The 105886-nt window shown below is 41.2% G+C and overlaps 2 protein-coding genes across 10 annotated transcripts; one reads left to right on the plus strand and one right to left on the minus strand.

The window, feature by feature from the left end:
- Positions 1-8021: 8021 nt before the first annotated feature.
- On the plus strand, positions 8022-90790 carry CNOT4 (CCR4-NOT transcription complex subunit 4). Of its 8 annotated transcripts, none has more exons than XM_037388811.1 (13): positions 8022-8415; positions 46376-46618; positions 54202-54399; positions 57076-57162; positions 57702-57803; positions 58616-58741; positions 62604-62737; positions 66426-66581; positions 69206-69263; positions 69555-69804; positions 71678-72175; positions 88416-88628; positions 89397-90790. In XM_037388811.1, exons 2-13 carry the CDS (start codon positions 46445-46447, stop codon positions 89696-89698), a joined length of 2298 nt encoding a protein of 765 aa, XP_037244708.1. In that variant the 5' UTR covers positions 8022-8415; positions 46376-46444; the 3' UTR covers positions 89699-90790. The 8 variants fall into 8 exon arrangements, with proteins under 8 accessions (XP_037244708.1, XP_037244710.1, XP_037244714.1 ...); XM_037388813.1 differs by having other exon boundaries at positions 62604-62728; XM_037388812.1 differs by lacking the exon at positions 8022-8415 and adding an exon at positions 8889-9082.
- A 6460-nt stretch (positions 90791-97250) lies between these two features.
- Positions 97251-105594, minus strand: LOC119148894 (sushi domain-containing protein 3-like). Of its 2 annotated transcripts, none has more exons than XM_037389556.1 (5): positions 105201-105594; positions 103259-103447; positions 100610-100745; positions 99155-99334; positions 97251-98825 (listed from the first exon to the last, which is right to left on the minus strand). In XM_037389556.1, exons 1-5 carry the CDS (start codon positions 105376-105378, stop codon positions 98588-98590), a joined length of 921 nt encoding a protein of 306 aa, XP_037245453.1. In that variant the 5' UTR covers positions 105379-105594; the 3' UTR covers positions 97251-98587. The 2 variants fall into 2 exon arrangements, with proteins under 2 accessions (XP_037245453.1, XP_037245452.1); XM_037389555.1 differs by having other exon boundaries at positions 97251-98828.
- Positions 105595-105886: the final 292 nt, after the last annotated feature.

A 105886-nucleotide genomic window follows, 5' to 3' on the forward strand; every position in this document is an offset into this window, starting at 1 on the left:
CAGTACACTGTCAATGGAAGCGCTGGTGGCACATCTGTTCTGAAGCCTTCCATGCAAAAATTAATTTTGGTTTCCCAGGGATGATACCAATACAAAGAGAGTACAGAGAAGAAAAAAAAAAATGAAAGTAAGTTAAACTAAAAATCAGCGCATGATTTACATGGTTTAGCAAAATATGGCTCCTGTCAGAGGCTGACTGGCTACAGTTTAAAATAACCTATTTAAGAATAAGAGGCAATTTATCATTCCTTAAAAAAATCAAGTGTTAGATTATTAGGAGTAAAACAAACTAGGTCTACCTAGGGCTTTAATTCTACATCTGGCCTGTTAACAGGAAATTCTCCTACCCATACAGCAATGTGCCAATGATTTTAAAATGTTGCAGGGGAAAACACAGTAAAATTTTAAAATGCATATGAAAGAATAAAAAATATATATTAAAATAGAAAAATATGTACCATCTTTTAGGTGTCTTGGTTAGCCCATACAATACACTGGAGATACCAGCCTGGTCTCTGCTCCCACTGGATACGATCCCTGCCCTTGATGGCTCTCTGCCTAGCCCTGTTATGCTGCAGGGTGCTGGAGGGAAGATGGAGCAGAAGGGGAAAGAGAGTGGAGCAGCACAAGGCACACAGCACAACCTTCACTCTGTCAGCATGTCAAGCACAGGCTGTTATGAAGAGGAAATGTTTCCTATCAGGATATAAGGGCCCAATTTCTCTGTACAACAAGTGCATCTATGTCATACAGAGTCTCAGTTACGGTGCAGCCTACATGCAAGACTGATCTTATTATTCTGGGATCTCTCATTTGTCATCATCACAGTCGGGTTCCTGCAGCTCCTTAAGGAACATACTCATATTTCTGATTAACGAATGCTTCGATTTTCCTATTTAATCTATTATTTTGCCTGTCTAACCTATCTAATTTCAGACTTGTCTCTCTATCAGCATTATTTATATAGCATAAAATTAGCTGTGGTAGCTCACATTCCTTTGCCAAAAGGAAGTAGATCTGCCTGGAATACTGCAAGGTTGCAGCTGGAGCTTGGCTGGTGCAATATATTTACAAACATCAAAGTTCACCCCAGCCTTTTAACGCAACGTCATACTTTCTTGACAGGAGAGCTCCCATCACACCTGGCCTATGCAGAACATGAGCTCCAACACCAACAGTCAGTGGAAATTCTTGTAACAGTTCCTGTTTATACGGTGGCCATGGAATCAATACACAGGATGAAGTATTGCATTTTCTCAAGTTGTGCACTTTTTATTTCATCTCAGCAAATCCCATATGGCTGAGGCATTTCTATAAGAATGCAAGCAATTTTGAGCTCTGTGGAAAATGCTGAGTGCTGTCAGATGCAGGCAGAGAAGGGCAGGAGAGAAAAAAATATATTCCTTTGAACACACTAATATAGGAGGCAATTAAGGAATACAAAAATAATGAACAATCATTCTCTCTCGTAATGTATGTTGCACTTTAAAAAGCAGGTAAGGACTCCTTGAAAACAATAACAAGTAACAGGGATGTTATTTCAAGTGTTTTAGATGAGTTGGCTTGAGTGCATACACCAAGATTGTTTTAAAGCGTCTTGGCTTTCTTTTTGCATTAGTGAAATCCAGGCTCAGTAGTCCGTGGCCTTCAGTTACGAGTTGCATCAAGCTCATGAAAGGATTTTGTCCCTTTTTCAATGATTTTCCCTCATTGTATAATGGAATACCGTTTATTTGCTGTCTGGCCCCTGAGTGCCCTCTTCTGTTACAGGATCATCTGCATTAGGTATGTTATCACTCTCGCTGAATGCTGATGGCTTCCTTTGCAATTCCAGTGTGCGTGTGTCCCTCTAGATTCACGCATTCTTTCAGAGCAGTGCCTCTTTTACTCCCCTGATATTGTCTTACGGGTTGTGTGTAGCATGTCCAGCCCCAACCCTATGACACTGCCTCAAATACTAGGGTTTGTGAGTTTTGGCCAAACTGAATGCAAGAGACAGACATTCCTGAGAAATGGACCAGTGCCACCATAAAGCAAAATAACACTGGCTGGTCTACAACAGTACAAAGGATATGAAGAGAACCTCCAGGACTTCTAACTGTCCAGAATAGGATGAGCTGTGAAAGACTTATCCATGGGAAGTCACTGCTGAACCCCAATATTGTCATGTACCCAGGTGATTTACCACAGCTGTCAAATGATGTCGCTTCAAATAGGGAGTTGTAGAGCTATTTTTTTTTTCAAACCACTAAACTGAAATGCAAAGACTGAGGCTACAAAAATGCTGTTTGGAATCCAGATAGACAGTCAGCTTGAAAATGCTGCAGAGAGAAATATTCCTATCATGTTCTGTATTATATTGTAGCTCTGCATCTCTAAACCAGGTAGTATCTTGGTGCCATCACTGGTAGTGGAAATGCGCTGTATGAACCATAAGCCTCTTTCCATGTTTGGCACCGCCTTCCCTAGCGTGGTCATTGTGGTGCTCCACAAACAACAACTCACATCTTCTGTCCCCACCTCGCGCTGCTTGTCTGTGCATCTGGGCTTGCTGCTACTCTTCCTGCCACTCAAATAAAGTGGCAGCACTGCATGAGTTAAAGCAAATACAGATTGCAGGGCAGGCATATTTATTGCAACAGCGGACACAGAAAAAAAAGCAATAGCAAATATACTTTGGCTCGTAGTTTGTTCAGCACTCTTTAGCTCCTTTCACATTTTATGAGACGAATTACCAAAATTAAACATTTCAAACTGCTGAGATTATAAGACACTTACAATAAAATCTTTAGCAATATAAAATTCTTGTATTTGGGCCAATTGCTCTGAAGTCTGTTCCCTCCTAATGCACATGATGCTGACCTGTATGTGTTATAGGAGATCTTAAGGCAAAGTCTGTGCTCCATTTTACTATGCATAGAGCAAAGCAATGCAGCCTTTTTGGTTCCTTATCTGCATGGTGTCTCTCTCTCACTTCTGCAGTTGAATATATTTTAGTACCCTTCTATGCAATGCTGCATATCTTTCTGATATATCCATTGCCTTTTTCAGTAAGACTTTTTCTCATCTCTTGGAAATATGCTTCAAGGTAATGTTGCCACAGAGGTGCACATAGAACTGCAAACTTGAACCCTGTTACTATTCACTCTCATTATCCCAGCACCTTCTTCCCTCCTTCCCATTCCAACACCAGCACAGGATTTCTATGGAAAGGAGATGTAGAGTGGGAAGCATCTTATTTTACTACATGCTACTGGGTTCCCTGGGAATGTCCATTTCCTAGGAAAGCCCAGACTGGAAAAATAGGTGGGAATGACATTCCAAAATTGAGCAAAAAAAATGAAACCTATTATCATTGCTTCTGAGTTCAGTGTAGAAATGACAAATATTTGCAATTTGTCTCTGGCAACCGAGGCACCATTATTATGAGGAACACAAGCCTTGCAAGCTGCTTGATGCATAAAAAATGTTTCAAAAAAGAAAAGTATAGGAAGGAGAAGTCCAAGCATTCTGTGAATGGATTTCAGCACAGGAGCCAGAAGGCAAAAAACAGAGCTGGGAGGATGCTTGTGGCAACTTGTATTAACTTTCACACTAGTGTCTAGATTCAGGGGAGTCTGAGACAAGGAAAACAACATACAGGAAGATTTGCTATAAGTTGTGCTGAAGGAAACAGACCTCTGAAGAATATTAGGACATTATACTGATACCACTACCTCAAGTGCAACCTGAGGTTTATAAGACTAGTGGTTGCTTCCCGGAGGTCCCCACTACACCCTTTCCAGAAAGCAGGGGTGATTTCTGCTTTCATTTGTAAAGACAGGTGCACTTAGCAGATAAGATGCTCCCTGCCAGAGTTATGCTAAGTGAAGGTTATCGTGAAACAATTGGCTGAGGCATGCCACTAAAGTTCTCATTTTCCCCTAATAACACAAAAACATTAACAAAGGTGCATCTCTTTCATATCTTTGGCTATAATACATTCATTTTTCACCTCTGCACTCCCTCATTTCAGAGGGAGCAGGATGAATCCCTCATCCTGTTTCCCTGCACAGCATGAACACCTCCTCCTTCTCCCATGGGTTTAGAGTAAGACATGGTGAACATCTGCCACTTGCAGCCAATCAGTGTTGGTAAGGCTCCTCCACCTGCCCTTCCATTTCCCAAGAAAGTCCTTCAGTATTGTTCTACAGTTACTCAGAACAGTCATACAGTTCCTTTCTCCAATACACTTGCCCGGTAAAAGGCACCGCTAGTCAGAGAAGGAGAAAGATGTCTGGATCTCCAAGAGCGACAAAAGGAATGGACGTTATTAACATCCATTGCAGCTTGCAGAGAAATTCTTATTTTTATTGCAGTAAATAAGGCTGAATTTCTAAAAAAACCTGCCATCAACTTCTATATATCATTCTGCATTAATATCTGTGAACTTTCCATAGTAATCAATGAGGCTTTGCAGAAGCTTGAAAAAATACTTTGTTTTTCCTAGTTACGAAACCTGACTTTCAGTCTGAAATACAGGCACACACATCCAGTCAGTGCTTCCAGCACACCTCAGAATCGTGAATTTTCCAAATCTTGAAGTACTTTCTCGGCACCAGCACTCTGAAACACATGTGTAATACATATATCCAGCCAGTGTGTGCTGGCAGACCAGCATCAATCCAGTGAGCAGCAAGTGAACTGGATTGCTGGTTACACATGTCCACATGCAGAGATGCTTTTGTTGCTGAATATTCAGACTGCAGTCTGTACAGATGTTTTGCAAACTTCACCATCCTGAAGTCCCAGTGTAATTACTCTTCATCCCAACCAGGCATGGGAATTACTTGATCTCCACCTTCTCTTCTGCCAGTATCGGTACACCACCATTGTGTCTCTTTGTAATCCTTTATCAGGACACTTAACTATCAATCTCTGTTGCATTTCCTCCATACAGCTTGGTAGCCATTTAAAAAGGCAGTGACTTAACACCAGAGGAGTCCTGAAAATAGCTTGGTTTCACCCCAAATTGCAGAATCCCGATGGGTTGCTAGACATGTTCCATGAGATGGTGACTGTGAAGCGTTGCCTGGGAGAACACCTTCCTAGTGTGTGGTGTGAATCAATGCAGAACAGTGCATATGCAGTGGATCATGGGGAAATGGCGGCTGAACCCCAATAAATAAATCATATGGATGCACATTTTTACTCTAGCTAGCACACATTGGTTATTTCCAAGAAAATGTATTCTGAAGGCTTTTCCTTGTAGATATGGAAACGATTTCTTAGAAACAGTCATGCTCTGTTATAAGACCTTTTCAAACCAAATGAAAACCAAACATTTCCAAAAGGATATAAGGTGTCAAAATGTGGCTATGTAAGACTAATCTAATGAAAACAATTGCAATTACAAAAAAAAAAAAAGCAAGAAAATAATTTATTTAAGGACATCTTAAATCTTACAATGGCCACATGATGGCCTAGTGAATTATTCTTACCAAATTAAAGCAGAGGTGGAAGCAGGGCTATGGGTAACTTTCAGTAACATCAGACAAAGTAATCTTCAGCCATGTAATTTTTTTTCCACATTATTACTTGATGGTGCTGAAATTTGTGTTCATGCAGGGCTCAGCAAAGGGATATGAACAGACTCTTACTAAGGGAAAGACTCCTTAATACTGGATTAAAAGAAATCACAGAATTCACTTAATAAACAGCCTCAACTCTGATCAAGAATTGCAGCTTTTAGATATGTGATTTTCAATCTTTCTTTCCAAGTCAGAATACTTGCTTTTATTAAACAGGAAATTTTTCAGGTATTAGGTGTGTCAACCGTTACATTACTTATATAAGTCACTTACATAATGGGTACTTCTGGAACCTAATTTTTTTTATATATGGGTTGATATGAAAATGTGAAAATTAGAAATGTTTTGAGAAATATGTTTTATGTATATATATTCACCTGAACTTGTTTGACATGTAGCTATATATATGAAGTATATGTTACTATTGAATATATATGCAGAGAAACATGAAATTTCTCACATATATATGTGTTTATATTCCATTGTATATTTTGTTTTCAAAATATTATTGCATTTGCGTTCACATGTCAAGACAATGGCTGAAAACAGCATTTATTTTTATGCAGACCTGGGTCTTGCCTACAGCCGGAAGAGGTAAAGTTAATTCATAGCACTTTTCTGTTATGGATGTACATCTATCAATGTAAAATTTAATATGCATAATGTAATATTACCTTGTTTGGGGAAGGAGAATAAGCTATGCCAACACAAGGCACTGCACTGTTCGTGGAATGGGCATATTGTATGAGGCTGTACTAGGATAACACTTCAATCTAAAACACAAATGTAAAGAGGAAACCCATCATGCCACTAAAAGAAATAGTTATGCCAGTGCATTTTGTAATGAGCAATTCTCTTTCGTATCAATTGCTGAAACAAGTAAAATTCTCAGGTGGGTATTGCCATGGCAAAAGCTGTAATAGCTCGTGCACTGGAGGTGACTGATAACTAAACACCCAGGATGAGGCTGCCTTTTTGGAGAGCTAAGGATGCCTGTGCAGGGAAGCCACTGGAAAGCTGTAAAGGCAGTGACTAAAAGTGCTCTTTTTGTCTGTTAGCCGAGGGGATGAGGTCCTTTATGTGGCATGGGGGTTCCCAGAAAAAGGAAGGGAAAGTTACCGGTTCAGTTTTAACAGGCCCATGGCCCAGGGTGCCTGTGGTAGAAAGAGGAGACAGAAGCAATGTGATTTGCGTGTGTTTGTGACAATACAAAGACAAAAAATCCCCAGGCCTTTTTGGCAGTGGAGAGATCATCTCTTTGAGAATTTGCAGGAAGTTGCTTCTGTCAAAATTACTTACAACCCCTATGCACAGAAACAGAATTTGCTTCGAATTTGTAACTGAAGAGAGAAAACCAAAACACCTTTTTCTGTGTCTTTGGCTTCTGTTGCAAATAGGGAATGGACCTGGAAAATAGTAACAAAACCAACAGCAATGACGACGACGACCGTAACAAAAAACCGCAGCAAAGGAGCAGTACCATGTGAGTGCCTGCGGCCATGGGACAGCCACGCCTGGGCACAGAGGGGCGCGCAGCCGGGGGAGCCCCCGGCCACCCAGAGCAGGGTCTGGCAGGGCAGCAGCACCGCGCTCCGGGAACCGGGGCGGCGTGGAAGGGCTCTCCAAATGTCACAACGTCAGAAAGAGAGGCCCTCGTTAGCGAAGCAATCCTGTCACACCGGGTCGTCGCGGTTGGGGCCCGGGAGGATGGGGGAAAAATGGACAAAAAAGGGGAGGGAAAAGTAGGGGGGGAGGTAGCGCAGGGGTGCCCTCCCGGAGGAAGGGGCTGTTGAGCGGGGCCGATGGTAGAGAACGCCGCCCGCGGAGGGGACACCGGGGCCGCGCAGGGGCGCGGAGCCCTCTCCCGGCGTGCGCGGGGCGGGGCGCGGGGCGGGGCGCGGTGGGGACCCGGCGCTGGCGTCGGGCTGGTGAGAGCCGCGTCCCGGCCGGCGGCGGCGCCGTGACAGCTGCTCCGGCCGACAGCCGGTTTAGGGGAGGATGTTCCCTCCCTAGGCGCTACAGCCAACGACCGGCAAAGTCTGAGGGGGAAGCAGGCGGGGTCGCTTCGCAACCTGGCGGGGGGAAAATCCCAAAGCAACACCAGGAGAGGAGGAAAAAAAAGTAATAATCGACCGAGTACTTAAAATGTGCGCTGATGTAACGGCCAGCAACAGGTGGCTGGTATTGCAGCAGGTTTACGGCCGGGGAGTCCCGGTGCGCCGGGCCATGCGGTCTGAGGAGAGGGGTTGGGGTCCCCGGCCTCACCCGGGCGGCAGCGGTGGCGGAGGAGGAGCGGCCCCCCCGGCGCGGGGCTGCCCTGCGGCTGCCCCCCTCCGCGCCGCCCGGGCCGCCGCCGCCGCCTACAAGTCCCGTCAATCCCAGCGCCGTCGCGGCCGCTGGCGTCGCGCCTCGCCCCCCCCTCCCGCCATTGCTCCCCGCCCACTGCCGGCGGCGCAAGCGCAGGGGAGGCGGCGTCCAGGGCAAGTCTCGCTAATGTAAGATGGTGGCCGGGCTGGCAGCGGAGCGCCCCGAGCTCGGAGATTACTCTTCTCTCGCGTAAAGGTCGTCGGAGCAGCCGCCCAAGCGCCCGGCCGGCCGCCACCGCAGGTCCCGCCCCAGGAGCGTCGCTGCGGTTTTCTCCCCCCCGCTTCTCCTCTCTTTCCTCGCCGCCTCTCTCCTTCCCTCCCCACCCTTCTCCTTCTCCCCTCGCCTCCTTCCCCGCACGCTCACCCACCCACCCACCCACCTGACCGCCCCCGCCGGCCCGGCCGCCGCCGCCGCGCCGGGCAGCGTGAGGGAGAGCCGCGCACACGCACCGCGGGCCGGGCAGGGAGGAGGAAGGCGGGTGAGTGCGAGCTGAAGGCCGGGCCGGGGAAGGAAGGAGGGAGGGGGGGAGGGAGAGGCGAGGAGGAGGAGGAGGAGGAGTGGGGGGGGAGCTGGGCCGCTCTGACTACGAGAGCGCCGAGGCTTCGCTGGGACGGCGCAGGCCTCAGCCCACCCCCGGTGTCAGTCCCGGCGGTGGGGGGGACGCGCCGGGCCGCTGCCGTGCGCTGAGGGCACCGGGCCGTGTGGGGCGGGAGAGGGGGCGAGCGGGCGGCTTCTCCGCGGGGGGCGCCGGGGAAGGGGGCTCCCTCCGTGCCGCTGCCTGGGGCAGGCTGCGTTTATTTCCTCCATGCCGGCGCGGCGCGGGGGAGCCGCTGGGCCGGGCCGGGCCGGGCCGCCGGCCGGGGGTGCAGGGGGGACGGTGGCCCCGGAGCCGCTCGCGTCTGCCAGGGGAGGCCGGCGCGGCCGGGCGCGGGGATCGCGGCGTGATTCGCTTCAGATTTGCGTGGAAATTTCCTCTCTCCCCTTCTTTCTCCTGCCGGAGCCAGGCTCCATTTGTTCTTGTGATCTGCACTTTTTTTTCCTGAGAGAGAGAGGCAAACAGATGGTGAATGGCAGCCTCTTATTTTTGGTGTTGTTTTGGACGGTCCGTGTAACCTCCCGAGATTTGTCTGTCAGTAAAATAACTGGTACGTAACTTTCCGTCTCTTACTTGCAAAATACAAGAAGCCCTTTCCATTTTGTGCGTTAGCAGAAGCAAATGACACGGCTGCGTACGGGCTCTCAGTCTACTTCCAGCAACGGTCGTACAGCTCTACCTGCCAGTCTGAAAGCGAGCTGCCAGTGCCTTGGTCTGTAGGGTAAAAGAGGAGGGAAAATATACTAGATGATTATTTTAAAATGCTTTGTTACCGCACCTGAAAGGAGTTAATTGTCCCTGGTTGATATACTTGTGTCAGTATGGGAATATCAGGTACGTAGTTCATAGGAGGAGGAGTTCTCTCCTCTACAGCATATGTTAATGTAAGCAAACCCCATCAGCTAGTTAAAGCTGTGGAAACTCCAGGCCTGCAGATGTTAGCTTGCTCCTGCCCAGAAGTTTTAGAAGTTAATGATGTCTAATCACATGTTTACTGAGCCTGTACAGATTTTGAACTTTCTGTGTTTTAACTGTCTGTATTTTGTTTTAATTTTAAAAGTCTTGACTTCAGCGTGCTTGCACAACTTCATATTCCTGTAAATGGCACTAAGAGAAGAGAAACTCATAGCAAAAAATTAATATATATGGAAGAATCAAATTCCTTCTAACTCCTTTCCCTGCTTTAAAAAAAAGGAAAGAGGAAAAGAATAAAATGAAATACAGGCTTGTGAAGAGCAGATGATAAAATCACTGTTTGGCTTGAGAGTGTGAATTAGTTTCAGATGGCATACAAATACTCAAATATACTTCTAGTTTCTTAGCATCTCTCTAATAATGTAGTGAGCTAGTGCATGGTGTAGGATTCAGATGTGTTGTACTTTAAGCTTTTGGGATTCTGTGGTAGAGTTACCATTTCATAAACAAGACAAACACATGTAAGCATTCAGAAATGCTTGGCAGTGGAACTTGGCTGAGTTGCAAATGAAGTTCATTCTGGGGGAAAGGATTGTTTTGGGAAGGGGGAATACAATGATAAAATTATCTCTGCTTTTAACTTACCTGTTTTCTCGGGTGCCTCTTTATTAGCTTTTAAAATGATGAGTCTTGGAGGATCCTAACAGCTTTTCTCTTTACAGAGAAAAAGCGGTGAATACTTGTCAGGAATAGTGCTGTATTAATTTCTTAGTGTCTTTTCTTCAGAACATTTAAGAACAGCTATATGGTGCCCACTAAATTAAAAGGCTTGGGTTAAAGAAGCTGGTGAGAGAATATGTACAAGTATGTGGCTTTTTTGTTTAATGAAAAATATTCATTATAAACAGATGCATCTTGTGCTTCATGGCTGCTCTTCAGGAAAGTTAGGATATTCTTTGAGTGAAATGTTTTGAAATTACTCTGGCCAGAACCTTAAGTACAGGCCCCGAAGGCTTAACTCTGGGAACTGTTTTTCAAAGAGGTAGGCAAAATTTTGAGATTATTTCAAATAGATAGTGTTTTGTAAGCACAGGTAACTGCTGTGTGGCTGATCATAGATTGCATCTTAGGCCTTTGACAACTAAATTCGTTGTTCTGGTAAGGTGAGGCTGATCTATAGGCCTTACTACTTGTTGGAAGGAAATTACTTGCTCAGCAAGACTGCTAGGATCAAGAGTTCTTAAACTTCTAATTGCTGAATGGTGTCTTAGGTTGTACGAACCACCTTTTGTCCAACTTGCAGTTGTGTGGTATTGCTGAGATGACTTGAGTAAGCACATATGTGAAAGACTGTATATCTTACCTTGCTTTAATGTCCTGAATATTTCAGCCCTTTAAATACATTGATGCTTTTTTTGCTTTCCAGTGTGTGTCTTTCTACCTGGGTTGTCCCACTTTCATTGGATGGAAAGTGTTGAGAGGAGTCAGAGCTCTATGAATAAATAGAGCCTCCATCTCTCTGGGCCCCCCTCTTCTGGTTCTTGGAGAATAGTCCAGGAATTCATTCCTTTCAGGAGATTGGTTAACATTTTAACAACTGTAAACATTTATCAGGCTTGGAAAATGAGGTATAGCAGCAAATGGTTTGGCATGGCTTGAGATCTGCTCAGACCTTCTGGTTCTTCCTGTAAGCAAATTGGGAGGGCAGTGTGAACATCTAGCAGTAAATACGAATATAACCTCTGTAAGTAAAGGCATGTATACATTTTTGCATTAAACTGCTTGGATCGGTTTGCATGTTTTAATCAGACTGGATTTTGTTATCACATACCAGAAACTTTGATATGCTTGGTTTTGTCAGATGGCATTTTTCTTGTGCGAGCTTAGAAAGGGGATCCTCGTAATTTTCTTACCTCAAAATTGGCTCAAAGATTCTGCTAATTTAGTGGAAGTCCAGCTAGCTGTTATTAGACTGGCTACGTGAGCTTAAAGGGAAGAATTGGTGTTTAATGATTTTTGCATAGTACTAAGATCAAGTAGGGTTTGTGGCGTGGGGTTTTTGTTTTCCTTTCCCTTTCCCTTGGCTGTTCTGGGAACATGACAACTCCAAGGTATTTCTTGTAGTAGTCTATCATTTAAATGGAGCTTACAAGTGACTTCTAAACACATATGTACAAAATAATGCATTTCATAAGTTATCTTAAGCACATACTATGCACATGCTTTGACAGTTTGAGGAAGCCTGCATCCAAAACCATCAGGAGAATACAGGCTGAGAGAATGACACTCCTTGTCCCTTTCTTTCTGTGTACCCTGAAAGCTAGGTGCTGTGTTTTTCTGGAGCAGAATATGTTAATTTCATAACGATTAATCAATCATCTGTCTATTTTTATTAGGCACTTCATCTGTTGCTGGCTTTCAAACTGGGGAATGGTGGGTTTGGGTCAGCATAAGGGGGATATTTTTTATCCTTCAGTCACAGAGTTAAAAGTAGATGTAGAGATCAAGCAAATGTGCTACTGAACTTGCTGGAAAGGGAGCTTAGCACTTGGCTGAGGCTTGTGCCCTGAGCAGTGCTGTCTGCTTTTGATCAGGTTTTGTTTTCTTGCAAGGGAAGAAGGGAAAACTTCTGGCTTTCTAACATACTGTGATTCCAGCACGGGTGTCTATCTTGCTGATGTCTTGAGAAGAATAGATGTCTAATAGGAAGGGGGTTCTAATTGACTGCAATATCTGATACAAAGTAACTGTACTTCTACATATCTTGGTTGTGAGATAGAGGGTCCCCTGTTATTGTGCAGATCCTTGGACTGTTCCCTCTGGGCTTTGGGTGTTTAACTCATCACAGCTTAGCTGTCCTTGATTGTTGGAAGTTAACATTGCAGTATCTTATATTTGAATGCAAATATTAATTGTTAGCCCGAGGAATTTGGGCTGATGTTTGTTTTTAAGGAATTTTTATTTTAGAGAAATGAAGTGGATAGAGAAAGAAACTGTAAAATGGCAACGCACTTACCTTTCTTGACTTCGAATTTCTTCTAATGAATTCTTCAAGTTGTGAACAGAATCACAAGAACTTCCTAGGAATGACCAAAAAATATGACAGGAGTAAGTGGGAGTACATGTTCTATCGCTTTCAAGCAGTGCTTCATTCCTGGTTTTACTTTGGCACATTTTTAGGCCTTGTTTGTGGTGGACTGCAACCTAATCTTATGTTTTGGACTACTGAGCTCTAATTTCTTCCTTGCTGAACAGAAGGGGCATTTGCTTTTCACAGTGTGGGTGTTCTTAAATGGTTCTTCCACGTAATATTTGATATAGAAAAGTAGTAACTAAAAGTGTAGCAATCACACTTGCAGGACAAAATACACTGCATAGGAAGACTTGCTATCAGGTGCCTAGCTTAATGCAGTGGAAAAGTGAGAAGCTGGGCAATTTGTTTCAGGAACACTGAATTCAACAGATTAAATTTATTTGAAAGCTGGCTTCATGTTATATTTTGGTTTAAAGTTTCTATCACCAGTGTAGATTTAATATGAATCCTGTTTGAATGGTGTACAGTAATTTTCAATTGCAAGAGGCATGGGCTGAGACACCTATAGTGTGAAATACTGTACTTGCAGGTGGAGTAACTTTATTACTTCTAAACCCATCTCCTATTACATGTTATAATAACTTATCTTAAAAAAACCCAAAAACAACAGAATTTGAGTGCAAGAATGGGAGGAAGTAATTCAATTATATTTATATGTGCTTTGGAGCTACCTACCTGAGGGAGTTCAGGTGATAGAAGTTTTGACGAAGGTAATGTCCCAGATAGGTAAGCACATGGTGGCTGTTGTTCAGAGTTTCAATTTTGCAATACAGCCTAGAAATCTAGGAAAATGAGATGGGGAGGGAAAAGTACATAGCAGTAATCACTAGATGTGTGGAGAAAGTGTTCAGCTACCTTTTTTTTTTTTTCTTTCTCTACCTGCTCTCCAGATATAATGAGTGAAGGTAGGTATATGTAGCTATAGCTGTGCCTTGTCAGTTAAAGACCTAAAGCTTCTCTGTGATCTGTAGAATTTACCTTGGGCTGTTGGACGTTGCAAAAATAGAAACTATTCCTTCTCTTTGAATAGCTACTGCTTTATTACATATGACTTCTTCCTTTTCTATTGAATGAAATCTAGAATTATCTCATTCATAAAAAGCATCCTCTGAGAGCTCCTAAACTAGCATAAAATGAAAGACCAAAACTTGCTAGGTAAAATTTAGCGTTTATAGGTCAACTTGCCCAATAGTTAATTTGAATCCATTGCCCCCAATCAGTGTGAACTGTAGGGGCCCCTAAACTGCTGGAATTATGTTAAAAGCATTGGTCTAAATGAGAGAGGACCAGTAGCATTAATCCAATTTGTGTAGTGACTTAATCTTACCACCTTTTATCGTATAACTGCTGCTTGGCAGACTCCTTCTGAATGCCCGTGCTTCTGTTGGTTCTTTAGCAAGTTGAATCCTCTTTCCTAAGAAGGTAAGGTTTCCTTTTATGAAACTTCATCCTAGGTTAAGGGTCAAAGAAGTTATAGCTGAGGAACCACATCTGAGAAATTATAGCATTTTCCCATATTTGAAAGATTCTTTGCTTATCCTTTAATTTAGTAAAGCATGTATTTAGCGTTAGTGTTGTGGTTTCACAGTTAGTGGCAAACTGGTTCTAGAACATCAGGTGGTAAGTCTGAAACTAGAGGGTGATCACTGGTTTTCTTTTACTGTTCATGTATGTTGGAAATTCGGAAGAACAGCTGGGGAGTTTAAGGAAGTATCAGCTCTTAAACTCCTCAAGCTGTTTTCTGCTCATGGGTATGTCATCTCCTGGCTTAGATTAGTTTTGTTTTTGTCTTGAATAGTAGTTATAATTGTAAGCATGCTTCAAGGTAGGTCCATTCTCATGTTTTCACCAGTGTAGTGATTTCCTGTTCTAATTGAACCGTTTTAGAGCCATTAATTTCTTAATTCTTATGCTCATGTTCTCATTCAGATTTAACCTTGAGGCTTGTGATTCCCTGGGGGTGGGGCAGCGTCATACCTTGTATGAGAACTATTGCTCTGGTTACTACTATATAAATACATAGCACAGTGAAACTTGGTAAGAACCAGCTGCGTTGTGTGACCACATGACTCCTGACAGTGTTAAGAAAACAGCATACCTCAGGCAGAAACTGCTTAGAATGGGTTCTGTGGATGATAGAATCTTTTTCTGGAAACTGGCTAACTGCTTTCAAGTTTGGTGACCAAAAACAGAACACCATACAGCCATCTTTAAAAGTCACACTACCATAGGCTTCCTTATATTTCTTTGAGCTTAGTTACATAGAGTATAATTAAAGTGAAGAATCAGAATAGGTACTTAAAAGTAAAATGCTTGTTCTGTCCCTACTTATAATTAATACCAGTTACCATGAGTCTTTTTCAATTCTTTACACATGTACACATATATTAAACTATTGAGTAGAGGTGAGGAAAAATTTGTTTTCAAACAAATGTAATTTGGTAAGACAAGGTGAGAGGCAGGCTCCTTTTGGCACTTGAAGTGCTGTAGTCATCCATGCTTAATAAATGAGCCACTTCCTGGTTGAGAGGTGCAACTAGCTGCTGTTTCTGCTGTATTCATTGTGTGCCAACTCTGAAAGCATGATGAAGGTAACTTCTATAGAGGAACAGTGCAGCATCTTTTGACGGTACTGTTTTTTTTCTGAGATTTACAATGGATTCAGGAAAGGCCCTAGTATATGGAAGGACACAAAAGGAGATGGACTTGGTGTTACTTTCTGGTTATTTGCCCAAATCTAAAGCTGGATGTTAGAGTATCCCCTCAAACAGAGCTGACAGCAGCGTAAATGTTTCTGAGGCCTCCTTAATATTGTCTTAATTTTGTTGTTCTTTTGTTTTAGTTCCTAAAGAAACTTAAATCTAATAGCCAGTTCTTCATTCCCTTAAGGCAGTTACTTGAATGTCATATGGGGTTCTTGTTTGCCTTGTAGGCTTAGGCTTCGCCAAAGGAACTGCATTCAGCCGCTCTTGATCAGTGTAAACTCAGAACTCTCTCTGTTAGTATTAAGAAGTCACAGCATTTAAAGGATATGCTGGGCAAGTGCATTTGCAGTCAACTTGAACTTCTGTGGTTTTTGTAACGTATATTTGTCATAGTCTGAGAGATTATTTGTTTGGGATTTAATTTAGTGCTTTGCACATACTAAGTGACTCCTTAACTTCACCTAGAGTTAATGCAGCTCATATAGTTGAAGTAGCAGTAGAAGGAATTAATTGAAACTTCTAATACACATCCTACTTAAGTTTGTGGAAGCGGGCACTCTGATTTTGTGTATTTTACTAGACTGTTTCTTCTTAGAATGCTAAATTAGTTTTCCCTTTCTACCCATACTTTTTAGAAAATGACCTGGAAAACTGTTTCCCCAGGATACTTCTTAATACTCTCCCTTTCTTTTTTTCTTTAAGGCAGTTGCTTTGTGTGTGACTGTCTTTAAAATGTGTTTACTGCAGCATATAGGTTATCTTCAAGCAGTTGTATATTCTGCTTACCACTGAGATAAAGGTACTTCCCTGAACACAGTTCCTGATCTTTCTCAGCTTTGTTGTTTAGTAACAAATCTGTGTTTCCCTGTAAAGTGGAAGCAGAGGATTGTAGCTTGCCTACCATATATTTGGGAATGGGGATTTATGATGTGAATGAATATTGCACAAAACTACCACCTTTCTGGATTTCTAGCAGGTATGTGGAGTGAATGACATAAAGATTATTCTGTCCTCTGAAGTTTTCCTGTGCTTCTAGGGTATACGCTTGAACTCTTGGTTTGCTTTTTGAAATAAACCCCAGTCTTTTGCAAATACAAAATGCATGTCTACAGTAATGCTGCAACTTACTTTGACCAGTTTTAGACTTGAATACTTCTAAGTGGTTATACCTTGTTATTAATTTGTGAATCCTTGAAACTTTGTAGTTTTTATCTCACTGGGGGATGCAACCTTCATTTCAAGGCAGTGACGCAAGACTCTGGAGTATTTAAACTCCTGTGTTTAGGCATAAGAAATATAAAATTTTGAATAATTCAAGGTCATCCCTATTTTCTGGATAAGAGAAATGGAGTTTCGTTCCTTGTAATGTAACTTTTACCCTTGGGACAGTCTTGTGATTGTTTCCACCTTTATCTTTGTTTGCATTGACTTTTATCAGGCAGAAATAGGGATAAAAGTGAACCATAATCAGTAATTTCTGAGATTTGTTGCCTGAAATATTTGGCCTTGTAGAACCGAGCTCTGCCTTGTGCTGTTTTTTGTTGTGATGGCGATCTTATTGGCTGAAGAATGGTCAAATAAGTGTAATCTTCCAACTTCCTGAAAGGTATATTTTATATATTTATACTACAATTTATGCTTAAGCAGTAGAAAGGCTGGGCATAGAGTGGCTACTTCAGAACTTAATTTCACCCTGCAGTTCCTAGAATTTTATCTTGTCCCAACAGTGTCTTCAAGGTGTGTAAGATTCAGTACAACCCAGAAAAAAAGTGAGCATGAGGTAGAGATTTAGGTGTGTTTGTTGTTCTGTTTTCCAGTTCCACATTTGTGGGATAGTGGGTTTTGGCTGGTGTTTTTTTTGTTCTTTTCCCCATGAAGTAAAATTCTAAGTATTCTCTTTAGAAGCCAACAATAATCCTAAAGTGTGATTGAGTATGACTGTGACATGGTAGACATTTGTACTATTTTCTGTTGCCTCACATATTAGCCAATCTTTGTGAAGTAGCATCCTGCCCTGTCCCAAGCAGATGTCCTAAGCACAGTATTTTATTTTTCTTACTTAAACTGAATTCTGAGTCCATGTTTTTCTTCAGTGAATAGAACTGATAGATCATTGTGTTTAAAATCCAGTATTAAATACCCAGATGTACTTTGTGTTTTATCCAGCTGTGTTCTAAGTTGTTAGAAGAGGTACTTCATTGTCTTGAATTGTGTAAAAGAATTCCAGATTTTAGAGGAGCTTCACCCTTTGCCATTTTCAGCATAAAATAAGAAATAAGCCAGGGGCCTAATTTCCACCTATTTTCTGATAATGCCACAAATTTGGACACAGGATATGTGCTTATTTGCAGCCAGTTTTACTTTCCAGGTACTTACATGTTTGACTCACTTTTTTTTTTTTTTTTTTCCTGTCAGACTTTGCAGATACTACCCACAGGGGCTAATGTTTTAGGTGTTTGTGCACTCCTGAAAAATTTTAAGTGTTAAGTACCTCAGTGTAGATATTAATGTACCTTTAAAGTAGAAATGGGCTTTTAGTATTAAACTTCTATCGTAACTTTACAGTTCCACTGTACCACATGGATTTATGCACTAAGACTGTGACCTTGTGCAACAGCAGTGTTTGTGCTAGGGAGTTGTTTTAATAAAAGCAAATGTAGGCTTGGTTCTCTGGTTCAAGCACGTTCTGTAATTTCAGTATAGTTGATAGGTCTCTTCCATTGAGTAAGGTTTACTACTTAAGTGTTTGTAGGATCAAAGCTTTAATTTCTAGTATTTTGTTTTTCTGCCTTGAGTGCTGCCTAAACATGTTGCTGTGTTGCCTTAGGTTTAAAATGGAAAGTATAGACAGGTTTATGGGATCGTAGAATGATTTGGGTTGGAAGGGACCTTAAAGATCATCTAGTTCCAACCAGACTGCCATGGGCAGGGACACCTTCCACTGGACCAGGTTGCTCAAAGCCCCATCCAGTCTGGCCTTGAACACTGCCAGGGATCGGGCATCTGCAGCTCCTCTGGGCAGCCTGTTCCAGTGTCTCGCCCTCACAGTAAAGAATTTCTTCCTAATATCTAAGCTAAATCTATGTTCTTTTAGTTTAAAGCTATTGCTCCTTGTCCTATCACTATGTACCTTTGTAAAAAGTCCCCCTCCAGATTTCTTGGAGGCTGTCTTTAGGTATTAAAAGGCAGCTGTAAGGTCTCCCTGGAGTGGTCTCTTTTCCAGGCTGAACAAGTCCGACTCTTTCAGCCTCTTTCATAGGTTGGGTGCTCCAGCCCTCTGATCGTGGCCCTCCTCTGGACCCGCTCAAGCAGTTTCATGTCTGTCTTATGTTGGGGGCCCCAGTTAGTTGTTCAACGAATAATCTGTTTCCAAATTGTTGAAGTGTTGATTAGCCTGTGGCTTAAACTGACCTGGCTACTCTTCTGTGGTGAAAGGCAAGCATTGTTGCTTTTTGCAAAAGTAAAGTTTGCTGTTTTGGTGGTTTGTTGTTTTTTTTTTTTTTCCTTTTCCCCCCCCCCCCCCCCGTCTTGTGGCTGTAAAGGTATTAAGAGTGTGAATGGCTGAGAGTGAATCTCAGGGCAGTGCCTGTGCTGTTTCCCAAGTTTTAGGACAAAGTGAAGAGACTGACCAAATCCTTTTCCAGCTGTGCGATTCTTGGTAGCTTCTCAAGGATTCTGAAGAATTTCTTTAAGCAGGCACAAGGATTGCATTTATTTGTAGGGTTTTTTTTAAAAAAAGAAAAAGGGGCTGGATGAGGAGTACAGACCTTTCTCTGACACATCTGCTTCCTTTCAGCTAGGAATGAAAGGACGGACTTGAGTTTTCCAGAGAGATACGGAGGTCTTAGAGAAGATTCCCTGTTTACTGTTATGGAGGTATAACTGCTTCTTGTATCTGTAGGTTCTTCCACCTGCCATTTTGAGGAAAGAAAGGACTGGTACATGGCTCAATAACTGCTAGGAGGTCTAAAGTAAATCTTTGGGTACGCCTCTTCTCCTTTAGTCCTTCCCTTCCTGTCTCTGGGCTTCCTTGACTGATGAGTCATGACATGGCTTTTCCAGCAGTTAATGATTCCTGATGTTACTTGCTTCACCAAAGAGTGAGTGTCTTTGAAGAGCTGATACTGTCCTGAAATATCTTGCCATTAGCCTGATCAGTAACTTTGTAGGACTGGATGGAGGACTGGGAAAAGTGATATAGGAATTCTTGCTTGTAATTGTCAGTAGGGCACTAACCTTAACAGAAATTTACTTCAGATGCTGGAGTGCTTGCAGCTTCTTTGTTAACGTCTTTCACTTTTTTTATAACTTAAATGGTTTAGGCAGTAGCCCTAGTAATGTACTGTTACTCTCCTTGCTGACATGTTTCTGATCCATGGACTTTGAGGGTTTTTTTTTATTCTCCCCACTCCCTTCCAGTTCTGGGCTTCTTTACTTTTTCCTGTGCAACCAAGTGTGCGTGTGTGTGTGTGTGTGTATGTGTATATATATATATAAGCCTGTAAAACTTCTGCTCTACTCGGCAGAACTGTCATTCAACTGTATGGCTATTTTAGAAGTTCTTCCATAGCTCTAATTTGAGTTTAGAAGCAGAGCTACAGGCTGAACATGAGTTCCATTCACTTAACTCTCTTTAGAGTTATGTCCTGGAGAGGGTTTGTAGTGAGCCTAGAAAGGCAGCGTACAACTCCAGCTTGTAGTAGAACAGGCTTCAGTATGAGGTTTTAGTTTCTGCAGTTGTATCTGGGTAAGTGCAGGGATGAAGATCAAAAGCAACTCTTAATCCAAACTTTATAATGTAATGGAAGACTTTAAGTCTAGCAGATGCATATGAGAAGTAAGAGTTTGCTAAAATTGTCTTGATTGTGAGGAAAGTGAATATTCAGCCTGCAGAAGAGAAAGCGGTGGGAAGCAGGGGGAACTAACAGTAACCTTCTGGTACCTATGGGCTGGCTATTGAGAATACAGAGCCATACTTTTTATAGCAGTGTGTGGAATGCAGGCAAGAGACAGTAGGCATGCATTAAAATAACTGCATTTAGGAAGAATGTGTTTCACCATGGAGTGGGACAGTCATTGGAACAGTAAAAGAGGATCTGCAGCTTGCATGAATGTTTTGATGCCCAACTGGGTAAAGCGCTGAGTTATCAAGACTGATGTTGCTGTCCTTGCTTTGAGCAGGAGGTTAACTGGAGAACCCTAGAGATCCTTTCCAGCTGGAATTTTTCTATGATTCTGTACCAAAAAAGTGTAAAAATTCTCAACTTCATTAATATGAAGTTGTCCATGTTAGAGCTTGAAATTAAGAATCAGTAATGGGCCTATATTAAAAGCCTTCACGTGTAGTGTGGCTTCGGTAGAAATGCAAGGTTTTTAAACTTAAAGGTACTCCTTGATGTAAACACGGAAGCTTATGGGTGTGATACAGAAGATTGCTGAATCTCTTGCACGGTCAAAGGTCGTTTCTTTTCTTAAAGTTTGAGCTGGTTGCTTAAAAATGGTGATGGAATTCTCAGAAGTTAAATAACTTTTCCATACACTGTCCATGGTACTGCAGAGGCAGGCATTGCCCTTCCACAGTGGTAGTCAGTTTGAGGGTATGTTGGAATAAAAGTGGCTTAGTATTGAAGCTGGCGTAAGTTGTGTATGTGATGGTGTTTTTGTGGCTGTTGCCCGCCCCTGTAAGGTTTTTCTTCTTGTTCATCCTTTGGGCTAGATACTTTTGCTCAAAGCCTCAGGAATAGTAACAACACTGTGGGTGGCTAAATGCACATTCACGCAGTTGTCTTTGCAAAAAAGCAGGAGAAACAGACTTTGCTTATGTTGGCTAAAAAGCACAATTTTATAGTAGATAATCCAGAATAATTTCTGCAACTTGTAACTGCAAGTAAGCTATAATTTGTCTTACGGCAGAATTTAGTCTCAGTTTTCTGCTTAAACGAAGAACTTTAGGTAGCTTCCTAATGATCAGCAGGATTATGGATAGAGTCCTAAATGAAAGACAAAACTAGGTGTTGAACATCGTTATGGTGGTTTACAGCTTTGGCAGTGTCCCCTGGGAAAATGCAGGCAATGAAGAAAATCTGGTCCTAGCACCCAAAACTTCATTTTTTTTCCCCGTGTATCTAAGAATGAATACTGTCCTTTACCCAAAATTCACAAGCTTGAGAAAGAATACCTGCAAAGTCTAGGACAACTAACATAATCAGAAAAGTGTTTTTAAATTAACCCTTTGTTACACTGATATTGCTGTTAGATGAAGGCTGAAGGACACAGTACTTGTATTTCCTTTAAAACCAAACCACTGGACAGTAACACTAACTCTTTTGACTTGTATTGTCATGGTTTAATGGCTCTTGCAAACTAGAACTAATAGGACTGATGAGCTAGTACAGGTATCTGTAAACTATTCAATATCTTTATAAAATGCTGTAAAGGAGCTTTTTTTGCGTCTACTAATGTTCTTCAACTCTTTGTCAGTCAAACAAGTTTAGCAGGAGTAATATAAAAAATTGTAAAAGTGTACCTTGGTTCTGGCCTGGAGGAATATGAAGGAAGCTCATTCTTCAGGTTGCCTTTATTTTTTGGCTTCTCCCCACAACTTGTAGCTTGGTGTGGTATAGGCAAACTGGGGTACTCTGGGTAGCAGAGACCTGGACTTTAGCTGACATGGGTCTATAGTTAGTAGTTTACATGTCATGGTCACTACTAACCCTGACCTAGATCTAGGTGCCAGCTAAAAGGTCAGCATTCTAAAATATTAAGGGACTACTGGAGAAGTAGTCCTTTGCAAAAAAACCAAAAACAAACCCAAAAAACCATTCAGCTCTAAGAAGAGCAGAGATGATGGACAGGCTCTTCACCTAAATGTATGGGTTCTTAGTCTTGTTTTGTCTGGGGATGTTGAACATGAAAGTGCCTTTTCTGTTGTTGTGGGTTGTTGCAGTTTGCCTTCTACGTAATTTATCAGTGAATTATATTTGGTACTTTGACTGTTGCTAGTTATATTGAAAAGAAATTTTAAATACTACCTTTCTCCATCTAAAAATGCAAGTGTAACATTTATCTTGAGTAAGATTTCTTTTTTTTGGAAGGTAAAGGGGAAAAGCTTCTTAGACCATATAAGCAATTCTGCATAATGGTCTTTTAATAAATAATTAGTATGAGACAACCATTCTGAAAGACAGAATGCCTTTTTAAAGGTTGAAAAAAGTTGAGAAGCAGACCCTGTATGTTTTGTGGAGAGCAGTAAACTCCTGTGTTTTTTCAGTTTAAGCTTGTGTCAGTTAATATATTTTCCTGTGTGCAAAGTGTGTTGTGGTAAATTGTAGCAGTACATGACTGCAGTTTCACGTTAAATACTTGGCATTATTTACATACCCATATGTAATGAATTCTGCCACCTATACTCCAAATTTGTGTTGAACTGTGAGAAGAGACTAAATGCAATATGTGTCTTGAAACATGTTGAACATGTTTAAATAGGAAGCAGATATAGTTGGGATGTTCAGCAACCATAATGCTGCCTGTTACGGACACTGTGTGATGATCACTGTATAGTAATACTTCGGGATTTTTTTGATCCATTTTAAACTGATGCAGTGTTTAACTGCTATGCCATAGTTGATCTTAATCAATTGACTTTCAAAATGTCATGCTTTTCATGCTTTTCCTGTTGCTGCTCACTGAGAATAACAGGGTAAATGACAATTCTTACACAAACCCTATGAACAACTTCTTAAATTAATCTAACTTCTCCTTAATTCTGATGAAAATTTGGGATGTCAGAGTGCTGAATACATTAAAGAGAGCCTATTTATAACTTAAATCAGTCAATTACTGAATTCTGGAAGTGTCAGATTTTGTCATTCTGTCTCCCTGTGCAAGGTAGATGTAGAGGTAGTATCTTGTTGGATGCAGAGATAGTATGTCATGTTAGACCACTATACCTGTTTATTATTGGTGCTGGACATAATCTTGGCCTACAAAGTTTGTGGCTGCTTTGGCGTAGGATGAATGCAGGAGTGTATGTGAGGCACAAGACATGGCTTCTCCATCTTTGGTAGCCTCAGAACTCCAGAGGCGCACAGTGCTAGAGAAGGAAAGACATTTTCTTTCCCTCCATACTCGCTCTCATCTTCTCTTGGGGCCATCTTTGATCTGTGTCCTGCTGTTTAAGAAAAGCTGCTGTGGGCACATACTTTGTCTTTGGTATTGATTCCTCTGCGCTCAGGTGTAACACAGTGACTTGTGACTTCATGATGAAAACCTTAATTCTGCATAGTGATATCTTATGCTATTTGATACACTATGATCTTAATCTAGAGAGAATATTCTGTGCACCCTAGCCATGTGTCTCAAGGAATTAAACCCCCCTGTGGCTAAAAACGTCTCTTTACAAGTGTTGAGAACAGTTTTCAGGCTCTCATTGAAACTATTTTCACATGAAGGTTGAAAGTCTAAACTGGAATTTTCATTGGAAGTTGATTGCTGGGAAGTAGTACTTTTCTCCCCTGCAAGAAGTCCTAAGGTAATGATGTGAATTCTGTGGTCAGTTTTGAGCTCTTACCTTGCGGACAAGGCAGCTAACCTGACAGCCGCTGTAATCTGTAACCCAAAGTAATGGGGCAGCGGGAAGCACATCCCTGCTGCTGGTGTTGCCAGGCTTTCTTCCTTCTGGGAGAGGATGTTACTCTCTTTAACTCTCTGACTTGGGATTTCTTCTCCGCATTACCTACTCCACCCAATGAGCATTTCCTTCCAGAGGGAAGGGAACTGAGTTGTTGACATTCCATCAGCAACAGAAATACTTCATCCCTTTCCAAAGGTTTGATGTTTGTATGAGAGCTGGGAATTTATCTGACTGATGTTCTGGCGTAAACTTGGGTACAGTGATGTAGTTGGGATGTGCATGCATGACCAAGTTTTAATAAACAGAATGGAAAAAAACAAGTGGGCAGGGGGGAATCCACAAAACCAAAGGTGCTGTTTATTCACCCTGACTATGCAGTATTAGCTAACTACTGCCACATTAATGCTTTATGGGCAGTCTGAACTACCTGTGTCTTTCTATGTGCATTATATTATTAGCTAAAACTCTTGATAACATCTGATTTACCTATCTGTATGCACAATTTTGATCACAGGCCTTTTATATTACAGTAGCTAAGGAGAAGACACTTAACTTGCTTTTTAAAGACAAATGTTCCTTTGTGAAAAGCAGGTAAAATCTGTCTGTTATTGAGTCAGAGGGGCAAAGATACTTCATGTGGTATTGTAGTCTGTACAGATCATTTTACATCCTCTTCATTACTGTATGTATCTGGCCCTTATGCCGTTGGGTATTAAAAGAACTTGGAATGTGTAGCCTGTTCCCTGTGAGACAGCTACAGCACTTGTAAGGAAGCAAATAACCTGGGTGCCATGTCCCTGAATAATATGATACCCTACTCTCTCTCCAAGTCTCCAGGAAATAATTTTCTATAATTATGGTGTTTACTAGATAAATGTTGGAAAATATCTTTTTAAAACCCAAAGAGTAAGTCTTCAGTGTGGTGACTTAGTATTATTCTGAAAGTGGACATTTCTATTAGAGACAGTGAAACCACTCCACTGTGATACAGGAGCGCTAATAAGGGTTTTCTGCTTGCTCTTTAAAACACTTAATTACTATTCAGCACCTTGCAGATAAAGGCTAAAACATGCTGTAAATTTTCTATTACAGGTTTGTAATCACATGCTAGCCCACACAAAAGGGCAGTGCAGTATGACCCATTGTCTTATTTTCTTGTTTTTGCACACACGTTTCAATGGAACTTCTGTGGTTTTAAGACTAATTTTGGAGGACTTTTTTTTTTTCATCAAATTAAGCTTTGTGCTTAACAGTTCTCCTAAAGCAAATACAGTGTGTCAGATACCAGCTAGTGCTATCTGTCCTGTAGTTAATACACAGAAGAAGCATAAATGTAAAAAGCACACTTGTATTTCATTCGGATTCATTGTTACTTGGCTTCCTGATACCAAGACCCTAGAAAGTCTGAAAACTAAAACAATAGACTGGAATATTTTTCTTGTTGAATGCAATTGCTGAGCTGATTTAGGTTTATTTGTCTATACTTTAATTAGTGGTGGTATGTGGCTGTTTGTAATAATAACAGTTTTCCCTTTTAAAATTGGGTTTACAATGATTTTTCTCTAAACTTGAAGTGTCAGTTGTTTTTTTGAGAATCAGTTGTAGGATGTGTGAGTAATACTGTAGTTATGTCCAAGACTCAAATATCATAAAGCTTACTAAGTGGAATGTTGTAATGAAAAGAGAATTACATTGTCAGAAGAGTAGTCATAAATGATTGAGCTCTGAAAACTGAAGGGCAAGAGTCAATAACAATACATCAAATATGTGATTGTAGCAAAGGAAAGGGACGTCGTTTGGATGCTCGCTGGATTCAGTTCTCAGGGCCTCTTCTGGGAGTCTGCTGAATAGCCCTGTCCTGAGGAGCTGCAGTACTTGGCCTGGGATGCTAAAAGAATAAGTAAAAGTAAGGGTGCAGCTGCTTCTTGCTTCTGTCTCACCTGAATTCAGGAATTACTGTTCAGATGTGTGATAGATTATATAGTTGCTTTTAGTTTGACGTTTGTTTAGAATGTATTGCTTGTTCAGATTGCTGTTTGGTGCTGATGAATTTCAGAATAAAGCACCTGATAGGTTGTGGGGTTTTTTTTTTGTGGTTTGGGTTTGTGGTTTTGTTTTGGTTTTTTGGTTTGTTTTGTGGTTGTTTTTTTTTCCCAGAAATCCCTGCAGCTTGTAAATTTTTCTTGCTACTTGCCTGCTTTGATACATTTTTGTATGGGTTCAGATTCTCTGAAAGGAATGCTGGGAGAGCCTTCCTGAGCCTGTAGAGGCACCTGTCCTGTGTCCAGTGTCTTGAATGGAAAGGAGCATTCTTCCTAAAGGTTTACAATGGATTGCCATACTGATCAAGAAGCTAAGATGTTCTTCCCACACTTAATCTTCTAGACATACTACTTGGAGACTTCTCTTGAATCTCTGTTCCTGACTTTTTATCTAGAGAGGACCATGGTGGTCCTGGCACTGTTTTGCACTGAGGACTTTGGTGATTATTACTGTGCTGGTCATGCAGAGTGGCAGTGGAACAGATCTCAATAAACAAAGCTTTTTGGTTGTCTCTGAGAGTGGAGAAACTTGGAGCCAATATAAGGGTACAGTCCAAAAAATTCCTTTCCTAATTGGAGACGATAACATCTCTGGCCCCAAACAAACCTTTGCACCATTACTAGCAGAAGATAGCTGTGTTTCTTCTTGTGCTTCATGTTGGGTGAAAAAGGGCAGTGATAATCAAGGCAAGGATTTTCAGAGAGCGCTACAGGTTTTCAGAGAAGTCATGATGGCATACTAGATTTTTGGTTTGTGGGTGGGTGTGGATTTTTTGTTTTGTTTTTTTCTGCGGCCCACACCCCCCCCCCCCCCCCGCTTTCTTGATGCTTCCACAATCTTAAATCATACTAGCTTGGATGGTGTCAAACCCTAATGCAGTAAAATACCTTTTTCAAGGGCAAGGATCTGCACTCTTAGAAGGAAGGCTACAAGGCAAACTCATTCAGCTTAATTTGTAGAAAGGTAAGAAAAATCTTAAAAGTGCATTCAGATTTTACTGAGATCTAAACATTCAGCATCATGAATGTATTTGCATCAGTCTCTAATACAATTAAAGAAGGAGTTATAGATCCAGGAATGGAACGTATGTGCTAATACGTTCTGAAAGTTGAGTCTGGATGTAAGGGCTGTGGCAGCTAACATTAGTATGAGATTTCTCTTGTACTTTTGAACATTAATTGCTTCAATAACAGTCTAGTCATCCAGTAACCTTAGAGAACATGTTCTTCTTGCAAGCAAATCTTTTTTCCTCCTTTGTCTTAAAATCTTGTATAGCCCTATCTTAGGGAAAACCCATGGTTTTCTTGTGAGGTGGAGTCTTATTACAGTCATCTCAGCTTTGTTAGCACCAGCTCTCTGAATTCCCCTTCTGCAAGATGGGGTCTGTAGACATAATGTGTGCTGTCGTCTTTATGTCTAAAGCAGTAGTTGAGCACAGTGGGCCTTTTTCAGAAGTGACTGGTTCTTCTGTAAAACAAATTGTTGAAGCAGCCTACAACTCAGAATCACAAAATGGTCAGGGCTGGAAGGGACCTCTGGAGATCAACTGGTCCAACCCCCTGTTAAAGCAGGTTCACCTACAGCAGGCAGCACAGAACGGCATCCAGGTGGGTTCTGAATGTCTCCAGAGAAGAAAACTTCACAACAGCCCTGGGCAGCCTCTTCCAGTGCTCAGTCACCCTCAAAGCGCGCAAGTTTTTCCTCGTATTCAGAAGAAACGCCCAGTGTTGCGGTTCGTGCCCGTTGGCCCTTGTCCTGTCGCTGGGCACCACTGAACGGAGCCTGGCCCCATCCTCCTGACACTCGCCCTTAAGATACCTGCAGGCATTGGCAAGGTCCCCTCTCAGTCTTCTCTTCTCCAGGCTAAACAGCCCCAGCTCTCTGGGCCTTTCCTCATCAGGGAGATGCCCCAGTCCAGTTACTCAGGGTAATATGCCTGACTTGCAGGGTTTAATGTTGCTGTTTCACAGTGTAGGTGCATTGTGGAAATGCAAGGGAAAGACCTCACTTTGATGTATGATGCTATTTAGCCGCTGGGACTAACTTCAGCCTCTTAAAACAGGATTCTTGTACAGACTTCCTGTGTTGGAGAAATTCTGTGGTACTTCTCTACAGGATATTCTTGTAAATTAAAATTTTTGCAATGTATTGACTTAGTTCTTAGTCATGAGTCTGGGCTGTGACTGGTGGCTTTTCTTCCCAAGGAACTGATCTAGGCTTTCCTCAAATTCCTGTGATAGACCACATTTGTAAAGTTGATCAGATGCTTGTGTGCTGGCTATGTAGTATCTTTCTAGAGTTTTGTCTCTGATTCATGGTTATTACTGTTGTATGTTTGATAATCACCAGAAAAAGTGAAGAATTTCTTTGTACTTTTTCATTGTGATACTGGCCTGTCTGGGGTGCTTGCTCTTGCTGAGGAGATGCAGTTCTCTGAACCTGCTCAGACTGTTTATGACTACTGATGCTGGTTGGAGGGTGTACTCTGTTCTTCTGCCATCCTTCCTATTACAGCAGAACTCCTATAATCTCTTTTCCATGGCGCTTTGGTCCATTGTGATGTCTTCACCATGCCTTGGATCGTTTGGATAGTTTGGATAGTTTGGATAGTCCATTTTAATCCATGGCAGCCTGCTTCCTCTATTTTATACTTACGAGAGCAGAATACGGTGAGGACAAGCTTAAACTGGCAGTTAACCAGAGGGGATCACTGGGATACAGGTTCTTGTAACTTGGTTGCGATTTACTTTAATGTTATAGTTACAATAAAGTCCAAACCAAAATTATTGGCAGAAGTGGGCTTGAACTCTTAATCTAAACAAATACATGATTAACTAATTTTCTTCCCAGAAACAAAAGCAAAGTGTGTGGATTCTAACTTTGATTAGATTGTCCAGCTGAGATGATAAAAGCAAAAAATGTGTGAGGATGATCTTTCCCCACCTAATGGGAGTCTTGATGTGGTAAGGTTTGCTGCCAGGTGATAATTGGGGATCCTCCTGGAGGCTGCTCAGACTGGGTTTATGTGGCCTCTCTTGGTTTTCCCTTCATGTTTCCCTTGCAGCAGTACCTGTAATTCTTTGCAGCTCTGAGCTCTGTGTATTTTGATGCTGCTTTTTCCAGAACTTACCTCTTTAGGTTAAAACTGTACTCTCTCTGCTATTGAAAGCCATTTGCTAATGAGGAGGGGCAGCGCCAGTGTGAAAAATTAGAAGCAGGCAATATGAGGCCATGAGATATACTGACTGTAGATGCCTTTTTTATTCAGATAAGCTGTGGTGGCGGCCACAACCAAAATCTTATGTATGAAGTTCTAGTACATTAGGAGGTCTGAGGTGCTTCAAATGTGGTTATTGGAATTATTGCTGTGTCAAAAAACAAAGGTCTGTTTATAATAACAAGTAAACAAACAAAATAATATGGTTGCAAACAGCTTGTTCCAAGTGATCTTAGCAGTAGGTAAGTTAGTCGCTTCTGTGGATGATGAAGCTTTGGAGCTGGGTTATAGCTTTTTATCTTGTATAGTATTGTTCCAGTAATACTACAGAAACAGCTCTGTACTCCCACTTCATAAGAAGATTAAACCAATCTTGATCTAACTAATGTCTTCAAGTTTTTATTGGTTGTGAGAGTGTAGAAAAGCCTACTTATGGACAATATCTCAGTGCTATGACTAAGTGCTCCCTCATAATACCTGGTATCACTGGACCACAGAAATGCTTTTCACTGTAGACTTGCTCACGATGCTTTTTAAAGGCTCGTAACTGTGAAAGCACCACTAAACAGCAGTGAAATCAGGGAACTTCAGGTAGTACCTGCAGTGTAAAAGTAAGTGGTACAGCTGTGATTCTGTTCATGTGATATATGTGTGGTTACCTGGCAGATGCAGAGATTTGTAACCCTAAATTAGCTTCTCAGATTTTGTTGGTCAAAATCAGGGAATGTTTCTCAGCAGTTCAACATAACTTAACAATGTACTTGTGCAAAGAGCTGTGAAATTTCATGGGAGGGTGTGCGTGTGTGTGTGTATCTGTTACCTGGCTAACTGCTGGTAACCAGCTTCAGGGCTTCAAATGAAGTTATGGAGGGACAATTTTCTTGATCTTTAATTTAAACACAGAAGTCTTTATACCTTCACTGTCTTTTCTGTATGGTGCATTTCTTTTACTTTTTTGTGTTTAGCAGATGCTAGGTAAGTAACTGCTTATGCTTGTAACTGTTGTGTTAAGTTGTATTTGTAAAAGTGTGTTTATAAAACTGCTTATGTCAGCTACAGGGATAGGAAATAAAATTAAAAAGATGTGGAAGGGATCCAGTGTCCGAAACTACTGAAACTCACTGGCATATATTAATGGTTTCCCCCCCCCTGCCTTTTATGTTTCTAGAAGCGTGGAACTTTAATACATTAGGCCAATACCATATGCAAGAGCTGCTGTACTGGATCAGAATGAAATTATCTAGCCCGGTATCTTGCTGTGGTTAGTGGCTATAGCAGCACGTGCTCAGAAGATCAGGGTGAGCGTAGTGATACTTCCTCGGATGCTTCCAGATACCCAAAGTCGATGGACTTCTCCATCCCAGGAAGCATCTAGCTCAGCCACTTCCTTGGCGTGCTACATTTTCTGCTTAGTAGTGTTTGAGCTACTTAATTCACACTGGATCTTCCTCCCTGGTCAGCTATGCTTTAACTGTTCAAAGTCTGTCATCTGCAACCTCTTCCATGGAAGGTGCCACACCAGGCACAGTGTTACATTGTTATATATTTATATATATGTAATGTAGCATATATAAAAGTGAATATATGCGTTTTCTCTGTTTGTCTCTTCCTTTCTGCTTCTGTGCCCACATTGCCCTTTTTCCAGTGGGTCAGTCTTGTTCCTTATGATACGTTTGGTAATTACTGTTATTCCTCCTGTACTTGCTAGTTCTTCATGTGGGGAGAAAAAAGCAGAGTTGTTCTGAGTACAGGACGTTGACGCTGGTGCTTTTTCCCCCAAAATTCCTTGTATTTAGTTTGGCTTTAGACTGTGGCTGATTACTGAGCTGATGTTACAGGAGATACTTAGGGTGGCTCAGAGAGTTTGTTCCTTAAAATTACTGGGTAGATTGGCACATGATTGTGCTCATTTAGGAGTTGTTTTTCCTTGGTTGCATCATTTAGCAACAATATGTTTCGTACTATTTTATCACACTTAAATCTCATGAGATCCTTCAGATTTCTGTGATTGTCTTAAATGTTAAGTCCTTTGGTTTAGGAACTTGTCTGCTGCTTCCTTGTTTTGTTTTCAGATTGCTAATAAATAGAATGATTTCTCTGTGACATCAGAATTGTGTGGAGCTCCTAAGTTCCTCCTTTTGTTTACAAGTGTTTTGAACCAACTCTTAATACATGAGGGGGGCAGACATTTCTAATGGCAACTTAGTTTCTGTAGAAAGCATAGCAGAACCCTATTGAAAGCCTTTTTGAAATGTAAGGAGAAAACAAAATTGTTCTGGTCTTTTTTTGATCTGTAGCTTTCCTCAAAAAATTAGTTAGGGGGTGACTTGTCTCTCCATGAACAGTTGGATATTTTTTCTTATTTTGATTGCCTGCTGACTGTAGCTTTAGCTAGCGTGGTCATTGGATTTGATTGCAGACTAAATCTTAAAAGCTGCAGGCTTTGCAGTATTTATTCACACCTGGAGAATGTGATGTGTTTCTGTTTGAGTGGATGCTTCTTTGGATGGTTAATAGCTGGCTGGAAGCTGAAATAATGTGCAATACTGAAAGTACCAGTGTACCTCTGATTCTGTTAACTGAACGGGAGGATAGGCAAATAAATTCAATCTACTAATTTTCTCTGAGATATCTTAACACTTTTCTGTGCATACTTGTCTTTTACTGAAAGGACATTTTGCTAAGTCCCTTCTAAAATGTTTTTACTATTATTCCTGTTCTTAATCTGCTACTACAGCTACCTATTAAAAAGCATCTGTAAACTCATTAGCAAAAGTCTGAAGTACAGGCTTAGCAGGTAAGAATGCTCCTCCCCAGCTGCCTGATCAGCATGTATGACAGACCAGACTCTGAAGTTAACCTGCAAATAACTTCTAACCTAAACTTGTAGAGACAAGTCTAGTCATTCTTAAGCAAAATGGCTTTAAAAATAAACATGGACTAGGATTTATAGCTCTTTTTCATAAAGTGTTTGTGAAGAGATACATCCTTTACCCCACTGAAGTTTGAATCAGAACTGTCTGATCAAGCATTAATTGCTTTATGTTTTTTAAATTTGCAGTTCTCATTTGTGGCAAGTAGAGCTTGTATTGAAAAAAGTTACTGGGTAATGAATGTGCAGGTACTGAGGGGAGAAAGGCTTTCGTCAATTTTTCAGGCGATGTATATTAATTAACACATTGGGGCTTTTACAATTGCATTCTAATAAATGGAGGCAAGAAATCCCAGTTCTAGACTACTGCTTAATATATTCAAGACTTTTGTAATAGTTAATGACTGGGAATGGCAATTAACATGTCAGTGTTCTGTGACTGGTTGCTGGTTGTCACTATCTTTCCCAAACTGTGTGCCTTCCTGAAATTCAAAATGCCACTTCATTAACTTTGGCTTGATGCTCCTAAAGAGAAAATTCTGGCTTTGTTCTTCCTGTGCCAAGTCAGGAACACTTTGAACCAGGGGACGTTTGGGGTTTTTTCTTTCCCCTCCCACCCCCCAAGCCCCATTTTAAGAAATGACTGGACAAAATGTAATGGCTTATTTTCACACCAGACCTGAATTTGGAAGTTCACATTGTCATGTATTGCAGTCATCTGCAATATGTCTGCTCTGTACAAGTGAGCTCTAGACCACACCATGTTAAAGTGACATACATGGAAGAGAAAGTACTGCCAAGTTACTTGATTTAAAAGAAAGCTATTCATCTTGGTTTGACTGTGTATAACCAGAGTCATTAAAAGGCAGAGTACTTGATTCAAACAGGTATAGTGCAAAAAACCCGATAGAATAAACAATAAACTGTCAGAAGCTGTTACTGCTCCAGCAGTTTTCCTGGCATTCTCTCCTGTAAAGAGGAGTGGCAGCAGCTGCGCTATTGCTCCTACCCCATACCTCTGGGTCTAGCAATATAAAGTGATTTAATAGTTTTAAATTTTTGTCTCTGTTCCATTCCTGACACTTTCAAGAATGGCTTGTGTGGTGAATAGCAGATGGGTTTTGATCATCATCACTTTTTGCTTACTCTCTTGCTGTCGTCTTCAGTTCTAGCCAAGAGGTCTAGTTAGTAGCCACTTGCTGAGGTTCCTTCCTGTAGGACTGACCTTGGTGTGGAAACCTCTGTCTTGAAAAGAGAGGTGAAGTGTGGTTCCTGCTAGCATTCCAGGGGAACAGGTTCAGCTCTGGAGGAGAGGTATCGCTGGAATTCTTCACATCAGTTTGACTTTTTAAAGAATATAGATTTTCTTATATACACGTTTTCCCTTACTATTTTTTTTTCGCTTGAGGTCTGTAGAAACTTTAAGGAGTGAGGCACGCTTCCTGCTGATACTGAATCTGTACTATTCACATTATTCTGGTTATCATAGTTTTTAAGTCCTGTGAAGGCTTCATTGCTTCAGCGCATCCAGTAGGACACTTTGAATTGTCAGGAATAGAGCTACAGCCTGGAGAATCAGAAGATGTTTTGGGATCTTTGTGAAGTGTCAACATAATTCTAGTTGAAGTGAAAATCAAGAATCGCTGTGGTTTATTTTTTTTCATAAGTTAAGGTTAGACTTAAAGTATGAGCTACTGCTAGAACGAAGGGAAGACATTGATGTAGAACCTTCGTAGTTTCTGACCAGGGAAGTGACAAAGTAGTAGTTTGTGTGTTACTTCTATAATAATAAGTGGGCACGTTCAATCTAGTGCCATATGTGGCTATTGATTTCTTAATCAGTGTGTCATACAGCATACTTCGTGGCAGTCCTATAATCTCTGGCATCAGCTGCCAGTGAATTTCAAGATAGTTGTGCATGCTGGGGAGTGCATGGACTTTGACAAAGAGTTTTTATTCTTCTGAGCTCAATGCTTTGCATTATTACTTAATTAGCAGAAGCACTCAAGCTGGAATCGCTGCTCATCCAGAACCTATGGGTGAACTGTGTAAGGCTTTCTCTGTGTAGGTTTCTTGGTCTTAGACTGGTTTTGGTACTTCTCTCCCCCCTGACCCAACTAAAAAAGTCTTTATTCTTTCATGGATTATGGAAAAAAAAATGGGAGACCTATTCCTGTTGTTGCTAAGAAGACAATACATAGGCCGATTTTATGTTCGTGCTTGCTGTTTAAAATGACTTGAAAAGCGCAAATAGGTCCATTGCTCTGTAAGGCTTAAAGGTCAGGTTACCCTTTTGTTCTCTTTTGAAGATGTTGAACAACTGCAGGAGTTGAAGCCTAGAATAAATAAATGTACCTTAATTGAGAAGGTGGGGAGAAGATAAATTAACATTAAGTAGTTTTGTTTAAAACCACCTTTGGAAAATGGATGAAAATTTTAGACATCTACATAAAGAGCTTTGAGAGTTATTTAAAACTTATTCTCTCTCAGAATTTTCTGGTGTCTTTGGCTTACTCTTCAAGGACTCTACTGAAGGGAACTGAGGGGTTGTTGCTAACACTGGCTGGATCTCCCATTCTCTGGATCTGAAATGTATTCAGCTGTATTATTAAGCTTAAGAGTGAGTAATTCTCAGTTTTATTCATGTCGTTGGTAACACGGAAAAAGGGTTACCTCTACATACACTTAACTCTTGCTGTTCAAGAAAAAAAAAAGCATCTCAAGCAGTCTGTGGAAGTAAGAACAATGTTCAAGGGGGCTCTCAGCCAGAGGCAAGGCAGGTGGGGTGCTCAACCCCCACCACAAGCATAAACAGAGAATTTACTGTTTGCCATATGTGTTGTGTGAGAGGGGTTTTAATAATAGTAATGTGGTGCTGATAAATTTTTCTGGTTTGTTATCACTTAATATTGCTGTGACAACTCAGCAATTCATAAGGGAGAGTTAAGGAATTTGGAAGGTCCCTGAGGTACTTAACAGGTAGAGACAAGAAGCCATAACCTGTCATCATCGAGTCTTCCACTTTATATGTGGTTTTCTCCAAGTTATTTAAGAAATACTTAGGGGCTAAGGAATATGTGTCTGTGTAATGCATGGTGTTACAAATGAGAATGTGTATCTTTTTAGTGTGATCAGCTTTTATTCCCCTTTTCTGTTCTTTTTCCTCTCTGGCCCCAGCAGCTCTAACTTAGTATTATTCCCAAAGTAATTGCAGAGTTTTGTGTTATCTGCTGGTTATTGTTCCCCTAAGAGCACAAGATAGTGAGTGCTGCATTTCTAGCAATTAAAGATCCTTGACTTTTCATAAAAAATCCAACAAGAAAAGTTTCGAGTGGTGTGCCTTAGCTCCAATAGCATTTTCCTTAGTTATGTTTTCTGTGGAAGATACGGTTTCTTTTATAAGTACGTCTGAGTATGACTTTTTGTACATTATGCAAGTTTAAAAAGTCTATGTAGATTTTTAAAAAGTTAAATACACCAGTGATTGGATTAAGAAACATGCTCAAATCAAAGGAACGTATTACATACTATACTGAACCAGTAACAGCTTAAGTATGGATAATACAGACTTTCTGCTCTTTGTTTAGTTGTAGATTAACATATAGTAGTTATCAGTAGAAAAAATATGCTTCATAGTTGAAAATTTAAAATCTGTTTAAATTGAGGGGAGGATTAATGTGCAGTTTGTCTTAAAATTGATGACTTCAAGTCATAGTAAGTAAAAAGCAGCAGAAGGATGAGAAATTCAAAGATAAGTGGGGTGCTTCAGTTGCACAAAGTCATATAGTTCAGGAGATTACAACATGGGGTAAGTTGAAGCTTAAAGCTGTTCCAGCCAGTGTCCCCAAATTTACTCAGGGTAGCACCAATGAAACATCTGTGTCTAGGGTTTTTAATCTGCAGAGGTGAAAGCACTGGAAGAACTGGGTGTTGGAAACTTCTGTGAAACAGATGGAATTGCAGGTCAGTAAGGTCAAGCTATCGCTCACCTGGCCTCTGTGCCTTGCCCTAGGGAGGCTGAGTGGCTGAACAGTGTTAGCCTGTTATTAAAAAAACTCAGTCTGCTGGGGTACTCTGTGGTGCTGAATGTGCTTTATTATGCTAGTGACTACCTTTACAATTAAATGTCATATCACACATTACTGCATGTATATGCATTAACAATACTTTTAATCTTTAAATCACCTGGCTTTTACAAAACACTTTGTTTTTCCAAAGGACTGTTCCAACTGGTAGTGCTTCTGTGCTGGAATGTGAGTGTTCTACAAAGAAATCAATATGCTAGTCTTCAAACAGAAAAAAATATATACTAGGGACATAGAAAGAATAGGAGTTTTCCAGTGCCAGTAGTGCTTTACAGGTTTACAAGGAGGACAAGTGTGCCTTTGAGTATGCATCACCTTATGAAGGACTGAATAGAACACAGCATTTTTGAAAAACTGAACTATGGTACACTGATGTGTAGGTATCCTGACTGCAGAATGAGTGTTTTGTGCTAGGGTGCTGTGTGAACAGAATAAAGACTCTCCATTCCCCGAATAGCCTGTTTAATAGCTACCTGTGGTTGCTGCATGATTGGCAAGCTGATCTGTCTAGATCCTCTCTTTTACAGTGGCTGGTAGCGGATGCTCTGAAGAAAAAACGTACAAGAAATGGAGTAGTACCCATTTCCTCAGTAATGAGAGATTCAGGGAATTCAAGATGGTTCAGATGGAACATGCTTCATGTTTAACAGGAGCTGATGGTTCTATTTTTTGAGATTTTTTTGCATGATGTTATGGTCTTTGCAACATACTTTGACAACAATTTGTGTTATATAATTTGCTGTATACAAATTATAAAGGTATGGCTATTTTGTTTCACATGTAATTTCGGCATCTCCTGCTTGAGTCTTGAGGAGTTAGAAGTAATCACACTGGAATATGTATAACAAAAGTGATCACTGTGTGTGACACGGGCTTTTAAAATAATTGAACTAATAATTGTGTAGCCCACTTCTAATTCATTATCCAAATGCTTTTGGCATATCATGTCTATAGATAGTGGTATATGGGTACAAAAATGAGATGGGGGTATGCAGAAAGAGAAAATAAGGAATACTAGCATTCATGTTAGAACATGAATGAATGTGGGAAATGTGGACAATTACAGAGCAGTATTATGCTTTTAATCTCATTGAATGGACCTAGATGTTAGGGTAGTGGTGTCTTGGATAATTGTGTCCAAAATTTTATGTGCTTCTGGATGAATTTGTCAGAATCTTATTTGGCCTGTTTTCTTTCTAAGTAAAATTTAACAGTTTGATTATGTTCATGATTTGTAAGGAAGTGATTTGAGTAAATACTCTCTTGCTTAGCATTCATGTGTCCCTGACAGTATGTAGCCCCTATGCAGTGACCAATTCTTGGTTCAGTTTAAATGAGAGAAAAGAATTATCTTGTGCTGCTACTCTTTCTTCTTCTTTTTTTTTTTTTTTTTTGCCACCTAACTCTTGAAAAAGCTTGTGTTCACACTGAATTTATAACGAATGATTAGTTCCCCTTTTATTTAGCAGGCAGCATCTGACTCATCTGTTTTTGTTATTAGGGTGCCTTGAGGACATTAGGTTAAAATTTTCCTGGTGAATTGTTTGGTTTTGGCACTGTTGGTGAATATGCTGCTTGAGCAGTTCGTACCTCTAGGTAGCTCATTTCTATGTCTTCACCATAGCAGTGCAAGCTTCTGCATGGCTGTGTGATGAACTGGATGAAGGATTGATTTAAGTAAAATACGACCCAGCAAAAATAGTTAGGTTTTTGTCTTGTCAGTTGAAGGGGTAGTACACAACTGCTTATGCTGAAAAGTCTGAAACCATGAGAGTGAGCTCCCTAAGCACAGGCAGGGAGGCTTAGAGAAGAGGGGAGTCTCTAGAGATTTCAGTTTTGACCTCTTTGAGCTAAATAACTTGGGGATAATCCTAGTCGGTATAATGCTGGTTTTAGAAATACTGAGATAGCTACCTGATTCCTGGTCATACTTTCTAAACGTTTGGGAATTGTCTGCCTCTTACTACTTTCTTGTGTGGTTTGTGCTGTGATCAAAATGTAGCTGGAACCCTAGATGGAATAACAAACACTAATCCAGAGAGAAGACATGATGATGGAAAATGGACCATGCAGTTACTGGGTGTGATTTTGCAATTAGTAGTACAGTTTGTTTTTAAATGTTGAGCATGGTCAGGAAAAAGTAGGAAGTGAACTTTCCCTCTCCCGCAAATTAAAATTAACTTGTATGAATTCAAGAGCCTGCTTGCTTGCCACTGAGGTGTCATTGTTCTAGGTCAGTAACAGTACCATAGAACTTAGAAAAGCATAGCTGGTTTTCAGGACTCTTGCTGTCTCCTATATCAGTGTTGCTAACCAGGTGATTGTAAAATAACACTGCATTTTGGTGTGGGTGAAAGGGATCACCCTCCTTGTGTAGTGCTCCAAAAAATGGCAGGCAAGAAGTGGGCAGCATGTCAAAGAGTTGGCCTGGGGAGGTTCCCCAGATTTCTTCTGAATTGTGTGGATGACATAATTTAGACACAAGACCAGATGTTTCAGTGACTAGACCATCCATCCATGATTCAGGACATGCATATGTGAACTTTATCCCATTTGTGTTCTCTGTGGAGTCCTAAACAAATAACTTGCTGGATCTTCCTTGGGTTTGCATGCTTAAAGTGAAAATGGGCTTTTCTCTGCAGCCTGCCTATGGGAAGTTTTGATGTAAACAGTCCAGTGGTCACTAACGCAGCGAAGTGATAACCTTTCTTATGTGCAGAGAGTGGAGGAGATGAAGGGTGCTTTCCTTTCAGCAGAGTCAGTAGTGAGCAGTACAGATGTGGGCCTCAAGCTGCAGTGCCCCTGTGCTGGCCTGGAGGAGAGCGCTGTGCTGATGGAACTGCCGCTTCTCCCCTGATCGAAGGAAGGAATAATCCATTACAGTTGCTGCTTGTAGCTTGCTTGCCTTTCTGCCTCCAGCTTGTGTGTGGGATCACCACAGAGGTGAAGGGCAGAAAGGGAACTGATCCTTCGGCAGGGTGGGCACAGGGGTCTCAGGGGCTGCCTTCCCTGCGGTGTTACGCAGGCAGCATCCGCAGTGTGTTTTTGAGACTTCTCAGGGCTGATAAGTTTCAAAATATAAAAGGCCATGAAAAAAAGCATGAGTGTCTGTTTGTGTAAGTTTAATAAGCCCTTACTAAAGGTTTGGTGCATAGACTCTGACCTGTTTCACTTCAAGTGTCAGGTATGTTTGAACTTTAGGTGAAACATTAGCTAACACATGTCTGGATTTTTTCCTGCAGGAGGCCTTAGGTCTACAAATATTTTCTGGGATGTGAGTCCTTTACTCAGGTTTTTAATGACTAGATTTTGACAATTTTTGGCTGTGACACTCTTAGTATCTTAAAGCAAGTAGCAAGGCTGGATTCAGTCCGTCATGTGAGGGAGAGAATGTGTCTATCCCCTGGAGCTGGCTGCCCTCCCGGGGGAGGACTTAGACTGTAAGGGACATATTTACTAAAATGAACTGCTATGAAGTAGAGATGTTCCGGTGTCTACTGTGGGGAGATGAAGAGGAGTGGGTGTTAGGTCTCAAACTGGTGCATTTGAGGAAAAAGAATGGATAATAAGCTAGTTGTTTTTCCACTGCCTCCTTTAGGACCGCTTTTAAAATTAAATAGGGAAGATAAAACTGCTGGAAGCTAAACTTGCTCACCTCAAGTGAAAAAGGGAAAGGCAACATCTACATTCGAAATGGACTGAAATCACTAGTTATATTATAAGTGAAACTCTGTTTAGGTTGAGTACCCTCAACTAGTAGGATAGCTTTCCCAACTGCAAAGTTTGGAGAGTTTCAAGAGAAACAATTGTACAGTGAAGCTGATTACACACAGCTGTCAGATCCATTAAGTATACTAGCACATTTAAAAGTTAATGAAAAACTATCTTTTTTCATTTGGCATATATGTTTGGAAAGAAAGGAACTAATTAGTTGGTATAATGGAAGGGATAAGACAACCTATATTTCTGTATTTTGGTTATTACTTGTTACAAATTCACTGAATCTAAAAGGTGCTGCTGGACATTGTCCACCTCCATTCCATCGCTCTGTGTGTGAATGTTTTGGCAGGGTCTCCTGTAAACAGGATGTCTGAGCCCTGTTCGACTGCAGTTGTTGGCATTTTGGAAAGTGTATGGACAAATTCTAGCTGCTTGTATTGTGAGTGTACACATGTGCAACCTTACTCCTTTTCTCCCGAGATGCTATTAATTGTATCTCTTTGAACTTGATCCCAAAGACCAGATACTCTGGATTAAACATAACGTGTAATACTGCCTTTTGTTTTTTGCCATTGCTGTGTTACTTTTCTTGTGATGCTAATCTGTAATTATTTGGAATAGTTTTTGAGAGCTGACTGTGTTTTTCTTGGTAGTGCTATATGAACAATGCATTGATGATGCTTTACTATGCATGTAATTCTGGTTTTGGAAAAGCAAGCATTGTTCTGATGCAGCCTAGACACAGACCCTGGTATATAAACCCCCCTGAAATGGAGGCACGCTTCAGTGGAGAATCTCTAAATGGGATGCTTGAATGGTCCTTTCTGAAGTAAATAAATATTGCCTCTTACTTGGTTTCAAGAAACATGGCACACAGCTGCTTTTTACTCCTTGTTGTAAAATAAGGGGCCATTTGCTGAGTGAAGCAAGCTATTGGCATTATTACTAGCAGCTGCTGAACTCTTACTCTTAAGCTCATAAATGTTAACCATGTTGCAGTTCAGTTAAAGCTTGTCTGCATATCCCAGAGGCAATAGCTGGTATTTCACACTTTCACATGAACTGATGACGTTCCTTGGTGGAGATTCCAAATAGTAGCTTCTTAATTCGGTAGTTACACTGTGGTGGTGGGAAGTTTCTTCAAAACTGCACTTTTAACTACAGCTTCACTAGTACTAGTATAGCTTTATTTAGATGTGTTTCGGTAGGCTCAAAGCTGCTGAGCATGCAGTAGAATGAGTGCCCAGTCAAAGGAAATATGCTGTCTGCTTACTGACCTGTTTGGGTATCTGTGGCAAAGTCAAATCCAAATTTAAACAGGAAAAAATCTGTTCAGTTTATGCAGTGATTCAGTTTAAAGTCAATTTCAAATTGCAGTGGTTTTGCTGCTATATAAGTGTGAAAAGTTTGCAGGAAATGTGTGTTATCTGCATAATAAGCAATTAAATCATGTGTTATGGCCTCTTAACAGGCCCGCCTCTTCAGCCAGTGGTAATGTGTTCTTAAAAACAAGACAAAGCTCCCAAACAAACTAGTCCTTTCCTTCCTTGAAGTCAGATTCTGCTAACACTGCTAAGGTCCCAGAACCTGATTTTGAGCCTGTCAGAATAACTGTAAATATAGCATTAATAAAAGCGTAGATAATGAAGTAAAAGCTGCTGTATTGTTGTAGAAGTTTAATCTTTTGACTTTATTGTGAAGGTCAAGGGGGAGGGACAGTGTTGTTGCTAGTGCATACCATAGAGAGAAGTTATGCATCCAAAATCTGTTTTCTCATACATAAGTTTATGGGAGCATCCAGTGGAACTTTCTCTCTGTAGGGCAGTAGTATATGTTTTACCAGAACTGCAATTTGTGCCTAGAGGCTATACTCCCTACTGAACTAGTCAAAATTGCAGTTACTCTAGGCTTCTGGTATCAGCCTGTGAACACAGTTTAACCTAAGTACAGTGTGACTGTTCCTGTAGAAAGCTGTATACTCTCTGCTGTGTATTTGGATGGTGTTTTAGTTGTGTGTGTACATGCTGTTCCTCTTCAGGCTTCTCTCCTGGCTGCAGAGGAATTTTTGTGTATGAAGAGACGTGCAGCACAGGGACACAGGTATTGCAGACTGATGCTAAACATATCCTGTCCTGTGAGGTGGGAGGTCCCAGCCTGAGCTGGAACCTTTTGGGCTTTACAAGATAGCCTTCATGCAAGGAAGTATGGCTTAGACAGTGGAAGATCATAAGCAGGATTCTGGTTTGATACTTTGAGCAGCCACAAAAAAAAATGTAAGGCTAACACTACTACAACATACAAAAATCTGCAAGTGTTTGATCTCAAAACATTCAGTCATCTTATTTCCAAGAACAGGAGTAAATATCACTCTTCAAGTAGGTAGATTTGAGAATTTGTTTCTGGACTTGCTCCTAAAAAGGCCAAAGAAAGATCAGATAGTACGTGATCTAGTAGGTTTTGGTTAGAAATGAAATAAAAAATTGTGGGGCAAAGTAGAGGGGACTCCACATTGTGAGTGTGATGAAATTATAGTTGCATGACTGATTTTTTGAGGGAAAGGCATAATTGTAAAGAATTTTGGGTTTTCTTAAACTGAAGGACTCTGGGGGAGGGGTCCAAACTAGTAATGCTCATGCCATCACGTTCAGCTGGGGAATAAGGCAGGCCATCCAGGCCAGTGATACATGTTCCTTAGCTGCCTCCCAAGATGAGTATTAGAAGGCTAGCCACCTTAAGGGTGCGTGTGGCTATGGTGAGTCTTCTTGCATCCCTCCTGGGAAACTTGCATGCTTGATGATCTCTTTGAAATGCCTGTACACCAATGCATGCAGCGTGGGGAATGAACAGGAAGGATTAGCAATGTGTGTGGTTGCAGGGCCATGGATGTCATTGCAGTTACAGAGACATGGTGGCATAGCTCACATGACTGGGATGCTGTGATGGATGGCTGTGTACTTTTTAGGAAAGGCAGGCCAGTGAGGAGAGGTGGTGGAGTTGCTCTTTATGTGAGGGAGCAACTGGAATGAACCCTCTGCCTAGGGGTAGATGCAGAACGAGTCAAGAGCTTATGGGTAAAGGTTAAGGGGCAGGCCAGTGTGGGTGACAGTGTTGTGGGTGTTTGCTACATGCCACCTGATCAGGAAGAGGAAGCCAATGAGGCGTTCTACAGACAGCTGGAGGCAGCTCATAACTGCAGGCCCCGGTTCTCATGGGGGACTTCAGCCACCCTGATACTTGCTGGCAAGACAGCACAGCTAGGCACACACAGTCCAGGAGGTTCCCGCAGAGCATTGGTGATAGCTTCTGGATGGAGGTGGTGGAGGAGCCAGCGAGATGAGGTGTGCTGCTGGACCTTGTACTCACAAGCAAAGAAGGACTGTTTGGGAGTGTGAAGGCTGGGGAAAGCCTTGACTGCAGTGGCCATAAGATGGTGGAGTCCAGGATCCTGCATGGAGGAGGCAGGGCGACAAGTAGGTGTGAAACCCTGGGCTTCAAGAGAGCTGACTTTGGCCTCTTCAAGGGCCTACTTGGAGGAGTGCCATGCTTAGGGCCCTAGAAGGTAGGTGGTCCGAGGTGGCTTCTTTTCCTCCAAGATCAAGATAGGTGCATCCCTGTGAGTAAGAAATCAAGCAAAGGGGGCAAGAGACCTGTGTGGATGAGCAAGGAGCTTCTGGCAAAACTCAAACAAGAAGGAAGCTTATGGGATATGGAGAAAAGGGACAGGTCACTTGGGCGGACCACAGTACTGCAGAGAGAGCTGGCAGATGTTACTGCTAACCCACTGTCTGTCATCTTTGAAAGATCATGGAGGACAGGAGATGGGCCTGAGAACTGGAGGAAAGCCAATGTCACTGTAGTCTTCAAAGAGGGCAAGAAGGAGAACCCAGGAAAAAACTGTAGGCCAATCTGTGTCACCTCCATCCCTGGAAAGGTGATAGAACAGCTCATCCTGGAGGTCCTCTTTAAGCATGTGCAGAAGAAGGTTATCGGCAGTAGTCAGCACGGATTCACCAAGGGGAACTCATACCTGGCCAGCTTAGAAGCCTTCTGCGATGTAATGACTGGCTGGGGTAGGCGAGGGGAGAGCAGTGGATGTTTTCTACCTTGACCTCAGCAAGGCTTTTGGCACCGTCTGCCATAACACCCTCCCAGGTAAGCTCAGGCAGCGTGGGTTAGGTGAGTGGACGGTGAGGTGGGCTGAGAACTGGCTGCATGGCAGAGCTCAGAGGGTTGTGAACAGCAGCGCAGAGTCTGGCTGGATTCATCAGTGACCTTCATGAAGGGTCGGAGCGTACCCTGAGCAAGTTTGCTGATGATACAGAACGGGGAGGAGTGGCTGATAACCCCAGAAGGCTGCGCTGTCATTGAGCGAGGCCCGGGCGGGCTGGAGAGTTGGGCAGAGAGGAACCTCATGAAGTTGCACAAGGGCAAGTGTGGGTCCTGCGGCAGGGGAGGAATAACCCCAGGCACCAGCAGAGGCTGGGGTTGACCTGCTAGAAGGCAGCTCTGTGGAGAAGGACATGGGAGTGCTGGTGGCCGGTGAGCTGCCCGTGTGGCCACGAAGGCCGCCGGGATCCTGGGGTGCATCAGGCGGAGCGTGGCCAGCAAGTGGGGGGAGGTTGTCCTGTCCCTTCACTGTGCCCCGGTGAGGCTGCATCTGGAGGGCTGTGCCCAGTGCCGGGCTCCCCAGTTCAAGAGAGACGGGGAACTACTGGAGAGGGTGCAGCAGAGGGCTGCCCAGGGGATTAGGGACTGGGGCATCTCCCTGATGAGGAAAGGCCCAGAGAGCTGGGGCTGTTTAGCCTGGAGAAGAGAAGACTGAGAGGGGACCTTGCCAATGCCTGCAGGTATCTTAAGGGCGAGTGTCAGGAGGATGGGGCCAGGCTCCGTTCAGTGGTGCCCAGCGACAGGACAAGGGGCAACAGGCACAAACAGCAACACAGGCAGTTCTACCTGAATATGAGGAAAAACTTGCTCGCTTTGAGGGTGACTGAGCACTGGAAGAGGCTGCCCAGGGCTGTTGTGGAGTTTTCTTCTCTGGAGACATTCAGAACCCACCTGGATGCCGTTCTGTGCTGCCTGCTATGGGTGAACCTGCTTTAACAGGGGGTTGGACCAGTTGATCTCCAGAGGTCCCTTCCAGCCCTGACCATTTTGTGGTTCTGTGAACTGAGCAGTAGTTGGGAGCTGAGGCATCCTGGAGTCCCTTCCATTCTGAAGTACAGGATTCTCAACAGTTTTAAAGGATGTTTTATATGAACAGGTTTGAACATACACTTGGCTTTAGTTACTTGGGAAAGAATGTTTCTCAGTAGGTTTGTATGGATGCTGTGGCCCAGCAGTTTTTAGTCCTTCGTAGTTCTAAGTGAAGGTAGTTAGGACCTGAATTTTATTTGGGGGGAAAAAAAAAAAGTCTTAAAGTTATCTGATAGATCAGAATGATGAAAAAAGATGCCAGCCTGTTTTTTTATCTGCAAAGTAGCAGACTGTATCTTGAATATTTTTAAATTCTATGCATTAGGTCAGTGATAGGGGACTTTGTCTCAGAGCCATGAGAGAGCCTTGCACACCTCTTTGTGATTTATCCCATTAATAATGTGAAGAAATAATGGCTATAAGCCATTTGCTTTGAGATAATAGTTTCCTACTAAAGCATAAATTCCATGTGTCCGAACAGAGAAGGTGATTTCCCCTGTAAGAAATGTGGTTATTGATGCCTTTACTGCTTCAGGGCTGGATGATCTCCAGAGGTCCCTTTGAACCCTGACCATTCTGTGACCTGAATTTTATTTCTGTTGGGAATTCTGATCCAGAAATACCATACTGTGGCTGCACTCAGAGTTAAAACTTAAGTTTTTTTCCGACTGTGTGCATATTTTTGGGTTTTGTTGTCAACTGGATGCTGATGAAAAGTATGACTGGATGAAAGTTGTCTGATACGTACTGAGAAATGTTGGGTAATGCTTTAGTCTTAAGGCTGATCTCAGAGATTGATCTCAGGAGTAGAAAATGAGATGGACAAAGAAACAAATCCTTCTGAGTAAGAAGCTTTCTTTTTCTTTTTTTTTCTTTTTTTTTTTGTTGATAGTTCTGTAACCCTACTGAAAAGTCTGAAGGTATGACTTAAATGTCGTTCCAAGTCTCTGAGCAAAGACATAAATTGGTCTTAAACATGAAGTCCTGTATTCAAGGATTTGACTTTGGATTTGTAGATGATTACAAGAAAGCAATAGCAAAAATAGCTAGCAGAACTTAAACGTAATATGTGGTGTATGCTGTTAAGCCCTTCTTTGTAACTGTAAAGTTTGAAACCCAAATAGGCTAACAAGCTGCCAAAGTGCCTGCCTATCCAGGTGGTGAAGTACATCACCAGTACAGTCTTTCATATTGTCTGATTTACAAGTAGGAAGAGACACTCAGGTTTATTAGGGAGTAACTTGTGTGTTACTAGGTAAGTTTATGCAGGAAGAAGGAAAATGGTGATGAACGGAAATACTAAAATGTGCAAAAGAAGGATCGTCAGAAGTATTAATCACTTTTTTCCTTTTTATTTCTTGTAGACTTTCAAGTGCTGACCTTCTCGGTCTATTAAGTTATTATAAACTTTTGCTGCTCTGCGAACATAAAAGATGTCTCGCAGCCCTGATGCTAAGGAAGACCCTGTGGAATGCCCCCTTTGCATGGAGCCTCTGGAAATTGATGACATCAACTTCTTTCCTTGCACCTGTGGCTACCAAATCTGTCGTTTCTGTTGGCATCGTATCCGCACTGATGAGAATGGACTTTGTCCTGCTTGCAGAAAGGTAAATATCCCGGAACAGCAGCTTGTCTTGCGCATATCATAAGGCTCTTGCATTTTGTTGGTACCAAAGACATCCTTTTCCTTCAGGGAAAGATTCCTCTAGTCATGGCCTAGATCAAGGGTGAGGTGTTGGATCTTTCAGATTTTATCTGCATATGTATCAAAGCTGTTGTGCAACGGCTAGTCTTGGCTTGTTAAATTCAGAACTGGATTAATAGGGGAAGCCGTGGGTCAGAACCAAGGCATACTGATGCTGGGAGAACTGCTAAAAAAAAAAATAATAATCCTTTGAGTGTGGGTGCTTGTGCATTGACAAAACCTTTTCAGGAAGGACAGCGAGAATTCCAGCATCAGGTGTTTGCTGAGGGCCATGGTTCAGCTAAACTAGCAGAGCTGTCTGAGGCAAGCTTATAGAGTACTTGCTTGTTTTGGTTGTGGCACTGGAACTTTTAATCCTTGTTTTTCTGGACACTAAACATTTGGAAAATATATCCAGTGGTGTTAAATTTTTAATCATTTAAAAATCTGGACTAAGTCTATTTGTCTAGTATTCTGATCTTGTTGCCAAATGCTTAAGATAGTACTCTGAGAGTCACACTTAATTTCCCCTCTCTTAATTGATGTCTACCTGATACTTTGGTTGGCCACAACTATAAACTTCAGCTTCACTAAGTTGCCTGCTTTTTCCTTTGAATTATTTTCCTCCTACTTTCACTGTTTTGCTTAACGTCATTATTTCCTTATCTTCAGTGTTCAATAAAATTCTTTCTCAGAATCTTCTTCTCTTAAATGACTTCCCTTGATTGTAACTTTCTTGCCTGGCCTTCCTCTTTTTGTAATCACAGCTACTTACGTCCCCTCTTTCTCCTGCTATTTAAATTATGATCCTATCTTCAGTTTATGCCTTTGTTGGCTTCCTGTTTTGTATTACAGCTCCCTTTTCAGACCCCAGGTAATCTTGGTCTCACTATCTTTATTCACTGCCACAGTATTCTATAAGCACTTCCAGTCATTTTCTTGCTGCTCTTTCGGGCTTTGGCTACACTGGAGCTATTACTGCTAACCTGTGTTTGGATGCCTCTGCAAGCCTGAAGGCTATCCCACAGCAACATGTGTTTGTTAACAAATTGTGCAAATTTGCTGCAATATTTGAGCTGTATGTTCTACAAGGAAGATCCACCTGTCATCAGCCAAATCTGTCTTCACATGCGATACCTGCTGTAGATGACACGCTGTACAGTAATTTCTATAGCGCAAGCAAATTTCTACTCATCTGGTACAACATGAGATTTCTGGAATTTCCTTGTCGAAGTTGCTTCATTTACTTGGATTTATTACACTGCTTTTTGCCAACAACAATTTGATTTATCTCTGCCTGTTCGTTATTGGAAGTTTGTGGAATATATCTGAGAAATCACAGAAGCAGCATGCTGTTCACTGCCTCTGGGTATCAGAATTCTCTGAAATACAGATACTGCTACAGCTGAACTTCTTGATGTGGAATAATCTGGCATATGATTGGATGTGCAAATATTTTGCTGAATTGGATACAATTTGCTCAGAAAAACAGCTTCAGGAGGAAAGCTGTAATGGGTGCTGTAATCAGAATGAAGCACACTGACTGTTCCAGGAGAGGAAGGAGACCTCTTCTTTCGTAAAGGACAAGGATTATGTTCTTGATACTTTTTTCATTCATGGACTGCAAGATGTTCTTGAGTAGCTGCAGCTATAACACTAGACTGTAGAAGATTTTCGTGACGTAGGCTGAGGAGTACATGCCTTTCATGGCATAGACGAAGATATTGTGGCACAGGGACCCCATTACATCTTGGGAATAAATAATTTTGAGCTGCACAGTTGATGGCAATGTCAAATAAGTCTGAATAAGTCACCTTTGGAAGTGTGCTGGACCTTCTGAACCAGGTATATGTGTGTGTGTGTGTGTGCAGTGTATCTAAATAGTTCCTATCTGTGTGATCTGGGGCAAAGTTCCAAGTAGTTTTTGAAATCCTATCTACTATGGTGCATATTGATTGTGACCAATTAAAATGCTGAGGCACAGAAAATGGTAAAGCAACAAAATTTTTGCAAGAAAATTGATAGTGGGTACTATGCTTTGAACAGGTATATCATGTTTATGATGTGTATACTAGTACAGGATACTTACTGTGAAATGGACTGTGAATAAACATGTATTAAAGCAAGGCTGAGTATGTTACTCACAATTGCATAATAGAAAACTACTATTTGTGCTGATGATACTGAATGCAATGCGAGTGCTCCAGTAGTTTGATCGCTAGTTTGTGGAGAGGAGCAATGAAGTTCCCTATCCAGGGATTTCAGTTGAAAGGTTTGGGGGAGACTTTAAAGTCTCTGATAAAACAGTTTGGCTATACACCATAGTGGTGCCTGTGCCATTAGTTTGCTAGATCTTAACTGTGCATTGCATATATATCATTATTTTCCTAAGCTTCTGTAATTCACTTCTAACTGAAAAGATGGTAGCTGACAGTTTTTTTTCTACCAAGGAGAAAATACTGCTACATGCTTGAGCTCCTATGTAGCTTAACATTGGCATGTGCAGAATATATTCATGTGGTTGCAGTCAATTGAATTAGTGTCTTAAGCTTCCTCCTGTTAGTAATAGTAGTAGACAAATGTTTCCTTTGTCTTGATTTGTGAAAGTAAGGTACTAATATGAACTTGACTTGAATGCTGGTTGGAAACTAGTACTTGTTAGTCTTAACACATTAAAAGCTTTCTTAACTTTGTCTGAGTCTATTTCAGAAGACTCAGAAATTTTTTCTGTTTAATTTAACTACAAAAAGTACTTAAATAGAACTGACCTGCTCTGAGTTCCTGATGCCCTTCAGAATTGTAGGTGTAGTCGATTGTAAGATGCTAAGCAAGCCTTCCTGTTATCTCCAGTCAATTGATTTCTTAACTGTGAGTGAAATAGCTGCTAACTAGTCAAATTAGATTGAAAATATGCTGTCCTCAAAAGAGACTTCTGTAGCCAAAAGCTGGTTTACAGCTCAGGAGACTTGCTGGTTCTCACTGTAAAGCCAGTGATTTTTATTTTTGCAGTGATTCTTCTTTTTTCTATTTTTTTTAAAAATTCAGCAGCCTCAGTGCTGTTTGTCATATGAATAAGTACAGTTTCAGTTATGTCTGTTGCTTTAAAGAGCACAGCACTCTCGGACCTTAGTGTTAGTTGTTGCAGCTTCTACATCCAGCCATAAAAAAGCCTAGCTCCTTCACATTTCCTGAGTGCTTTGCCCTTCCACCAAATAACATAACTTGATGCACAGCTGTTCCTGTGGTGTGGCTTTGCTTTGTTCTCTGGTTCCTTGATTTGGTGAGCTTTATTTCTCCTAGTGCCTTGTGTTAGAGGTGGAGAGAAATAGTAAACTGCTACATATATGACCAAGAAACTAACATGTTTTAAGCATGTTCTTGTCCATGTTTTTCCAACTCCTGCTTCTGTGTAAGAGGAATACCTGGTCTTATTGCACAGTCTGTACATGCCAGCTGTTTCCTCGTGCTTTTACTTCCACAACTGATGGAAACCACAGGTTTGATGCAACAATTGATATTTAGAAATATATAGGAATTTACTATTTTTTAATCTTCATATAAATAGTATGGTGTATATTATGCATAAACCTTACTAACTTTCTCTGTATTTCTCATTTCAGAACCTATTCGGTAGCAAGGCAACAACTGGAAAATGTTGGTACATCTGTTGTGTGGAAGGAATGTGACCCATCTGGGAATGACAAAAGCAAAGTGGTTGATAAATCCCAGCTCAGCTTTCAACAATTGGGAAAATGTGGGGGAAAAAATCTGAAAGAAAACAAAACTTAAATGGCAAGACAAACTTAGTCAGGAAGACTGAGCGTTCATCAAGGGCCATCTCTGGTTAAAGAAACGAGACTACAGAAGAGACATTTGAACTTTTGATGAAGTTCTAGTAGGACTACCAGCAACTTACAGTTAGTGTAAATGAAATCTGGTCATTTTCCATTGTGGGCACATCTTGTTCAGGTGGCTTCCATGGTTTTTGCTGAAGAGGATTTGTATAACTTGAGGGTGTCAGCTAAATTTAGTTAGTCCATCAGTGATGTTGACATCTCTTAATGTTTTGTATCTGAAAAATGCATAAATGCTGATAACAATTGATGTAGCTACTTTGATTGGATCTCAAATACTCTTCTGAAGGAATCAGTGATAGGAGGTTAAACAAGTATCTTATGCTTCTTGCGGTTAAAAAAACCCACATGTTTTGTATTACAGCTCCCTTTTCAGACCCCAAGTAATCTTGGTCTCACTATCTTTATTCACTGCCACAGTATTCTTCTGACTTCTGACCATGTTTACATGGTCATGTAAGTAGCATTGACACTTCAGCTTTTGCAAGACCTGAGAGCCTGTGGTACCTGTGGTTGCCCTCCTTCCCCTGTTTTGTAGGGTTGGGCAGAGTAGACAACAGATAAAATTGTGCTGTGAGACCAGCAGTCAATCCACCTTGCCTGGCTTTGAGCCATGTCTCACAAGCCTTTCCTGCATGTGTCCTGTTTGTAGTTGAACTATCATCTGAGTTCAGGTGCTTCAACACTATGGGAAGCAATCACCCGGAAGACAAAATCACTTACTGCTATTTGTAGGCTGACTTTATGCCCTTACCTAAAAGCAACAGGATTTCTACTGCTGGTTTTTAAAAATTAGCTTCTGAAATGTTGGTGCTGTGCTTACTTGCCTTCTTCCCTCCTTAAATGCACAAATGTCTTTTCTCTGTCATTGTGCAACAAGTTATATATAGATAGGAAAATCTTCTATCGCTTCTTAGGATTGGGTTTCTGATTTGTTCTTGAGATTCAAGAGGTGCACGCAGATTCACTTACCGGTCCTGCAAGTCAGGATGTCAAACTATTCCAATTCCTTAGAAGTATTAAACATGTCATGTGTGATAAACATATATATGAAACACTTCATAGATAAATACAACTCTGCAGTATCTAGTGAGAAAACTTTTGATGATTCTGTTACTCAGATGTGCTGTTATCCATGGTGGCAAATCAACTGCTGCTGCTTTGTAATGATTGAAATCTTTATTCAGGCAGTCTCGTACTTTCTGTCGAGATGAAGACATTCCTCCCTCTTCCCTGATTCTGAAGTTGCTGTTTAGTTGTATGCCTCCAAGCAGTTCTTGTGCTCTCCTGTACAAATACAAACTATTAGTTTTACTATGGGCAAATACATTTTCTGCTCAGGGTTACGCTTGAGCTACCCAGGATGTTTCCTGACTAATGTTCAGGATCTCCAGTAGCAAATAGCTGTATAGAGAAGGAACATACTGTCTGACTCTCTTCCCATTTGAGAATGTGCTCTGAATGTGGCTATACTTGGCAAGAAGCAAACTGATGAACTTTGGCTCTGTTTGCTGTAGTTCCTTCAGGAACCCTGCTGAAAACCATGAATTAATTTCGTGCACAGTACCAGAGAGCAGCATGCTTGCAAGGCTTACCTTGCATAGTATGGGATGTGGAGAAGGAATTAATCTGTGAAAGGGTAGCTTGTGGGTATGATACCACATCACTTGATGTAGGGTGAGCCATTTTATGTTTGGAACTCTATCTATCTGACACTGATGTACTTGTTTCCTTCCCATTGGGAATTGAACTCTGCTTGATTGTGATAAGTGAATTAACTGTCTTTGCAGGGCAGCCTTTCTCTTGCCTAAAACAAAACAATATCTGTTCTTTATTCTACTTGTTTGACTAACACAGACTTCAAGAAGCCCTTTAAAGAAGTGAAATGCCTTGCAGAATTATTCTGTGTCTCTGAAGTCCTCATGTGTACATGTGTTAACACTCAAGATAATAATTGGCTATGGCTAATCTCAAATGACCTTACTAACAAGTCATTGCTGTTCATCAAGTACACTCTGAAATCTGTACACGATATTCAGCGTTACTTGTGAATAACGTAGCTTTTGTAAGAAATGATATGGTTTTGATTGTTCCTCAAGGGTAACATAAGTCCTTACTGTGTCTTCATGTTAAGGTCTTAATTGTGTACCTTTGGCTGCTACTGAAGTATCTTAAAAATTTAAATTCCTTTGTGATAGTGAAAATGTGTTCCAGAGGGCTTGGTGTTTGACCATGAGATGCCATCTGCTGAAGCAGACTGCAGCATATTTTCAGAAGATGTCTCAACATAGCGCAATGATGCTGAACTTTAAACTCTTTAAACTGTAAAAATTGATCTTGTTTTGTTTGGGGATGTGCTCGGAAGACTATCAAGTCTGCTTGGTGGCTTTTTCAGTAGCATCCTGCAAGTGTGAGGAATATATGCTTTTAATCTAAACCTTATTTTCATATGCTGCTGTAGATTTTTCTTAGGTCCTTTAGTATGACAACTAGCTTTGAACTTCACCATTAACAGAGGACAGTCAGGAAAAAGTTAAATTCATTTTTGTTGGGCTTGTACACTGAAACCTTTAGTTATGCTAGTAGAAGCAAAGAACTGAGTTCAACATATTGATGAGCTTAACTTACCTTAATTCTTTACCTTAATGCACGTCTCCTGTACTTTTCTCATTTTTTACTTCATCTCAGTGTTTAGAAACACTTATTTTTTGAGTTACTTTTTTTTTTATATACTTCTGTGCCTGGCATTGCTTTGTATATAAAGTGTGAAATCTTAACTTCTCAGTCTGAGAAATGGAACAGGTAAGGAATGTGGAACTGTTTTGAGGGCTGATCTGGGGCGGAGGATAGTGCACTATAGTCTACAACACCAGACTAAAGTAGTGCCTTTATAGCAATGCTCTGCATGAATAGAGCAATCTTTCTAGGTAACTGTGAGGACATTTGTACTTGTGCTAGATACTCTTGAGATTAAAACCTACAGTGTTATGTCTGTGTTTGAGGAGTTATCTGTAGATGATAATCTTGAGGTTTACAATGGACCTTTGTCCAGGGAGGGCTAAGCCAAAGTTGCAAACTGGTACACAGGCATGGCAAGATTATTACTAAACCAGTATGTAGTAACTATTAGGATCTGTCTCTTGACTAGGAGAAGTTAACCATGTAAAGACTGAGCCATGTAATGGTATTACTGTCTTGAACTTGGTGAGTCGCTGATACAGATTTGGGTACTTAAGGGTATTAACAAAGTACAATAAAAACACAAATGTGGTATCAGACAACTAAATATAAAGTGAATATGCAGGGCATGCTTTCACCCTGCTTACTATGCTATGTTAGTGAAATCTTAACAGGATGTGCTGGTTGTCATGTTGCAGCTGCTTATAGTGTTACCAGACTGACTAGGCAGCTGGATTAGAATGTGGCTATTGCCCAGATGAGTCTTATGTCTATAAATAGGAGAATTCCATGAAAATAGGCAAGATGTTTACCTTTCCCAGAGGATGGAATATGCTACCCCTATAATGTGGCTGGCCATGACAATCAGAACAGTATAAAAGAAGAAATTTGTGTGTTAAAGCATCAGGATTAATGATCTTCAAATGTGTTGTTTCTTAGATGGGTTGTTTTTAATGGTGTTTGTTATATTCAGCCATATCCAGAAGATCCAGCAGTGTACAAACCACTCTCCCAGGAAGAGCTGCAAAGGATAAAAAATGAAAAGAAACAGAAACAAAATGAGAGGAAACAGAAGATATCAGAGAATCGCAAACACTTGGCCAGTGTACGGGTTGTACAGAAGAACCTTGTCTTCGTCGTAGGGCTATCTCAGCGCCTAGCAGATCCAGAGGTGAGTGGTTCACACTTGAACATCTTGTTTTTCACTTGCTGTCAAAGAACCTCTGGAATACCCTTGGGCCCACCCTCGTTTGTTTTCTTGGTGGGTACAAAATGAAGCAGCAATGAAAAGGTTCACTGCTGCTGAGGCCCACTCTTCTTAAGGGAACTTACTCAGCTTCTCCTTCAAAATAAGTGTTTGTCTTTGCTTTTGGCAGTACCAATGCTCTATTTTTTAAAATTATTATTTATTTTAAAATTGCTTGTTAAGGTAAAAGTAAGCCTAAGGTCTTCTCAGGTACTCGTTTACCTAGGCTGTATCTGCTGGCACTATACAGCTATGTCATGTACCACCAATTCTAAATTATGAGCTTGGCTGGATTGTAAAAAACAAATACTATGTGCAGCACAAACCTGGAGGTATGGAAGAAAAATACAAACACTTGAAGTGTAACTAGGAAGGAGCATAAGGTTGTTGTTAGTTGAAGGGGAAAAAAAAAATCAGTAAGAGAAAGACCCAGGAAAGAGTAGGCTTGCTACTCTGCATCTTCAAAAAGCTTTTCATTTGAGAAGGCTGTTTTAAGATGTTTTATTTACCTCCATCATCAGGCAGCTGCAGGTGGCTAATAGAATTTGTGCTAATGAGTAAAAATACCTTGAATTAGAGTATGGAGGGAATGTACTACATGATAAGAGAGATGTCTTTGAAACTACTGTACCAAGTTAAATTTGCCTGATTGGACTAAATTGTCTGGAGAAATCTCAAACAGAAGTGGCTGTTTGAGGGTTCACAGAGGTTGTGCTGCATTTTGGTAGACTGGGAAAGAACAAAATGTAAAAAGCTGTTTTAAGTGGAGGGGAAAAAAGGAGGGATGTGAAAGGAAGAGAAAAATCAAAGTTAAACTGAACTGGTGTGTAACAGTTCACTTTCTAAAAGAATATCGCAGCAAGTATTTGCAAGCAATTGTCAACACTGGCTTGGTGCTGTTTATTACTGAAAAATACATTCAGTTTCTTTGACCAGATAGAGGATTTGTGAGTAAGATAAATAATAGTATATGTAGTTGATTATTTTTTCTTTAACTTGAGATAACTCAACAGTGAATACTTGAAGTAATTAAAGTGGGTTTATTGGTATAGTAAGGTGGGGGTGGGGGCGGCAGCAGTTGTACTAGGTTTGGTGGTAGCAGTATTCTCACAGACATAGTGGAAGATAATGTGTACTTATTAAATATCGTGTATAGCACCTAGTTTACTTGATTTCCAAGAAATCTAACCTGAAAGAGAGGGATGGGCTAAAAAAATATATCTATTCAATTTAAGTAGGCCAAAATTCCTGCACAAATAAACATTTGGAAGGGGAGACTGGCTGCTGTTTGCTGTTTCTAAAATAGATCTGTGGATCATAATGGTGTACAGGTGGATCAACTTCTCTTGACAAGCTCTTGTGAAAACTTGTGAAGACTGTGCTGCCATATCTTGATAGGAGCATAATCTGCAAGACACTTGAAAGAACTCTTCCTCAGGATTGTCATTCTCCCATGGAATGATGCCTGAGGGTGGATGTAGGATCTTTAAAGAGGGTATAGATCAAGTGAAGAGCAGTCAAGAGTGACTGGTTGTCTATACATGTGCCCTGTAGTTCTAAAAGACACGTTCCAAATGTGATCAGTGCTGTTAGATCTTGATGCTCCCTTGAGAAGGGAGAGGAGGTGGTTACATAAATTCTTTCAGTACAGTTTGCCTGTGCTATCCAGTGTTAATATGAAGATGGAGATGGGGAAACAAATCTTCCTTTTTAACCTCTTAGATTATTATCTGGAACTAGAAATAACCTTGGCTTATCTACCTTCAGTCTGAGTAGTCAGTACTTCTGGACCTCCTTCCATCATGGGGATAGAAAAAGAAAAGCTTTTGGTGCCAAATGTGTGGCATACATCACCAGTTACATTGGCACACAGGTTGCTTAATATACTAGAGATATACCTGCTTTGCACAGGATCCCTTAATGTTGTGTTATTACTAACTGATGCAGGAAAGGGCAAGACTGGACTATTTGAGTTTTTTTCTTCTGGGATGTGATACTCATTCATTTCAGCATGGTGTTGATTCTGAAATGACTTTATTTACCTCTGGGAAGTGTCATATATTGTCTTCCTGTACTTAGTCAGGTCTCCTGAAAACTTGAGGCATCTTGAGCTAATGTGTTTACTTTATCTTTTTTTGATGGGACTAGTGAGTCAGGATTCAGTGTTTTGTTCCTAGCCACTAAACTTGCATTCAGCTATATTAAGGTGGTTATTTATTTTAAAACTGGGGTGAATGTATTCTTTTCCCCCTCAAACGATGAAACAGATACATACAGAAATATTTCACATTGTATGGGATGTGTCTTGCCAGGGTAGGATTTGAGTAATCAGAGTACCAAAAGAAATTTAAAAAATACAACATAAAATGTGGACTATCCCTCATTTAAGTTCTTTACTGCAGTGGTAATGTACTCTGTATGGCAAATAACCATGTTTCACATTGGAAAACAAATCTCAATCTATATGCTCTCTTCCTCTTTGTAGAAGAGGCCTGGTTTTTATTAGCTAAAGCTTTTAGTTGCACAGTTAAACAGAAAAATAAATGCAGCTCTGTGTGAGTTACCTTTTCAGTATACCACTTTAACTTTCTTTGCTTGTAGGTTTTGAAACGACCAGAATATTTTGGGAAGTTTGGTAAAATACATAAAGTTGTCATTAATAACAGCACATCATATGCAGGCTCACAGGTAAGTCAGAGGCCCTTGTAATTCTTTTTTTTTTTTTAATTCCTGTAGAGAAGATACATGTGTGCAGAGTGAACGTGGAGCTCCCTATTTTTGATTAAGCAATAGCGTAAAGAAGTAAAAAGAAAAAAACCCCACAATATCACAACAGTCAAATTACTGTTAAGTTACTGAGGCATTGTCCAGCCACTCCCATAGCTGGATGAAAGATGCAATGTAGAAAGATGAAAAACTGGGAGACAGGATGAGAACCTTTAAAGCAGCAGCAATGTGGCATTTATTCACTAATCTGCATTTCAGGGATAAAATACCTTTAAGTATTTGTAGAATTTCCAAGCAACATTTTGATGCATTAGTTTTCCTCATTCTTTATGCATCACATGTAAGTTCTTATGAATCGAACTATTTTTGTCAGTTTTCCTAAAAATGTCTAGCTGTGAATATACCAGTTTAGGAAGTAAGATGCTGAAAAAGCAACTTAATGTTCAGATCTGTTTGGGGGGAGACAAAACTAAATAAAATATGGTATGTTTTCTTTCTAGGGTCCAAGTGCCAGTGCATATGTAACTTACATTCGGTCAGAAGATGCTCTCAGAGCCATACAGTGTGTCAATAATGTGGTAGTAGACGGCAGAACACTTAAGGTGGTAATATTTTTATACTCCTAAGTATATATGTGCTAGGACACTAACATCAGTGCATAGTATAAAATTTTATTTGTATTGATATGGATGTGGTGATGAACAAAAATGTCCAGTTGATTAGGTGTTGGGGTTTGACCTATTTTCCTAACATTAATCGCAACATAGAAGTTCTGTGAGCTTCTAGCAGGCAATTTTTTAGGAGGTTAGCAGGTAATGTCTTAAATTTTAGACACTAAAAGAGATGCACCACCTCCCCTTTCCCACAGTGGCTTTTTTGCTGTATAGCCTAATAGCACAGTGTGAAAAACTGATTATTTGCTTTATTTACAGAGCATTTCTGTAGTCCAAACACCACACCTCTCAAAAGCTTCCTGGGAAATGCAACTTTTTTTTCCCTTTAACTGTGTAAACAGGTATTCAGGCTTATTTGGCCAAATTGATGGCTGTAGAAAATAATCTGGTCAATATTAATTTCCTGACCCTGCTACAAAACATTAACCAGTTTCATGTAATACGAACCTATACCTATGTATTTGGCTGCTTATGATTATGAATGCAAATATTTACTGAGGCTGTTACTTTGGCTTTTATTTAGATAGAATGAAAATAGAAATACATCCTAATTATCTAATCCTCAAGTATATAGATTTCTTACCAATGGACTTCCTAGTCCATCTGCATCAAAAAATGCATTATGATGGAATTCCAAATCGTGGGAAGGAATCTTTTTGCAAATGTAGCTTTTTTTTTCTTACACTGTAAAAGGCATTCTTAACCTCCAGTACTTAAGTAATGTTTTTTTTTTTCTTTAGGCATCATTAGGTACAACAAAATATTGCAGTTATTTTCTAAAAAATATGCAGTGTCCAAAACCAGACTGCATGTATCTACATGAGCTGGGAGATGAAGCAGCCAGTTTCACAAAAGAGGAAATGCAGGTAAGTGTGATGAATGGGAAACACATGAAATTTGGCGTGCATGTATTTTCTTGTATGCAAGTTAATCTAATGTGTATATAATTTAGCTTTTTGCTGAATGTTATGGCAGAGATAAATTTTGAAATCAAAAAGATGATTAATCAGTTGGATACTGGAAGTGAACAGTTAGTTAAATTTTTTCATTTCATGCTGCTTTTAAAGACTGAAAGCCCACTGGGTGTTAGTAAGTCAAGACGAAGGAGAGAGGCTCTTATCCAAGAATTCAAATAACCTTGAGTTAACTAACTTGCCTTTTGTTTGCGCCAATGCAAGGTAGCATGTTATTTTAAATCTCTGTGAAAGAAGTTAGTGCAGATCTAGGTTTTCCTGTAAGTTTTGTGTGTGTGGCCAGTTACCATGGCTTAACTACTATACTGTGATTTGACTCTGCTATCTGAATTCTGATACCCCTTTTAGCCTGTGAAGGGTATGGAAACTGAAAATAAAACATCAAGGGTAGCTGTAATAGAGCATTAATACTGATGTGGGGATTTTTTTACAATCTCAATATCAGAATGCTTATTAGTTAGGGTAGGGAGGCCAGTAAGTGGATAATGTTACTTTTTTAAAGGTGGTGCATTCTGAGGTTTTTTGGGTCTGTGTCGGTCCTTCTGCATGAGGTATGGTAAAGCTCTGAGCTGTAACAGCCAGTTCACAGATCAATAGAGCCTTAGTATTGTTCAGGCTACTATTCCCTCTCTGGTGAAGCTTTTTTGCCACTCTTTTGCCTGTTTGCTAAGTTCTGTGGGGTTCTTTTGGAGTTCCTCATTATCAGCATGGCAGTTTACTACCCAAAGAGCTTGGTATTGTCAGCAAAGAACTTGCTCTTTGCTCCTTTTTCATGCATGCCAGTGGTGTTGCATAAAACTGATGCCAGTTAGCAGTCCTCATCGCTTGCTTCTTCACCCTAAAAGAGTGACCAGTAAGTCTTACTTTTGCCTTTCTATGCTTGAACCAGTTTCAGTCCACACTGGAACCTTTCCTCTATCCCAGGGCAGCTTTGTAAATAACTTCCAGTGGCTTTTTCTGAACACTTCTTGGATCCTCTTTATGGTAGTGCCAGTAAGCATAAATAAATGTTAGTAATAAACAAAAAAATAAACCATCATGTTAGTAAAATAGAATTCTCTCCCCTTTATAGAATATGTTCAGATTCATTCCCAGCAGACTGTGTGTGTCCATGAACTTTTTTTTTAAGATAGACTTTATAATCTTAGGCGGGATGGAGGTTGAATTTATGAGTCTGTAGTTCACAGGATCTTTTCTACAGCTCTTTCTGTAGAAGACAATGTTAATCTGAGTCCTCTAGCCTAACTGCCAGTTAAAATTAATGAGCTACATACCTTGGCCAGGAATTCGATTTCACATGTGATTTCCTCCAGAAGTCTTGAGTGGATTATACGTGATCTTGGTGATTTAAATGAATCTTTCCGTATTTTTCCTTGTTACATTCCTTAAACTTTCTTCTTTATTTGATACTGCTTTCTTTGAAATCATTGGAAACATGGCTATTGAAAAGTACATGGTGTGTTCAGTGCACCAGCTTTCTGGAGTTTGGATTAATGCCTGTGAATTTACAGGTCCATTCAATGAGATTGAATGTTCACTGTCACAGACTTAGATACTCTGCTTTTAAAAAAAAATTGTCCATGGATGAACTTGTATTGTAGGTTCAGTAATCAATAGAGTTAAGCATTGTGATAAACTGAAAAGAACTGGTAGAACTCCAGGAAGTCTCTGAAAGTGAAGGTGGGAATTTAAGGTAGGTAGGTTGCGGTTATTAAGTTTGGCCCCTGGGTTGCTTATTATAAATTAAGCATGATTACTTCATGCTCCTATATAGGATTTCAGTCTTGTTACTTACAATTAAGTGACAGGTAAGTGAGCTTAGGACTGGCCTGATATTTCCTGGCCATGATATTTGGTCTTTTGCCACTGAAGTCTTAAGCAAGATGAGATAACCAGGGATATTTCTTCCTACTTACCCGCTTAATGTTTGAAGTGCAGATCTGTGCATCTGAGCTATTTGCTTATAGTCTATTCATAGCGGATGGCGAAAGAAGCATTTCCAGGGTGCAGTATATCTGAAAGTCTGCATTTAGGCAAGCCATGCTCTAGAACCACATTTTTTTCTGCTGTACACAGTAGCTTGAGTGTAGACACTGACAGAGTTGGGTAAGATGATGCATACACCAGATGTTTGTGTCCTTGAGGGTTGTGTAGGTTGACTACATAGGCAAAGACATGTTCAGAATCAACCAGTAATGGAGAATTGGAATATTAAGTAGCAAAAAAATTAGTTTGTCTGACTGAGTATTCAGATGGGGTACTCAGTTGTCCTTCTAAAGGAGTCCATAGGGGAATTTAGGTTCTCAGCAGTTTTTTTTAAGTTTTGTCAAATATTCCTCCTCTTTTTTTTTTTAAAAAAAAAAAGGGCAAGTAATAGTTTTCTTCTAGGTTGTAATGTTTTTCTAGGTGGATGTCCACATTGCCTGTGCATCAATTGAATTTCTGTTACAAAAAAACATTTCTAAAGGGAATGAATTGATGTACAAATGCTAATTTTTAGGTGTACAAGTAGTGTGAGAGGTTTTAAATCAGTACGGTAGATGCAATAGATGGTAACATATGTGTTCCAGACTTCAGATTCAGAAGGCCTGACCATAAGTCTTGGCATTTAATTTCTTTTGCTAGAGGGCCTCTCTTAGTATCTGGAAACTGTAGATAAAAGCTGTTAATGACTTCAAATTCACTGTTCTAGTTTGCAACTTGATTCAACTCATTAGAATACTTAATTTGCAAATAGTAACTCTTAAGATGGAGTGCTATAGCAACCTACAATAGATGTGAAAGGTTTATCTTGAATTTTTCAGATGTTACTTTAAATGTTGGGGAGTGTGGATCTTGTTGGTTTTAAATATTTAGCCACAGAATGTTAAGCTAGACTTTAAAATACTTTCTTCGCTCACCAGATTCACCAGTGTTTTGGAGTTGTATTGGACCGCCTCGATTTCTGAAAGCAAGAAATTGTTCTCAATTCAGTTTAAAATAATATTTCAATTTTTCAGTTATCAAAAACAATAATTTATCAGTTATTGCTCAGGATATACTCCTTGTCATGTCACATGATAGTTAACACTTGGACCACCTCAGCTGTTCTTATTAAGCAAATATAAAATTACTTCCCCTTTGGAACTTTTGGTTTAAAACAGATTATTTGCTCCTTGCCATCTTCTGAAACGCTTAGTATGGTTGATATATCAAATGCAGACTGCCTTGGAGATTTAGCTGTTCATGATTTAGAAGGTAGATTGTGAAGCTCTTTGAGACCTGAAGAGCAAGTTCTAAAAAGGTTGTAACTATTTTTCTGTTTTAGAAATCTCAGAAAAAATTGAAATTGGTAAACACATCTCAGTGATTTCCAGGCAAGCTTTAATTTGTTGCGATTGCATCTGTGCTGAGATTGAATCATAGAACCATTTGGGTTGAAAAAAACCTTTGAGATCATCAAGTCTAACTTGTAACCCAGGACTGCCAAGTCCATCACTAAACCATGTCACTAAGCACCACATCTACCTGTTCAAGTATCTCTAGAGATGGCGATTCCACCACCTCCCTGGGCAGCCTGTTCCAATGTTTGACCACCCTTTCAGTGAAGAAGCAGTGTTCAGAGAAGCACTGTTTCCAGTTTTAGGCAGGAGTGATCTGTTGTTAAAGCTCAATTACTAAGCTTTGGGACATACGTACTTACATTATATGTAAAAAATAGTTAAATCTATAAAAATATGTTAAACTAGTATTCATTGTGAGTTTCTTTCCTTAGGCGGGTAAGCACCAGGAGTATGAACAGAAACTACTGCAAGAATTATACAAACTAAACCCCAACTTTCTCCAGTTATCTACGGGTACAGTTGACAAGAACAAGAACAAAGTGACAGCACTGCAGAGGTATGATGTGTAAGTGCCTGGCTATGCTTGCTTTCTGGTTATTCCCAAAGAAAAACTTTCTTGTTCCTTTGCATCCCCTAAGTTGCCTGCTCTTTTTGGTGGATATTAAATGGTAAAGTCTCTCTCTTCTCTGTGCAGAGACATACGCACCACTTTGTTCTAGTTCAAAGTGAGTGTGAGTCTTAGTAAAGATACTTTTTTCTGCTGTGTGGATTGCTAGTTCAGAAAGAAGACACATATTTGCATAAAACCGTAATATTTATTAAAGAACAGATGTCAGCTTTCTTGGTAGGAGTCATGATTAATGCAGTATGTACTCTTACAACTGACATACCTTAGTCTTGATATGTGTTGGGTTTTTACAATTTTTTACATGGTTTATGGTGGAGTCCTTACATCAGGTGTAAGGACCTTGGAAATTGAAAGCCAAATCAGGTTCATTGTTTTCTGTGTGAATAAGAACTCATAAGATTGAATAAAAGATTTCTTGCTTTCATCTAGTAAAATTAAATAATATATATTTTTCACTATGTTGTAACTGCAAATACCACTTATTACTGCTTCTTAAAATAATATTATGTTGAAGTAGTTCAGGAAGTTACGAAAAAATTGGTATCCATTTGAGTACACAGTTGTGCAAAGATAAATGAAAGCCTATGGCTATCAGTCCTTATGTGAATTATCCACTCAAATGTCTTATTTAAGATAAAGAAATAAAAAATGTTAACTTTCTCCACTCCTTTTTGTAGGATTTTCATAAAAGATGGGCAGAGTGGAATGTAGACGTTAAATTGCAATTTTGTATGCACCTTTGCCTTGTAAGCGGGGTTTGTGTTGTGTGCCGTTTTATCCACTACTGAATTTTTCAGACATTAATTTGCCACTGGCAGTATCACTGCACAACAGTCTAAGTAAGAAAGTAGGTGCTGTATCTAAAATATTGCCAATGGAGCTTGAATAAGTAGTATGTAATTTTGAGAACTGGTATCCCAGCTGGTGTACTGAAAGTATTTTCTTTAACTTCTGGAGGAAGTATCATGCTTTTTGACTGCAAGTGGTCAGCACATCCAGTTGGATTTTTTTCTTGAGGACTGTGCCACTTCTTGGGCACTGGTTTGGTATTTGGAAGGTAGAGTGCAGTGAGTAAAGCGAATATACTACTTCCTGCAGTTGGGTATTGATTATTTTATGTTCAAAGTTTGAACTACTCTTAATTTGAAACCTAATTAGATCCCAGCAAAAGAAATTATATGAGTGAGGAGAGCATGCTCTATCTGAAACTGTAGCAAACTTTTAAGCCTTCAGAAAGCAGTTACGAACTGGAGCTTGGCCAGTCTCTGGTTCTAACATTTTGGCACTTGTGGAAAAAATGGCATGTTACTTTGAAGGCAACAAGTGGTCTGGACTTAGATTCTCTTGTCAGCTGAACAGTATCATCACAACAGGCTCTGTTGTTTGCTGATGCCTAGGCACCACCTTTTGGGTATCAAAGTGAATTTCTTCTTGCAGCTGGGATTTTGAAATGTTTCTTCAAGTCCTGTCTCATCAGTATACAATGTAGCTTGTGAGCTGATGAATGTATGTTGTTCTCCTTCACTGCTTTCCATCCAATTGGGTTCTTGGTTTCGTCTGATCATTGATATATTAATATTTCTGGCAGTTTGTCAGAGCCTCTGACAATATTGTTCTTGTTCCTGGGGTGCAGGATTTCTGTTTCACTCTAGAATAAAACAGAAGTTGAGTTCTAAATAGTAGACATCCAATTATAAATATCCAGTAGTACAAAAAAGTTTCTTAAACTGTGTATAAATGTTTTTTCACAAGTGTATTGTCATTTGAAACATCCTACTTGCAGACCTGCCCCCCCCCCCCCGCCCCCCCTTATGTTGAAGGCAAATGTTAAAATCTGCCAGTGCCACTTTGTGTATGTGGGTACTCATCTCTTGGTATGTTACTTGATAGTCATGGTGACTGCCTTCTTTCACAGTTAGAGGTATATTCCACATTTAAAATGTATCAAACTCATTGGGTTTTTTCCTGATGACCTTTTCCTAAAGAACTGAAATAAATGCTTTCTTATGCTTATTAAGCATTTGTCCTTGTTAAGCAATTGCCCTGTCTTTTAGAGAACAGCCCTTTAGAAGCATGCAGCTTTGAACTTAACCAAAACAAAAAACCCACATGTACAAAAACTCACCCCAAAATGTAAACCAGTTTCTCTTTACCTTTCTCCTTGGATGCAGAACTGACTTAATTCTGGCATTTTGAAGTTAGTTTTAGGATAGAGATGTCTTTGCATTGCAGTGGACATAAATTTTCATATTTATAATGTGTTAATGGATTGAAAGTATTTTTATATAGATTACAGCTTATTTTTGTAACAGCGAGAATATTAAATGACACTGCGCTGCTGCTGCTGGTGTGTCTCCATTACTCAATGTTTAATGTCTGATCAACTTGCTCTCTAACTTACTTCAAGTGTGTACAAAGCAAAGATTAGGTGTGTAAGTCGGGCCAGGGTGCTTACCTGTGTGCATATTGTATAAGTATATAAGAAAAGGTGGAAGCAGAACAAAATCTTACAATGCTAACCAAGACTAGAGGGTAGCTATAGTAATAACAATTTATCTGAATAAGAGTGGTAAACACTTGTGTTGCTATAGGCAGCTATAGGAATTTCCAGATTATCACTGCGAACTCACTGAATTGACCTAGATATTTAGGGTAAATGTCGGACTATGTAATAAACATATTAATGAAGGGGGGGCATCAGAAGAAACATGTATTTAGAAAAAAATTTTTGAAGGTTTGTTCCATGTGAAGACAGCACTTGGACACTGAAAACAGCATCCTGATTGAAGCAAATGAAAAGCTAAAGTTAATATAAAACCTGGAGAACGTCAGGCGAATTTATAGTAAGGTTGTAGGGTTAGCAGGTGACACTGTATTTGAATGCATTCAAATACATAGATGATATTCCAGCTCACTTCAATTTGGCTAAAATGTAACTATTTTCAGCAAAACTTGGGCTTTGAGTCCTCTTTTGAACTACTTTCAGATCTATGACATTTGATCTTACTTGAGAAAATGGAAGTAATTATGGTTTTAAACAAGAAATGAAGGGAGCAGTAACTTGAATGAACAGTGTGTTGGTCTGGTCCCACTGTCTGTAGTAAAACTGTGGACTCTTGTTTAGGTGTAACACACAAACTTCATCTGCTCAGGCCAAACATGATAGTCCTGGAACATAAAACATTATTTAATGAAAAAGTGGTTTAGTTCATGATTTACAGAACTTAAAAATGCTTATGGGATAAAGCAAATAATTCTAAATGAGGCATGTGTGGGTCTGGATACTTGAAGCTGTCGGTAGAGCTTTGGTGGTCTTTAGTTCTGTGGGGTTTATTTTTCCTCTTCCTCAAATGGGCAAGTTTGGACTTCAGTGTTGGCAAAGCAGCTATCTATTCAGTGAAGAAAACAGAATTCCTCCTAGTTTTCTTCCCTCCTTCCCCCACCAATTCTTTTTTTTTTTAAGTCATCACTATTTAAAATCTGAGAAATAATGTCCAGATAAACCTATTCTTACGGATTTTCTGGCACAAGGATTCATTTCCCCAGTGCTTACAATTTTTAAAAACACTTTCTTCATAACTTGAACTCTTTTTATTTTTTTTTTTTCACTCTTGCCTTTTTCCAGACCCAACAGTAATAACAAAGATGCCTGGCCATCATTACAGAGTTCAAGTAAATCAGCCAACGGTTTAACAATGGAACACAGGAAAACGCCTCCTATATTAGAAAATGGCACAGACCCAGAACACATGACTCCAGATGGTGCAGACTCAGATTTCGGGTAATTGTGCTGCGTTTTATACTTCAGATAGCTTGCTTTCTCTCTCACTGATTGGTGTGGAGGGAATGATTCTCCAGTTTCTGTGGCTGGAGAGCTGGATTCAAATCCCAATCAGGTCACAAAAAGCTGGGCTTAGCCTAGCCCATGTCAAAAAGACTGATTGGCAGATTGTGCAGGAGAACCCTACTGTGAAGTTAGTAAGTGATGGTACAGGTAAGGGCTGAGGGGAACTGAATAACCGGGGGATCAACAGCTTATATAGCTGCATGGTCCCAGCCAGAGCTGAGCCCTTCATTTCTGTACGGAAGCTTCCACAAAAATAACAAGCTAGTTGCTCTACATCGGGAGGCTTGTCACTTGGAAAAACTTCAACATGAGGAAACTAAATGTTAGGGCTGAGTATCTGTCATCTCTTTACAGTTGCACGTTCCAGAAACACAACTGCAGAGGTAAGGGTTCCCTGATTATCACTCAGTAACAGGAACAACACGGCAGCAGATTCAACTGAGGCTTCTTTGTGCAGAGGAAGTAATTCCTTTGCTTGCAATAACTTCATTATTGCTAACCAGCTTTTTTTCCTTTTCTGTTGCCCTCCTTGAGTAAAGCTGGTGCCCTCTTCCATCATAAGCATCACTTGCAGTTCCAGTGTGTAGTCTCATGCTGTTCTGTCTTTTATGGACCCCCTTAGGTAACATTGGGCTATTTCATTCAGAGGTTGGATGGGAAAATAAACCCTAATATTTTAAGTAGTGGAATAGCTGCTTAGGTAGCTGATCGTCGTTTAAAATCAATATTGAACTGATGCATTAACACTGAGTGCTATGGAAAGTGGTACCTTCTTATTAAGCTTAGCAGCAGTCCTGTTGAGGTATGATCAGAGATCCTATGGTTGCATCTCAGCAGTGACATGCAGCTTCCTTCTTGCCTTTTCGGAAAAAGTGTACTAAATGTAGGTAAAACTTTTGTACCCAATAGATAATAAATCTTGTTCATTCCTGAGGGCTGGAAGCCTGTCTTATGATTAAAGGCTCCTTCAGCAGGTTCAAGTATAATAAACATTTTCAGTGCTAAATTGTCATTAAAAGTTATCTTACATACAGCTTTTTGAACTGCAGCATTGTGACTTTCTGTCAGCAGCTTTGGGAAAAGAATTTGGCTGGAATATCAGTTCTACAATCAGAGTGATTGTGTAGTGAAGTACAGCAAACTTCTGTGCTATAGGTATTCAGAAGTTAGTAACCCAAGGCAGATTGTTCCAAATGGAAGAACTTGATTCATGCTGGTTTACCACTGGGTAGAAAATATTTGTAAATCTTCACTGGAGTAATACTTGTTTGCAAGTATATTTCCCTGATTTTTCTTTTATAGTCATAAATACTGCAGCTTCAATTAATCTTTCTGAGATACTAACTCAGTGTTCTTTTGCACAAAAATTTTTATTGATGGCTTACTCTTACACAGTTTCTTTAAAATGGAGAATTAATTCTGCTGGGGTTTGGCTCTAGCTATTCTGGGATGGAGAGAACAGATAAGGGGAGGCAATGTTATTGAATTCTTGGCCTTGGTATGTGGCTTTATGCAATATTTAAACTTTATGGCAGCAAGGAGTGTTTGAAAACAAGATGTAGCTAGAATCTGAAGTCTGCACCCAGTTAAAGTAATTACTATACATACGCGTGTGTGTGTCTTGTGCTAAGAGATCATGCCTGTAATTTGATTTGTATTATGTTTGGCCTCTTAATGGAACTGAAATTCATGTTATTCTGGTCCTTCCTTGTAGGACCATTATTTTGGGCTGCACAGCCTGATGCTTCTGCATCTTCTCTCATGGGTAGATAAAAATGAAAGTCCCCTGAAGTTACAAAGCGGAGATTTTAACCTGAACTTGAACTAATACTGTTTCATTAGTGTGGCATTTAGTATAGTAGGGCAACTCATAGATGCCTGTCAGAATCTTCAGTCCTGAGATGTTCCATTTCAATGAAGTCATGTTAATTCCCAGTGAATAGCTTTCTGAGGTGGTTTTCTGCACTCTTATCTTTTATTCTCTTTGTTAAAGTTTTTTATGCCATGTCTCTTCCTGCATTTTTCCCTTTCTGTCATCTCAAAATTCAGTCTTCTTACCTTGGAACTACTTTGTGCTATGTAAAACGTGAAGGCTGGTGGGAAGCTTAACTTGCCACCAGGACTAAATATTTAATTTAACCTTTTATCTCTCCCCAGATTTAGGATTTATATGGGAACTGACAACCTAAGTATTTGGAAAACAAATCTGTTCCCAAGTTTCTTTCCAGTAGTAGCATAGATTGAACTGACTAGTAGGGAATGCTGCCATAGGACAGGAGACCTGTTTTTATTTAATATATTTAAAACTTTCCTTTTGTTCCTTAACAGGACAGTCAACAAGCAGAGTGGAGAGTGGTGGGAAGAATATGGCAAACGATTGGAATGCTTATGATTAAAAACCCAGTCTCATAAATAGATTTTTTCTTTTTTAATTCCTCCTAATTAATTTTGCTTTGTCTTTATTTCAAGGCTTTTCTACCACTATGAAAGCAAACATTGATTTTCATGCTAAATACTTCAGTGTCTTATTGTCTCTTTTTCCCCTCCCACTTTTGCAGCCCTATCGACAAACCTTCAGATGCCCTCAGTATAGGAAATGGTGACAGCTCCCAGCAGGTAAGACACAAAGATAAACGTTGTGGAAGTAAGAACTGAGTCTGAGGACTTGGTGCAACCTGTAGTTGGAGAAGCAAGTACTTTCTGAAGTATATCATCATTTTACACAAAACTAAAAAAAAAAAAAAATGTACTGCTGAGTTCTTTATGTTTGACCTTGCACTGGGTTATATATTAACCGACCTAATTGCAGCGAAAAGTTTTGAGGAAATTTTTCAGCTTTATTGGTGAAGAATATTTTATATATAAACACTCATGTCCCAATTGTTTCTTTTCCTGTCTTGCCTGTAGATAACAAACAGTGACACACCTTCACCACCGCCTGGTTTAACAAAACCCAATCCAGTCATACCCATCAGTTCATCTAATCACAGTGCACGGTCCCCTTTTGAAGGGGCTGTAACAGAATCACAGTCGCTCTTTTCTGACAACTTTCGGCACCCTAATCCCATCCCTAGTGGGCTTCCTCCATTCCCCAGCTCTCCACAGACTTCAAATGACTGGCCCACAGCACCAGAACCACAGAGCCTCTTCACATCAGGTATGTACACAGGTAACACGGCTGGGCATTGCTTGCTTTTGCAACTGATGCCTAAGACTGTGTAGAACTAAAAACTTGTTCAATACTTTTTTTTTTACCCCTTCACAGATCATTAAGATTTTTCACTTGACTACAAATAAATTGCAGGGATGTAAGGGTTTATTCTAAAAAAACAATAAAATTTACAGAGTTTTCCAGCTGCATGGCTAAATTATTACAAGTGCTTGTTTTAGTTTTTCTTAGCCATGTGCCTGTCTAAAAAATGGGGTGACTTTTATGCTTAATATTTAATGTTACAGGTTTTTGAGTGGGGGAAATAAATGGTGTCAGTATATGTTGGTGGTGTAATCTGTTAGAATCTATAATTCCAACATCAGCTGTGCAATAGAAATCAGAATTCTCTTCAGTATCCTGTATAGTTATCTGGAGGTGCCTAATCTTTCTTTTCTGGAGTGAAATTATATACATTCAGAAAAGATAAAAATATCGTCAATTGCATCAACTGAAGGATACCTGTATTTTCCAGGTACTTTCCTATGAAATACCACTTCATATGAATGGAACATCATTTAGGGTGTATATGTGTAGTCTTGGGAATGGTTAACAGTATTTAAGAGCCCACAAATAATAAATCTGTGGGAGTTAGAAAATTAAATGACACTATCAGTAATAAATGGAATGTAAATGATACGTTAGGATGTAGTTGGTTTACTTGGTGATTAGTCTTCTTTTGATGTTTGTCTGTCTTCTGGATGTTATAACCCTGTTTGAACAGTATTTATTACTAAGGAAATTACTTGATGATGAGGTAGTATATGCACCAATTTTGTGAGGATTAAGTAGCAGAGAGACGATTTCCAGGTAGTAGGATCTTGTTTGTTTCATAATACAAAAATGTATAGTTGCTATTTAAATAAGAATACAAATTACAAGTTTCTGTCTGTCTAGAAACTCTTTTATCTATCGGCATGGATTTTAGAGTGAAAATAGAAGTGTAGATTTATTTTCTGAGGATACTGAGCTTAAATTTGAACTACTTAAAGCAGCAGACCAGGTTCCCTACCAGCAGGGGGAGTTAATGTGTGATACTGCCTTGTACTTACCAGCTTGTATTACCAGTTTTGAGGAAAAATACCATGAAACTAGATCCAGCCTTCACTAACCTGAATAAGAAATTTAGACTGTATAATGAAACGAAGCAGTAACTGAAAATGCAAGGAAATTCTGGTAACCTCTTTTTGCAACATTGCCTTAAAATATTTTAACAATATCTTATAATTCAGTTCCTTACTTCCTTTTGTTTTATCAAGGTGTCTGCTCAGTGTGGCTTGTTTTTCTTTATAATGGTAGGCAGTGGGGTGTTTTTGTTGTTTTAACCACTGCTTGGAGGTTTCCCCTTTGAGAGGGAACATCTACTCCCCACCTTTCTTGCACAGCAGAGCTGAAGCACAGCATTAATACTGAAAGCAAAATACTGAAGTGAATAACACCCTTATTTTAAACTCTGGTCACACTTCCATCCAGTAATACGGGTGTAAAGAAGGTTTTAAGCAAGTGTTTATTTGTCTTTTTCTACTTGGTGCTCTTACTAAAAATATTTACTTGACAAGGCTTTTCTGTAATTCAGGAACAGAGCAATTTTGCACTAAAAATACTATTTGCTAGTTTTACCACTTCACCTTAAGTAGAAGTCTATGACAGTTTGATCTGAAAGTGGCATTCTAAGCTGATGAATAAGGTGTCTTTGGGCATTGTGTAAAGAAGTACTGTATGAAAGGTAGCGGGCAACGTAGTGTGATATGCCCAGGCTGACATTTTTATATGGAAAAATAGTAATTCTTGTTCTAAATCCTGTTCCTCTCCTCTCTGACAGAAACCATACCAGTATCCTCTTCCACAGACTGGCAAGCGGCTTTTGGGTTTGGTTCCTCCAAACAGCAAGAGGACGACTTAGGGTTTGACCCCTTTGACATCACCCGCAAAGCCTTAGCAGACCTGATTGAGAAGGAACTGTCAGTCCAAGACCAGCCTTCCCTCTCGCCCACATCTCTTCAGAACCCTACCCCACACACTACAGCTGCCAAAGGGCCAGGCTCTGGATTCCTGCATCCTGCTGCACCAACAAATGCCAACTCTCTCAGTAGCACCTTTCCAGTCATGCCACAGAGGTTCCCACAGTTTCAACAGCATCGAGCAGTTTACAACTCCTTCAGTTTTCCAGGCCAAGCAGCTCGCTATCCTTGGATGGCCTTCCCACGCAATAGCATCATGCACTTGAACCACACAGCAAATCCCACCTCAAATAGTAATTTCTTGGACTTGAGTCTCCCACCACAACACAGCACAGGTCTGGGAGGGATTCCTATATCAGGTAGGTGTATCAGGACAGCCATGAATATGACTTAATGCTTTCAGCTTCTCTGAGCCAAGACAGGAAAAGAGAATAGCCAGTTACAAGTGGTAGAGTAGTATCTTTTGACTGCCATACTAGGTTTATGAACAGAGAGGGGAATGTTGTTTTAAATAGGCCCTTTCCATTTAAAAAAAAAAATTATCTGGATGTTTAGCCTTGTAATATTGAGCTTTATAAGGAAGGTGGAGTATTCTGTGCCCGCTTTACTTTGTGCCAAAGCAATTTGGTATTTTGGTTCTTCAGTCTTGCCAGGCTGGCTTTACTGAAGAGTAGGCCGTGGAAGCTCATTACAACTTCCATGTCAACATGCAGGTGCTGACCAGAGTTCTTAGAATTGTGCAAAAAATTGTAATACTGGTAATTTATGCCAGAAGTCTTGGTTGGGTTGTTCCCTCTTGTGCATAACCAAATGCCTGCACAATAAAACATTCAGTGCTGTTCATTTCTGTACTTCAGATGGTGTTAATATGCTAACTTTTCACTGAGTGGATGCTCGCAATGTGCGTCAGAGGATTCATCCTGATTGTGAGGGTTGCGATGTCAAAGGAAAATAAATGCGCAGTCAGGCCAGTTCAGGCTGCCCTGAATGGATTAGTAGGCTCTTACAGCAAATGTTAAAACTAAGAAGCTTGATTCTGTCTTGAATTGTCTTGATTAAAAGTTCGCTTGTGGAGTTTGGAGTCCTCCCATGCTTCTGATTTAGCTTGACCCAAACAGGTTCTCTTTTCCTAACAGGGGAAAAAAGTGTACTAAGTGTATAATGAAATGTAGGCAGAAAGTCTTTAAGCTTTTTGTGGCCTTGAGATGGAGAAAACTGCTTCTTGAGATATTGTCAGTGCTGTCGTCTTTTCATGGGTTTTGAGAAGTACTACCTGTGCTGTAAGAAAGTGATCTAGAAAAAGTAACTGTGTGGCTTTTGCTCTAGTACAAGAGCTAATTTGGCTGTTTACTTCCCTGTACTTTGTCCTCTTTGAAGGCTTGTTGCAGCTACAGTACTGCTGTAGGGTCCTTAGGCTGATTTGTAGTATAAACACGTGGTCCAGACTAGAAATGCAAGTAGTTCAAAGTTCTTTGTACTGGCAGTGGTGAAGTTTTTAGACTAAAATGACTGATATTGGTTACACTGGAGGGAAAAAAAAAAAAAGGAAAATGTTATTTCTGATGTGGAGTAAAAATGTGGCATCCATAGCACTGCAATTATTGCTCACTTCCCCGTAAACTTCATAGAACTTCTGGGAACATTGCAAGATACCAAGTTTTGACTTTACCACTCAGTTCTAAAAATTGCTGGTTCAAGGGGCCAGTAACAAGACTACCTTCTGAACTGGGGAGGCCAAGAAAATCCTGTAGTGTTGAAAGCCATCTGCTTGTAGTACAGATTGATTCTAGGTTTGCAAGAGTATTCTTTAAATTGCATTACTTTAATTTCCTTTTGGCAGTTTGAAAGTAGACCTCTGTGTTTATAGAAGACCTAGATCCTTGTTCCAGTCCTGAAGAGCCAGCTGTGTGGTGTTGGTTTATGCACAGCCCATGTCATGTACTTCCCCCATATATTTTAAAGCGACAGAGTTGATATTGAAGTATATCCTTTCTTGTATACAACTGCTGGAACAAATTAATCTCAAAACATTTTTGGCAGATACAGTGCTAAAACTAGAAAATAAACATCTGCTGTAATCTCAATGGAAGTTCCTTTGAGTTGGTCTTAATCTCTTGCTATACAAAGCTGTTAGTTGCCTGGCTGACAGCTAGGTAGCAGCAGTTGCTGCAGTGCAAACACTTCTCAGCTGATCTACATGTCAGCTTTGATATATCTTGCAAAAAAGAATAATTTGCATGAACACAGATAATTCCTTTTTCTTTTCCTGTTGTCAAAAATCAGCCAGTCTCAGGTAGTTTAGTTTTCTTTGCTGGGTTATGGATTTGTATTATTTGTATGGTATTTAGTGCATAGAGTTTTCTTGAGTTATCTAACTGCTTCAGAAGTACATGTAATTTGAAGGTTGAAGATGGCCTCATACCTTTTTTTTTATGTGCAGAGGTAATAGTTGCCAATCTATTGATTGATTGTTTTGGGTTTTTTTTTTTTCAAATCTAGTATACAGGTCTCAATTAATTTCTTTTATATTATTTTGAAAGAATAACTCCTGTTCTTTATGCTTGCTTTTAATTCATCACTAGCAGGTATATAATTATAAAATTTTCACAGTTTCCTTATTTTATTTAGATACAGCTGTCTGGTGGGATTGGGGGAGGAAACTGTTGTACGAGTACAGAGAAATCATGTCAGTGGGACTTTGTAATAGTGCTTTTTAACAGACTCTAGCTGACCTGCTAAGGAAGGTGGTGCATATCAATAGCTGTAAAGCAGTATGGAGAGACTAGTTGTAGTATACCTGAAGCTCCTTTTTATTAGCTCTTTTGTTAGTCTGTATTAAGGTGTTTAGAAACACAGCTGTTTCAGATGTAACAGCAAAAGAAACCTAGGGCAGGTGAAACTTCACATTCTGTCTTACAGCAAAGACCCTCAACTTCTGTAACTTCATGTGAATTCAGTAGGCTGTTTTCTAAATTCAAATTCAGTTGATTTCACAAAGTGTATTTGGTTAGGAAACTTGTATGAACAAAATGATACCTTTTAAACTCCTGCTGCTTCTGCTGTAGGCATTAGTATTCACATGAATTTGAAATGCTTATGTTTGACATGTTAAATGTAATGTTCTGAAGCTACCTTTTTGTGTAGTTAAGAATCAGAGCTGTGCTGTATTCATAACCATGCAGTTCCAGGTAGTGCTGTTTTTGTGATATGCACCAAATTTAAATGGAGGGGCACAGGTACTGCTTACCCATATATAAATTTTTTAAGCTCTCCTTTAAAAATAGTTTCTGTATGGAATTTGGTAGCCTGTTTCTCAGAGAAGTAGTTTTTACCAAAATCATTCTGCAGTTTCCAGCAAAGTGACATAGTGACACATGATTGACTTCATAATTTTATTAGGCGTATACTTGAAATGTGTCATATTTCACGCATACATTTGTTCCCAAGCCATATTTAAATGAACTTTTTGATTGACTGATTCCCAAACTAGCTTTTTCTTTCTCCATGTATGATTTTGCAAACCATAGCAGATGTTTAGGTGTTCTTGTCATAAGGATCAATTTAGGCTTGTTGCTGTTCTCTGGCATGGGATTCATTAGATGATTTACTGTGTAACTGTAACTGTGCTCCAGGACAAAAGTTCAGTGACTTATTATTCATGGCCATTGTGACTGTTGCTAAAAACAATCTTACTCTACATTGTGTTCATGCTATCCTAAGAATATAGGACAGTGACTATCCTTTATTCTGCAAATAACGCCAAAGGAAAGATCCGCTGACAGCAGCGTGGGGTGTGTGTGTGTATGCCTATATTTTTATGTTACTTTAAGATGACAGGAAACTCTGTAATTTGATAGCTAATATGCTATCATCTTTACTACCCGACTGCCCAGCAGTGTGTTCTAAAATAATAGGTATAGCATTGGATCATAGACTACGTCTCACATTAACAGTGTTTTGAGACAGATGCTTATGAAAGGAGATACATGCGTATTAGTAATGGGAAAATATCAATATATAGTTGAGTTTACTGAGTGGTTGGTAGTCATTGATTTTATTACATAGAAAAAGTACAAGAAAAAATTCACACACTTAGAAGTATGAGGAAGAAGTTGTAAATTACTAGTTCACCTTTCCCTTCAGTTCTATGGAAAATAAAGTACTTGACACTTTGAAACACTGGCTTGTCATTTCATTTATTAATTTCATAATTATCCTGAACATAATTACAAATGATAATTTAATTGTAAGAACTTTCAATTCAATAATAATGAGAGTGTTTGAAATTTGAACTCTTTCAAGACTAATGCCACACAATGTTGTGTGTTCTACGTAAATCATTGAAACCCCTTGAGCTGGAAGGGACTCACGAGGATCATAGAGTCCCACTCCTGACTCCACACAGGGATGTCTGAAAATTAAACCATACATCTCAGAGCATTGTCCAAATGCTTCTTGGCAAGCAATTTGTCTGTCATGCATATAATAGAAATCTAAGATAGAGGAAATAGTCAAGGGGATATAGAGACAGATAGGATGCACAAAGAATTAAACCCTGTTTAGGGCAGGGGAAGAAAAAAGTTTTACCCATTGTCCTTGAAGATAACCACTGTAAAACCCATCAAGGTATTTTAGCCATGAAGCCCGTTGATGTGGAGATTGCTGTAGACTTCTGTGATCTGTTCCTGAAACTTAAACAGGGGGCTTGAATGTCATATGTCTTTGTAGTTGAAAGTAATTAACAAATGAAAATTTTGTGCTCTCAAGACCTTTTGTTTTCATATGGCTTATCTCTTGAATGTGAACAACCTAATTGATGGAATTACACGTATTTAAAGATGAGATTGAGACAATAAATAGGTTGACGGTTTTATTAAGTTTGGGTGCCGTCCAGCAGTCTTTGTGGTAGTGGTGTTGCATTTCCTTATCGAGACACTGATTAGCATGTGCGTTTTTGAATCTTGCCCACATTTAGGTTTTAGTGAAGCAATAGGTGGTAGTGGGAAGGGCAAATCGGTGATGGTTGTATTAAGACGGTCCAACTTCTTCCTGCTCTTAAGTCTTGAGCTCTTCCGTATCTTAAAAACTTGTGTTGCTGCATCATCTCCCACTTTAAATTTTCTGGCCTCTGTGCCCCCACCTATTGTATGTCTTGAATATCAAATCTTTTCTTGCCTAATGCTACCTTTTGGACAACATTCTAGTAAAACACAGAAGATCTCTATATGCTGGCTGTGATCATACTGTTTAAAATACTTTAGACAGTGGAGAAAGGTGAGATACCAGAATTAGTGCTGACATGCTCTGCCTTTAATACTAAGAGTCCTCGTCTGATTTCATATTTTCCCAAAATGTAACCTCATTTCCGTTTGGGGCACACATTTGACCTTTGTCCTTTTGACCTTGTGTCCTCTGGGTTGATTCTTAGTAGTTGATTCTGTCTCCTGAACAAAAAAAACCCACAACTTGTTTTATACAGTTGTGGAACCAAAAAAATCAAATTTGCAGCATAGCAGCTGACGCTTTTCTGTGGTCTCAGGATAGTAATTCAGTATGGAATTCTGCTTCTGCTACTGTGCATTTTTAAAAGAGGGTCTGGCCTGTGTGGTAGGGCTGAATTCAGCATTTTGTAAAACTTAAAATTCTCCAAACGCTGTGTACAAAATGCATTTAATCCTATACCCTAGCAACAGGCAGTGTGACTTAAGAGATGTGAGGCTGCACTGTTTTATTTGGGTGCAGCGGTTGAAAGAGCATTTTGCTACACTCTTCCTCTTGACCTGACAATATATGAAAGGTTTAACACTGTTTTTTAAGTATTGATGGCCCTGTTTTTAATGGTAAGAAATGCAGTAGTCCATTAATTTTCTGTCCTAATCCTTTAAAGAAGACCGTTTGCTCTCTTGATGGTCTTCCTTGATGTTTGGCCTTCTGACAGCAGCTGGGCAGAAGGCATGGCAGCCAAATGTCATCTTTTCTGTGCCCCTGGTTAGATCTATGGCTGCCTTTAGCTGAAGTCTTTCTCTGATTAGGTATAAATATTGAAAATGGGACATCTGGTGAAAAACTTGGCTGATACAACTGTTGTTGGTGCTGTGTGTGTGGCACCTACAAAGGTTTGTACCTTTCCAGACTGTAAGGCAGCTCTTCTCAGAAGTGAATGTGTTACTGTGATGCCAAGGTCTCTTCTCATTTGAAAATAAAGGTCTGAACACTGCTTTGAAATTGTAAGATGAAAAGTGCCATTTGTAAATGACCCTCAGATATTTTCCCCAACAATGATGACTGCTCCTAGTTCAGCCTTTGCCACTGAGTATTTTGTTCTTCTCATCAGTCCTTATGCCCACTGCATCCCTCTTAGTTCCATAGAGGTTCTCAGCCCTCCTTCTTTAGGAGGTGCTTTGTGTGTATGTGTGTTTCCCACCTCCAAAATTCATTCTCCTTTTATTTCCAGTCATAACTAACTTTCTGTTTCACTGGTGAAAAGGTGAAGTGTTCAGCACAATATGGAATAAATTCAATTTGAAAATAAACGGAAGCTTGCTTGCTTTTGTTGCTCTGGAGGTGTTGTGGTTGTGTTTTTTAATGCACCCAGAGTGATGCTGCTAGGTTTAAAACAAAGTAAATGGAAGTGTAATTTCAGATTAACATCAAAAATATTAAATCAGTGCCAAGATTGAAGTCACACTGTTGAAATCTGCTGTGGGTATTCCTTGTCTTGCTTTTGGAGTCTTGTTCCTTCACTCCCATACACTTTCTACATTTACTGCTAAGGGCTGCCTGCCTTAGCATTAATCTTGTCACGATCTCTAAGAGAACTTCATCCACAGCACCTGCCCTCTAAGTCCTGCTACTTCTCCATCTGTTCCAAAATGTCTTGTCACACACACACACACACACTTCCCTCCCAGTGCCTTTCCAGTGCTAATATTGCAACTGTTTTTAAAACCCTGTGGAATTTTTTCTTATTGTTTCGGAGATACTGTTCCAAATAAAGCTCAATATATAAATATCTGTGCCCTCATCTCTGGAAGCTTGCTTTTAAGCTCTTATGAATTTCTTAAAATCTGTGATTGTGATTGTACAATTATTAGGGATGGCAGTAAAAGACTGAGTAGTAAGATAACTGTTTTTAAATGTGTAATTTTATTTTGGAAGAAAATGTGTCAAAATGTATTTTTTCTACTTTTTTCCTTTACAGTCTTCAAACTTCTCTTGGCTGCAATAGATCAGAGGAATGACTAATCACATTAACACTGCTAGACTTGAAATAAATGCAGTGTTGGCTGGAATAGGTGGCCTGAGTGGCTGACCCAGTTTGCATTCTGGACCATCAGTCCTGACAGCTTTTTGGGTAACTCTTCACCAGAAATGGGGGGAAATGAGCACATGGGAGCCATTTCACATCAGACTTCCTGACTGATAGTAGCAGTGACACCAGATGAGCTTTGGCTGCACCAAATACTGGGCCTTTGCCTATTTTTATTGCTTATGGAACAAGAACTTTGCTTTGTTCTTCAGGGCTGATTCAAGAAAGTTTAGACAGGCAGTTTCCTTTCACGGGTAACCTGTAAGGCCTTGGGATGGCTCTGCAGTCGTGTAAGAGGCAGCTCTGTTGGCTGCTGCAGCGTTTGCCTCCCTCCTCCAGCAGGCAGGTGCTTAGCTGTGAGGTGCAGTGCTCTCTTGGACGCTCTTTTAAAATACAAACTGGTATTTCAAAAAACACAGTAGACCACTAGCATGAGTTAAAAGATGTAATTATCTTAGTGATGTTAAAAACCTGGCATTTTCCCTTTAAAGACTGGAAATAAGTACACTTGGCACTGCCAAGTGTAAATAGTGGTGCCTAACAAGAGGCTGTGCCTTGTGTGGGGAGCGGAAACTTTGCCACCTTCCGAGTCAAGTCCATCTTGCAAAATGCCAATTATGACTGAATTTTAGCAAAAAGCACAGATAGTTTGTAGGCATCCTGTGTAAAAAAAAAAAAAAAAAAAAAAAAATCTTGAAATGCACAGATTTGAGCATCCATTTAAGAAAGAGCAAACACACTTTTAAAAAAAATTGTATTTGGGAGGGGTGTAAATGACACATCCTGAAGGGGTAGCAGCAGTGGGATGAGCAGCTTTACAAAAAGTGTTTCTCCTCCTAGTGATACCAAATCACACTTGGGGCAAGGGGGAGGGAATCTGATCTTTTCCATACCTTGACATCTCTTGGTTTCTTCCACATCACAACCTCATTTGAACTTCAGCTTGTTCCCGAAGGAGTTCTTTAAAAAGTACAGCACATCTTTGAAATGTGGGTCACCTCTATTACAAGACAGCATTTAGAATCAGAATGAAATTCATGTCATAGAAGTTCTGGTTCTCTTCTCAGCTTTCTCGCATTTTACCTCAATCATTCTGTGGGAATATTAGATAACTGCAAATATACATCAGTCTTAATTGTTGGCTACAGATGTAGGAAGAATTAAAAATGAGTTGATAATTTCTCAGAGTAGGTATTCACTGTGCTAATACTAGTCTCTCACCCTTGGTCAGAGAATTGCCTGGGTACTCCTGGAATCCAGAACCTTCACAAGTTGATAGACTCTTGCTAATTGTTGATACAGCTTTGAAAATCTGATTTTTCTTTGATAATTCTAGCTATTGCATTGGCCATAGGGCAAATTCCATATATTTTGTCTTTTTAATACATGTATCTATGCATGTACCCACAGCTACACTTGTATGCACAGGATCTTCATTTGAGGTCAAAGGGGTTTTTACTGACAAAGTAACCTGGTAAGATTGATCCTGACGCAGGATCTAAGTAAGCAGCAGGTATACTTGGGTTACAAGAAACTTCATTTTCTCAAACAAATGGAGTTGCATGTCTTTCTCAGCTTTTTATCCGAAGTGTTCTGTATGTAGGATTCAGGTATTTATTTTCTTTGTTTCAGTATCTTAAGTCTTTGTGTGCTCAGTATAGATTTATGTTGATATTTAAAAATCTTCCGTGGTGAGAACTGGCTATCTTCTTATGGGATCCTTCTTTGCATGAAAAGCATCTTGTTAGCCCACATGAAAAAGAGGCTATTATACTGACTGTTTATTGTGGATTTGTATGCAGGACAGTGGGCCCAAACTTGATTGACGTTCTACAGTTGACCACTATGTGTTTTTAGCAATAAACAATTAAAAGTCAGCAATAAAAAATGGCAGTATGCCGTGGAAACACTTGATATGAAGTCACACATGTTTTTCCAAGCAAGTTAGAATCTCGAGTTGAAATTTACTTACAGCTTAAAATTGGATGGATGGCTGCTGAAATTATGTATTAGATTTGGTCTCTTGAGCCATGGTAGGTAGAAGTCAATCACAAGAACTTTCCAGAATATTTAAAGTAAAGTTGCTTTTCTCAAACCGGATGAAACTCTGATGCTGTACATACAAGCAAATATGAATATTCTTGTTGAATATCTAAGGTGAGTTGTCCCATCAGTGATGTTGTAGAAGGGATTTCCCCAGCAAAAAAAATTTACTTTCTGACTCTTAACACTAGTTTAATCACAGCAAGCCTAAAAGTTGTACTTTCAGATCTTCATCAAAAAGGGAAATTATTTAGAAAAATTTACTTTCCCATTTGAAGTGTATACTTTCCAATATATTCCTCTTCTATTGGTAGTTTGACTTACTGGCATGTTAAGTTGCACTTTTGATACATCTTAAAATTAAAAATTAGTGCTTTTCTTGATGTAAATTGCTATCTTTTAAATTGGGTACATGTGGAGTTAATATAACTATGGAAATCAATGTGGAATCAAAATAAAAGCTGCTTTACTTGCATTATTTTAAAGCTGAGGGTAGACTAGTGTTTATTGACTGTCAAAGCCAATTTTGTAGGTATGAGTATGTATGTATGCTTCTTTTGCTTCCCCAGCTTATAGAGCTCATGATCATAAAACTTTTAATTTGAAATCTGCACTGTGGAATGACTCTTAGAAGGCTGTTTTCATGGATTTGCCAAGTTGCTTCCTCTGTGTCACTGAGAATGTCAGCAAGGCTTTGAAATGTTCCCTGCAAACAGCTTTATCTTGTAGTGCTCCTGTCATTTGGTATCTCCCTAAAGTGAAGTGGCTACTTTTGTATTCCTGATGGGCAGGACAGATTCAGTTCTTTAATCTCCTGGTGATGTTCTTAGGCCTCTGTGAATGGGTGAATCTTGATCGTTTGGGTTAAGCATTGTGAGATGCCTAGAAATCTGGATACACAGAATTAATGGTGTTTTAAGAGTGAAATTCCTCAGACTACAGCAGTGTAGCTGGGATTTTTCTCATGGTTTTAAAAAATGCATGAGCAAACAAGCTTATTATTCATATTAAAGTGGCACAGGTAATTTTTATTGTAACTGTTTTGTTGATGGCTAAGTATATAAGCTTTGGATGAAAGGCTTTTTTGTTTATTTAATGTCATTGAGCATAATTTCATTTTAGGCTGTGGCAAATCATCCTTTCCTCTTCCCCACTTGAAGTGGAATAGTGGACAACTTTTTGCACAATATAAATGCCAATAGCAGAAAGTCACTTTGAGATGAAAACTGAGAAGCCCCAGTCCCTTTTTGGAATAGGGTAACAGGATGTGTCACAGAAAGCACGGACTATCTGTAGTATCTGTGAAAACAGTAGCACAAAGTGCAGGCTGAGGCTAACAGGGATGTCACTGCAAAGGGTATGCTTTTCTGGTGGCCCCATTTGTTTCTGATTGAGTTGAAAGACTCCTGGTGAGCTCTTTCTGGTAGTCTTTCCTGTTCCTTTGTCATTCTGGTTGTCTTGGCAAAGCTTCAGAACTAACTTTACCGTGCAGTGTCCTTGAAGATCTCACAAGGGCCTTTTTAGGAGCAGGACATTGCAATAGCCATTCTGTCACCAAATACACCTCGATAGTCGCTTTTGTTGCCACTCTGTGCGGTCAAGTATGTGACGTTGCTAAAAAGTTTCTTCTCTCATAGGATGGTTTTCCTCTGAAATTCTTGTGCTTGTTTGAAGCTTTTCTGTACCACTATTGTGTGCCTTGGTCACACACATGGCACACTGATGAGCTCTTAAAAAAGAAATAATTGCAACCTAGATTTGCAGGACTGCTTGCTTTTCAGCAGGACTAGAATATTTAGGACTCGACATAAAGATATTTAATGGCTTTGTACAAATATTATGAAATCAGACACTTGTAATAGCTTGGAATATAATTTTGGCAAAGAAATATGCTTACTTAATATGATGATCTTGTGATCTTTGCTGTTGGTCATATTTATGTAAGTATATACTGTGTGAATTTTGATAGGGATTTGGCCATAGACTTGTATCAGAATTGGGGCAATAATTTGACATGGTCTGGTCTTGCTAGGACATTTGAGTGAGCTTGTCTCCTGCCCAGTAAACTAAGACATGCTACCCCATTACCCTCAGTATAAAAGATAAGTGCCCTCAGCATCACAAATGTGGTGCAGCCAAATCTGAAGCACTTCTGGGTTTATGTTGTGGTGTCATTTGTCAGAAGTTATGAAGTCATGGAACAGCCCATATCAATGCAGCTGATGCTTGTGCAAACTTGTTCTAAAGTGTTGATTATGTACAACAGAACAGTGTTCCTGGCTTGGCCATCATCCTCTTTGCCATCTCTCCCCCAAATACAGACTGCTTTGCCTCATTTGAAGGAATAATGTTAAGGCATCGCAGGCAGAAGATATTGAGGTAATGCTATGACACTGTCTGGTAAGATGTCATGATGGGGCAATGATTTTATTTAAAATTAATTAAATGACCAGGTTTTACATAGATGAACATGCAAGCTTCTCAATTATATTCTATTTTAAGCTGACTTTTAAGTTTGGGTTTTTTTATTTAAATCAGGTGAACAGGTTAAGTTTGTGGTAAAGCTTTTTTTCTTCCCTTTGCTCACTTTAGGACAGTGGTTGACTGAATTTTACATACAAGTGTTTGTATTTCATGTTGGTATAATACCTCAGACACATGAAAAAGATCAGCACTAGAACTGTGGCATCTGTTCACCTGTGTAAAGGCAAGTTTCCACTCGACTAGATTGGATTATGAAATGCACATCAAGGGAAGACTGGAGTTCAGGGTGTGTATTTAAGCCTATTTTTCATCTGAGTGGTGGTGCCTTCAGTGGTGCTTCACCAGGTTGTTCTCTCTTTGGAGACAAAGCTGGGGCATAGGGGGAGGAATCTCCAATTTATCTTGGTGTGTAAAATCTTGATTGCAGTCAACTGGGTTTTAACTTGTTTTATTCTGGTTTCCCACTCTCTGTGGACATACTGCTTTAAATTAGGATGAGGCTATGGAAGGATGGGTAAGTGTTTACACTCCTTGTCTCATGCCCCTAGGTTATGATGTTCAATTCAGAAGTCTGCTAGCTAGCTAGGTAAAACACTACTCCAACCAATTAAGTTTAGAAGCAGGGAAAGATAATGGGCAAATGCCCTTTTTAATGGATCTGTATTAACTGGGAGCTAGCCTTTTCTCATTTTTAGCTGTGGTACTAACTTCATGGTGAAGCATAACTTAATTAACAGAAGGGACAAACAAACTGACTAGCAAATAGAATTTCTTCTGAAGATACTTAACTTTCTTCAGGTAGTGGAAGTAACTCCTGCCTCTGAGGTGAACTTGCATTTTTTTTCTTAGGCTGTTGGTTTAAAACTTGTCAAGACTCAAAGACATGCTGATTTTAATTCTTCGGATTGGATATTGCAGCATAGAGCCTGGAGATTGCTCACGTACTTGGGTTGCATCAGGAATTTTTCCAACTAGGTGTTTTACCCGTCATAGCCAGTAACTGAGGCCTCAGAGGGCAGTGCAGGGAGTATTGTAGAGCATCGTATATTCTCTATTCATCCCATCTACTTAACACCTTCATGCACTTAAATCAGTTCCCAGATCTCATATTACAGGAATATTTTAATTTTTGCTTAGGGACAGGGAGTCTGACAAAGCTGTGAAGCTTTGGTCCTGTTTGGGTGGATGTTTTTTTACCCTGTGCATTTGTTAGCCAAGCTGGAAAAACCCTGTTACAGACACTTGAGTAATGTGTTGCTTGCTTTTTTCTTTGGTATCAGAGGGCAATGATTTCATCATAGCTTGCCTTTCAACCCTACAAACCCAGCTGTCTGGGAAAGACAATAAATCTTTTGGAATTCTCTGTGTTGTCACTTTTGTACCCAGGAGCACAAGATTTTAATAAATGAACTGCCTTATTGCTAGCAAATGCATCCTTTTAGGCCTTTGATCTCTTCTGTGATTCCAAGTGGATTTTGTACTTATAGTTGAGATAAAGGGCAGGTCTTCCTCAGTTTCTTCTTATTTTTGTTCCTGTGTTAGGGTACACAGCAATGGTGCACTATACATGCCTCACAGATGAATGTCTCCTCACCAAACAGTGCCAGCCTCTTCTGTTCTTTGAAAATCTTGTATCTCAGCTGCTTGCTATCTTTTTGGACTCTTACATATACTGCATTATGTCTCTCTTAAATGGAGGATAACATGAAAAAAATACACATATTTTCTTAGCCCAGGGTGGCCTAATGCTCTCTTACATTTATTTTCCTATCCTGTTCCTTGTAAGTATGACATCTTGCTGGCTTTGTCTTGACTAGACTTCCTCAATGATGTGTTGCAAGTGTGTCGTTTACTATGTGTTTATGTTCTTGCTCATGAGCTTTGAGGGCATATTGGGGATTATTAGTGTCCCTAAGATCGTGAGCTTGCATATCCTCAGCTCACAGGTACTGCGATGAGTGTGCTCACTCATGCATGGTCCTAGTAAGCATCTTGTGTGTGCTTTTTCCCTTGTAGTAGAAGGGATTAATTAAACTGAGCTTCATTTCTTTGCACAAGCTGTTGGAGTCGGTGGTGAGAAAATAAAGTGGAAACTAATGGTGTACCATGCAGAATCTGTTGGACAGTTATTTCTGTGATTGTGAGCTGGCTACTTTTGTTCTGAAAAATTAATTTAGATCTTGTCTCCAGTAGGCTTATGGATGTTCAAGAGGGTTGTGAGCAAATATCAAGGATATTTCTGACTAACACTTTTTTCAGTTTTATTTTTTTAACCCTAGAATCATAGGTTTGAATGAAAAATGTATTGCACCGAACTATTTAAAACTGTGTGCATTGGTATTGCAAAGAAAAAAGTGAGAGCTCTGGAGGGAACAGGAAGTAGATTCAATGTATAGTAGGAGAAATTAAAGTAGAAGTGAAAGCCAGTTGTGTGCATTATGGCTTGATGCTAAACAGACATAGAACAAGTTACCGATAAGCTTGCGTTTTTTTCACCCGAAGTGACTTGTACACCAGGCCCCACAGAACACAGTGCTGCACATAGTGTGTGGATAAAGTCACATTTGTCTGGACACTTCCTGCATCTGTTGCTAAAGTGTTACTAAAAAGCTGCTCTTAGGTTACTTGTGTGAGGCAGAGCTGCAGTTCGTTACTGCTATTTTTCTTCTCCTGTAGCATTTAAAAATTTTAATCTTTAGATGTAACATGATGCATGTAGTAAGGGGTAGGCTTTTGGGTTTACTTCCACTACCTGACTTCTGACCTGTCTCTTCGTTTATGGAAATGCCTAGGAGTTGTCTGTCTGTCCCATGGAGGTATCTCATGCTGTAACCTCTGAGCAAGAGTGGTTCCCCAGTCTCAGCCAGTGAGTGGGGATAACAGCGGTTGTCTGTAAACCTTCCATAGTCTGTTGTCAAATGTATTTTGGAAACTTGCCCAGGCACAGAGGATGATTTTCCTAGTACACTCTGCATCTGTGCTGTTATCCCTGTCCAGGCTCCATGCGTAGCATCAGTCTGTCTGGCCACAGATACTTAGTGACACTTAGTCAGCTGCTGTACTGTTGTGTGGGGACATTTATGCATGCCGATGGATGCTTGTGTGAAAACTGCTGCATTAGGCATGCATAGGGTTAGAAATTAATGCATTGCTCCAACAGTCATCATAGGCAAAGTAGATATAGCAGATTTGCATAATAACTTGTTTTGAAGTTCAGTTGGTGATACGGTCTGAAATATTTATTTCCTGTGATTTGTGATTAAAGTTGCTTGCTGCAATTCTATACAAAAGCAGAATCTTATATAATGTTTGTTCTAAAAAACCTCTGGTCTGGGGAAGGGAAGGTTCTGCATGAAAGCACAGGATATCAAGAATTTGCATTCCCCCGTGCCCCCCATTACAAAAAGGTAATTGCTCAAGACATCAATTCTTTCTAAAATTCTAAAAATTGCCAAGGCAGGTTTTGATAGCAAGTGAGATTGCTTTCTTCACTCTCCAGCATACAGCGTTGCAAGTTAGTGATACCCTCTAATTTTCTATGAAGACTTAAGTCTTCTGTTGTTGATGAAGTAGTAGTGTTTTCTAAGTATCTCACTGTAACACTTCTGATTGACATCGGGGTCCTTTCTTCAATTGTGTTTTCTAAGTATCTCACTGTAACACTTCTGATTGACATCGGGGTCCTTTCTTCAATTAGGATAGTCAGAGATGGTTTAGGAAAAAAAAAAAGTTGTATTAGAGGCCTTTGTCAAAAAGGGCATGCTACCAATGTACTACCCAACACGCGTGGTCATATATATATTTGACCACAAGTATGATTTCTGTATTGGCTGATAAATGCTAGGATGCTTGTCTGGTTTGTTTTGCTTTGAGACATCTAAAGCAGGAGATGATTGTAGAACCTGATAGTCTGTTCTAGATAGTAAGGTTTAACGTGTTTTTGTTCAGGGATCACTTGCTGTAGTGCTAATAGGCACATTATCCTGCTGTCCTTTTTCAGTATGTGCCCTGAAACATTCAGGCAAATAGTTGACTTGACTGTTTTGGTGTCCAGCTGGTTTGCTTCTAACCAAAGTTTTGAGGATATTGCTGTGTCGGGAATTATTCTGAACAGTCTCTAAAGAATTTTCACTACTGTTCTTCAACTGCAAGAGGAAATTGCACTCCCTCCAACTTCGAGAACCTAATTACCACTTCCTTTGGAAGAACATCTGTAGGGCTATGAATGAGTGAGCTGTAACAAACAAAAAACTTCTGTGATGTTCCTCCACCTCATTGGTTCCTCGTGTTCAGTTTCTATCACAAAGCCCTACCTAGCCTTTCTTCATTTTAACATACTTCACAGAAAACAACCCTTTTGAGCCTGCTGCCCATTCATAAAGCAGTCAGATTGGGTTATCTAGCTTGCAACAGAGGTATTTTCATAAAGGATCTGGTAGGTTTTCCCCTATTAGTAATAGAGGGAGAGCCACTAAGCCCTTGATTATTTGAGCCTCCGAACTGAAAAAAATGGGGAAATATGAGTTGGAGGAGGAGTTAAATCTTTCTCCCACTCCCTTATACTTGGTTTAAAACCTGCCAGCCCCTCAGAGTAACTCATCAATCACATAAACATTGACCTAGTTTTTGGACAGGAAAAGTATTAAATGCTTAGCTTAAAAAGTAAAAACAAAATCCCATACCCCACCAAAGAAGGACATCTGTTTCTAACTTCAGCTTTTTATTTTTTTATCTTTCATTTTTTTTGTTGGTAAATCTCCCAGACAACAGCAGTTCTGTAGAGAGTTTAAATATGAAGGAATGGCAGGACGGGCTAAGGGCACTTCTACCGAACATTAACATCAACTTTGGTGGACTGCCCAATGCTTCTTCCCCCTCCAACGCCAACCACAGTGTACCAACGTCCAACACTGCCACCACCGACAGCCTGAATTGGGACAGCCCTGGCAGCTGGATGGACCCCGCAATCATCACAGGTAACTGTTTCTCACTCCTTCAGCTCTGCTGGCAAACCATCAAATGGGTATTTGGCACAAACTGATATACATCTGGAAAAAGAAAAAGTCAGTATGCGGTGGTCTCTTCCAGCTTCCATCCACAAAACCTCAAGGGTCCAGGAATTTTTGTGGAACCACTAGGCATAACAAAGCATCACTTAGGCCTTTGCAATGTATGCCCGGGACCTTTGCAGGCAGTCAGGCGGATCAGCGCTTATCTGTAGGGTCAACGTAGGTGTCCCTTCTGCCGGACAGCATGTCCGGTATGTGCGCCGCTGGTCCTGAGGCACTGAAGGCATTCACTGGACTTTGTTATTTAAAAAGGGACATACTCCACTTGTTTATAAAGCTCTCTTTTATAAGGCTGTCTGGTTGTGTTTCCCCATTAGGGAGGCTGAAGCATGATTCAGGTAGGCAGAGTAGGTGGTGAAGCATGCAGCGTGCTGGTAGTTTGGTGTGGCAAGGTCATGTCAGCAGGGATGCTGTCCTTGTGCAGGATGTTTGATAGAAAAATGTGTGGTTTACAAAGTGCTCTGAGGGGGAGCTTTCTTCTATCTGGTTTTAATGTTAAATGTTTTGCGGGCAGGGTAATTATACATTAATAATGTAAAATGCATTCTCTGTACAAACTAATCATGTTTTCTCACTGTTGCTTTTTGTTAGGTTAAATTGACGTCCTTCATGCTCGACTTGGTGCTTCTGCTCTGACTTGCCTGTATCCCTGTTTTGTTTCTCTTTTCTTCATAGGTATCCCAGCCTCCACAGGAAACAGTTTAGACACCCTTCAAGATGACAATCCTCCACATTGGCTAAAATCTCTTCAGGCCCTCACAGAGGTGGACGGCCCCAGTGCAGCACCATCACAGACGCACCACAGTAACCCCTTCGGCACACAGATCCCTCTGCACAGAGCCAGTTGGAATCCCTACTCTCCTCCTTCAAACCCCACCAGCTTCCATTCCCCACCTCCAGGCTTCCAGACAGCCTTCAGACCCCCCAGTAAAACCCCCACAGATCTACTACAGAGCTCAGCGCTGGATCGTCATTAGGAAAGGAGGAAAAAGAAAAAAAGAAAAAGAAAACCCAAAACGTTAGAAATGCAGGAAGTGTCCCACCCTGACTCCTCCCCATGCCCACCTACTGTTCCCTGTCATATCTTTCTTTCTGAAGAATCCAGTTCCTGATCAAATCTCCCCCCCCAAATGCAATGCCATCACAGGGTCATGACCGTATCTTTTTGTTAAGTTTCTGCTGAGCCAGTGTTTGAAATACACTGTTTGAAATATTTTCTAACCATTCTAAAGAGGGGAAAAAAAAAAGAGAGAGAGAGAAATCAAAATGCAGTCTCAATGCTTAAGGAGAATATTACTGTCTTACGTCTTTTGCACATGAGTATTTCTGCCTAGTGGAGATGTGTCAATCTGCAGTAGGGGAAAAAAATGCAATGCAGAATCAAATGCAGAAACGTGAAAAAGGTATTTAATTTAAATGAAGTTACTGAACCTGTGGGACAAGCAGTGGCCTAGCATTTATTTTGCATTCAGTGTGGCACTACACAGGGAAATTGCTATGTTGAGTTTTTTTTTGAGAAGGGGATTTTATTGTGTCAGTCAGTTTGACACGAAGTGTGTTGAAAGACAAAACACTTATAGCTATGAGTAACTGGCATGTTGCTAAAGAGTGGTTTAAAGAGGGGAGAATAAGATTTTTCTTTAATTTTGGCTTTAGATTTAAAGTAAACATTAATGTTTTAAAAGTATTCTCAGATTTAATACCTAGTGTATACATAATATAATTATAAGCAGCTGAAACACGAGTGGTATTTACTTCAGTCTTTCTGTCTCCTCTGTCAGTCTCTCTTTCTTTTTTTAAAAAAAACAGATTCACCTATTTAGGGCACTCTGGGATAGCACTGCATTGGGGCCACATGATCACCATCAGGAGCAACCTCTGACCTCTGCCTGCAGCTTTTACTTAACCCTGTAGTTTCTGGACGTTTGTGCAGTATTGAAAAGACAGAAAAAAGAAACAGATAAATAAACATGGTTATAACCTGACGCTAAAACTAAAACCAAGGAAATGTACCTCTTTCTTCAGAATTAAAACTAAAATCTTAAATAAAACAGAAAACTTGATGATGATTTTGTTTGCTTTTTGGTTTTTTTTTTAACTTGGATTTTTGATTACTGCATCTGGTAAAACTGTATGTCATTGCATTTTTTTCCTGTTCATCTAAACTGGAGCTACTTTTCCATGGAAATACTGCTTTGCATGATGACTTCTGTATTGAAAGGTGGAAAAAGCATACACGCTTTAAACTTTTAAAGGGATTGTGGTTTTACTCATGGCAATAGCTAGAGGCTGGTTGTCTCTAGGCTTTATTGGTGTCATCTATTTAAATCTGAAGCATGAAAAACTTGTTTATACATTCTGAATTAAATGCCATGGCATTTGGGACAGGTAACTTGCAATAATGTGTCTGAAGGAGTGGCAGACAATTCTAGTCGCCTGTCCCTGTTTCTGTCAGCATCCTCACTTAAAAATGTAAAAATAATGTCACTGCGCAACAGGGGTTGAAGAGCTCTTTACACAGAGAAGGGCTCCAACAAGCTCTTGTACTTCCAGCCAAAGATACTTAAAACCAGGACTTGTAATTGGCATGCTGGATTGATGTAGCTCGTGAGGATGGCAGGAAGCCTGAAATCATAGAGATAACTATAGAGAAGAATTTCTCATCTGGTACGAGCTGTGTAGCTCGGGCTGTCTGCCCTCCTAAAATGTTTGCTGCTGGCAGGGGCAAGGAAGGGAATCCTCACTGCTGAGCTGTGGGCATCTATCAGGAGCAGGAGGGACTGGGAGGGGGAGCAAATCCTGAGTCAATCACTGGATAGGGGAGCCAGGCACTGAATCTGTATAAAGTGACTCTAAAAGTCCTGCTTCGCAGAACATCACTTTTTGGTGACTGCTGGCTTTTGCTCGTTCTTTTACCTGTGTTGCTGTTCAGTGCTATATTTACCATTGCGTTGAGGAGCTGCATGTGCTGTTGGGACAGGCAGCATTGCTGTGGGTCAGTGGCATGTCCTGGTTGCCTGGGTAACCAGGCACTTTGATGCCAGCACTCCACTGCAAAGCAGTGTGTTTTTGTCACCCAGCCAGCCCCTGCACGATCCCCTGCTGTAGCTGGTGGAGGGGGAAGGAGAAGTGTCGCCTGCTGGGACTGCAGGCTGGGAATGTCCTCTCCTGTGCCTGCTGCCACCCCGGCACTGGGGATGCAACCCAGCAGGAACAGCCTGCTGGAGGTGCTGGTGGAGATGTAATGGTGTGTGGGTTTTTTCTCTTCTCCAGTTGTTAGACATTTTTTGACCTTTTAACGTTTCTGTTGTAGAAGGGTGCCCTTCCTGACACTGAAAATAAGCAAGCCTCCCAAAGCAGCTGTACCTGCTTCCTGTGAACCACAGTAATTCCTGAAGCTGCTGCCTTCGGTTCTTGATTTGTCTGTTTGTTGTGCTTAAAGATGTACGGAGGCAAACCTGTGCCTTGGTCTGCTGCCTCTAGAAAATAGGCTTCAGCTGCTCAGGAGAGTGCTCATTTCATGCTGCCATGCAACAGCTTGTGTGGTTGGCCTACAGACAAACTTGGTGTTCAGGAAAAAGTTTGCAACTACAATGATTTTTCTCTTTGTGATGCAGCCCCTGAAGAAAGACTTCTTGGTTGGTAACATTGGTGTTATAATATTAAAATATATCAGTTTTCAGATTGATGGGGGGGAGGGGGGCAGCTTCTGCCTCTTTTAACCTAGTTTTATCTCCTGTTGGGCAGATTCCTGCATCCCCCCTAGTCAGGAAGCAAACTGGCATTGCGCTCTGTTCAACCATGTGGAGCTCAGTTAGCTTCTACTGAGGTTTTGTTGTTGATGGACTCTTCCTGCAATAAAAATTCTGAAGAGGAATCTTTACTGAAAGGAGAGCATCCGTGTGTCTGCTTTGTCCATGTGATCATCTCGGTGCATGGCCTGTTATATATTGCGTGGACACTTGTGGCAATTCCTTGCATTAAGTGAAGACCAGCACTTGACTACAATGCTGGTGACCGAGGACTAGCGACACATTTGGTAGGTAGCGTCTGGTGGAGATTAAATTAGAGAGAGGACAGAGCAGACTCCTCCTCCAAAATGGGATATGAATGTGATGAGGGGAGGGAGGGAGTTGTTAGCCATGAATGCGTTGGTACAAGTACTTGTGCTGCATTTTCAAAAAATTCTCAGTTCAAGCATAGTAATTTGAGGGTCAGCAGTGTTGGACTGATACTAAGGGCTCCTGGGTGCTTTTTTCCCCCCCTTTTTTAACTATCCAATAAGGGGATGCTATTTCTCTGGATTACATCGAGTGTAATGTCACCTTCTAGGTAAGGTGAAGAGCCATTGCAAAAAGTCCTTTTTCTTCCATAACTTCCAATTCCTACTTGCAAGTCAAGTGTGAGCAGGTATATGCCCTTATAAATGCAGTGTATTGACAGGGCTGATCTAACCATACTTAAAACACCATTGCCAACTTCTTGACAGTTTTTAATCATGAACTTAATTTTATATTTGTTGGAGTTCCTGAACTGCAAACTGTTTTCTCTGTGGTCTCAAAAGGTGTGTGGTTTTCGTGGTTTTTTTTCCTGAGATGCTCATTTATTTACAGGCATTCAAGATGTTGGATTTTGGGGAAAATGCAGTGTATTTGGGTTTTCTTGGGGGGAGTGGTGGTTTGGGTTTGGTTTGGGGTTTTTTTGGTGGTGGCTTTGGGTTTTTTGGCAGTGTGGTTTGTTGGTTTTTTGGGGGTTCTGTTTTAGTATAACAGTTCAGTAGAGCTGGCCATGCTGCTGTGGAGAGATCTTTGCTTGAACAGCTTTTTTTTTTCTTCTGGGAGGAAAAGGGGACATACACCAATTTCATTTCTCACCCTTGCAGTTACTTGGGTGCTTCTTGTTTGTCCCCCTCCTCAGGGTGCATGGAAGTTGCCTTAAGTTGCAAAGGAGCTTATGTTTGCTGTTGGTCTCTGGCATACGTAAACCCATTGCGCGGCAGGTGCTGTGTTGGCTGGAACTACCTCCCTCTGGGGAAAGCTGCAGGCGCTGGAATAAAAACTTACTGGTCAGAACCGAGGTGTGTCAAGAAATGCCAAAAGGTAGCCCAGTGCTTGAAGGGTTAGGGGACTGGAGTTGTCACCAGCCTTACTCTAAGGGGGTTGTAGGTACTCATAACTTCTTGAGGGGAGTGAACTCCTCTCCAGTCCAGCTGCCAGTGATGCGGATTTTCAGTGTGCACAGGGCAAATCACGTGGTGTTTGACGTGAATCCATGCATTAAAGAGCAGTCGTTGCTTTACATCTTCCAGCAGCGTGCAGCTATATGGCTCGCTATAAAAGTGCTTTCCACTTCACTGATTTATTATCATCTGTTGAAGCTGAATATGGATGTAGAAACTGTACTTGTGCTCCTTCCGCTTCACCCAAATCCCAGTATCTGTGTTTCCCTATTTGGGGATGTTCCACTGGTGGGAAACGGCTCTCAGGTTCTCTTCTGCTTATGGCTGTGACTGTAAACAAACTTTCTCGAGACTTCACCTTTTTCCCTCTTATCATAGCTTTGGGTTACAGTGTAAGAAATGGTATGGTATTTGTATGCTCTGATCTACATGAGAGCAGTGTATACAGGCAAGATCTCAATCTTCCCTTCTTTCTGGGGTTTGCCTTTGCCCTGGCTTTACTGTTGTTAGGTTTATGTGGCAAAGTGAAGGCTTCCAAGATGGAAACAGCCAAATTAAGTTCTTGCCGTACAAGCACAGGGAGCTAGAGCAACTTGCAGGGGTGCAGGAGTCCGAACTGCTGCATCGTGGAGGTTTGGGGTGAGCTGGGTGGTCCTGGCAGCAGTGCCTTTGTTACCGGCTTTGCTGATGAAAAGCCTGATGCGGTAACACCAGGTGTGGGAGTCATTTGGATGGAGATGGTGTCACTGTGGAGGAAAACAGTACAGAAAAGTCCTCGTTAGTCTAAAGCTGAGGGGAGAGTGAGCTGCCTGACCTGTGGTGGTGCCGAGCAGCCCATCTGCTGAAACAGAGACAAGGTGGAGTTTTTCCGTGGGATTCCGTCATTGCACAGTTACTGTTGCTTTCTCCTGTGAAGTCTTACTAGATTGCTATTTCTTTCCCCTAGTCCTCAGGAACTTGACCAATACTTCTCAATTTCAGAGATGCTTGGAGAGCAGGTGGGACTTGCTCAGCCCTCTCCTCTTTCCTACCAGCACAGTAACACTGCAAATGGTGGTCTAAAAAGCTTTGCTAGTGGAGGGTGGCCGTTCTTTTCAAGATCACAGTGAATCTCTTTGGAGTTTCATGCTTTAGCATTTGAATGTTACGGGTCCCAACATTAGCTTTGCCCAGATCCTCAGAGAGGGTCTGAAACCCCTTCTGTCAGTGCCAGCAATCCTAGGGGGCTGGTACACTGAGCTTCGCTGAAGAATTTAAAGTAGTGACCAAAACTTGGTTAGCTCTTTCTAGATAAACATGTGGGTTAAGGTTTCCAGTGTGGAGCGTGAAGCTTAAAATCCTGTTTGGAAAAAAAAATGAGGGTGCTTGCTTTCTCTGTTCAGACATTTAAGTGGAAAATGACTGCTCATGAGGTTTGCTGGAGACAGCATCAGCAATGAGCTGGCCTGGCAGCTACCTCCGTTCCTCTTCAGATGGTTTCCTCCAGTTCCAGGGCCCACCTTTCTGTTGGATATTGCATGTCTATAATTTAAATAAAGAAGAAATAGCAATATGATACATAAGATACTGCGTTGGCTGTTGCATAAAACATTACAACTAAACCTCTTGAAGCTTCGGCTTTCCTGTAGGGAGGCTGAGATCTTAGACAGCTGGAAGCTCCCTTCCCTAGTGTGGAGAAAGCTGGAGCTTCTCCGATGGTCTGCAGGGGGGAAACAGTGAAGAGGGCAGCATCTCATGTGCTGCTCTGGTGAGGAAAGTTTGGGTAGATGGTGGCTCCAACAGGAGCCGTTGAGTAATGTGGTGACAATGTGTGGGATTATAGGCTTGTGAGGTTTGTTTCTTCCCATTTACAAATTCCTTAAAGCTTCTACATAGTTACCTTCCTTCTTCGGCCAATAAATGCAAATGGTGCTTCTCATTGCCTTACCGATGGTGCTGATCTGGGGCAAAGCTGAGTGTGGCTCTTCACAACCTTAACTCTGTGACCTGCCATGCTGGTCCAGGGTGAGAAGGAACTGAGGCAAGGACTAAGGGGTTGGTAGGGGAACTCATGCTTCCTGCCCTTAACCCATCTTTCTTCTGTTGGTTTCTGTCTCCTGCAAGCTTGAGGTGGCTTCTGAGGAAAACCTGGCTGTGCATCTTCCCACTGGAGGAACCTGGTTAAGTCTGCCAAGGCTTTGGGATCAGATTTGTGTGGTAGAAAACTTAACTTTGCACATAAAAAAAGTCACAAAAACATTACCTCAAGGAAACTTTTCAGTTTTGTCAAGTAAATAATTTTTAAAATAGCAGGTGCCTAAAATGCTTGTTTGAAGTTGACAGTTTTCTCGGTATGAAAAACTACTTTGTCAGGGTTTTTTATTGAAAATGCTAACTTTTTGTTATGACAGTTCAAAATCAGCACCTTCCTGGACATGTTTGGCAAAAGATTTTTTACATCTAAAATGTGCGTCATTTCAGTTTGCAGTGAAAGCAGGTGTCAATCTCTAATCTTCTGTAGCAAAAAATCCCACTTTTTGTTTTAAAGCCTTGCTCAGATCCAAGGAACAGCAGACTCTGTCCCAAATGTTTGTAGGCTTCTGTGAACAACAACAACAACAAAATCTCCTTAGAGGGGAAATCGTAGTGAGGTTTTAGTTATTCCTTGAACACAACAAGGGAGAGGAACAGAGAAGGAATGGGATAGGACAAGTCTCATTCCCTTCCTCTTCAGGTTCTTTCCTTCTGGTGGTTTTTTTTCCTGATTTTTGTCTGTTAACAAGACAGCTCCTTCCTGCATGAACAAGAAAATGGGGCAGTGCTGTTCCGAGGGCAGATCCTGGGCTGAATTCCTGGCCAAAAAACCTATTTTGGTGACACAGAAGTGGAAGTGCAGTCCACAGGTGTGGCACTGGTGGGCTGGTGAGAGCCCACAGCGCTTGTCGCGCTGTGTCCCAGTGCATGGCTGGCATGTCTGCAGGCAGTGCTGTGTCCACAGGTAGTCTGGGCAGTCTGGCAAGCATCTAGGAGGGGACTGAAGAACAGCTTACCTTGAGGTGGGGTTGTTCCCCTCCCTGTGTTTTAGACTTGGCTGGAAAAAGAGGGAGGAGAAAAAGGTAACGTTAGGATGTGAGCCTAAGGGAAGTGCAGGGCAGGTCCTGTTTTTCCTGTCACTTCTACAGCTTCGCTTGTCTTAGGCGAATGAAAGGTTTTTTCCTTCTCTGGTAAATGGCCACTGTGGGTGTTGTCATCTTTTGCAAGGGATCTGTAAAAGCTTTACCACCTGCTCGCTGCCCCATCAAACCCAGCTCCCAAACCAGAATTTCTGTAGCTTGATAGTGTGAAAAGAAGACATAAGAAGGGAATGGGGAGAGATTCCTTTATTATCATCATTATAAATAGAAAAAATGGTGTCCCTAGCCCACTTTCCAGGGAGAAGCAGCAGTGGTTCCCAGACATCCACTAGTAGGTCTTGCCTTATCACAAAAATGTGCTACCTTGCATCTTTTAAGGCTTCTTTCCTTGAAATGTGATGCAAATGTTGATAGAAATGAGATCAGCAGACTAGCACTCCTAGCAGGATTGAGCATTGCAGTTTGCGTCCTTGAGCACTGGATGGCAGGTGATGCTGGGGATTCAGGTCCTGAGTGCTCGTTCTCACCGCCTGCCCCGTGCACAGCAGCTCCTGGGGCTGCCAGCACCTCTCCTGACTAAGGCCATAACGCCTCCCGAGATACAAACAGCATCTCCCTGCACACGTGATGCGATGTTACTCCACAAGCCCCGTGTGCCCAGGCTGTGTTGGCCATGCTACACAGACATAGGTCTGTCCTGTGGTGCAGGCAGGGGCTGAGGTGTCCTGAAGCTGCTGGGCCAGGCTCTGCATGCACTGCCTGGAACATGCCCCTGTATTTCCACCCAGGAAATCCTGAACAGAAATATGGGTGCCATTGCTTTCTGAATGCAAATGGTGGCACTTGAGCTAGCTCTTCTAGTGCTGCTGTAGGTCCCGATACACCTGACGTGGATTTCTAGTACAGAAGGGATGAAAAACCCCAAGGTTTTTGTGTTTTTGTTTGTTTTCATATGTACTAGGTCCTTTGTATTAAAGATAAATTTATGTTTTCCTCTTGATTGGCTATCTTTGCATGCTTGTCACTGCATCTTACAAGTCTAAGATTGTTTAGAAATGGGAGTATATGCTGAGTTCTGAACAGCAACAAAAAAAACCTTTAAATCTCAGCCTGCATTCAAGTGCAATGAATTGTAAGTGCTTCCAATTATCCAATGACATAGATTCCTTGTTCCTGGTAACTAGCTGTCTTCACTTCCCACCTTTAAAAGAGCCCTAAACAGAAAATCAGACTCTTGTGTTCAAAACCTGAAAGTCTGCACATGCTCAGCCCTGTAGGTTAAGCTGGAGCTGCTCAGAACTTGCTTTATGCATCTTACCAAAATGATCAATTAAGAAGCTTGTAGCCTAGGAACTCTTCTTTGAAATATGCACTTCTGGACAGGGCGGGGAAATAAAAGGCTTTTTTGATATAATCCTTTTAACATGAAGTGTCAAATTTTCTCCATTTGAAAACCCAGGTGCAGTGATTGGCTCTTGTGAAATTCTTTCCTGAGCTCTGCGGAGTTTTGAGGAATTGATGGTATTAAAAGAAAAAAGGAAAAAAAAAAAAAATCTGAATGGCAGTTTAGATTTTCAGACCAGTCTCCCGAACTTGTTGAAGAGCTTGTGTTCCTCATAGCTTCTGCAGTAGAGGGGGAGCCGGTCCCTGGGGAGGTCAGCACCGCAGGGCATGGCAGGCAGCAGTACGTTGTGTGGTGGCAGGCCGGGCAGGGCGGTGATGGGTGGCGTGCCGGGTGGTAACACCAGCTGGGGCAAGACCTGTGCATCAGGGTGCCAGTTCTGCTGGGACAGCTTTGGCAGGTTTTCAGGGCTACTGGTAAAGGCAAGAAGGAGAGTGGGTAGTAAGAGGGGCTGCAGTGCTGATGGGAGCCTGCAGCCCACCCAGGCAATGCTGAGGCAGGGCACAGGTGAGCCCTGGTCCTCTGGCTCACCTCCCCCTTGGAAAAGAGCAGGTGCAAGGGTTTCATTGCTGTTAGGCACTATGTGCAGAGCAGATAAGAGGGTGAGGCAGGGGATTGACTGCACAGGTGATGTGGTCTTTTACATCTGGCTGCTCCTGTTTCCAGGTGGTCTGGGAGCAGCTGCTGCCCCTTCGTGAGGAGCTGGGGCGGCAGAGCCAGTGCTGGGGCTGAACGGTACCTTTGGAAAGCCAGGTTGTTGCATCCTGCAAATGCCCCTGGGAACACGGAGCTGGAGAGGGCCGAGAGGTGGTAATCCCGCCGGTGGTAGTGCTTCAGTCTCCCAAAAGCATTTCTCCTCCTCTCGGGGGTGGAGGGGTCACATTTCCATCCTCCTCTGACCTTCCTCCTGTGCTGCTGCCTGCAAGGTGGAAAGAGAAGTGTCCATGTGGATGTTTTCTTTACACTTTGTGGGCTGCCTGGTTTTATTTCGCTCCCCAGAAAGATTTGGCGTGTTTGTATCTTAAACCAGTGTTGTCACCCAGCGGTTTTGACCCCCTTCCCTCCACTCCCAGAGGAAAGCATTGAAGCTGTTTCAGCCCTGCAGAAAAGGGGCACGAGCATGGCACCATCCAGCCTGGGGAAGAGGGGGAAGAGCAGGCCGGCGGGGAGAAGTGGGGCTGGTGCCTACTAAGAGGTTGAAATGTTATCCCCTGCAGGGTTTTTTTTTTTACTCCTTGCCGTTGTGCATTTCTGATAATAAGGAATTAGGTTCTTGGTTAAAGCTGCATCCCTAGTGTCCTGGTTTCAGCTTGGACAGTTATTTTTTCTTCTTGGCAGTTGGTGCAGTGCTGTGTTTTGGATTTGGTGTGAGAGCAATGTTGATAGCACACTGATGGTTTTAGTAGTTGCTGGGTAATGTTCATACTAAGTCAAGGACTTTTTGGTTTCTTGGGTCCTGCCAGTGAAAGGGCTGGAGAGGCACAGGACATTGGGAGGGGACACAGCCAGGACAGCTGATCTGAATGAGCCAAAGAGGTGTTCCATACTATCATGAACATCAGGACATCATGCTCAGTATACAGACTGGGGGGGAGGGGGTTTGGCTGGAGCTGGCCAGTCACTGCTGGGGGACTGGTTGGGCATCGGTCAGCGGGCGGTGAGCAGTTGTATTGTGCATCACTTGGGGTTTTTCCCTTCCCTTTTGGATTTTATTCCTCTCTCTTTCTCTCTCCTTGTCATTATTGTTATTTTGTTTAATTTTATCTAAATTATTAGTTTGTTCTATCTCAGCCCTTGAATTTTACCTTTTTCCCAGATTCTCCTCCCCATCCCACTGGTAGGGGGATAGTGACCTAGCGGCTGTGTGGTACTTAGTTGCTGCCTGGGCTTAAACCATGCCACCTGGGTGGGCTCCTGCACGGTCCCTGTCGCTGTGACGATCCCTTGCTCAGGTTCCCTTCACTGGCAAAACCCAAAATGTCTTGCTGGACTGTAGGCCGTGAAAACAGGGATGTGCTGCTGCAGAGATGCAGCTCTGTGAGCATGGTGCTGGCCGGCTGAACCCTGCTCCCAGTCCCTCCCCAAAGGGGATGCTGCCTCCTTTCCCCACGCTGGGCTGACTTAGCCTCAGGAAAGGGATATTCCCTCACCACCACCGCACCCCCCAAACCCCCTCCCCCGCCTCTGTACTCACCCCCCGCGGCTCCTTCTCGCCCTATCCCGCCAGCAGCACACGGCGAAGGAGACAGACAGTGCCAGGATCACGGCTCCGCTCAGCAACGAAGCGGCCACCGCAACGCGAGAGCCGGTACCCGAGGGATGCGGGGCGGCTGCGGGGCACAGCGGGGTAATGCTGAGTGGGGGCCGGGGCGCCCGCGGTTGCGGGCGTTGCGGCCCGCCCCCCCCCCCCCCCCCCCGGCCCTATACAGGTAATCTAAACTAAGAACCATTTAAAAAATCAGTGGTGAACGTGGATGTTGCTATGCCAGCTCAATAAACCAGAAAGTCGGGGGCGGGGGGGAGGAAATCAGATTAAAAGTAAATCTTTTCTTCAGCTACTCAAAATAATGACATGGGACAGAAAGCATAGCATGTGCCACATTTTCCACGTGTCTTGTATAAAGCACGAAGGTAGAAAAAATTAAGCCCCCAGTAACAAAACAAAACAACAACAACAAAAAAGTGGTGATTTGTTGGGGTGTTTCTTGGTTTGTTTTGGGGTTTTTTTGTTGTTTTTTTGTTTATGTTTTGTTTTGTTATATATAAAAAATCCAGATATATATATCTGGAACATGTGTTTTTGCTTAACTGTTCAGGGCGGGGGGCAAAGAAAAGAAGTCAGTTGAAAAGGAAAACAAGTTAATTTGGTTGGAAAAGGGAAAAGGAGTTCATTTAGGTGGGAAAAGGAGTTAGTAAAAGAAAAAGTTAAAAAGCTGTAAGTGTATGTAAGTATGAGTGTTTGAAAGAAATACGGGCTTGTGAAATTAAAAAAATAATAATTGGAAACTTTAATGGATGTAATTATAGATTGGGTTGGGTTGGAAAGGAACTTTAAAGGTCATCTAATCCAAGTCCCCTGCAATAAGCAGGGACATCTTCAAATAGTCCAGGTTGCTCAGAGCCCTGTCCAGCCTGGCCTTGAATCTCCCCAGGGATGGGGCGTCCACAGCTTCTCTGGGCAACCTGTGCCAGTGTTTCATCAACCTTATCATAAAAAATAGCCATTTTCTTGAGTGGGTGTACGGCTCTTCCGAATGTATGTTCCCTACCTGCCTTAAGACTGATGTCTGGAAAGAGCAGATGAATTACATCCTGACCAAACCATAAAGGGAACCTAAATCATGTTTGCAATGTAGATGTCTAAAGTCAGGGAAGTGGCTCCCATCCTAAGGGCAAAATAACATGAAATAATTCGCTAATGTCTGCAAAAATGGTATGTTTAGGTTTTCAAAGTAATGAAATACACAGATTCAACCCCCCAACCTTAGGATCTTTGCGAAGTAACAAAACAGACTTCTGAAAGTATGGAGATTTGCTTTTTGTTTCAAAGGGAACAAGCGCGTGGGGACTTTTTTTCCTCAAAACTGTCTTAAAACCTCTTTATTTTGGGGAACCCAAGGTGTGATTTAAAGTTCGGAGGTTTTGGTTCACCCAAGTTGTTTCTGCAGCAGGCAGTGCACAAACTGCAGCCTCCGTTTAGGGCTGAGAAGACAAGGTTTGCTAATGAGCTTTACGAATGTTTCACTACAGGAGTACCTGTAACATATTGCAACAAAGTTCATTGCTTTTATTTTGCTGTGTTTACTTTCACAAAAGATACTGACTGTGTATCATCAGGTTTTACAGCGCTGAATTGGTGTAAATTGCTTTACGTCTGGTTTTATTTTGAAAGGACAAGCTGCAGGGGTGCTTTTGAGCAGATGCACCTGCAGGGATATCTTATGGTTGAAGCACTTTGGTTTCTGATTTGACCTTCTTGAGATGCTACCTTTTGAAAATGGATTTGCTTATCTTAAGCAAGTGAAAGAGAAGCGGCAGAAGCACGTGGCAGACATTTTCCATTTCAAACTCTTTTTAGCCAGCTGCTGCACCACAGGTTTGCCCGTAAACTGTTTCTGAAATGGCCCCAGGTCTTTGATTCTCAGTGTCCAGCACTAGCAATATAATTCATACGCAGGCTATATAGCATTCACAACTTCTGTGGTTTTGCTTGCCGCTGCAAAAATATATAACTTTCTTGAGGGCAATTTTTCTGAAATGATTTTATGTATGCACACAATGTGTGGTGCCCGAGAGAAAGCTTTTAAAGCAATAAACATTGTGCCTTCGATGTTAAACCATTTGTTCTCAATGAGCTCATACCACAAAAAAAGTGAGGGTGGTTTGCAACTGGCACATGCTCTGCATGAGCTTTCATGAACAGCACGTGCTGGTTTATTACAAAGTGCAGCTTTGCTCCTGCTGAAAGCTTTTGGCTGGCTGTGCCCCAGAGTCCCTGTGCTTGGTACCCGGAGTTGGGCGTCAGGCAGTTCCAGGTTCTGACCCAACTTGGTGACTTCTGTACCAATTACTGGGAACGAGAGAAGGCCTGGTTATCTGCTGAGCCCCTGCCAGGTGAATTCACCCTTTGGCAGTCCCCCTGTCTTATGCAGCTCATGAAACACTGCTGCAGGGACCCTGCTGAAGCATGGCATTTCACCCGTGCTGATGACCACCAACCAGGTCAAGCCGGACCTCTGCTGTCCCCTTTTGGGGTGGCTGCAGCACCCCACCTCCTCCCCAGCACCCCACTGAGACCCTATAAGTGAGCGCAGGGGCTGGGTCACACCTGTGGGCTCCTTACCCTGGCAGTGGGGAGGGGGGTGGCTCCAGGACGAAGTGCTCTCCCGGCGGAGGCAGAAGAGTCTCTCACTGCCCACCAGCTGGTACCCCTCCTGGCACCAGTACACGAGGACTGAGCCCAAGGAGACACCCGAGCCTCTGTCCACGTAGTAGTATCCGTAGCGCGGTGGGGGGAGGGTCGTGCATGGTGCTGGGAGAGAAAGGGGAGACAGTAAGTGCAGGCGGTGACAAAGCCCCTGCTGGTGATGCTTCTGAAAAGGCTGCCTGGCCCCAGTGTCACTCCTGTGTGTCCTGCAAGTCTCTGAATATTTTTTTTTTTTGTGAAATCCTAAAGGAGAGACGTAGAAAAGTCTAGTGACTTTACCTGTCTTCTAGTTGCAAACTCTGTGATGTGAGCACCCACTGAACAGCAGAAGTGGGACTGAAAAGGTACAGGATGGGGACAGCATGCAGAGAGCAACCCTTAGGAGGGAAAGGAAGGGGACAGGCATTTTTTAATACCACAATATTGGAACTCAAAGCAATAAACGTACCACTCTATGTTATAAAGAGATACTTTTTCCATCTCAGCCTTTAATTTTTTTTTCTAGTTTGTTACTCAAGACTATTCAAAGCTACTCAGTTGTCCTGCTTAGATAATCCTTTCTGTGTTACACGCTTTGCATCTTTAGTGCTGTCCCTGTTCTAGCTTGCTAGTACCTGGTGAAAGCTGGGAGTGAGGCAGGCTTCAAAAGGGATGCCAGTCTGTGTGCTTGCAAGAAAAGCCTTGATATACTAACACAAGGCCAAGAAAATATGGATCGGCGAATTCTTATGTAACAGATATCACAGGTATCAATATTCTGAATTAAAGGAAAATACTCTGATCAATTCTAATTAAGCCAAGCTTAAAACCTGCAGGCAGAAATGTGCTTTATCTAGCTTAGGGGGAACTTTTGGAGGAAATTCCGAGTGCAGCAGTGAAGCTAATGCGAGAGAGAGGTTTGGTTTGCCTCTGCTTTTGCTGAGATGATGTAGGTTTCTCCTCCAGAGGGGCTGACAAGAAACAAGTCAGGCTGAGTAAGACGAGACTTTCTCCAGGTGCAGCAATACTGTTAACAGGTAGTGGAGATGTCTGTACCAGTAAATTCAGTGGTGCCAGGGAGGCTGCCTGGTTCCCTGGACTGGATCTGTTGTACAGTTAAATTGCCCAGCACTGGCTAGCACCTTCCTCAACAACCCCTTGTCATGATGTGCAGATAAGGTGGTCCAGGGACTGTTCCCAACAGGCATTTTGGAAGCAATGTATAGTTCATAAAAGTTTGGGAAGATGAAGGGTTCAATAGTATGGCATGGGCTGCTCCATGCCACTGCCTGCACATAGAGGCAGGTGGGCTGCCTGCCCCAGGCAGCCAGTCACCCAACATCAGTCCCAGCACTGTGTCAGACTTGCCAGGGAACAGCGTGTGCTTTGCCCTAGGAAGTGGATTAAAAAAAAGTAATCACCCTCAGCATTTAGAGATTATTTGTGCTTTTAAAAAATCTCCATCCTCATTTCTTCCTAAGGGTACCACCAGCTCAGCCCCTAGAGACAGGGGTGTGTTTAGTGTGCCCATACCCTGGGCAGGCAGCTAGTCCATCATGATACACATAGAGGTTAACATGGAGGAGGAGTTTACTCTCAAAGGAAGATAGTCAAGCACTAAATTTCCTCCCAGTGTCTAGCAACTTGGCATCTGATGCAACACATTTCTCCCAGATCACAGAAGCAGCTGCAGCTATGGGGACCACACAAAGCCCTGCAGCCCTTACGTATGCCCTCGGCATGCCTCCACGCACGCTGGAAGAAGCACCGCCATGCTATCATCAACACGTCCCCACACACCCTTCACCCTGTGTGCCTGCATGGTGGGGCCCCGAGCAGCCCCGCAGAGGGAGAGACAGGCAATTGCTCACTCCAGTACCTGAGATGTTGCTGTGCACGTAGGTCCCGTTGGCAACATCTCTGGGCAGCCCCTTTCTGACATGTCCTGCCCCAGGTGAGGCGGTCCAGGGTCCAGCAGCATCACTCCAGGCAAAGCTCAGACAGCTCCAGGGCAGCAGGCAAAGGGCAATGCATTTCCCGAACCTTTGTCCCGTCATGGTTTGGGGAAAGGTTTGGGGAAACACAGCATTATCGGCTGCCCAGACGTCCAAAGTGCCTGTGGTTTCCCTTCACTTCTCAGCAGGAGTCAGCTGGGCTCTTAGGGCATTAAGCCTTCAGCAGCAAAGCTAGCAGCCGCTCTCCCCCTGGGGCTTGTCTTTCCTCTGTGTCGGTGCAAACCCCGTGTCTGTGCTCCTAGCGCTGCCAGCCCTGCTCTGGCCGCTTGGCTGAGTGACTCCAAAGCCCTGCAGAGAAACCAGGCGTGGGAAAGGGATGAGAAGCAGCAAGCACTTGGGATCCATCTTTTACAGCCGAGACTGGCTGTCACCATCTCTCCAAGTGCTGGAGTTGCACATCGGGCATCCTCCTCCCCTACCTGCTGAAATCCATGCTCAAGCTTGCTGCTGAGAATCTTGAGCTGCAGACCCTCCCATGCTTGTCTCTTCCCTCCCACCAGAGCCTAGACCTGATTTTCTGTAAACTGCAGCAGAGCAGGATATGAACCAT

This window comes from Falco rusticolus, chromosome 5 (genome assembly GCF_015220075.1).
Source record: "Falco rusticolus isolate bFalRus1 chromosome 5, bFalRus1.pri, whole genome shotgun sequence".
Taxonomy (NCBI): domain Eukaryota; kingdom Metazoa; phylum Chordata; class Aves; order Falconiformes; family Falconidae; genus Falco; species Falco rusticolus.

What these genes read in the sequence shown, in the direction of transcription:
- CNOT4 (XM_037388811.1), top strand. Translation starts at nt 46,445, where the DNA reads ATGTCTCGCAGCCCTGATGCTAAGGAAGACCCTGTGGAATGCCCCCTT. An exon ending in TCACAAAAGAGGAAATGCAG is followed by an intron (nt 58,742 to 62,603) that starts GTAAGTGTGATG and finishes TTCTTTCCTTAG; the next exon opens with GCGGGTAAGCACCAGGAGTA. An exon ending in GGACCCCGCAATCATCACAG is followed by an intron (nt 88,629 to 89,396) that starts GTAACTGTTTCT and finishes TTTTCTTCATAG; the next exon opens with GTATCCCAGCCTCCACAGGA.
- LOC119148894 (XM_037389555.1), bottom strand. Translation starts at nt 105,378, where the DNA reads ATGACGGGACAAAGGTTCGGGAAATGCATTGCCCTTTGCCTGCTGCCC. An exon ending in GCGAGAAGGAGCCGCGGGGG is followed by an intron (nt 99,335 to 100,609) that starts GTGAGTACAGAG and finishes TCCACCTTGCAG; the next exon opens with GCAGCAGCACAGGAGGAAGG. An exon ending in AACAACCTGGCTTTCCAAAG is followed by an intron (nt 98,829 to 99,154) that starts GTACCGTTCAGC and finishes TGCCTTTACCAG; the next exon opens with TAGCCCTGAAAACCTGCCAA.